Below are 142367 nucleotides of genomic sequence, written 5' to 3' on the forward strand. Positions count from 1 at the left end.
CCGGGTTGCTGCAGCTGTACAACCCGGGGCACACTTTTAGTTCAGGGAATGGCATAGTGTTTGTGCCTGCAAAAGGTTAGTAAAACCTATATATAGTAACACTAGTAGAATTATAGTACAATAAATAGTAGTAAATTTGCGAAGTTAAAGCACATTGATTCTATATTGTTATGATGAAATTCAATTGAGTATTTTTTTTTTGTCCCTTTAGCATGGGAATTATGCTGCCAACTCTTAATTCAATTTAGGCATCTTTTTTATGGGTATAAGATTAGCCATTAGGCAAACAGAGGGAAATGGGGAATTTTAGGTTGGTCTTGTCAACACGCTCTTAGTGATACATAATCAAAAGGTCTTTTAGTATTTAGTTTTATTGATTAATACAAGTTATACAACTAATATTTATAAGCATATTCTGCTCCAGTCATCCCTATTTTTTTATGACAAATATGTGAACATTCATACGTAATTATTTTTCTTTAATACTTTCTTTGACTAAAAGAGACAAAAAAACACAGCTCAAATTATTATAAACGTTTGTCACTTTCTTTTTGGTCTATAATCTATTGTTCAGTTTCCATAGTTTTATTATAACGTAAGAAAAATAATTATTTTAAGGGTAACGATTGAGACAATTTTGTATATATAAAATGTACATGAATTGAATCACTGGTTAAAACTATACGGTCCCACTGAAAATTGTTACATCAATTTTGTGTGGAATTTATGTGTAAAAGCAAAATGTAAGCGTCTTGCATCAATAATTTTAATGGGCCTAAATTTTCTTTCACTCTAAGCTGACACCAAGATGCCTGCTAACCAAGTTAAAAATAGTAACCTCTCAAAAAAAAAAAAAAAAAAAACTTCTTGATAACCAAGCTAAAATTACTATTTTGCATTCAATAATTTTAAAATCAAATAATCTAAATACACTAAATTACTATAATATAAATACACTAAGTTTTTATCACCCATATTTTCTTTACCTAGTGTTTTTTCCTTCTTCTTTCCTTGTAGCCTTAATATTATTATTATTTGGGTGTGCAGATGGACAAGGAAACTTTCCGCCACTCAATTCAAGGTATAATTTGAGTTGGGTTGTGTAATATTTGTAAGTTTCTTATTTTTAAAATTGTCTTACGATTGATTTTTTTCTCCTTCATTCTCATTTTTGCAGAACAGGTTGGTGTTCTCCTATAATTACTAACAATCAATATTGTGTATAATGGTACCTGACTCGTTCATCTCTGCAGAGTGTGACAATTAAAATATATATATATATATAAATTCATATGTTAAACATGAAAATATAATTGGTGTATTTTTGAGCTGACAAATAGTAAGATCATCGATGGAGCAGGGATTTCACGCAGAAACATCGCAGCCATATCGGTTGCTGCCATTGCTGGGACTATACTAATGGCATTTGGTCTATACTTTGGGGTGCTCTACAGAAGGAAGAAGTTGGTGGAGCCCTTAACTCTGCTTCCGGTTGCATCTGATCAAGACCAGTACATTCAGATTGCTCGTGGTAAAAACAAATAATAATAATAATAAGAAGAAGAAAAAAAAAAACAATGTTTTTTTACTTAGTTTAACATGTTAGCGTGATTGACTTCATGTAATGTAGGTTCTGTGACTGTAAATAGTAGTTCGAAGCAGACATCATCAGCATTATCGGTTGGTGAAGCTGGGATGAGCAGTGGGACAGGCACGTCTACGGGTATTACCGTAGACAAATCAGTGGAATTCTCATACGAAGAGCTTGCCAAGGCTACTGATGACTTTAGCTTGGATAACAAGATTGGCCAAGGTGGTTTTGGCTCTGTTTACTATGCCGAGCTTCGAGGCGAGGTTTGAATTCAATTTTCATGCTCTAAATTCTATTTCCCCTTTTGTTCAGAATTGGGTGGTTAGTTATTGAAATTGTAAATCACTGGTTTATCTGATCTTATTGATATACATATATATAGAAAGCAGCAATAAAGAAGATGGATATGCAAGCTTCCAATGAATTTCTTGCAGAACTGAGGGTTCTAACTCATGTTCATCACTTGAACCTGGTATTGATTACTATTCATATTGCTTTTCTTCTTTAAATTATGGCAGTCATCAATTACTATTCATAATTTTGATTACCAAATCTCATCAAGATTTTTGGTTGAAAAGTACAGTAAAACCTGAAGTTTCTTCCACTTGCTGCAGGTGCGGTTGATAGGTTTTTGTGTGGAGGGCTCCTTATTCCTGGTTTATGAGTACATCGAAAACGGCAATTTGAGTCAGCATTTGCGTGGCTCAGGTGAGTAATCATTCAAATTCAAATTCAAATGCTCATGATGATTATGAACGTGATATCTATAACATCTTGTATAATTTTATTATGAGTCTTGCTTGACTGATGTGCTGATATCAGGTAGGGACCCATTGCCATGGTCTACTCGGGTCCAAATAGCATTGGATTCAGCTAGAGGACTTGAATATATCCATGAACACACTGTTCCTCTCTACATCCACCGTGATATTAAGTCACCAAACATCTTAATAGACAAAAACTTCCGTGGAAAGGTCATGGAAGTTCTTCTACTTTTCACTTAATTAAATTAATTAACATTAGTAATAAATGAAAGAAGAAGAATGGCAGTAAAGTCCAGTTAATTACAATCCACTGGCATATTCATATGGTAGACAAGACAAATTTTATCTTAATAAAAACTTATTATTACTTGTACAGGTTGCAGATTTCGGTCTAACAAAATTGACTGAATATGGGAGTACTTCATTGCAGACACGTCTTGTGGGCACATTTGGATATATGCCTCCAGAGTATGCATGAATTAATATATGTTACATAAATATCTCATAAATTTTTCTAACTATAATATATCAATAAGATATATTTATTTATGTTGACTTTGGTTATAGTGAGGTATGACCCAAACAAGTGGATACTTTCTTTTAGTATTAATGACTCTTTTGGATTGACTTTCATAATTATCTAACAGACTTGGTGCACGAGATGACAGTTGTGTATGAAATATGTGCCTTTGTTTGTTGTTAACAGATATGCTCAGTATGGTGATGTCTCCCCAAAAGTAGATGTCTATGCGTTTGGAGTTGTCCTTTATGAGCTTATATCAGCCAAGGAAGCTGTGGTCAGGACCAATGATGAATCTTCCTCTACGAGTGAATCAAAGGGACTTGTTGCTTTGGTTGTTTTTCTAATTTCCTTTGCCTATACTTACCATTTATTTTACCATTAAGACAATACTACTTCTTCTTTTGCTAATGAACTTAGCCTAAATTATGTGCTCTATCCTTGTTCTGATTTGTGTAGTTTGAAGAAGTTCTTAGTCAGCCTGATCCCAAAGAAGATCTCATCAAATTAGTTGATCCAACACTCGGCCAAAGCTACCCATTTGACTCGGTTTTGAAGGTGATTTCTCACTTCATTAGCACAAATATTTAATGTAGCTCTCAACAGTCAACACTATAAGTGCCTCTTAGCATGATTCTATATCCTCTAAATACCAGAGCATATAAATAATAATGATTAAGCTCTTAAATCTTAATACTAATTAATTAGCTGTTTTACATATATAACAGATGGCACAGCTTGCCAAAGCTTGCACACATGATAGTCCTCAACTTAGGCCAAGCATGAGATCAATAGTGGTTGCACTAATGACACTTACTTCCACAACTGAGGATTGGGACGTTGGTTCCTTCTACGAAAATCAAGCTTTAACCAATCTAATGACAGGGAGGTAGTATAGTATATATGTACCAATGCCAGTTCTTGAGTCATTTCATGCTTTGTTAATTTTAAAATTAGTGGAATTTTTTTTGGCAAGTGATCTCATCTTACACAATATTGACTTTTTCTTGATTTTGGGAACACTCATGCATCGTTTGTAAATAAGTGATTATATGGGATTTTATATAACATTCTTTTTCTTGGGCAGAGGGGGCAAGAGTACAAAATTTTTTGTAACAAATATTATGTATAGAGTTCTTGCTTCAATTAGATTAGACTTTAATGGAAAATAGGGAGAATTAAGAAGTCGAAAAAAAAAAAATTATTGCAGCACTACTCGGCTCGGCCGGCCCATTTATCTAATTTTAATATAAACTTCTCACACACATTGGCAATTGTGTTTTATGAGATTCATGCGTGGTATGAAATCACATTAACGTGTCCGTTTTGAAAGGGATTGAAATATTCAAGTTAAGACATATTCAATGATATGCATATTAAGAAAGACAAATAGTAAAAATTACAGCTGGGTGTTGCTGTTATCTCCACATTGACATGTATACTAAAAGACTAATCTATTTTAATCATGGATATGTATATGTGAAGTTTATAACACGAGTGTCTTTGAATTGCTTTATATTTAAAAAAAGAAAAAGAAAAAGAAAAGATACCATATCTATCTCATTTGTGTTTGTTATTATTATGGTTGAGGTACTATATTTGGCCTTATTTATAAATGGGACCTATTACAAAGTACAAGCTTCCAAACCTAACTAATCAACTAATTGAGAGAAAGCATTTATAGGGGATAAAAAAAATAGTTATGATTTCCTTTTTGAAATTTAAAGGTCGTTATTGATATTATCATCCAATTTGTGGTCACAATTTTATTATGTTACCTCTTTTATCTAGATTTAAATTTTCTCCACCCAAGTTTTCATTCCCCTTTATATCCTCCAATTAAAACTGAATCAAGATTTTTCATACAATTTTAATGTCCCAATCCATGTCCAATGCATGACAAATTATTTAAAATTGGTATTCATAATATTAATTTTCTAATTTTATTTAAATATTTGTAATGATGTCTCATATATTTATTGAATGTATATAATTTATTAAACCAGGCACTTCATATAAATGGGATTTTTTTTATATAAATAAATTAATTAATTAATATTTTAAATATTATGGCTAGTTTAATTAGAAAGACTGATCAGACAGAAAAATAGATGGCTTATAATCAAATAATCCCACGCTATCGTATATAAACTAAGAAATGTTAAATATACGTTAGAGTAGGCGGCTAAAATACTTAATATTTATAAATATTGTATTTTTATACTTAATTTTTTTTTTGCGTTAAATATACTTAATATTTTTTAAATATTACACTTTTATACCCAATTTTTTTTTGCAGCAAATGTACTAAATGTTACATTTTTATACTTATTTTTTATTATTTTGATAAATAATAAAAAAATGAATGAAAAATATAAGATTTTAACTCTTTTTTAAATTTTAAATTATTTTCATTTTCTTATTCTTTCTCAAAATAAATATTTTAAAATAATTAAAAACTTATATATTTTCATCAATTTAAAATATAAATTTTAATTATTTTGATTAATTTTACTTATCTTATTTTTTATTATTTTGAAAGTAAAAATAATTTAAAATTTTAAAGATAACTAAAATCATATATTTTTCATTTACTGTCAAAAAATTTTTTAGTATAAAAGTGTAATATTTTAAAGATATTGAATATATTTACCGCTAAAAAAAATTAGATATAAAAATATAATATTTTAAAAATATTAGTAGTTTAGCCACCATGTACTCTATACATTATATTACTTTTTCTTTTGTACTCCATTAAATATCAATAATAAATGACATGTATATTGTAATATTTTAAATAAATAAATAATATCACGTATTGTGAATGAGGTGCAACAAAGAGTTTTCTTAGCACACCTTAATTAACAAGTGCAGGAATGCATTAATAATGATGCACTATTGGATTTTACTTTGCTAATAATCTTCATTTCAAGTCATTATGTTCCAAAGTGCGCTAGTTTCTTGACCTTTCTACTCTATCCTCTACTTTGAATTAATATTTATTGTTTTTTATAATAAGAAAACGACCTAATTATATCATAAACGTAACGTCTTAATTTAATAATTTCAGAAGAAAAATCTTACAGTTGGGTCTTTGGGTGACGATGCAGGTATGACCACAACTACAAGGTTAAATTTAGTCTAAACATAATCTGCATTGATTAAAATATATATGTATATAGGAATGGTAAATATTACAATATTAAAGGGGTTTCAAAGATATTATTGCTACATTTAATTATGTATGCATATACATATTTCATTATGGAGACTGGGGCCGCTTCTTTTCTTTCTTTCTTTTTTTTTTCGCTTTACAACGAAGAAACCTTTGTTTGTCCTAACGCACTAATTCATTTTTTTGTAACATCTAAAAAGATTAGAAAAGTAGTGGGAAGACTATTATGATCGTACGTTAAAATACGTATATAACTTTGACATTGAGAAAATGAGAAACCTCGCCGGAGGATCCAACTGAATTCTTCGCCGACGAAGCCCAGTTAACCTAGGCCACCGCCACCGCCACCGCCATTGACTGACTGACTCCTCGATGTCATTTTCAACATAGGGATTGCCTATTAAGCATTAATAATTGGATATGGGTTAGTTGGCTAGTACTTGGTCCCACGTTTAATTTATCATAAAAAATGAGGCACGGAATTGTAGGAAATTATTATTTTTATCCGTTGAATTATTGTATACACTAGTCCTTCCCTAGCATTAAAGGAAATTATTATATTCTATGCGTTGAATTATTGTATATACTAGTCCTTCCCTAACATTAGATGCCACCACTGTATATCTATATATCAGTCTTTGTCAACATTTTATGATATAGTTACATATATTACAATTTAGTTTATTGAACCACAATTTCATAATATAATTCTCAAGTTTACACTGCTCACCTGACAACTGCACATTTATTTTTTTGCCCTTCTCCACTCACAGTACATACCTTAACACATCTCTAATATAGTGTCACACAAATCCATACAACAATATACATATACAACATTAAATACAGGGTGCTTCTTTGGTGCAACTCTTACTTTTGGGTGTTTACCAATGCCTCCTCCTATTTTTGGTACTTTGATGGATTTTTGATATATTTTTTAATGATTATGTATATTGTAGTTATTTAGAGATTTTACAAATTTCTAAAATATTTCGAACAATTTACAATGTCAAAAATATATTTCTAATATACTACTTTCTATCCGCTTAAAAAAATAGTCACACGTACAATAAATTATTTGAATATTTTTTCGATACGATAAATTAATCTGAATTTTTTAAAATTTTGTAAATGCTCTAAACAATTATAATATATACGATTATAAAAAAATTACATTAAAAAATTATTCAGATACCATAAATAAAAAATGTATTAGTACATCCAAAAATAGAGTGTGTATTATAAAATTTCTCTTAAATACATATATATAAAGGAAAATTTGTTATTTATACATTATGGGGTGTTAAATAAAAAATATGTTATGTTATATACACATGACCATTTTATGTCATTATTCCCCTTGTTTCCAATGCCTATAACATAAGTTGTCCTTCACTATTCTCTATCTTTCTCTCCTCCTCTCCCCACTCTTCTCCTCCTTCTCCCCCATGGCTGAGCACCTCCGTCACCACCCATTCACCTCCATTTTTTTCTTAGTTTTTCTCTCTCTTTCTCTCTTTTCCCCTCCATTTCTCCTTTTCTTTCCCTCGCCCCATTTCTTTTATTTTTTAAGTTATCCATTGATACTAAAAAACAATACACATTATAGTTTTTGATGATTTCGAACTTAAATTTACAAAAAGTTCAATTAAGACACCAATATATGCATTTCAAATAGATGTGTGCATGATTTTTTGGTTTTTCTTACAAATTTTTCGCGATTTTTTTAGATCTGACACGCTAAAATTTGTAGAAAACTCGATGTGCCTCGATGTACCTTAATCACTACTACAAAAAATGTTTTTTAGGACTTGCGAGGCACGAGTCCTCTATTTGAGGGCCTTAAAAAATGAGGTGCGAGTCCTAAAAAATCTTATTTTTAATTTTTAAAATATTATTTGATAGCCAAAGCTCTTGCGAGAGCTTCGACGTTAACGGCGGCGCCACCACCCCACGGTGGTGGTTCGGGAAAATGATCAATCCTTTAGTGGGTTTTGATGCCCAAAGCACAAGGAATGCACTGGTGGTGTTCGTTTGGGTTGGGGTGGCTTGAGGCGGTCGGAAAACGCTCGAAGGAGTTTGGGAAAAATAACACCACCGCGACTTTGAACGACTCTAGGCGGTGGAGGGAAGCGCGTGAGGGGCTGGGCTCACGAGGGTCGAAGGTCACCGACCTTCTGTGTCCATTGCGCCGACGCCTGTATGCGGTGGGTGGCCGGAGAGCCGCTGTAAGTGGCTGGGTAGTGGGGTTTCGTGGGAGAAACCCACAAAAGTTTCCAAACTTGGAGGCTCCGTCGACTAGGCTTGGGGGCGCGTGAGGCCATGGGCTCGTAAGGCTGGGGGTTTCGGGGGCCGGGGAACGCTGTGGGCCAGCGTGTGTAGGTGGGTGTAACGCCCTGGTTACCCCAAAACAGTTACGGTGAACCGAAAATTTGACTCACTACCCGAGCCCTTTGGTTAAAAACGTGCTTCTAAGTGTTATCAGGTTAAGGTGGAAAACCAATCAAAAGGAAATTATATATTTTATTTAATACTAAAATTGTTCATGGGCCCATAAAAAACATTTACAAGTTAATTACAACTCAAAATGGTCATTACTGTTTCAAATTTACAAATTCGCCGACCTAAGCGGCAAAAATAGGGTAAACCCCTTAGTTCCTCTGAGAACTCCTTAGTCGTGGTGGTCAAGCGGCCGCATATGTACACATCACCATCTAAGCTCTCCACTCAAGGCTGGGTGAGTTTTTCTTTCCCTTTACCTGCACCACATAGCACCCATGAGCCAAAGCCCAGCAAGAAAACACAATAATGCATATAGATATTAACAACTGATTATTATTATAATCACACAGAGCTTATAGCTCTTAAACAGATGAGTGATTCAACACTTGAGGTTCTGGTAAACCATAATGAGTGACTGACAAGCAAGTCACTAATTTAAACAGATGAGTGATTGCTGGGTAAGTCACTAGCTAAAACAGATGAGTGACTGTTGGGTAAGTCACTAGTTTAAATAGATGAGTGACTGCTGGGTAAGTCACTAGCTTAAACAGATGAGAGACTGATGGGTAAGTCTCTAACTTAACAGATGAGTGACTGATGGGTAAGTCACACAAGCGCTTTTAGTTTTCATCGAACTTGAGGTCGGTCCGGCATTAACGCTCTTCTGAGTCATTTAATGCAGATGTCGATTAGGTCTAATCTTTATTGGCTTGCGTTGAACACGCTAAGGCCGTCCTGACTTATAAGTCAGCACTGTGTGACCAGTGCTCAGTACCACTGCCGAACTTGACTAATAAGTCTCAGCTTCACAGTTGATACTGACACTGTAACGCCCTACTACCTTAGAGTCGTTACTAAGTGTGTTTAAAATGTGCTATTAACTCGCTAAACGAGGTTTTTAGAGCAAAAGTGTGATTAAACAGAAAGTCAATGCTGTAATCTTTAAAAGCACTCTGTCTCATTAAAAGTTCCAAGAGTTTAACATTTGGGATCCCAAAATATGGTTTGTAAAATATTTATAATTCAAAATAGGTTTACAGATGACTAATTATCAAAAACATAGTTTAATACAGCCATTTCTCAAAATGCCCCCAATCAAAGCAGTCGGGCAGGCCAAACATGTACGCGCCGCCCCACGCTCTCCGTACTCATGGCTGGTTGACTTTTTCCTTGCCCTTACCTGCAACACAGAGCACCCATGAGCCGAAGCCCAGTAAGAAAACTCACACAGCACATAACATATGCATAACATACAACCCCTATAGCAGATAGCTCACAGATAAACAGACAGTCCATAAGATTTAAACACACATATACGGCCATGCCATCCCAGAAGCGTTACCATATCCTGGGTTCTCGGTCCACACCGTAAGGAAATCCCATGTATCCATTGGGGTCTCACCCTAACCATAAGCACTCCATGTGCTAAGTGATATTCCCGGCCCCACTGCCGTTCTCGGCTCTTTTGCCGTTCATTTTACTATATCCACACATATAGCATACTTAAACAACATTCAAGCATCTAACAATTCAATCAAAACTACACCCTAACAATAATGCAATCTAGGGCCGCGCCCTGCAATAACACTATGGGCCCAAGCCCTGCTCTACGGGGCTACAGTTTTCTTACCTGTATCCCGAGCTTCACAATGCACCAAAGCCACGAGCATGGTCCCCTAACCCGAGCCTCCCCGAAGACCTAGTCACAACACATATAAAACATCCTTTAATACTAACCAATCCAACACCACTTCCCGGGATCAATCCCGTACTCTCGGGACCTTTAATTTCTTAAAATAATGTAACGGAGACATCCCTCGAGCCCCCGGGAAAAAGCCCTAAAAATGCAAAATTACACTTTTAGAAATTGCCTAGGGCCGCGACACTCCCCATCAAGGGCCGCGGCGCCCAGAACCCTCTCCTGATCCTAATGCATGCCTGCGCCGCGGCACCAAAGAACAGGGCCGCGGCGCCCCTACGCAAACCCAGAATTCTGGGTTTTCCCCTGCATTTTTCCCGAGCCAAAACACCTCCAATTCAATCCAAACAAATACCTAAACCCCAAATAAACCATTTAACAACCTATAAACATAAAAAATAAGCTCAATTACACAATCACACCCAAAATCCACACTTGAGTTTCAGATTTCAGAAACTTAAACCATGGCTTCTAAGACTTAAACCAGAGCTTGAAAAATATAAACCATGCCTCTAAAATCTTAAACCACACCAGATACGAAATTCAAACACAATAAAAACTTTTACCTCAATCAAGAATTTAGCTTGAATTCTCCTCAATCCCAGCTTCAAGCCACTTCCCCCTTGATTATCCAACTGAATTTTCCAAACCAAACCAGCCATATTTCCTTTAAATTCCCACGCTTAATCTCTGAAAATCAAACTTAAATTTAAACAAAAACAGAGCATAACTCTTACCTCTGAGTAATCCTAGCTTAAACTTGATTTTGGTTGCCTCAAACCCCTTGATTCTCCTCCTAGGTTTCAAATTCAGCTTTCTTCTTTTTCTTCTAGCTTTCACTTCCAAATTCCAGCATAAACCATCTATGACCAAGTATAATACGTAATTCACCCTTTCCTTCAGCTGAAGTTTATCTAACCCTTGTCAAATGACCACTCTACCCCTCTATAAAAATTCTTTCCTAACTAAACCTCAAGGGCATTTTTGTCATTTCACCTTTCTTACAATTCTACCATTTTCCCATCTAAACTTGTTACTCTTAATAACTACCAATGGTTACTCAAGTTACTCAATTACCATTAACCATTAACCACTAATTCTCAAATTTACAAAATTCCCAAAATACCCCTAGGCTCCTCCCATGCCGGGTATTAAAATCCCGTTGTGACTTTTGAACTAATTAGCTCCCTAGAACCGTCTCGGCACGTGCATCACCATCATATCACCACTCACACGTGGTACAAATCATATAATACAATTATCATATTTATGCTCTCAGCGGGGTAAAATTACCAATTTACCCCTATCATACAAACGGGGTCCACATGCATATTTATACCACCTAAACATGCATTCTAATAACATACTCATTTAAATTCATATATTATCATGTTAATTCACTTATTGCCCTCTAGGCACGCTAATCAAGGTCCTAAACCTTATTAACAAATTGGGGTGTTACAGACACCTTTGCCAAATCAGACTAATTAGTCAGTACCATGCACAAGTGAGCAAGATTTGCTAAGTATTCAATAATCAATCCATGTCCACATTTAAACATTCAACATGCCTCATGAATAACCATGCATGTCACATATGGGGTGTAGTTTTCTTACCTCTGATTCGAGCGAGAATGAATAAAAGAACTACCCTTGAGAACGATCTGACTTTTAGTCCTTTAGCGGTCACCTAGTCATAACCAATTATAGGATACCATCAATAAAATGATTAACAAAGGTTCTCAAACCAAGATCTAGCCTCCAGGACATCAATCCCAACTAATCTGAGTAGTAGGAACAATCCCGAGGCCTAAAACCAAGTTCCCGATGTCAAAACACTCAAACGGGCTCAAACCTGCCCAAGGGCTGCGACCCTAACACCTTGAGCCGCGGCCCCCAGACACTCCAGGAGCAAGGGCCGCGGTGCCCTACAGCCAGGGCCGCGACGCCTAGCAAGGGAAAAACGCTCCACCAGCTTCTTCGAGCTAGGGCCGCGGCGCCCAAGAACAGGGCTGCGGCCTCCAACCCAGAACCATCCATAAACTCGTTTTCCATCATCCCAACTACCCCAAAAACATACCTAAACACTTCCAAATCAACAAATCAAAGTTCCCAAGCTTTCCAATGATCCAAAACCATCAAATCCCGAGGCTCAAACGAACCAAAAACTCAACGATTCACGAACTCCAATTCTAAGCTTAGAAACTCTAAAAACTCAAAACTTAGATTACCTTTGATTAGGTTGTTTCTTGTCAAATCCTTCGGTCAAGAAGCTTATAATCTTTCCTAGGATCGTTATGCCTCGATCCTTGCTTGATTCCGACTATTAGAACTCGAGATTTCTTCGAAAATGCCTCGAACGGTAAAACGAACTAACGGGAAGAGAACGAGAGGTTTTCTAACGTACGGTTCTATCTGACAAGCTACTTCAAGCTTAAGTAACCTCAAATAAAACCTAGTGCTCGGGGTCTCGGGGGTATTATAGTCAAAACTCCCAGAATTTCCTCCTGATCTGAATAACTCTCAATTTATCATCAAATAACTTTCTCATAACTCAATATCCCAATAAAAGACACCTGTTATGACAAAACCGCTAATTTGAAATATAAGGCCGTCTCATGCCGAATAGCTTGAATATATCTCCATATCCATAATAATGGAATCTCATTCACAAATCACAATATGCCCTCAACGGGCCAAATTACTAAAATATCATAATAATCAAATGTGGACCCACATGCATGCATATATCATCATATTATAATATAATTCACATAAACATGCACATAATCATTTAATGGCATAATTAAACGGTTATGGCCCTCCCGGCCTATTAATCCAGCCATTAAACCGCATTAGGGATTTCGGGGAATTACAGCAGGGGGTGGCCGGAGCACCGCTGTCCGTGGCTGGGTTGTGGAGTTCGTGAGAGAGAGAGAGATAGAGAGAGAAATGGGGGAAGAGAGCAAGGAGAGAGAGACAGAGAGAGAGAGAATTGGTTGTTGTGTTATTTTTCTTTGTGATTTAACACATAATAAAATTTTAGTAAAAAAAATTGGAGGGAATTTGTAATTTTTTAAAATTCAAACTTTTAGAACACACATAAGTTTTTAGGACTCGCAATGAGTGTCCTAAAAAGTCCAGAAGCTGTTTATTAAAAAAAACTCAAACTTTTAGGACATACATAGTTTTTAGAACTCGCATCTAGGTGAGTGTCCTAAAAAAGTGTCATAAAATGGTGTTTTTGTAGTAGTGAATGCTCAGCTTGATGAGCCCTTAAAATGATGATTTTCATGAAAAAAAGACTTGCCTCGATGAAATTCGACACACCTCGATGAAACTCGATGTCATTCATTAAAAATACATAATTTTTCACTCGAGTGTTCGTTTGAGGTACTTTTATTAGTTTTGGTATTTTTTAGAGATCTACACATTTTAGATGTGTAAATATACATTTTGGAAGTTTAAAGTTTGATAACACCCCAAAGTTTAAAACAATACTCTAATATATTCGAAGTTGGGCATGTTTTCAATTTTTAAATTTCCCAAATGTGTATGTACTTATCACAAATGTGTAGATCTAACAAATACTCAAATTAAAAAAAAAATCACCTCAAAATGACATCTGAATGAAAAGTCATGCATTTTCAATGATTGACATCAAAGTATATCGGAGTGAATCGAGTTTTTCATGAAAATTATGGTTAAGAATGAATGATGATTCTCAACATTTTTTCACATTAATGAGTTATAACTGGCATGGGTAAAAGTAAAGTGAGAAGATAGAAATGAAGGAGAGAGAAAAAGAATCAAGCAATAGGAGAGGTATTTTGGGAATAATGACAAATAATAATTTATTTTGTTGATGTGTAAAATATGATGTATTTTTTTTATTTAGCCCCGACCTAATACATAAAAATTCAAATTTCCCAATATAAATCTATATAAACCCCAACCTATTAAGCCCAAGACTCCAGCCACGTGATTTGGATATATACCTATACATTTGAATAGTTTGAAATTTTTGACATTTTTTTAACGGACTTTCCTCTTTATAATTTCGCATATTGAAAATTTATAGTACTCGTTTTGAGAGATATATTCGGCCATTTCAATGGTCAAGCTAGCTAATGCGCGTGCAGTAACCGTTAATTTAGACAAAATAACAGAAATAAATATCCGAAAATGGGAACAAATTCAATCCATGTTGGTCCGAGCTGTCCGGAATCGAAAAGACCAAGCGCACCACACGCAGCCAACGCTACATCCACGCGTCGCGTTATCATTACAATACCAGTCCAAAACCCAATCACATCAATCAAATTAAATATCCTTAACTTTATATTCCATTGGGCAGTGCAATCTACGTTCTGGAAAAGCACGTGAACAAAATTTTCACCACATACATTCCCAATACGGACAGAAACGAAAAAAGTAGCCGTTGGGGGTATTATACTTGCCAGTTGCCATCTTGCCGACACCGTGGGCAACTCGAGTTTACTTCGATATAAATCTCTTTATTTATTATAAATATTAAAAAAATTAATTAATAAAATCTGACTGCTTAAGTGCCAAATGGGAGCATCGAATTCTTAACCTGACCGGGCCCTTGATTAAACACCTCTTTCTCTCTCTCCTTTTCCAGAATCGTCTCTTCCGATTTATGAACTGATTTTTTAATTTTATTTTTATCATTTTGATTCATGGTTTAGTTAGTTTTATCTATTAAGAGAAGAAATCTCTGTTTGGGGGAGTGTTTGGTGTGACGTGCATCCTAATTTTCCTGGCAAGAAAGTTAGGAAGGAAAAGAAAAGAAAATAAAAGAAAGACTAGTTGGAGAAAAAAGAATAGTTCTTGCTTTATTTGGGTTTTCAAGTAATCCAAACACTTGCTCCTTCGGCTACCCGATCCATAGTTTCTGGTTTTTCTCCAACTCTCTTCTTCTTCTTCTTCTTCTTGGAGCCGGATTATGAGATTGGTTGGCTACAAGGGTTTAGCTTAACACAACTCGAGAGTAGTATTTAACTTTTTAATCGAGGTTTGTTCAATCTTTCTTACTATTTTTGGCTTTTAATTAGGATTAGAGTGATATTGAGCTGATTCTGATCGAGTTTGGTATGATTTTTTTTTTCTTATCGAAAGATATAAATGGCTACACTCGGAGATATAGGAGTAGCGGCGGGTTTCAATCTGCTGGGAGCATTCGTATTCCTTCTAGCGTTTGCCATATTGAGGCTTCAACCATTCAATGACAGAGTCTACTTTCCAAAATGGTATCTTAAGGGGTTGAGAAGTAGCCCATCGCACTCTGGTACTCTTGTTGGGAGGGTTGTCAATTTGGACTTCAGATCATATTTGAGATTTTTAAATTGGATGCCTGATGCATTGAAAATGCCGGAACCTGAGCTTATTGATCACGCAGGACTGGACTCCGCTGTTTACTTACGGATTTACTTGATAGGGTAATCCTTACTCTTCGTTTTGTCTTTAACCATCTATATCTACTTTTATAAACACTTTATGATCTTGTATTGTGCAAAAATCCTAGGATATTGCTAGGTAGGTCTTTCCAAGGAATCGAACCAATCCCGAATCTCATAGAACAAATCATAGGGTTGACCACTAAACCTAGTTACTCTCCTTTCTGTTTACAATAATATAATTGAACATTCTCTGGCAATAGTTGCAGCTGTCAAACATATTAAATTTGATTACGGTTGGAATGTTTGTTTTAGTTTTATTTTATAGGTTTTGTCATATATTTCTAGTTGCATCTGCCTTAGCTTTGAGGAGGAAGGGGAACATTTTGAGGTTTTAGCAAGTTTGTAGACATAAAAGATAAGTCTTTTTTATAAAAGGTTTCGGGGTTTAGCGATAAGAGTATGGTGATTCTTGATCTCATATATTGTAGGCTATCTTATCAAATTAATGGAACAATGATTGTGTTGTTGGTAATTTTCATCTGTTCTACCATAGATGATGGATTTGTTTCCACACTTTATATATTTGATATTTGTTTTCTCTAATTTCTGGTAGGACGTTATTACAGTTGAGTGTCCTGGAAAAATAGTACTGTTTCCTTGTTCTCATTTCTTTTTCTCTTGTTACTCATGCAGACTTAAGATCTTTATCCCTATAGCATTGCTTGCATGGGTAATCTTGGTACCAGTTAATTGGACAAATGATGCTTTGAAGGTACTCGATCTGACCAAAAATGCAACTTCCAGTGACATTGATAAGCTTTCGATTTCAAACGTTAAGGAAGGATCACCCAGGTTTGAAATCTGCTTCCTTGATAACTAAACCAATTGTATATTTTCTTTTGCAATACAACCAAATTGTTCTTTCTACTGGACATTATTTTAATCGAAAAGAGGTGTGGAGTTTATCTTGACACTAGTTAGAAGGTTGGTTGAAAATGCACCAGCCAATGCCCTTGTGTAATGGATTTAAAATAACTATAACACCGCTGTTTACCAAATTTCTATGTTCCCACTCTTCTTGATTTCTTAGACACTTGTGTTCTTATTCTTTGAATTTGAAAGCCTTAGAGTTTTTATTGTGTGTGTCTTGATTTTGCAGATTGTGGACTCATATAGTTATGGCTTATGCCTTCACCTTTTGGACGTGCTATGTGTTGCTAAAGGAGTATGCGATAGTTGCCTCCATGCGGTTGCAATTTCTTGCAACAGAAAAGCGTCGCCCAGATCAATTCACTGTGAGATCTACTATTTCTCTTAGTATATATATATATATGAGTTGTATGAGTTTAAATTGTCTGACATGTAATGAATTGGATTCTAGTGAAAGAATGAATTTTCGTATTTACTAGTGAGCAATTATCTGTTTTTAATTATATTAAAGCAAGAAGCATAACATACTCACAGGGCTCAACCAGTGATGAAACCTTTACTTAAATTGGGGGCGGGGGGAGGTAGCATATGCTTAAATTCTAGAAGTTCTTTAGGTTTCATCAAGGCAGACCAATATTACCCTTATTAATGTTCTGCCATAGGACTTGGCAACTTGTTATATAATATTTCTTTACCGAAGTATAATGGGTTTTGGTTCTTCACAGGTGCTTGCTAGAAATATTCCACCTGATGTTGATGAATCTGTTAGCGAGAATGTGGAGCATTTCTTTCTGGTCAATCATCCAGATCACTATCTGACTCATCAGGTCTCTCCTGCTTCTATGTTCTTATTAGATGTAGAATTATAAACTTGAATGGTGATATTGTTATCTGATCGAGACATTTTGTTAAACATAAAATATATGTATTCAAACTATCAATAAGTTCCAATAAAAACATTAGGGTTTGGTAGTTCCTTGGTAAGATTTTCCACTCATGAAATAATTTATCTTTTCCATAAGTTCTTTCAATGTAATTTTCTGAAAATATTTAGCATTGATAATAACATTGGGAGGAGGGTTGTTTTCACACTGATGTTTACTTTCAAGTCATGAAGCCATGCCATGCTGTATTATGGGTTGTGTCTACTAGTGTGTTATCTTGTTATGATGATCTGCGAAATTTTTTTTCCTAATCAAATTTTCATTAGTTTGTTCTATATTTGACTTCATATTTTGAAAAATATATGCAGGTGGTATATAATGCAAACAAACTTGCGAAATTGGTCAAGAAGAAGAAAAAAATGTTGAATTGGCTTGTCTACTACACCAATAAGTTTTCAAGAAATGATTCTATTAAGCCCACGATTAAGGTACTCAGTTTTGTAAAAAAAAAATTTAGACATATGCTTTTTGAGTTTTATGTTTTAACCCCAATTTGTTCGTATGTATTACTATCAGACTGGTTTTCTTGGGCTTTGGGGAAAAAGAGCGGACGCAATTGAATATTACACATCTGAAATTGATAAAGTGAAGAAAGAAGTAAGTATCCCTTTCACTTGTTCAAAACCATCTTTCTCATGGTCAAGATGTTTTCTGATAAAAAAAAATTCTTCTTCGTATGTATGTTTCATATTCAATTTGTTTGGTACTGTCAAAAACTGTAATGCTAGTGACACTTTATACACACAAAACATGCACACACTGACGAGGCATATATCAACAGAATTGGTAAATGTTGATAACTTAATATATGATTGGCATGAATTAATTTTTTTATAAATGATTACAAGTATATTCGACTGAAATGAATGTGTATTTATTCATCAGATAGCAGAGGAAAGGGAAAGAGTGACAGCTGATCCTAAATCCATAATGCCAGCAGCATTTGTTTCTTTCAAAAATCGATGGGGAGCAGCTGTTTGTGCCCAAACTCAGCAAACTAGAAATCCAACTGTTTGGTTAACTGAATGGGCTCCTGAGCCACGTGATGTGTACTGGCAAAACCTGGCAATCCCATATGTGTCGCTCAAAATTCGGAGGCTAATTATGGCTGTTTCCTTCTTTTTCCTCACCTTCTTTTTCATGATTCCCATTTTAGCCGTACAGGCTTTTGCAAGTATAGAGGGAATTGAGAAAAGAGCACCATTTCTAAAGCCCATCATTGAAATGTGAGTTTTTTTTTAATGTTGTTCTTGGACTTCTTAATTTTTATCGTGGCAACTAAACCCTCATATATGTGTGCAGCGAATTCATCAAGTCAGTTATCCAAGGACTTCTACCTGGGATTGTCTTGAAGTTATTTCTCATCTTCTTGCCAACAATATTGATGATCATGGCAAAATTTGAAGGCTTTGTATCTTTATCGTCTCTTGAAAGGAGTGCAGCATCTAAGTATTATATCTTCAATGTCGTGAATGTATTTCTTGGAAGCATATTTACTGGGGCAGCGTTTGACCAGCTAGATATGTTTCTCAAGCAATCTCCAAGCCAGTAAGTCATGCTCGAAGATTGACTAATTTCATATTCGAGTCATGCTGTGATTTCATTGTGGATGAAACTAACATGGTTTATTTTTACGGTTTTATTTTATTTGATACAAAAAAAAACCTATTCTCAAAAAGCCTCTGCCTTTTTCTTATATACTTGTGTATTTTTGCAGGATCCCTGAAACAATTGGACTTGCAATCCCACTAAAAGCAACTTTCTTCATTAGTTATATAATGGTGGATGGATGGACCGGTATAGCTGGAGAGATTCTAATGCTGAAGCCACTGATATTTTATCACTTGAAGAATTTCTTCTTGGTAAAGACTGAAAAGGACAGGGAAGAGGCAATGGATGCAGGAAGTCTTGGTTTCAACACTGGAGAACCTCGAATACAATTGTATTTCATACTAGGCCTTGTCTATGCTTCGGTGACGCCAGTTCTGATTCCATTCATAATTGTTTTCTTCGGCTTTGCTTATCTTGTGTTCCGTCACCAGGTAAACTGTTCGTTTTGATAATTTTTTTACACTTTATTTGTTAACATAACCACATATGATTGGTTTCTGAGGTTTTTGACTACACCTACTTCCTATATCAATTGTAAATCAGTGTTGTCTTGTTCTCTTCATGTCATATGGTATGGTATGTATGATTTTGTGCTGAGACTAGGACACCATTCTTGAAGGTTATATGGGCTAAATCGGCTTTATCAAAATTTACATGTTTATGATGGTTTGTTAAATTTGAATATGCAGATCATTAACGTTTACAAATTTGAATATGCAGATCATTAACGTTTACAACCAGGAGTATGAGAGTGGTGCAGCCTTCTGGCCAGATGTCCATTTTCGCATTATAATGGCACTGATTATTTCACAAGTGTCTCTAATGGGTTTGTTGACCACAAAAGGCTCTGCTGAGGCAACCCCAGTTATCATCGTACTTCCTATACTCACTATATGGTTCCACAGGTTTTGCAAAGGTCGTTATGAATCTGCATTTGTTAAATATCCATTACAGGTAGTTTGAAACTCCCCAAGTTCACTGAATCAATAATTAATGATATCTTCCCAGTAACTTAAACTATAATCTTTTCTTCTCTAATTTTATGTTGTTGTTTCCATGGTACAGGAAGCAATGATGAAAGACACACTTGAACGCGCAAGAGAACCACACCTGAACTTGAAAGGTTACCTCCAAAATGCATATGTTCATCCAGTTTTCAAAGCTAGCGAGGATGACGATGAGGAAGATGATGTGGTGTCTGAGAAATGGGAAACCGAGAGTACCATAGTACCAACGAAGCGACAGTCACGAAGGAATACACCATTGCCCAGCAAAATCAGTAGCAATTCCTCGCCTACTCTGCCCGGTGGTTTTGAAGATCAACCATAGCAAGTTTATGGGAAAGGACTCACTTAGCTGTACATTTGACCTTTAGCAATGGAGGAGCTATGGCACTGTAAAATATCAAGTTATATAAGATGTCCATGATATTGTATAATGTATAGAGGTATAGAAAGTCACGGTCGAAGAAGCAGGTTTCATGATTTTGTGGCAGCCAATTGGGCGAGGGAACTAGCCATATCGGTGTTGATTAATTAGAGACTCAAGTTGTAGTTTTCATTTTCATTCTTTCTTTTTTCTTAAAATTTTAGTTTCAGTTTTCAGTTTTTTTTTCCGTTCCGATTTATTTGTGTATCTATGTGAATCCAAACTGCACAGTTCTTTTCATTGCTCGACTCTTTAGTGCAAATTCTCTTGCTCTTACTGGAATAGTATGATACGTCAAATATGTGTTGTAAGGTTAAGCTGTCGTGCGTTTTAACAGAGAACTAGCAGAATATACTTTTTTCTTCTTTCAATAATTCTTAAGAAATTCCCACCCCGACTAAATCATTACTTTCAACAAAATATGGGTTGAAATTCTTATGAAATGCCTTGATAATTTGAAGAGATGTCTCAATAATTACTTTCTTTCTAGTTCAACCTCTGCTTATTTATAATAATTCTCATATATTAATTGAATATCAATATCATTTAATAACAAAGAATATAGAAATGTATAACTATAGAAATGAGTTCATAAGAATGCACAAAAGTTAGAAATAATAATTATATTATTATGATACATTTGTAAGGTTTTTTTTTTGGTTTTTGAAAATTAGTGTTTTTATACTTTATTTTGAGCTAATATAATTATTTTATAGATTCATATTGAGTATAAAAGTTTCTTATGTGATAAATTCGAATACCATTCTAATAGGTTGTATATTGTAAATCAGTTTAAAATTGTACATCTTTACTAAATATATATATATTTTTTTAAAAGCATAATTATGCTATTTAAAATTTTTTATTTTATCTTTTTCATAAATTCTTCCAAAAATATAGCAATTTGAATTTTAATGATTTGGAGAGTTGGTCTTCCTCCATGACTCATTTTTAAATCCTTCCAAAACTAGAGGGATTAATTATATATATTTGGAAATTTTACACAAATACCTTAAAAATACAAATTTATTCCAAAAATACCTTAAAACAATTTATTTACACATATATCGTGCCACATCAGCATAGTACACCGAATTTTGAAGAAGAAAAAATTGAGAAATCCCGCTTCTTGATATTTTTTGTTTTGTCTGAGTTGTAAAAAGTTGCATTTTGATTGCTTACGGTATCGATAAGATACCGATTGGTCACTTTTTTTATAATTTTTTTTATTTTTAGATCATATTATTTCACATACCTTTTGGACACATCCAAAACTTATTTATAGATATTTTAATATACTAATTAGTTATTTTTATGTTAGATTACATTATCTTATCTTTTAACATATATTTTAGTAACCTTCAAGCTTATTTCATAAACTAATGAGTTGTCATATAGTATAACAAGTTACCATATAACTTATTAATAAAAATTAATTTAATATACTACACAGTAACATTTAAATGAAAACTTTTAATAGATTATTTTAGTAAACCTTCAAGTCTAATTTAGAAACTAATTAGTTATAATATAGTATAAAAAATTACTCTTATAATTCTAAATTACCATAAATAACTTATTAGAAAATAATATTATTTAGTATAATGTATGATTACTTTTAAAAGCTACATTTTTCGTTGTTTTTAAAATCATTTAAGATACCAATTGGTTACCTTTTGATATATGACTAAATTTTTTCATATGATATAAATTTAACGCAACCAACGAACTTAGTGAGTTACCAAAAAGAGTTTTTTTATGTTCTATTTAAAAGTTACTAAACAATATTCTAAGAATATTTTTAAAAATTTACTTAAAATGTTTATAAAATAACTTTAAAGTTGTTTAGAATGTGATATGGTAACTTTTAAATGTAAAACAAGAATACACTTTTTGGTATATTAAATTTTGTTTAAGTTTAAAATTTATTTACTTTTGTGTTAACAAAATATAAAATGAAACTAAAAGTTTGTAAAAAAAAATAGAGAAATCAATAAACATGAAGAAAAAAACAGCCCAAGCCTAAAAAATCCGTAAACAGAAAATAGTATTTGTATAAATTAAATGAGGCATGGTATTTTTGTAAATAAAATGTAAAATATAATGATACATGTAAATTTTTCTATATTTTTTTATAAAGAATAGTTATTATATATTTATATTAAAGTAAAATGAGTACTATTTTAAATCTTTTATTATATTTATATAATTTTAAAGTTAGTGTGTACATTGTGTTGGGTTAACTTCATAATAATACTTGTTTATAATAGAATTAAAAATTCTTTTTTTATTTAAATTAAGCCTTAATCATTTATTTTAGGGGTCATACTATTTTGGATCATGTGTTTTGTCTCATTAACTATTTGGATATTGTGTTTTGATAAATTATTTTTTAGACCCTGTGTTTTGTAAAATTATTCAAATAGACTCATAAACCCGATTTTGATCATTTTTTTTTGAATTAAAATCACAAATAATTTACCAAACTAACAATTTAGAACAAAAACACAATTATTTTGTCTGACAACTATGTTATTATATTCAATTTTTTATTCATCAAAATTGAGTAAAAAATTGAATTTAGGGATCTATTTGAACTATTTTACAAAATATGTGATCCAAAAAATAATTTGTTAAAACGTAAGGCCCAAACAGTTAACGAGACAAAATATATGGTCCAAAGTTATATAACCTATTTATTTTATAGTAAAAAATTTCAAAATTATAAAATTTAAAATAAATGAGGTATAGTTATAATTAAATATTATTTTCTATTTATCGAATGAGAAAATGTATATTTAGTTTAGGGTGTAATTATATATTTATGGGTATAAATCTCATTATTATTATTATTATTGTCTAAAGGTATAAATTCCATTACAAAACTAAGAAGAAAAAACTTGAAGCTAGCTCAAGTTGCACTGGCAAGAGGGTGTGTGTGTTGGGTTGGGGTTCAAAACGGTTAAAAGAAAAAGAAAATCTAAGAAGAGAAATTCCGTTCAGAAAGAATATGAAGAAAATTAAATTATTAATTAAGAGTATAATTAAAATGTTAAACTTTAAAAATATATTTTTGTAATATTTTTAGACATGAAATAGAAATACCCTTCAATTGGAATTGGAAACCAAAAAATAAACTTAAAATCTATTTTTTCGACAAAGGTCCGGTAACATTTATTGCGTGGTAGCATAATAGTAGTTACCAGTTATTGACATACCAGTTTTCTCGATTTAAAATTTGTTTTTAGTCATTGAATATTTAGATCTTATAAGAGTAAATAATTATATTTTAATTTTGTGAATAAAACAATTCAATCACCCTCGTACAATTTTTTTTTTTTTATATGAGGTGCTTATCTAAAGAATTGTTTTAATCTTTTACTAATTTAAGAATTAGTTTAAGAATGTGAAAATCAAAATATTTATATTAAATTTTCGATTCTATTATATGTCATTTGATTTGAAGATTGTGATCCACACATAATCAAAATCTACCAACACAAAATTAAAGTTAAAAAAATTAATTTAAAAAAAAAAAATCTATATAGTTACTTTTTTGAAAGATTAATCATCCCTTATAATCATACTTATGTTTGTATTATGTAAAATATCTTTTCGATAGGAGATATCAGTTACCAAGTATAATTATAATTTAAAAATATATATTAATATTTTTTTAAATCGTTGATTTTAAATTAAAAATTGTACAACATAAAAGCATGTGTTAATTTTATTTTAATTTTAGATAAAGAATCTTTTTCAAAATAATAGTACTAGATACATACTTAAATTGCATATATTATATTTTTAAATAGAGACCACATCACTTTTAATTTTAATTATATAATTAAAATTAAATATAAATTATACCTCAAGTATAATTTGAATATGTCACAATAATTAATCTTTCCAAAAAGGCTTTGTTTTGTTATATTTTAAAATATCAACATTTTTTTATAAAAAATAAATCTTGATTTGATAAATATTATAATCCTATATTTATGCTATTTTTTTCACTTTATTTCTTCTTTTGAACTTTAAAAAAACAAAAACGGCACCTTACACGTGCGTAGTTATATCTTTTTTCCTTAAAAAGAATTTCTTTCTATTTTGATTTTTGATTTTTGATTTTTTTTTAAATCCTTTCTCTCCTACTATAAGTAAACTCACCTCCTCTATCACATGACTATCAAAAATCTCTCTCTCCCAAGTCCCAAAACAATATTTATAAATTTATAAATATTGAAAGTTGACCCAGAAAATAGAAACAAAGACGAAGACCCAAAGGAGCAGCACTGCACAACCGGAGCTTTCTTTCAGGTTGAATCTACAAACATGGAGAAGAAATTGGGAACCCAGAAATCACTCTTTTTTTTCATCTCTCTCTTTTTTTTTTAAATAAATGAATCTTGATATTTGATTTGGGTTTAGTACGCAATCTCTTTCGCATAGTTCACTGTTTCGTTTCAATTCAATTCTACTTGATACAATTGATCATAATAATCATTGTTCATCCCTACATGATAAATGCCATAATAATTAAAGACCACACCACCATTGACGATTCTCAATGTCTAATTATCCTTTTCAGTTTCGTTCTCCAATTTCCTTATTTACAATTTGCTTAGTCCTTATTCCTTAATGCAAATTATATTCCTATTCCTCAGCTATTCGAAGCTGAATTTTAAAAACTCACATCTAAACCTATTATATTCGGGGTATTATAATTGTTTGGATAATCTTCAATTCGGCATTATGGGTTCGATTATATGATTTGGGCTCTACTTGGTTCTTTGGCGTTTTGGGTTTTCCTAAATGCTTGTATGAAGAAGAATTGGATTTCACAGATTGACTTTAGGCATGATTGTGTTATTGTTAAATTCGCTTGTTGTAAGTACTGAATACAAATTTATATTCCGATGGTATGAATTTTTGTTGTAATTCTTCATAAAGGCATATATGAGGAAGAAGTTGTATTCATGTGTTTGCTTTGGAGCGTGCTATTGTTTGATTTTATTTCTTAAAAGTACTGAACCGTTTTGCTTGATTCTTTATTGGAATAGGTTGTGGTAATTGCGTACAGAATCTTGCTCCTGTGGGATGGAAGTCTTGGTTTCAGATGGAAAACGGCTTAGGCAGTTTTCTAATAAAGACGTGGAGGGAGTTTCAAGTGTTTCCATGGTTGCACGGGTGAGAACATGCCCAGACATTATTCAAGGTCAAAGTAAATCAAGAGGTGGCAGGAGGGGCAATGACTATTCACCGATGGCTACTGCAAGACCCTTATCCAATAAAGAACAGGTCAATCGAGATGTTAAATGTTCGAGTGCTAAAACAATTTTGAAAAAGAGGCGTAGAGCCTCAATGGAAAGAGATTTGGAGGATGATTTCATAATGGATGAAGATGAAGAAGGGGAGATGTTGTATTTGTTCAAGTTAAAAGACCGGAGTAGAAGAAAAATCAGAAACTCTGATTTCAAAGTGACTGAAGCAAGTTCAAAAGACGCTGCTGATGACAATAACGAATCGATTAATGCTACATTTTGCCCTCCTCCAGCTTCTCTTACCCCATCTTCTAATAACAGCACAAAGGTAACATCTAAATATGTGCGCCTGTTGTGGATTAGATTTTGTTTATTTAACATCTTTCTCTTAACAGAGGAGAGAAAAGGTTTCCTTATCGTTCTGGTGGTGTTATAAACAGATTGATGAAGTGGTTGTTTCGAGGTGTCATCAGTGTATGGAGAAGAAGAGTTCTGTTGTCTCTTGCGCCACATGTACACAAAAATCATATTGTTACCAATGTGCAGAACAATGGTATCTTTTTGACAACGATCCCACATTTTCTTTTAAAAAGTTTTCTTGAATGTTTTGTAACTAGTCATGGTACATTGTGTTTTCTGTTTTCTGCTTAGGTACCCTAACCTGAAAGTAAAGGACATTGAGTCGCTTTGCCCATTCTGCCGCAAAATCTGTAACTGCAATGCCTGCTTGCATTCTACTGGGATTTTTAAGGTTTGTTTTTGTAGATTTATGTTGTGAGTACCAGGTATCCTCAGAAGTACTCTTTATAATTGGTTATTCTATTCTCTTGTTTAACTCCAGACATTGGAGACAAAGATGGATAATTGTGAAAAGGTTTGGCACCTGAAGTATGTACTGTGCTTACTGCTCCCATATATGAAACAAATTTGTGAAGAACAAACTGAGGAGATAGAGATTGAAGCTAGAATTCAAGGTATTTTTCAAACTTTGGTTAGATTTTTACATCTCAGTTTTAAACATGGATAACAAATAACTGATTTTCTTCTTCAGGGACTTCATCTTCTGCAATTGTAGTAGCACAGACCCTATGCTATAATGATGAACGCGTGTATTGGTAAGCATCCCTTCTTTATTTGATGGAATTGTGACATGAGTGGTCTTAATGCTTCTTCTTTATGTCTGGAGCAGCGATCATTGTGCAACATCAATAATTGATCTTCATCGAAGCTGCCAGGAGTGCTCTTTTGAAATCTGTCTCAGTTGTTGTCGTGATATCCGCAAGGGGTGCATTTCAGACCGAACTGCAGTCAAATTTCAATATGAGTTTAAGGGTTATGAGTACATTCACGGAGGGGATCCTTTACCTGAATTATGTCATTTAGAAACAACATCAGAGAATGGTATGGAACCCTTGGATGGATGGAGTGCAGATCTTGACGGGAGTATCAGGTGTGCTCCAAAATACATGGGAGGGTGCTATAAATGTAGATTAGAGCTCAAACGTATCCTTCCGATTGGGTGGATCTCTAATTTAGTTGTGAAAGCAAGAGAACTTCTTGGGGTTGGTACAAATGAAATGATAACTTATAATTACGAGTACACCAACGAGAGGAACAAATCAATGAGAAAATCAGCTTCTAGAGAAGATTCAGATGACAACTACTTGTACTGTCCAGACTCAAATGATGTCCTAAAGGAAGGGCTTTTCCACTTCCAGAAGCACTGGGCTAATGGCAAACCGGTTATTGTTCGAAATGTTCTTGAACAAGCTAGTGGCTTGAGCTGGGAGCCAATGGTTATGTGGCGTGCGCTAAGTGAAAATCCAGGAGCAGAGGCTGGAACAAATTATTTGGACGTAAAGGCCATTGACTGCTTGACTGGTTGCGAGGTTTGGTTCTGTTGTCCTTTTGACATTGTTTTACATTTTTAGAAAAAAATTAAGTTCAAGTTGTTTATGCATTACTTGAACTTTTTGCTACAACTACAAAGGTCTCTATTGTTTGTTATTCTGTGGAGTTTTTTATTTATTATTATTTTAAAATTCTAATTAACCCTTTTATGTTTTTCTGTGTAAACTTTTCAGGTGGAAATTAATACTCGTCAGTTTTTTGAAGGCTATACTGAAGGAAGAACTTATTATAACTTATGGCCAGAAATGCTTAAATTAAAGGACTGGCCTCCGTCAGATAAATTTGAAAATCTTTTGCCACGCCATGGGGAAGAATTTATTAGTGCTCTGCCTTTTAAAGAGTACACAGATCCAAGGGCTGGTATCCTCAACCTTGCTGTGAAGTTGCCTACAGGTGTCTTAAAACCAGACTTGGGTCCAAAAACATACATTGCTTACGGCATTGAAGAAGAACTCGGAAGGGGTGACTCTGTAACTAAGCTTCATTGCGATATGTCAGATGCGGTATGTTGTAATTATCTTGCTGACAATTGGACTTGGGATTCTCTCTTGTTAACTCCTATACCTATAGTAATTGTCACCCACAGACAAATTTTACATCTGCTACTTTATAATTGGCATGCTTTGGAATCTTTTTGTTTTGTTATCTCTCTTCCCTTCTCTATCACTTGCATAGCATTCCATTGCCTGGCCAAAAATGCCCAAATAATATGACTTTTTATTTATTTATTTATCATTAATTGTATGGGATGCAATTGTAACTTGTTCTTTTGATATTAATTGACGTAGGTAAACATTTTGACACACACAGCAGAGGTGGATTTAACAACACAGCAGCGCCTGTCAATTTCAAGGTTGAAAAGATTACACATGCAGCAAGATGTTAAAGAGGGGATAAAATCTAGCATGAATCATATTGAAGAACAAACACAGGAAATGATACTAAACGAAGTTAAACATTCCTCTAAAACTGATGGTGGCGCATTGTGGGACATCTTCCGGCGAGAGGATGTCCCAAAGTTAGAGGCATTTTTAAGGAAGCACTCGAAGCATTTCAGGCATACCTATGGTTGTCCTGTTAAACGGGTAACTTATAAAACTTTTGTTTGCCTAATTCAAATGCAGGGAATGAAGATATACTCTGACACTTTTGCTTGTTGTCCTGATTAGGTCGATCATCCGATTCATGACCAATCCTTTTATCTATCGTCGGAGCACAAGAGGACACTGAAGGAGGAATATGGTAAGTACCCTTTGTTGATAATTATGTTTTTCCCCCTTTCCCAATACAAGTAGTTTGTTTAAGAAAAATATATTATTTTCACGATTATAGGCATTGAACCATGGACATTTGAGCAACAAGTTGGAGAGGCTGTATTTATTCCTGCTGGCTGTCCTCACCAAGTTAGGAATCTTAAGGTCCTTTTATCTTGTTCTCTTTATCCCCGTGTAGTTAGTATTTTTCAGGAGCTTGAGCTTGTCTTAGTATTTACTATTTACCATCCAAACCTTACTTGCCTTGCAGTCATGTACCAAGGTCGCTGCAGACTTTGTTTCTCCGGAAAATGTTGGTGAATGCCTGCGATTGACTGAGGAGTTTAGACAACTTCCCAAAAGTCATAGAGCCAGAGAAGACAAATTAGAGGTAAAATTCTTGTGATTTGGTTTCTTCCATCATTTGCTACCCAATTTTGCTTCATTTCGTATCCCACATCTTTTTTTCCCCATTGGAACAGATAAAGAAAATGGTGCTTTATGCTGTTGATCAAGCTGTCAAAGAATTGGAAGACTTGGATGCAGTTTATAATGTCAATAATTCTTAGGGCAGTTAATGATAGAAATTTCGTCTGAGACTAACCCTCCTAGGATAAAGGCATACATAGTTTGCCATGGATGCATTATGTAAAGCATGGAAAGTGTTAGAGTATTAGTATAATGAAATAAGCATTCGGCAAAAACAAAGTACTCCATTCTTTTGTTTGTTAAATTATAGATAAGAAATTAAATTTACTTCTTTGAAATGTTTAGAAGTAAAGCAAATGCCCTAAATGAGGGTACTAGGAAGATTACTGTCACCTACTTTTTACTATCCTTTTAAAAGTTAGATCCAAATGACTTTTTTTTTCTTCTAGTTTGGCAAATCAATTAGTTTATTATATTATCAAATTTATGACGTATTCACAATCAACTTTTTTTTTTTTTGAGCAAATTCACAATCGACTCTATTATTACATAAAGACACACATAGAGAAACATAGATATATTAGAGACAAAAATAGTATACAAGTAGATAAACCAACTACACAAAATAAATATATTATTAAAATAAACAAAACATTCCAATGGAATAGACATGGGTCTGTTTGACATTGTTTTCTTTGTGTTCACAAAAATGAGAATATAAAATAATTTTTGTAGTTTTTAAAAAATAAGAAGTTTGGTTAATATTTTTTAAAAACAATATTTTTAGTTTTATTTTTTTTAAATCTTAAATAAAAATTAACAAATATATTTACATTGAAAAAAATCTTTTAAAAGAAAAAATGATGAAAAATAATGAGTGAGAAATGAGAGAAAATTTGAAGAAATAGAAATTGAGAAAGAAAAATTGATCCAAGAAAAAATGAAAGAGAAGGTGATGAGAAAGAAAGTGAGTAGAGAGAAGGTGATGAGAAAGGAAGTGAGTAGAGAAAAAGTGATGAGAGAGAATGAGAATATATAAAATGATGAGAGAGAAAGTGAGGATATAGTAAATAATGAATGAGATAATAAGTGATGCAAGAAAAAATAAAAATATAGAAAGTAAGAGAAAGAAAGTGATGAGAGAGAAAATAAGGAGAAAGAAAATAAATGGATTAATGAGAAAGAAAATGATATGACAATAAATAATATTAGATAATAATAAGTAATGCGAGAAAAAAAATACAAAATTTTCTAATTTTTATAACTTTAATTTTAAAAATTATTTTCTAAAAAAAAGTCAAAAAATATTTTTTTAGTTAAGAAATCAAACACAAACTATTCTAATTTACCTACTAAAATATGGTTTGTCTCACTAAAGTCCCCAACATTACAATGCCTTTTATTGTGAAAAGTTCGGAGTAAATGAGCCTCTATCTAGATGTGGCATTTCATAAGTATTCTTTCAAGCCTGTAGCACTGGCCAAACGGGTATACCGACAAAATAATACTAACCAAATACACAAAAGCAAATATGCATACTAGAAAATAGATATTCAAAAAGTAAACATAGATCTGAAGCAAAATTAGATATAAATAAAATATACGACTAAACTAACCAAATGAAATTCTCAATCTTTGAAAAATTCAAAACTCACTTTTAAAAAAAAAAAAAGGAAAATTCAAATCTCATTTTTTAAATTTGTTCAAGGATATTATTTTTGTCAATCAATTATATTTATTTATGAAAATTTACTTATTTAGTACTCTAAGTTTTTAGAAAGTATCTTGTAGTATCTTGTATTTTAAAATTTCGTACATATTTGGTACAGTTTAATCATATTACAAAATTTTATCTATCAAATCTGAGTCTAGGGTATCAAATATGTATAATTTTAAAATACAGAGTACCATATGAGCATTATTGAAAACAGAGAGTACCAAAATGATACTTATAAGATACCAAATAAGTAAATTTCCATAAATAAATATAAGTATCTCTAGTATTTGTGTATGCACATATCATTACTCTCCTCCAATACACCATATCAAATGAAATAGTGTTAGGAGTAAATTAGGAATTATAAAAATTATTCTAACTTAAATATATAATCTTACACTATGTTTGGTAAAGGGGAGAGGTGAGTGGATGGAGAAGGGTTGGAGGGAAAGTAGTGGAAATAGGGATGTCAATTTATCCCGGTAAGGTCCCTGTAGTGACCCGCCCCTAATGGGGTGGGGGCGGAGAACATGACCCCGTGACCCCGTTATATTTTTAATATAAAGATTATTAAAAATATATAATATAATAATTTATATAAATATACATTTATTGTTTTTTAATTGTTTTATATTAAAAAGTATTAATTATTTTAATATATTTTATCAATTTAAAAAAAAAAATTAAACATTTTTATTAAACGGTTAACCGATGAGTCCCAACCCTGCGACTTGACAGGAACAAGGGAGCCATTTACATCCCTAGATTGAATCCTTTGTTTTGGTGGAGTAGAGAGGGAGGTAGATGGAGGGTCTCCAAAACTTAAAAATTCAATATTTATATTAAATAAATAAATAAATAATTTTAATAATTTTTTTTTTTTATTCCTTCAGATTTCACTCTTAATACCAAACAATCTTACCAAAAAAATCTTTAGCTTCTAAAAAAAAAAAAAATTCCATTTATTACCAAGTACCTCCAAATGATTTTAAATCCTAGAAAATCAAGAACACACATAAAAAAAGAAAAAGTACTCCAAGAAAATAGAAAAAGTGAAAAGACTTCCTCAAATTTTGTTTCCTAGATTAATGCTAAAGGTGCCCTAGAGTGCCCAACAATTTGATATAATATGAAAGATTGAATTTAGAATTATTATGATTTTAGTTAATTAGAGAAAACTAATTTGAGGTTTTGTTTTCTAAATAACATTTTTTTTAATTCATTGTAAAGCTTTGAACTGAATTGAATTTTTTTGAAGTTTATTATTTCTTTTTTTGGCAAATTGAGATTTTGAGATTCATTCCTCATTGTGAATGAAAGAAAGAAATGAAAAAGAGAGATCTTATTTATCTTACCTGGAATTTCAATTTCTTCAGATCCGACTGGAATTGGAATGATCTCAGTGGCCTATTCTCAACTTCCTGAGTGAAATGTGAGGCAGGACCAATCTCTCTCTCTCTCTTGATGTGTTTCTACTTCTTCTCAAGGGTTCTAGGTTTTGAGATTAGAAGACAATTTATAGTCAACATTAGGGTTTCTTTGTACATGTGAAATGACCAAATTGTCTCTCACCTTTACATTATCACTGCACTGTCACCTTCTAATTTAAGGGTAGAATCTGTCAATTCAATTTTGTTATAGAATTATTGTGATTCAAGTAAATATCTTGGGATCTTTTCAAAATAAATAAATATCTTGGGATGATTTAGTTATACCCAAATCCAAAATATTATAAAATGTTAAATATCTAAACTTAGGAGCACAACATAATTTTTTAATAAAAATTCAAAAGAATATTTCATCACTACTTCTTCCTGTTTTTTCATTTTATTTATTTAAAAACACAACCAGCCATTTAAAGTTTTAAAAATAAGTTCATAAAATTCTAATTAATATAGCTATACTTTTCGTTCTCAATCGATTCCATTAGTACACTACATCGATGATTTTTTTATTTAAAAAAAAATGCCTTATCAATTTCCTTTATCTTTAAGCTATCACTTGTGCAGAACCTGGAGAGAACGTGCTACCACACAGTATAAATATCATAATATTACAAATATTACTTCTTTTAAGACCATTTCTAATAGATTGGGTAAATTTACTCCAGTTTTTACGAAAATTTATATATATATTTTTTTTGAGCATTTGAAACATATTTAAACTATCTCTTGAGAAGTCTATCAAGTTAATCATAAGCAAGTTAAGAATAGAAATCATACTTTTGGGAGCCTATCAAGTTTCTTTGCTATCTTTTCATAATCACACCAAGATCTTTTACAGCGTTCTCTATACTTCAAGGTGTGGGCACTTAGATAATGAATGATAATTTATTTGTGATTATATACTCAACACATGAGATCAAGAGAATAATCCTCAAAATTGGTTCTTTATTTTTCAGGAGAGAAAAATATCTTTCTATTTTTCACATAGTGAATAGACTTAGTAGTTGTATGACATATGTTAGTTATCTGTATATTTCTGATTAGTCATACTTAAAAGAAAATATTTAAATTTATAAAATAAATCTATAACTAATTTACAATTTACTTTTTAATTAATTAATTATTTTATTATTGAAAATATCCAAAAATTAATTAAATAAAAATACATGAACTATGTGTGCACGTGTACCACCCCAATTTACAGGGATATTTGATTTTTCTATTTTTATTTAATTATTTATTCAAACTGCTTTGTTAGATAAGCATGATAACTAATTCAAATTTAAATTAAATATCTTTTTAACTAATTATCAAATATAATTAATTATTTTAATAAATATTAATATTTTAAATTCAAATACAATTTGAACTTATCAGATTATTATCTCCCACTCAAATAAATATATTTTAATTAATTTTACTAATTAATTAAATCCAATATTTTTTAAAATAAATATTTAATTCATTATAATTTCAAAAATTATAATTAATTAATTATGTAATTAAATTTCGATTTCGAAATTAATTTGATTATTTAATATAATTTCAAAAATTCTACAATAATTAAATATTAATTAATTTTGTTAACTACAGCTAATTTATAATTAATTAATTAATCACTACTATTATATAATTGCATATTTGGTAAGAAGAACAAATTTTTTCTTAAATATGTCTTTAAACTATTTTTCCCTTCATATCAACTCTTACCTTGAATAGTGTTGATAGAGCTGCTATGGGGACCTATGGACCTATAATTCCAAGCTCCAATAAATTTGAGATTATTAATTAAGCTATTTAATTAAATAATCTTGATTTATTAATCTCATGATTATTCCACTATAAACTTGAGACTGCACTCTTGTAATTATAGACATTTCATTTACTGAGTATTTTATACTTATAAAGCGTCCATTGATATAATCATTGCATACAAATTGACCCTCTAATAATGATTCATAATTAATCGGGAATAAAATTACCGTTTTAACATTTTAATTATCTCTTATTTCCTTAAGTATCATTGGCTCAATAACTAGTGAAGGTTAATTCATAACTAAATTATAAATTTGAGCTCAATAACATTTCAGTCCCAAAAGTCAACTCTTAAGAGAATCATTGTTCAATCTCTTGCGAGAAGGCATAGATTCCATATTTGTATACTATGTCCCCAGCCATCTACATTAATGAGTTCACAAAACAAAAGTTTCTAGTCTGGTCATTATGACAGACCCTAACGAGTGAATCAAAGAACTCCTATAACATAAACAGGAGTTCATAGTAACTTCAGGATTGAGATCTATTTGTATATGATCATCATTTGATATATTTAATTAATACTTCGAAACGGTATTTAACTAAGCATTAATAAACATATCTGGTCCAGTTCTATATATTCTCTAATATATAAAGTACATCCACTAAAGTGTCCTACACACTAGTGATCCAAATCTAGATCACATGTATTCATAATACTAGTGGACCATACTTGCAGCAATTAATCTAAAGATTTCATAACTTTATTTTACTGCGAATTATTCAAGTTCATTTATCTCAAACATAATCCTCACGTACCAATATGTGTTTGAGATCACATATATGAACTTATGAATTTTTTTGATATTTACATAATATTATCACATAATAATATAGTCCATAAAATATATGCATAACAAATTCAATTTATTTATTTATTTCATAAAACAATGTCTACTACATATGCTTTCAACGCACAATTCCCAACACAAAGAAGTCTTGTTCAAGAATATTCAACCTAAGGTTTGATCGTCGCATACACCACCACCAACTGATCTGATTGTCTTCTTCTTCTCCTTATTTTTTCGTTGTCTTCTTATTCACCTTCCTCTTCTTCTTCTTCTTTTCATTATTATTCTTCTGGTTTTAATGTTATTTGTTCTTGTTCTTCTTATTTTTTTTCACATTTGATTTTGCACTTCAAATTTACTTTTTTTTTCTTCAGGCTCTAACTGTAACCGGTTAACATCACGATTTGTTCAAATCTGATTTTTTGTTCCAGACATGTTTAAGTAACCGTGTACTATGACAAGTGATTTTTTTATTCATATCTGATTTTTTTTTAGGCTTAGCTGCAATCAATTGTGATAACTATCAATTTAGATTTTTTTTGTTTAGATCTGATTTTTTTTTCACACCTAAGTAATTAATGAGGTACCACGGTGACTAGTTCTTTTTTTTTCAAACCTAGTTGTAACCTGTTACGATTATGATCAGTTTAGATTTTTCGTTTAGATCTTATTTTTTTCCAGGTTTGGCTAAGTAACCGGTTACCATTGCAATTAGTTCCTTCTTTTTTCAGATATTTTTTTTATTTGCAAACCAAAGTGTAATTGTAACGCCCCAACTCCTGGGACCGTTACGGTGTGCCTTGTAAACAGTGCTAAACTCGCTAATCGAGTCATTTGGCCAAAACGTGATCTAAGTATGATTAGCGGTTTATGGTTTAAACACTTTGGTTATGATGTAACGTTTAATTAGAACGTTTAATATATACATTGGGATCCCAAAAATATAAATTTAAGAGTTTATTACAGAAAATATTTACTACAAGCCGTTCTAAGCGGCAAAACATGGTTCAACCCTAGTTCCACTTTAAATATTGGCCGTGGCAGTCGAGCAGCTGCATATGTACACGTCATCACCTAAGCTCTCCAACTCAAGGATGGTCCAGCTTCCTCTTGCCTTTACCTGCACCACATAGTACCCGTGAGCCGAAGTCCAGCAAGAAAACATAACACTTTTCATAAACATTATCAAATGATTATCATTATAATCACACTGAACATAAAGCTTTCAAACCAATGGGTGAACATCACATGATTCTAGCGGGAGAGTGGCTGTTAAGTAAGCCACTAGCCTCCAAGCTCTCTTTTCTAGCGGGAGAGTGGCTGTTAGGTAAGCCACTAGCCTCCAAGCTCTTTTTTCATGCATCGACCCTCAGGGTCGGTCAGGCATTAATGCTCCTTGAGTCATTCAATGCTAGTAGTCGATTAGATCTAATCTCTATTGGCTTGCGTGATTCACGCTAAGACCGTTCTGACAAATAAATCAGCGCTACCTGACCTGTGTACAGTATCACTGCCGAACCTGACTAATGAGTCACAACTTCACAGTTAACACTAACACTTTTGTCGATTCTGACTAATTAGTCAGTTCCATACACAAGTAAGCAATGCTATCAATATGTATCATATGCCAGTTATCCAAGAATAGGGCATTCAATATGCTTACTAAACAGTTTCTAGCATAATCATGATCATGCACAAACTCAGAGACTCAAGCTCTAGCCAATCTCATATTCATCATTCATGGCATGCCCTAATCACATGTTTCTCGTGCATTACATGCATCACACTTAATCATCTAGCATGCCTCAACAATAGTCATATGCAAATGGGCAAGATTGCCAAGCATTCATTATGCTATCAACATTTACATTTAAACATCCATCATGCATCAATAATAACCATGCATGTCATACTTAATAATCAACCAACATGCTTCAATGATAACCATGCATGTCACATATACACAGGGTGCAGTTTTCTTACCTTTGGTCCAAGCACAGGTTACCAACAAACGAGCAATAAGCACGATCCTGATTCCAAGCCTCTAGTGATAACCTAATCACAACCACAAATGGTGATCCAATGAGTTCAAGTTCCAAAACCAAACCCGGAACCAAGACTTAGCCTCCGAGACATCAAATGCCACCAATCCGGGTAGTAGGAATGATCCCGAGGCCTAAGGTTTGAGTTCCCATGACTAAAAACCCATTTTGGTCACTTTTCCTCTTTTGAGCCGCGGCCCCATCCATTAGAGCCGCAACCCCACCCAAATCAGGCCCAAAAAATACTTCTGACAGCAATTAGAGCCTCAGCTCTACCCCATAGAGCCGCAGCTCAAATAGCCCATCAACACCATTTCAGCAGCTTCTTCAAGCTTGAGCCGCAGCGCCCAAGAACTGAGCCGCAGCTCAACCTCGAACCCAACCAAAAATCCTCCATTTATTCATCTAAAATCCTTTCATAAACATATCAAAACATCTCCAAACTCAAAAATCAAAGTTCCCAAACATCCCCATGATCCAAAACCCATAAAACCCAAGTCTCAAATCACCCAAAAATACAACAAAACACAAAATCCAATTCAAGCTTAAAAACTTTAAAAACTTAGAACTTAAAAACTTGAATTACCTCCGATTGAGTTGTTTCCAACTAAATCCTCCGGCTAATAAGCTTCTAATCTTTCCTAGGATCGCTATGCCTCGATCCTCGCTTGAATCCGAGTCCTAGAACTCAAGTTATCTTCGAAAAAGCGATCGGGAGACAAAAAGGGAACTTTTAGGGAGAGAGAATGTATAGAACGTTCTTTTTATTCTTTTAAAAGGTTACTTCAAGCTTAAGTAGCCTCAACCAAATCCTAATGCTCGGGGTCCCGAAAACACCCCCGATGACAAAATAGTCAAAACCTCCAGAATTTTCCCCTGATCTTACTAACTCCCAATTTATCACCAAATATTAATTCTCATTACCCAATAACTCGGTAATGCTCTAAATACCCATTGACTTACTCCAAGTCAAGCTTAAATCCCATTGTGACTTTTCCACTAGCTTACCTCCTAGGATCGTCTTGTGCTGGGTAACCCTGGCATAACCAAATAATAATAAAGCACCACGCCCATTTCACATATATGCCAAAAATGCCCGAAATGGCCAGCATATGAAAATCACCCAATTAATCACAACTGGGTTCACATGCATATTTAATACACCTAAACATGCATATTATTATTAAATAACATAATAAATCAATTATGGCCCTCCCGGCCTCCTAATCAATGTCTTAATCCTTATTAGGAAATTTGGAGCATTACAGTAACAAGTTACCTTCACGATCAATTTAATTTATTTTTTCCACATCATTTCTTTTTTTTTTCAAATCTTACTAAGTAACCGGTTACAATTCAGTTGATATTTTGATAATGGTACATTACTAAAAAAATCAAAATTATTTTTGTAATTGTAACCAGTTATCACCACGCCACTTCAAAATAAAACTGATTTTGATAGTGGTAACTAGTTATCACACATCACTAAAAAAATTGACAGCGGCATACGATTACTACCACATAAAAAAATCAAAATTGTTTTGATAGTTATAACCAATAATTATGGAGAAAATGTTGAAGAAGATAAGAAATGGAAGAAAATAAGAAGAAAAAATGAGAATAAAAAGCATGGTAAAGAATGTCTCAATTTTTTTTCTTCAAAAAATAATGTAAAAAAAATGTTTTATAAAATATAAATGATAAAAAAATATTACAAATAGATTAAAATCATAAAAATAACCTCAAAACATATTAAAATTAGCTACTAAAACTGCATCAAAATAAAACATGTTATACAAATATATGGGAAAAAACTCCCATAAATATGTAAACAAAAAAATTATGTCATAACTTAAGAAAAAAATTGCCATATTTTTCAAAGTTTCAAAAAAAATCTCATATTTGGTTTAATTTCCTTTTTACAAAATATAAGGTTCAAAAAATAATTTATTAAAATTCAGAGTCCAAACAAGTAATTAGACAAAATACATGGTCCAAAAAAGTATAAACTATTTTTAGAGTTGTCCTCCAATACAGAAGGTGTTGTAAAATATAACAATATAGTAAAAAAAAATTAAGATGTGCTAAAATATAACAATGCACTACTTTTATAAGAGGATCTCCAATGATGTTGTAAGAGATGTGCTAAATCTGACACCAAATATAACATATGTCAATTTACCACACGATAAATGTTACATTTTTCCCACTAATTAATGTCTTTAATATTAATTGAAAGTTTTTTTTTAACTTTTTATTTATTTATTTAATAACTTTTTTATATACTTTCAACAAAAAATTAAATAATTGTGTTGAATTTAATCTACACCTTAGAGCATCTCTAATGGAAAACTAAATTAGCTATCCAGTGCTAAAATATAACATATTTAAAAAGAGTTACTTCAATGGTGCCCAATTTTGGCACAAAAAATATCATGATTCATATTTGGATCAGTATTAGTATTAATTAATTATTTTTTTATTTAATTTTATGTCATTTTTATTATTTTATTATTATTTTTAGTATAACATCAAATCAAATGTAAATTGAGACTTTTTACTTCATTTTTTATTTCTTTAGTAGAATAAGAATTTTTTCCTTCACATTTTAAATAAATATTAAATGTTCAATTTTGCATTAACTTCTACAGTTATATGCATTGGAATGATCTAATGGTTTATAAATACAATTTTTTTTGACAAAAATATTACATCATTTAAAAAAATTCGTCAATTATATTTAAATCAAATTCCCTTACTTTTTTTAAATAGCAATATTAATGTGGGTTATGTATCATTAATATCTAATTAATATAAGATTATTTCCTAAAAAATGAGATCCTCATTAAACCTCTTGTGGGTAGAAAACATAGGTGTGATTGGTTCGTGATTAGAAAACTGTATTTTTGAAAAGTGGATTCTGAAATGAAAATCTGAATTTAGTGACTAAAAATATGTTTTTGAAAATGTGATTGGTTCAATGTCAGTAAACTGTTTTTGAGTTTTAAAAAATTAAATCTGTGATTGATATTAAATTTGAAAATATAACAGAAACTAAAATATGTGGGATTTTGGAAAATAATTTTACAAAACTGAGAAAACAAGTTTTTCACGTTTTCTAAATTATAACACAATATTAAAATTTTGATTAGGATACAGTTTTCAAAAACACCATACCAATCATATATTTTAGTGAGTCCACTAATTTTGAGTTTTTGAAAACATAAAATCAAATCTAAATCTTTTACCAATCACACCCTAAATTTTTTATTGTAAATTTTTTTTTTTGTTAACTTTAACGAAATATTACAAATATTTAATGAAATATATCTTTAAAAGTTATTAAAAATAGATATTTATTAATTACATAAATATAAATTCAAATATTATAAAATATCATTATCATAATAATATTTAATACAAAATTAGATATTTAATAATTAATGTATAATACATCATTTTAATTTTTATTAAAAATTTATTATTTATATTTATAAAGAAATTTTTTTATTAGTTAATGTAACTTAACTAAATATATATTCATATTAAATAACAATTAATATTATAAATACATTATATATAAGTGTCTTGTGTGTATAAATAATATAACTGTCTAACTACATAATAAATTAGAATAACATTTATCTCATATCAAGAATAAACAAACTCTTTCTCCAATTATAAATGCATGATTTGAATAATATGTGTAGTTTATGATCTAAAATGTTATCATATATTTTCAAATTCAAAATACCATAAACAATCTTTAGGTTTACTTTTTTTAATATGCTTATGTCATTCTTATATATATAATATTGTTTATTTATTTAAAATTTATATTACAATCACAAAAACTTAATAAATATATTTCATAATTTCTTTTTAAAATTAAGTAAATGTGCATTGCAAATTACTTGCACCTAGTAATAAGAAATAAAAGTCAATCTTAGAGAATATTGAAAATTGTGATTCACATTTTTTTATTATTAAAAAATTATTATTTTTTTTTTTTAAACTTGGATTTTTTTTAAACAAAATAAATTTACTATTTAGGCAGGCATGTAAATTGGGGGGGGGGGGGGGTCTGCCCCGCCCTGCTAACATTCCGCTCTGCCCTGATAAGTTCCTTGGAGCGGGTCGGGTCAACCCGTCCCAGCTGAATCGGGACGGTTCTGCCCTATTTAACTTATTTTTTTAAGAAAATTTGAATTATAATTAAATTAGATTAAAAGTAAAATATGAAATTCTAAATAGTATACATAATATACATCATATGGCTACATTTTAATAAAAAAAGTTTCGAAATATATATTATCTCATTTGTAAAATCACAGTATATGTGTATATTTGTACTCTATTTTTCTTGACTAAAGAAAAAAGAATAATACTAATATAAAAGGGTACCAGAAATACATATAAAACACATCACTATTGTAGAACCAACAGTAAGACATCCTATAAATAATAATATTAAGAAAAATATATAATAGTTGCATATATCTCAAAATAATCTTTTTTTAATATAGGGTTTAAGTATAGAAAAAAAAAAGTGCTGCCACGCCCAAATTCTGCCTCGTTTTTACAGGGATAAAGACGTCCCCTTGGGTCGGGGCTCCGCCCTGCCTCATTACCTTATTTTGCCCTGCCCACCATTAGAGATATTATACTATTTTTTATTAAAGTTGTGATTCTTTTCTTCTTCTTTTTTTCGTTTTTTAAATTATAAGAAGTTCATTTAGGTATACGTGGTGAAAGAAAAAAAAGTGTGCTTGTAGAGTAAATCACAAATATTTTTTTTATGACAATAATTTAATTTCAAACATTAGTGAAGTCTTGTGACTATAACACTATGTTTGGTAGATAGGAAATAAAATAGAATGGAAGGAAAAAAATATAACTTTTTTTAAAGATAGTAAAGTTTGTTTCGTTATAGTTGTTTGGTAGAGAAGAAGGAAAGAAAATTAAATTATTTTACAATTAATTTTGTACTCTTTTATTGTTATTTTTAAATTAAATGTTATTAATGAATTATTCATTATTGCAATAAATAAATAAATGAGTAAAATAATGTCACACTTTTTACACACAATGATGTGTATTTAATTTTAACTACATAATTAAACGTGTTTAGGCTCCACCTAAAAATATCTATGGCTAAAAGTAAACAAAATTGTGTGCAAATTTTGGGTGGCAGATCCTGATTGAGTAAATGTAGAGCTTAAAATTAAAATATTTAAAAATTGATTTTTTTTATGTATAAAAAAAATAAAAAATTCTTAATAATAAAAATTAATATATTAAAAAAAACTTAAAAATAAAAATAAAGCCTAAATACTAAAAGAAAAAAAAGTTGGATAGTTAGTATTGTCCGTATTTTCTACCAGGGACACGTGACACCATTAAATGAACTTTGTTAACCCTTAGGATAGGTCTAGACCTAACTTGGGTTTGATAAATAATGATTACCCAGAATATGGCGAGAATCCGGACTTGAAGCTAAGGCCTGGACCAACACTATGACCCCGAATGACCTCTATAAACCTTGATAAAGGCTACGATGTATAGCCCAACTCAATTAACAGATCCCACCATTTGAGTCCCGGATGGTATCTTTGGCTCCATCTGTGCATCCCAGTTTGTTACACTAGGATATATCCTAGATTCACCACTACAAAAGAATGCCTACCTTCAGAAATGAATCCAAATTCTCTGTCTGGGAAGCGCAAGACAAACACGTCATCCTACTGACACCATTCCCGAGAAGTTCGGCAGTTGGTCTCCTCAACCAACCTGCAAAACTGGTGGGCACAAAAGGTACAATATTCTTAAGGAGAGACACTACCACAACTCTCACACATCTTGTCCCTTGAATCCCCATGATGGCTGACATGCGCCAGTCACTATCTATGTACAAAGGACAGCTGGATTGTCCAACTAAACTTGGGCCGACCCAATGAACTTTAGATTAAACATATTGGAATAACATTTTATACTTGTATCAAGCTCCATTAGATAGCTGCCTGGATTAATTTGATCCAAAATACATGTCCAAATATAAATAGGGCCCTCAGTTCAATGTAAAGGGGATCCTAATTGTTTATGCATGCAAAAATGTTGCTGATTTTGTTACTCAAATCCTCCATTGTTAAAACTCAAAGTTAATACAATTGACTCGTGAATGAAGACTCATTAACGCCCCAATCACGTAAAAATCCTAATCTTAATAGTTTATTTCTTTTCTTGCTACCTCTAAATCTTAATATATTTATAGTTTCCAATAAACTCAAATAAACAGTTAACTTTGCTGTGTGGATGTTGGGTTTTGAGTTAATGTTCTCATATTTGGATAATTAATTTTCAATACCATTAAATAAAATAACTAGGAACGTGGCATTTAACGTCAAACGACACATTCTTATGAACGAAATAACCCTCAAAACGACAAGATAACAAATTTAAGCGCCAAGAAGGGCGTTATCTCATCCGGTAGGCTTAGAAGCTCAGCTGTTCTCAAATTCAAGCGCTCTCACTGCTCGCTGCTCTCTGCTCCATCACTCTTCTTCGTCTTCGTCTTTGTCTTATATTATGCGCAATGATTCCTCAACATCTGCAGACACAGACGCTTGGCTATATACAATGGCTTCCACCACCTCCGATTCGATTTGGTTCAGCTCTTCTACCTCCTCAAGGATTTCAATCTTCGAAAATCTCCATAACCAGCTTTAGAACAAACTCTTCAGTTCTTAGATTACGTAATAAAAACTTTAAGCCTAGAAGTAGTAAAGGCGTGATTAGTAGCTCAGTGTCGGAGCAAGACCAGAACCAGAAGCAACAATTGGGGGTAAGGAGGTCCTACCCTTTTCACGAAATAGAGCCTAAATGGCAGCGGTTTTGGGAGGACAACTCCACTTTTCAAATCCCAGATGAAATTGATACGTCCAAGCCCAAATATTATGTTCTTGACATGTTCCCTTATCCCAGGTCTGTCCATTTCTTCTCATTATACTTATTTGTTAAATGGAAGACCAGTAATACCGTGGCTAACTTTTTAAGAAGTTTAAATAATTAACGCTTAAGAATGCACAATGTTTGGCCGGTAAATCAGGCTTCTGAATAATAGATATTCTATTTTTCTATTCTACGTTTGGTTATGTTTATGCTTGTATAGATGGTTCGTTACGATTATATGTTATACGACACACTAGGTGATTGGGAATTAGTGGGCTATTCTTTATGTGTTCATTTCTCACTTGGGTTGCAGTGGAGCTGGCTTACATGTTGGTCATCCACTTGGATACACTGCCACAGACATTCTTGCAAGATTCAAACGCATGCAGGGGTACAATGTGTTGCATCCTATGGGATGGGACGCTTTTGGGTTGCCTGCGGAGCAATATGCGATCGAGGTTCATATTCTAGTCCCATGATGTATGTTTACCGTGATTTTTAGTTATTGGAGTACACATGTGCAGTATCAACTGGTTGCCATTTGTGTTTTGTAGACAGGAACCCACCCAAAGATCACAACCCAGAAGAACATTAATCGTTTCCGTACCCAGGTAATAGATACAAAATATTTTACCAGGCCATGCTATGCTTCATGTGTTGAATCATTGAGTGTTAGCGTTTTGCTGACTTCACTATGCCCCGTCCAATTCTCATAATGTTTATTAATCTTTAAACATTTTACTTTCAAACTTCAGTGCTATTTTATTTAGTGGCTGAAGATCCCAGAAAATAATAACTGATTACAAATCCTTTCTATCTCTGCACGTATGATTTAGACACCAGGGTTAAGTTTCCAAATAAGTTCTGCCTACGAGTTAGATCTAAATGAACTTTGTTGCTTTCATTAAATAGTTAGTTAATATTGGTATGAGTATATGTATATTATAGTGTTGATTTACACAGGTTATGACTATCCTAATTTTCTTGGAGCATTAAAATTGGTCCCATTTGACACAGAAGCTTCTTCAAATTTGGCTTTTGTATTGTTTGGATAAGAAACTGAAAGTATTTGTATTCAGCTCATGGAAAACCATATAGGAGTGGCAAGCTAGGATGGACTTTTATCATTTTATTTTTTGAGCGATTGCTTATTCACTGAGAAATATTTTATATTCCTGTTGCTCTATTCGTTTTTTATTTGACATTTGACATTTTCTTTGTAGCTTAAATCACTAGGTTTCTCATATGACTGGAATCGTGAAATTTCTACAACTGAACCTGATTATTATAAATGGACCCAATGGATCTTTCTTCAGCTGTTAAAGAGGGGACTGGCATATCAGGTCTAAGTACTTTCTGACCTGCAGATGTATTCTGCCAAATGCCAATTTGTTATATACAAAAATTAATATAGTCTACTTATGTTTTCAGGCTGAAGTGCCAGTGAATTGGTGCCCTGCTCTTGGCACTGTGTTAGCAAACGAGGAGGTGGTGGATGGTGTGAGTGAACGTGGGGGTCATCCTGTTATAAGAAAGGTATATGTAGTCTTCTGCATGCCATTTATATATGCAATCAAAGTCATAAAACTTCGATAGCTTAATTCCCAATTTTGGATGGTTTTATAATTTTACAGTGTCATTGTTTATTACCAAGCAGCCAATGCGGCAATGGATGCTCAGGATTACTGAATATGCTGACCGTCTTCTTGAAGATTTAGATGACCTTGACTGGCCTGAAAGTGTAAAGGACATGCAAAGAAACTGGATAGGGAAGTCAGAAGGGGCTGAGATGGAATTTTCTGTTCTTGACAGTGATGGGCAGGAAAAAGACATGAAGGTTAAAATCTACACTACAAGGCCTGACACAATATTTGGAGCAACGTAATGAATCACACCCTTCCTACGTTGTCTAAGTTGATAAACTTCATGCATTTGATGTACTTGCACACGCAATCTTTTGGAAGGTATGCCATGGATTAGGATAATTCTAATTAATTTTTGCTTGCAGCTACTTAGTCGTGGCACCAGAGCATCCTTTGTTGCAATCATTTATGACAGCAGACCAGAGCAAAAATGTAGGTTCATGTATTTGTTTGACAATCATTTCTCAAGTATTTCTTTCTGTCAGTAATTAGAGGGCCTTGCTGGGAACAGGTGGAGGAGTACACAGATATTGCCTCAAGAAAGAGTGACCTTGAGAGAACTGAACTTCAGAAGGAAAAAACTGGGGTATTTAGTGGTTGCTATGCAAGAAATCCAGTTAATGGAGAAGCGATCCCCATATGGGTGGCAGATTATGTATTAGGAAGGTGTGTTCTTCTGGGTTCTTTATAAATATTTTACCAATTCACACAAAAATATACACTTCTTGTGTTGCAGAATTTACAGCTTTAAGCTGTTTAGAATTAGAATTGCATGGTTGGGCTACTTCATTTTGGTGCAACATCTTTGTTAGTAAAAAACAGTTCTGAAATGTTGAACATTTGGAGGGCTTATTACATGTGATTATTAAAGATAATTTACTGACGCAGTTATGGAACGGGAGCAATTATGGCAGTACCTGCACATGATACTCGTGACTATGAGTTTGCTTCAAAATATGATATCCCTATTCGTTGGGTTGTGACACCAGATGATGAAAAAATTGGTGATTCTGGAAAAGCTTTTCCAGGTGAAGGGGTGGTTATAAATTCTATAAGTTCAAAATTTGGACTTGACATCAATGGGTTGTCCAGCAAAGAAGCTGCTTCCAAAGTAATTGAGTGGGCTGAGAAAAATGGAAAAGGAAAGAAACAGGTGGTTTGTCAATAAACTGAAGTTTATGTTCATTGGTTGGCTCAAACAACTCTAGCTCCTATAGATAATATATGCTTTACTTGCCTCAAACATGTCGTTCTTTAGGTGAACTATAAGCTGAGGGATTGGCTCTTTGCTCGGCAACGCTATTGGGGGGAACCAATTCCTGTTATTTTCTTGGATGTAACTGGTGAGAGTGTTCCCCTTTCTGAAACTGAGTTACCCCTTATACTACCTGAGTTGGATGATTTTACTCCGACTGGAACTGGGGAACCTCCACTCTCAAAAGCAAAGTCTTGGGTATGCGTAATTCATATGCCCATTTTTTTTAAAGTTTCTTTTTGACGACCTACTGGAGAGACTTGCATTTTGTAACTTTACAAGTTGCATGCAAAAGTTTTGAATTAGTTGTTCAATAACAAGGCATGTTAGTTTATTATCATTGTTTTAGAAATGATTTTGCATTTATTTTTTCTGAGTGCCTTCAGAATTCAAATCCCTTGACTTCTATCACTTATGTTCAGGTTAAAACCACAGATCCTTTATCTGGAAAACCTGCTCAACGTGAAACAAGCACAATGCCACAGTGGGCTGGTTCTTGCTGGTAGCGTTTTCTTTTCCAATCTATAGTAGCTAGCCTTTTGTTTTTGTTCTCAACTGTAACACATTTAGCCTCAATCACAATTTAGTTGCTTGAAAAAATTACTGCTGTTTTGTTTCTGTCTGTAAAAGTTATAGCCTGACTCTACTGGAAATTATTGCCTGGATCTGCCTAAACTTTCAGAAATCTAAACAATACAAGATGTAGATAGTTTGTTGTATTACACCTTAACTATGAAGAACTTTCCCTACATTTGATATTTCCTTACTCATTGCCTAAGTGAAATTGGTTTTACCACATTCATATTTACCTTCCGTATTTTTCTTTGTTGAATTCAAATCTTATGCGTTTCTAAGAAGGGTTCAGGTACTGTTTATTGCATCTAATTGCTTCTCTAAGTTCATAATCCATCTCACGCACCAATTAAATTGTCAAATTAGACTTTATCTTTCTAGATGACCATTTCAAGAATCTATTACTTGCATTTGTCTTTTTGTTGAATTTCACTCCTTTTTGTGCTTGAGAGACCACTAGAATTGAAGGGATGGCTCTAAGCTTTTAAACTGCAATCACTATAATATGTTTCTTCAAAGAGTTAATCCTTTTCACTTACTCATAGATTGGTTGTGGCTTGAAATACTTGGAGCCAATTAAGATGTGAAAAATTGTTCTTTTATATTCATTTCTAGGTACTATTTGAGATTTATGGACCCGAATAATTCGAAAGAATTGGTTGCAAAGTCAAAGGAAACGTAAGTGTTTATTTTTCTTCTTCTAACATAATAGTTCTTTTAAAGATAACAATTTATAGGAATTTTTTTCTTTCCCTCCTGACATTTTTGATCTCTTTTACTTTGGCAGGTACTGGAGTCCAGTTGATGTGTATGTTGGTGGTGCTGAACATGCTGTTCTCCATTTGCTTTATTCTAGATTCTGGCACAAGGTTCGACTACATTATTCTTGTTCATGATCTGAGATACGAAGATTGCTAGGGTCTTATTATTTTCAGTTACAATTAAAAGAGAAACACAGCTGGCTGTAAAATGTCGTTATCTCTCATTAGCTTCATTTTTGTTTTGGTCCTTCAGTAGAAACTTTTTGTGTATATCTTGTATTTAAGCATATCGTCTCCAATTTGAGCAAGGAAATTTACAGCGCAGGGGGTACGGACGTGGTCCTTGTAAAGTCCATGATACAAGAGCCCTTGAAATTTCATTATTGGCTTTATGAAGTCAAAATATGCTTGAAATGTCAAAAAAGTTGGAGGATTGTGATGATATAAATTATAATATTTCCCTGAAAAAATTATTGTGGAACATATTAATAATCCATTTTCCACTCTTTGGCGGTGCCATATATACATCTTGATTAAACTTCCATGTCTCAGGTTCTCTATGACATTGGTGTTGTATCGACCAAGGAACCCTTTAAGTGTGTGATAAACCAGGGAATTATTCTTGGAGAAGTAAGTTCTAGTTGCTTCTGCATATTGAATAATACTTCATCATTATGTCTCTAATCCTTCCAAATTGCAGGTTCAGTATATGGCTTGCAAGGATGCTAATGGAAATATCATCTCTGCAGAGTTTGCTGAAACAGTTGGGGAATACAATCAAGAAAGAATCCCAGAGGAAAAAGTAATTCTTGAATGACTAAAATAGTTTCTTCCTCTTTTGATAAAAGTTGATATTTCTAAAATATACATTTTCAAATTTTAAACGATATATTTTTTTAATTTTTTTTTAGAAATGATATTTTTGGGACTTGTAGGTCGTGAAATCTGGAGACTCTTTTGTCTTGAAAGACAATCCTGATATTCGTTTGATTGCACGCTCCCACAAAATGAGTAAAAGTAGGGGAAATGTTGTCAATCCCGATGACGTAGTTTCCGAGTATGGTGCAGATTCACTTCGTTTATATGAAATGTTCATGGGTCCACTTAGGTACATTTGTTTGAATTTTGTTTGCTTTCTTGTTTGTGAAGCAGTTTTAATTGGTCATTCAGCATAACAAACAAATCATGCTCTTTTCTTACACGATGTTTACTACATTTTACTAGAGACTCGAAAACATGGAATACTAGTGGCATTGAAGGTGTCCACCGATTTTTGGGAAGAACTTGGAGGTTGATTGTTGGTTCACCTTTACCCAATGGTACATTCCTTGATGGAACTGTGGTGACTGATGAGGAACCTGCATTGGAACAACTTCGCTCCCTCCATAAATGCATTGCTAAGGTGATATGTGATACATAGCTTATAAAAAAGCATGTCTGCATCCCCAAATTATTTTGTATAACTTGATCGACCAATGGGTTATTCCTAATTATCAGGTGACAGAGGAAATTGAAGGAACTCGTTTCAATACTGGAATTTCAGCAATGATGGAGTTTCTTAATGCGGCATATAAGGTTCATTATACTTGAGAGATGACGAGTGTTGTTACTTTTGAAGCATGCTATATGCTTGTTTCATTATAAGCATAAAATAAATATTTTGTTTTTGGTCATTTAAATTCTGTTAATGCTCGTCAACCCTTCTCTTGCGCATCTAGCTCTAATTTTTCCAAGTTATATTCAGTAGGGTGCTTTCGCTGTTTAATTATCTCATTGGGTTTTACATTAATATTTACAGTGGGATAAACATCCAAGAGTTATTATTGCAGCATTTGTGTTGTTGCTTTCACCATATGCGCCTCACATGGCTGAGGAGCTTTGGTTTCGCCTTGGTCATACGGAATCACTGGCATATGAGCCTTTCCCTAAGGTTTGGACATTGTCTTCTGCTGTTCTTTTGACTACTTGCTAGTTGCTATTATGTGTAGCAAATCATTTTCACTTTTCATTGTGAAAGATTTTTTATTTATGATACAGCCTTGTTGTTCCATATTCTATACCATCAAAGTACATATGTATGGATCCGACAGTAAACCCAAAGGCAACTTGGGAACATTGCAAATTGTTGTCTTCACCTAAAAATATCCATTTCGCATTTTCTTACTAGCTATTACTTTGATAATGATTCAAGACAGTTTGTGAATTATAAAAGATTTTTGTTGTTGATGCTGTAAAGTAGGTAGACATAGAACTGCAGCTAGTTAAAAACACACTGTCTCAGACATTAACCATCTTTATTTCAGGCGGATCCTGCTTACTTGAAGGAATCCACCATTGTTCTACCAGTTCAGATTAATGGCAAGACACGGGGTACCATCCAGGTTGAAGAAAAATGTTCCGAAGAGGATGCTTTCCAGTTGGCATCACAGGATGAAAAGCTGTCCAAGTTTTTGGATGGAAAATCAATCAAGAAGAGAATTTTCGTCCCTGGCAAGATCTTGAATCTTATCTTGGATCGCGAAAATGTGAAGGTTGGAGTCCGCCAGTAGTCTCCAGGACCATTATGACTGAGAGTAGCTCTCCTGTAACTGTAAGTAAGGCACTGTAAATTATTAGAGGTCATTATCCATCCTAGTGTGCTGCTTCTCAAAAGAGGTAGGCAAGTGGTCCTATATAACAAAAGGGCATCTGGTTTCATTCAATGGGTTTTAAAATGACATTGTCCCAACAATGTTGTAGGATGCCAATTTTTCTGTGTTTGAAGTGGGCAGGGTACCAATATTTCAAATTGCTTATTTGATATTCTTTTCAAGATACACATACACATACATGCATATATATGTAACAGGTCAATGAATTAGCTTTCAAAGCTTTATGATTTAACGTGTACATTTACATCCTTGAACTGAGCTGATTCATACGCAATTTGCGGGGTATTGTTTGGAGGGACTTCGTAGGTCAAAAGTTTCACACACGAAATTATTGCGAGGTTGGCCGTTTGGCATTTGAGTTTTTACATTTCACCTTTTTTTTTTGAAAAAAAAAAAAATACAATTTTGAGAGAAAATTCTTTAAGATTTAAAAGGATCTTCGTTCATCCTGATTAAATTGACTCATTTATTCGATAGCTGTGTCTTTTGATCTCATAAAAGGGCAAAAGTAAGTACCATTTTATGCTAAAGTTTTGTCTCACTATTTTTTCATAAAGACATTTTATGGGGTGTCATGGCAATAATGACAACTACCGTAATAACAATTGCTTGAAGAATTAATATAAAACAAAATCAGCATGAAAGAGATTTTTTTAACTAATGATACGCAAAGGGAAAGTTTTCACACTTAATGGGCGGTGGTGGAGTTCAATAAACTCTTAAACGAAACACGTAGGACCAATAGTATTAGTAATACGAGCAAGAAGAAAAATCTAGCGCCGCCCAGCTGGCCACTTTCTGAGTTCAGAAACGACACGTCGTTTTACTTGTTTGAGTTTAAAAGGCAAGGCTTTCAATTTTGAAGCACTGCCACGCACGGGAATGAAGGAAGGAAGGAAAGACAGCAGAGCTTTCCCGTTACATATTCCTTCCCCCTCCCACCTTCCCAACAGGCCGATTTCACATTTATAGTTTTTTTAAAAAACAAAAAAACAAATAACCAAATTATTCAATGTACACTTTCTTCTCCTCCGTTTTTTTGTTTTTTATTTCCAAAATTGGATTTTAAATCCTATTTTTCGAATCAAATGTTGGCAGGAAGAACGATGACCAAAAAAGCCCCGCCAGTGGCCACGCGCCACGTGATATGGCTCAGCTGGAAGCTTCTGATTTTCCTCTCCGTCGCGCTCTGCGTCTTGGCTCTCCTCCGCCTCCATTCCCAACCCGACCCTTTCTCTTCTTCTCAATCTTCTATTTCTCTTGCGAGATCTCGTATTTCTCGAGATAACGTCTTCACCGGCCCCCCAAAGATCGCCTTCCTTTTTCTCGCGCGCCGTAATCTCCCGCTTGATTTTCTCTGGGGCAGTTTCTTTGAGGTTTTTGCTCTTCCTCTGACTGATGACTTTCGCGCTCTTTCTCGAGAAAGTAAACTGGATCATCTGTTGTTTGTTTTTTCAGAACGCTGATACGGCTAACTTTTCAATTTATATTCATTCGGCGCCGGGATATGTGTTTGATGAGTCAACAACGAAGTCGCATTTTTTTCTTGGTCGACAACTGCCGAATAGCATTCGGGTGACTATTTGCATTCGCTTCTGTTTGGTTTCTGAGAAAACGAAAGAAAATGATATGAACTTCTCTCTCTTGAACTGTATATAATATTGTTGAGATCGGTCGTCAATACAGGAATGCCTTAGTTATTAAGTTATTTTTTAATTTTGGGTTCAATATTTATATAGGTGGGTTGGGGAGAGTCGAGTATGATCCAAGCAGAAAGATTGCTATTTGCAGAAGCTCTTGAAGATCCGGCAAATCAGAGATTCGTTCTTCTCTCTGACAGGTTTGTTCCAATCCAAAGCAAAAAAATATTTCATGCATGTGGCTAGCATTATTTAAATCATTTTTATTCAATTCTAGTGCATTATTTGCTACTTTTAATTGAAAAAAAAACTTGTTTATGACGGTAATGAATGTGATTGTTTCTAAGGTTGTTTTCTTGTATGTTTGCAGCTGTGTTCCCCTGTACAACTTTAGCTATATATACAAGTATTTGATGTCCTCTCCTAGGAGTTTCGTGGACAGGTAGGTGGGTCTGTCTATGATTGTTGATGTGCCCACTACCGTTTCTCTTTAAGATAGTTGAATAGCTATGAGTATTGTCACTATTTCATTTATTTTAGCTTTTTCTTCTGCTTTTTTTTTTGGAGTAAATTGCTAGCTTTTTATGCACTTTGTTGTCATTCATTGTAGCTTTCTTGATGCTAAAGAGGGCCGATACAATCCGAAGATGTCACCAAAAATACCAATGAAGAGATGGCGAAAAGGATCTCAGGTGATCAATCCGCTTACACAGCTCAGTTAAAAACAATTATCTTAGTTTCTGGATTCATTTTGAACGTTTTTTAACTGGTGAGTAGCTTTGTGCTCTACTCTTACTGGATTTCTGTGGATAATTTCAGTGGATCACCGTGATAAGAAGACACGCAGAAGTAATTATAGATGATGAAGTTATTTTTCGAGTCTTTCAAAAATATTGTAAGGTATGATTCGGGCATTTTGTGTTTTGAGTTTTAGCGAATAGCTGTCATTCGGGTTATATTAACTTATTTAGTTTATTTGTATTTCATACTCATTTAATCCTCCTGTTTGTCTAAGATAACAATATAACTAAGAAAGTGCTTTCACTTTGCAGCGACGCCCACCTCTAGATTCCAGGAAGGGAAAGCTGAATCTTGTAAGTGCTAGTCTTACCCAATTGAAGTACAGAAATTAAGAACTTGGCTTTCCAAATACTTGCTTCCACTCATGTTTACCTTATGTAGGTTGATCTTTAAAGTTAGTAAGTGAACAGTATTGGTATTGTGCTTATGTTTTTTAAAATTAGGTTATATAGATGTAATCTTAAAGACACCCAAATATATATATATATTCCTGACGTTTGTTCTGAAAATCCCTTGCTTGATTTGTATATGTGAAGAGGATTACTTCTGTATGATAGTTTATTTTGAGTCAATGCGTATTTTCAGTAAGGAGTGATTGTTGTTGAACCTATGCTTAATTCTGAATGCAGAAACTTCAGAAGCAGCACAACTGTATTCCAGATGAACATTATGTGCCAACATTGCTTGCGGTAAGCCATAAATTCGCATTTTGGCATATCAAACTATCTTATAATACGCTCAAACATACTCATGTTGTATCGGGGTTGAGTGGATTGTTTAGATCCATATCTTGCAGTAGTTCAGGAGTTTATTTCAAGTCCTTATATATTTTTTTTGTTCTGTATATTTTTATTAGATGAGTCAGCTTGAAGATGAACTTGAACGAAGAACGTTGACCTATACTGTTTGGAATCAGTCTGCAAATAAAATGGAGAATAAAGATTGGCATCCTGTTACTTTTAATTATGCAAATGCTAGCCCTAAAAAGATCAAAGAAATAAAGGTATTATATTGTTGGCTTTGTATTTCTATGTGGTTACATATTTACAATGGTTTCATAAAGAGCTTCTTTTCCGATTTGTCTATTTTTCCTCCAAAAAATGTTTATTTGCTGCGTAAAGTACCTTGTTTGTCTCTATTTCCCTGCCTTGGAAAATGTTCAATTTAATGTTATTAGTGATACTACCTTCAGAAAATTATTCTTTGTATTTAATTTGCAATCAAAGTATTTTTGATACTACCTTCAGAAAAGTATTAGTGATACTACCTTCAGAAAATATACTCTACTCTTTATAGAAATGTTACATCATTTCTCTGCAGTATTTTTGTTCTTGTTCCTTATTTGACCAAATGATCTTTACTAATCCTGCAGAAGATCAACCATATATACTATGAGACTGAGTTCAGAACAGAATGGTGCCGTACTAATTTTACACCTGTTCCCTGTTTTCTGTTCGCAAGGAAATTTTCTCAGGGTGCTGCTATGCGCCTTTTGAGCGACGGAGTGCTTGGTCGCTATGATGCGTCTGCATTGGTAGAACCTCCTCCTTGATCATTTGATCATGTTCTTTACTGTCAACTAACGTAGTTGAAAAAAAAATCATAATTTTAGGCACTAATGGAAATCATCTTAGAGATTGCCAGATTTCTTATACCTCTACATCAGATCTTGAAACTCAAGCTATTTGTTGCTGCGGCTAGTCAAATAATGTTTACATCCAGATGAATTGGAAGATGGGATCGTGGGAGGGAATAGGAGAGATGGTAGGTAGTGAAATAGCATAATTTAGATCTTGTGAGATAGGTTTTATTCATCATAATGTGACACGTTATTATTACGCTGATACATTCTATACATATTGAAAGAGTACAGAAGAATTTTGCCCCACTTTCACTCTGCTACTCCTACTTTAATCATATCTTAACTCGAGTGAAGGACAGTTTTAATCATATCTTAATTCGAGTAAAGGACTGCGCTGCTGGCCATCATATATGGTAATTTTGGGTGGAGTAATTTAGTGCTGTTGAATGTCTTTTATTACTGACCATTGCTACCTTTTCAAGGCTGGAAAATACCTTCCATTATTCACATTAAAGAATTCATCCGTGTTGTTGTATGCATAGAGTGATGTATTGTATTTATAATTCCAGTAATATTTTCCCACTTTCTTAGTTTCTACGATAGCATTGCCTCCTCACTTCACCTTCCTTGGCAGTAAGAACTTTTGTAGAAGAAAGCTTAACGAAGGCAGAACTGAAAACCTTGAAGAAGTAGTCTTGATCAGTAGCGAATCTTCTAACAATGGGGTTGGTCCGGGGATCTCTTGAAATGCTTGAGTCGATGCCAAACAAGGCCTTACCCATTAAGAGATCTTTAAAATATTGGTTATCGAATGCAAATGGGGTGGAGTCAATGGGCACAAAAGTCAGATTTGTAAGAGGAACTCTTGTTGGGCATTTCCATTTTAGGAGTGCTTCAAATCCCAAATTCATCTGGTCATTCGGATTTCCATCATACAATGTACTTGCGATGTTTATGCAATGTCCTACGCCAAGTGTATGTGCACCTGTAAACAATAATTTTCCACATATTATACTACTAATTTAAAATTTTTCAACGCTAAATTTACCATTACTCTACTTACAAACAAATATAAATAAGGTAGTTAGCAGCTAAAGTCTCTCTTTTTTTACAAGTGTAGCATTTAAGTCTTATTTTTTATTGCTAACAAAAGTCATTAACATTACATAATTGGGCACATTTTTCCTAAGCTGTTATCCGTCCATCAAAATAGGTACTAAACATGAATGTTATGGACTATTACCACTAAAAATAAGATTGAGGAACATAAATGCTTCAATTTTGAATCTACGGGAACTTTAGCCAAAAATTTCTATATAATTAATTATTTTTTTTTCAAGAAAATCAAACTCTATAATTAACATATAACAAAATATTTCTGAGATATTTTAAAGGGCTATTAACTATCCTAGACAAATTATGTTCTATCAATGTATAATCCCATATTAATTTTTTTAATACAAAACTAAGACAAAATATTTTTTTTTACTATATATCAACTTATCTATTTTTTCTTAATATCATTTAAATATTATATCTTTAAACATTTTTATTAATTAAAATAATAAAAATTCATAAATTTAGAGAGAGAAAGAAAGAAAATTGAATAATTTAAAAAAAAAGTTTAAAATAGCTCTAAAAATCTATAAATGTAGATAAATAAATTATTAGATTTTTTATATTAATAATTTCATTCTCTATATTTATAGATTTTTTTAGAACTACTTTAAATATTTTTTAAAAGAAGATATTCAATATTCTTTCTTTCTCCAATTATGTATTTATTATTTTCTATTATTTTAATTAATTAAAATGTTTAAAGATATAATATTTAAATAATGTAAAGAAAAAAAATAGAGAAACTGATATATATATAAAGTATTGTAAAAATCTTATTTTGTTATAAGTTTGTAATTAAAAAAATTAATATGAGATTATACATTTGTAGAACCTCAATTTGTTCAAGGTAGTCAATAATTGGCTACTAAAGTCTCAGTTACTTAAAAATTGAAGCATTTAAGTCCTAATTTTTTTTTTGTGGTAATAATTTCTAACATTCATGTGTAATCCTTATTTTAACAAAATGATAACAGTTAGAGGAAAATATGCACAAATTATGAAACGTTAACAACTTTTGCTAAAAAAAAAAAAATTTAAATACTACACTTGTAAAATGAGAGTCCCTTCAACCGCTAATTACCCTAATATATATATGCATGAAAAACAAAAATAAAATACAAACACACAAATGAGTTATTAGAATAAGATGACCTGCCCAAGTAATTTTAAATTTTTTAATAACAAATGTTCTTTTTCTCCAAAAAAAAAAAATCTTCGTTTTAATATATATTTTTTATAAGTAAATGTATTGCTTCTGGGCCTGCCCAACTTTTTATTTCTCTCACATACATCTACAATTTATTTTGGCGATAAAATTTTATATAGTAAAATAACCTTAAGACAAAATAATATCTACGGTAGAAAACACATGGTTTAGAATAAACACATCTTCTATATAAAAAAGTGTGGAGATAACTGAATTTTTTTTTGGGTTTAACCATTTGTTTTTGTTAACGTTAAAGAAATATTCTAAATATACTTTTAAAACTAATTAAAAATAAATATTTATTCATTATATTAATATAAATATAAATATTGTAATATATCATTATTATAATAATATATAATACAAAATTAGATATTTAATAATATATTAATATAAATTTAAATGTTATAAAATAATATTATTATAACTTAATACAAAATTAGATATTTAATACTTATATTAATATAAATTTATAATATTATAAAATATCATTATAATAATAGGAGTATTCTATGGTAGGAGTTTCAAAAAGAACCTCATTGGTTTTAGGCGCGATTTTATTTATGATCGTGTCTATTGTAGTTATTTAAAACATCCGGTAAATTTTCAAAAAATTCTAAATAATTTATAGTGCCGAAAACTAAGTTCAAACATGTTATTTTTCACGGGCATAAAAAATTAATCATGCGTGCAACTACCTATTTTTAAACTAGTTTTCGACACTATAAATTATTTGGAATTTTTTTAAAATTTACAGGATACTTTAAATAATTACAATAAGCACGGTCATAAAAAAAAATACACCAAAAACTGTTCACGGGTTAAAAAAACAAAAGAACTCCATCATTATGGCTTTTTGAAGCCCCTACCATAGAAATTTCCATCATAATATATATAATACATAATCTTAGTTTTTATCAAAAAAATTATCATTTATCTTTCAAAAGTTGAAAATTAATGTTAAATTTTTTTTTATCGCTACACGTTAGTTGTATCTTGAGTGAAAAATAAAATAAAATAAATAAACACTACTATAAAACACATTTTTTATGACTCAACTTTTTCTTTTTTTTTTCAGTAGTGGAACTAGGTAAACAACATCTAGAGAAGCGGAGAGTGAGATAAAAATCTAAAAAGAGAATATGAATGAAAAACTGGAAAAGGAAGAGAGAGAATAATGTAAAAAAAATAGATAAATAAAACAGGATAAGAATAATCTATGAAGAAAGAAGTGTAAAATAAAAACAATGATTTTTTGTTAATTGAGTAAAGATAAAAGGCAAGAATAACAGTTCTTTAAATTTGTACATATTATGTTGGATTTGAAAATGCACCATAATAACTATATATGGTTGACTAAAACAAATAGACTGACAACGTGTTATAAGCAGATAGTACTGCTCTCTATTTTTTTCAATATGAAAAGAAATCGTACTTCTACCCTTCATTTTCATTAAATCTCGTTTCCTATTTACATTTAGTAGGTTTCCCCATAGGCCCACCACATTAATTTGCTTTTATATGTGGTACGTGTTTTATGCACGTGTTTTTGATATCACTAAAACAACCCTTGAGTTTTTGACAGTAGTAGTAGCTTAGTAGGGGCTTAAAACAATCAATAGACACAATAAGATTAGAATGTGTTTAATAGAGAGGACATGATAAAAAGCTTATACAGGTTGTAACTGTATAGCTCATCAAAGATTTTAATTTTAATCAATTTGAGCTTCAATGAAGAGTGACTCAATTTTGTGTAGTTAGCATTAATCCTTTATATATATATTTATATTTTTTTCAAGGCTCTGCCTAATATTTGAATGGAAAAATGAAAGGAAAGAAAGAGTAGTGAGAAAGTCAGTCAAGTCATTATTGTTTTGCTCCTTACCTAAAATGGAAACCGATTCCTCGAGGGACATTCCATGGGATGTGAAAATGTGAAGTAATTTGTTGACAGATATTCCTGGTCCTGGAATATTTGCATCAGCCTGTTGGGAACTACTACACACGACTGAGTCTTTTCTTCCAAGAGGGATCTTGATTTCAGGTCCTCCTGTGAAAAATACAGACTCTTTGGCAGCCAAAGCTATTATATCCGCACAAGATACCTGACCAGGACACTTGCTTTCCAACACACTCTTTATATGGTTGATCATATCAAGCTTTCTAACACCAAAGTTTCTAAACGATTCCATTTCAGAGTTACAACTTAAGTCATGGGAATTTAGCAGAATAGAAGCATCACATCCCTACAAGATTAACATAACTCAAAATGATGTATGAGCGTGTGTGTGTGACCAAACCAAACCAAAGAAGCATGTACAAACCAAAGAAAACAAATATATATATATATATATATTTATTTACCTGAAGTTGACAATCGTGGAAGAGGAGTCTTATAAATGCTGGAGGTGAGCTAATATCAGACAAGAAAATCTTTATCATCTCTGTTCTCACTGTGCTTTCTACAAATGGGCAGGAAAACTTATAGTAGTCAGAAGCAAGTCGAGCTTCATGTGCTCTAAACAAAATCCCCATACTTGTCACTACTAACAAGAGAAATGAAGTTCCCATTCTTTCTTACTCTCCTCTATTTTTCAAGAGGGAGTCCTAATTATATATATGCATTAAATTTTAGAAGGTGGATTTATCTTCTCCTAATTTCCTTCTTCTTTTTTTTTTTTACTTTTTTGTCTTGGCATCACATCTTCTCTTATTAATTTGTATTAATTTGATACCTCACATCACATGTATTAATTTGTCTTGGCTTGTGAAAAGAGTTATTATAGATACTAGACTATCTCCAATGTATCATTTAAATATAATATCAAATTTAATAATAATAAAAAAAAACAAATGATATTTAATCTCATATTATACTCCAATATATAATAGCATTTTAAGATGTAAATGGATATTAAAAAGAATAAATTTTCATTAATGATTATTCAATTAAATAGATAAAAAAAAATTAATTTAAAATTCTCTTATTAATGATAATTGATAAATTAAATATTTTAAAATTAATTGACAATATTATAACTAAAAAAGTAAAATATTTTAACAATGATAATATTATAATTAAAAAATGTGTATTTATTGTTTTATTAAATGTGTATTTTTGGCACTCATTCAATAAAAATTCTAAAAATATAGCGTCGAATCACAAACTTTACATTATTAAAAGGAAAATAGGGCCATATATTTATTGATTGGAAAATGAAAGCACAAATGCTATTAAATACGATAGGTACAACAATACCTAAATTAAAGCAAAAAGTCACAACTTTCTAGACTACACATTCCCCCCGAAATCTTTAAAAACTTTATTATCTCTTCCCAACCACGAAGACAGAAATATAAAATTGCCAGTTTCTTCTTTCGACCCTATCTATCTATCTATCTATCTATTTATCTACTGTGAGAAATCAGCATCAAACTGTAGCAAAGATGGATTGGTCTGTTCCAATTTATCAACATATCAACAGAAAGAAATAAACGTAGATGAGGAATCATTTATGTATCGTTGTATTGGATGTAATATATCACACTATCAAAAAAATTTACAGTCCTCACTTGTCAGACGCATTAAGTGGTGACACTTACTCCTTGCCCCGCTCTATAAATGCAAAGCTTTCTAATGAGTTGGTTTAGTATGGAGATATAATCTCTTTTGACCACGAAACATCACATGCTGAACATGTTAATGTAATTTTCTGACAGAGTTCTGTGAGTTTTCACAAGAAGTCTACTGCAATTATCAATACATGACACGTAATGAGATTCCATCTGTATAGATATAGTATAGAAAGTGATATGGGCTCAATAGAGAAGTAACTAGTCTCATAAAAGAATCGATTCTTGTAGAATGGACACGACTCATAGAAATCTTTAAATTGTTTATCAAATTCCTCACGACACTTTTAACGGATTAAGGAGCATAATCAACTTCCAATTACTCGAAATTTTAAAATGTGAAGCACAACAAACTCACTATTTTCCAAAGGCAATCATGAGCCATACAAAAACTTCCCAAGCAATTCTTATATAAAAACACTTATCACAACATATTTTGTTTTAAAGAAAGTAAGCATTGGAACTTCAACTCTACATAACCATTATTATTTACTACACAAGTTTTTACCTTTTCCTCATCCTTATTCTCCACCATCGATTTAGATTAGCTCAAGATCAAACTTCTTATTTTTCTCCCTCATTGACATCTCATAAATTAAATCCAAAAATTAAGGATTTCAAACAATTTTGCTTATTCTTACTAAGCATTATCTATTACATTTAAAAAAGAAAGAAAAGAAAGAGTAGAGCCAGGAAATGAAGTATAGGTTAAACAAGTGAATGTATAGGTTTAACGGAAAAAAATGGTTAGAAAGGAAGTGATTACCATTGATAAGAAAGATAAGGACCTGAGATGAGCAGTCAGCAACAGCTAGGACGACTGGCTTCAAGAGGAAGATGAGCTACACTCTTTGCAATTCCACAACTAGAACTTATCTTCCATAGCATATGAATTATAGAAACATCCCATGGCATATTGGGAATTGTATTGAGATGACAGTGCTTTACAACAATTTTAGGCCTCTCTCACCCATACGACACTTTCTAAAACACTTTCTTTTTGGCTGGTTAATGTCGCAGTTTTCTCATTTCCATCCTTAATGCTTTCAATGTTGATACTATATCTTCAAGTCGAGGATGTGAATTGTGACTTGTGTAAAATGTCTCTATAGTCCCATGTAACTCAATAAAGCTCCAGCCAGGTAGTTTTTTCAAGCCAAGAGACCTCATTTGGGCCCATGTCTCACCAACACCTTCCCATCTGTTCATTGATGCAAAGCTGTGTGCCAATTGCACATAGTTACCAGAATCCATAGGTCTCAACGTGAGAAGATGTCTTGCAATAACTTCACCAAGTTCCACATTACCATTCTTCCGACAAGCATCAAGGAGTATACCTAAAACTTCTACAGCAGGTTCTGCAAACTCTTGCCCGTAGAATTTATATGCCTCCTTTACTCTTCCAGCTCGACTGAGAAGATCAACAATGCAAGCACGGTGTTCAAGGTTTGGTGCGATACCAAAATCCTCAGTCATGGACTGGTATATGCTCAAACCTTGGTCAACAAGCCCATTATGACTGCAGGCTGATAGGACTGACAGAAAAATCACATTATTTGGTTGAATCCCAGTCCGTAAAAATTCTGAATACATCTTCAAAGCAGTTTTCCCTTCTCCATGGCAACCATATCCGGAGATAATTGTGCCCCATGAGACCATGTCCTGCTCTGACATTTCATTGAAACACTTCTTAGCATTCTTCAAGTCACCACACTTTGAATACATATCAACAAGAGCTGTGTCCACCAGGATACACGGTCTAATACAGCTTCTAATAACAAAATTGTGGATCCACTTCCCCTGATGGAGTGCCCCAATAGATGCACAAGCTTGGAGGAGAGAGACAACTGTTAGTGAGTCTGGTTTTTGAAGTGTTGTTCGCATCTCAGAGAGGAGAAACAGGCCCTCACACAAATGGCCATTTTGAGCATATCCAGCTACTATTGCATTCCAAGAAACCAAATCTCTTTTGCTCATTCTTTCAAAAACTACACGGCTTTGTTGCAGATGCCCACACTTTGCATACATGGTTACAAGAGAATTCTGGGCAGGGATATCTAGAGTCATTCCTTGCCTTAACACATAGCAATGAATTGATGTTCCCATATCAAGAGAACCCAGCTTTGCACAAGCTGCAACAGCGCTAGCCACAGTAGCAGTAGATGGCTCTATCCTTGATTTTAACATCTGGGAGAAAACAGTTAATGCCCCATCCGCACAATCATTCTGTACAAGTCCTGAGATCATTGCAGTCCATAAAACCACATCCTTGTTTTGTATCCGCTTAAATATCTGAAAGGCGGTATCAATACTCCTGCACTTCATGTACATAACTAAAATTAACGTTTCAACATGGCTATCCAATTCAAATCCATTTCTTAAAATTTTCCCATGAACCAATTTTCCCAATCTAAGATTACTCTGTGTTGCGGCTACAAATACTACAGGACCAAACGTCTGCTTATCGGGCTCTATACCTTGGGCTCTCATTTTATTCAAAAGGTGAAATACTTCTCTGACATTCCCATTTTGGGAATAGCTCGACAACAAAGAATTCCATGAAACTATGTCTCTTCTAGTCATATGTTCAAACACTTTCCTACCTTCTTCAATGCCTCCACATTTGCCGTAAACACTTAATATGGAATTCATCAAAGTAACATCACACTCAAAACCATATGAAATTGAACAGCCATGGAAACACTTGACATAGGTAAGCTCCGAAGCTATGGGGAGCATGCTTAACAATGTAATAGGATTGGGTTGAATTTGGTGTCGCCTCATTTCACTGAACAATAATAATGCTTGATCAAAGTCGCATGCACGTGAATAGCAGCCAATGATAGAAGTCCAAGGAACAACATTCCTCACAGGCATAGTGTCAAACACTTTGCGGGCGTGGCGTACGCAACCAAACTTAGCATAGAAGTTAATCAAAGACGATGCAATGTAAGAATCTGATGAAAACCCATTAACAATAACACATTGATGAAACGAAAGGCCAAGTGGAAATCTGTCGAGATACGTGCAAGCTTTAAGCAAACTAGGGAATGTGTGAGTGTCTGGAGGGGTGTTATTTTGGAGCATAGATGAGAACGTTAAAAGAACATGATGGTGAGATCCTTGGGACGCGAGGCGGTTGATGATAGCATTGAAATGTATGGTGTTGGTGGTTTTGGCATGTTGAGGCACAGTTACTGATAGTGGTTTCAGGGCGCCATTAAAGAATGAAAGATTTAGCTTGTTCATAACTAAACTCACTGACTTAGAAAGAGAGAATCATAATAAATACATAGCGATTACAATTCACTTACCCATTAAGAGATGTTTAATGGATTGGTTATCAAAAAACTCATTCTTGTTGAGTTGGGCGTACTACAGCTGCTTCAAACCCCAAATTCTCTTAAGAAGCCTATTCAAATTCATTTGCCTGATCAAAAATTTAAACCTGAGGAGCTTTTTCGACAATTTCTTGGACGTAATTCTCGCCGAAGACCAGTGTCGTAAACCTGACGGAGGAGGGAGACGGGCTTGGTCTTGCGCACTGCCACGACTCGGACCGACTGGGCCGCACGGCCGGACCGTTCTGCGGCCTGCTGGACGCGCTGCAGCACAAACTGAAGATTTGCGGCTGCGACGGCATCCATGGAGGCGGAAGTGGCCATCTCTTACCCTAACCCTCTTTCTTCTTTCTCTTGCTCCAGATTGTTCGGTTCGGTATCAGTAACAGCAATAGGAACGTAATACGGTGCGTTTTGTCACAGGTGTCAAGTGTTTCGCTGATCAAAAGCGACCATAAACGTCGACGTATTACTTTTTAAAAAACAAAAAATACTAATGCGCTTTATTAGAGATTCTTTTTAAAGATTTTTTTTTAAAACAAAAAAAAACTAATGCGCATTATTAGAGATTCTTTTTAAAGATTTTTTTTTAATTTTATAATATCTTTATTTATTTTAAATTTTGATTCGTAAATAAAAATAATGACCTATTTAATCAGCTAAGATATTAAATTTTAATAAATAAAAAACTTATAATAATAAAATTAAAAATCTAAAAAAAATCATAATTACAAATTTAAATAAACTGTAACCTCCAATCAAAATTTAAAACTTAAATAAATACACCTCTTCTCATATTCATGCTCTCTTAAATATCACAATCACACACAAGTCTGATCTCCACCATCACCATCACCACCAATCAACATGGAAATTCCTATGGATATGTTTTTGTACGATATACTACCTAGAACATCATTAAAAACAGTGGCAAGTTCTAGATTACTCTCAAAGAGAATAAATGAAGCTACCTACGAAAGATATTTCATGGAACTTTTTCATAGAAAAGCTAATATAGTTTCGGGTCTTCATGTACTGAATCTTAAGAGTAGTAAATATCACACTAATTACTTCTCCGTAGACCCTTCTTCCACCAAACTATCACTGCGAAGTTTTCTTCCTTCCAATATTAAAATCGAAGCAGCCACCAAACAAGGTCTTCTCCTCTGCACTGATTTTTCCAGTTATCCCAATTCAAAATACATTATTTGCAAGCCAACAACCCAACAATGGCGAGCTATTCCAAACCCCAAAACTCGTTATCTTACTCATAAATGTATGATGTTTACTATAGGATCCAACCCCCTTCGATACAAGATTGTTAGATTCTCCTCCCGTAACTTTGGTGGTGATTTCATCAAGAATAAATCTGGATGTTACGTCGCTATTCGATGTGAAGTTTTTGATTCTAAACTTTGGACTTGGAAGTGTTTGGATCAAACAATCAATTTACCTTTTCGAGAGGCTATTAGTTATGGATCAATGGTTTGTATATCAAGATTTCTATACGCTCTTACCAACAAGAATAGATTATTTATCTTTGATACAGAGAATGAAAGCTGGGAATTTTATAATTTAGATCTTGATGATGAAGCATACAGTAATACTACTGTAAATGCCATTTATCGACTTCTGGAGTACGAAGGAAAACTGGGACTTCTTTGTAGGTTGAAAAATGATGAGTTTGACTACTACTCTATGCAACTTTGGGTAATTATAAAGAAGAGTGGAACGTCGTGGAGTTGGAGCTTGCGAAAAAAAGAATGCCTTCCAATTATTTCCAACAATGAACGTTATTCGTCTTTAATCAATTTTTTTAACAATGATTTGGCAGTGATTATGGGATTTTATAATATTATATTTTATGATTTTATGACTTCAGCTTCAAAGATTGAAGTAGAGATATATACACCAATGATCGATCAGATTTTTCTAGTCGAATCTGATTGGCTCCCAGTTAGTCTTTAGATTTGGTGTTTACTTTATATTTAAGTCGTTAATTGTTTTTATTTTTCTAGTAGAATGTTTTTTTAAGGGAATTATTTACTCTCTTTAACATTTCTTCTACAATGGTTATAATATTTTTTTATTTTTTCATTTTTTCATTTACTCTAACAAAATATTCTTATATTTAACTTAGACTTAAATAAAATAAATAAAGCAAGCCTACAAAACACATCACACTTCAAATGGGCACAGAAAAGGCTACAAATAGTCCTACTAGAAGCGCTTACCCAACCAAGGACAAACATCCGCCATCCAGCATCAACTCATATTTAACTAAAATACAAATAACATATTTTTTCTAACCATCTATAAATTTTTTTGTGATATAATTACAATTAAAAAGAAAAAGTCAGATGGTCAACAGTTAAAAAAGATTCCATCCAACCATCCATTACCTTAATGTAATATGTATTAGGAAATTATTGTTTAATATTGTTTAAAGGTGCACATGCATGATGAACTTGGTAGGACATTGCATAAACATTGTAGACAGAATGAATGAAGAGAGAATTTGGGGTTTGAAGTAGCTGTAGTACGCCCAACTCAACAAGAATGAGTTTTTTGATAACCAATCCATTAAACATCTCTTAATGGGTAAGTGAATTGTAATCGCTATGTATTTATTTTTTATTTATTATGATTCTCTCTTTCTAAGTCAGTGAGTTTAGTTATGAACAAGCTAAATCTTTCATTCTTTAAATAACCTAATTTGGTGACAATATCCTCTAACACAAGCCTGCTGAATTTACTCTTCGAAACTTTGTCAAAGTAGTCTATTTGCTATTTCTCATATCTTTTATTACCAATGGGCATCAACCAATGCCCCCATAATGCAATTTGACTGTAAATAACCCTACATTTTCACCCGTGTAAATTAGCAGTACAATGTGCACCAAAGCAACAGTTCATAAGGGAAGCAAACTAAATCAAAAGTAGTAATAGTAGAGAAAATAGTCAACAAAGAATCATATGCATTAATTTAGTCCACAAAAAATGCCAAAACCCCAAAATTGTCATAGAGAGATTCTCACAAAAATCCATAGGTATGGACCCTACATTCTATTCTTAAATATGCTTTAAAGCATCTCCACCAAACCCTTTACCCCAACAAAATTGATATAAAAAATATAAATTTTTTTTTAACTCATTTAGAACCCCCAAGACACAGACATCAATTTTGAAATGAGTTCTAGCAAACTTATCGTATGCCGATGGTGGGTCGTTAGGTCCTACGTTTTGCCATAGTGATTGTCGTCGGCTTCTGCAAATCGCTTCATCTTCCTTCTTCGTGCGAATGCTTGTGCCCTACCCCTTTGTTTTCTTCACGTTTGCAGGAGCTCCATAACCAAATTTGACATCTATTTCATTTTTAAGAACAATGTTTTGTTAAATTAGTTTTCCGGTGGTTAAGTTTTTATTTATATTTAGTTATATCCGTTTTATTTTAAAAATAATATTGATGTGGCATTCATTAAGTGACCTGGACTGTTTAAAATTGCATGGACCAATTATATATTGCCACGTGTATTTCTGCATTAGACTTGACGACCAGGTACCTACGAATGCCAAGAATTGTTGAGAAAATGTATTTTTACAAAAAAAAAAAAAGTTCGATATTTAAGTGTTATAAACTAATAACTTAATTATTTTCGCAGCAAATATCCATTTTATATGTATCATTACTTTTTTTTTTATAAAAATATATCATTAAGTTTTAAACTATTATATTTTTGTCCTTTTTAAAAAAAAAACTAATATATGTCGCTTTTCCTCTACCTTATTTTATTACTATTTTTTAATTACAAAGAATTCTTATTATTTTATATTTTTTAATTACCAAATGATTCATTGGGAATTATATACTACTGTCTATAACTCAAAATAACAACAAAAATAAAATAAAGACTTACACTAATTTTATATTTTAAAACTATAATTCTTAACGAAAGTAAAAGGTATAATTTTACTACATATGATTCAAAACAATTTTACTAATTGATCGTGTTTGTGATAAAGTCTTCCAAAATGGAGAAAAAAGAGCTGTTAAAAAAATTAAAGTGCGAAAATTGAATATGGAAATAAAGATCATGTAGAAGTATACATTTCGCTATTCAATTCAACAGCCTGTTGAATAATTTTAGATTTAACCCATCTGTAAATTTCCAGTGACACAGAAGTAAGAGCCAAAATTACTAGTATTGCTACATAACTCCATTTCCATTTGGTAGATTGATTTTGATTAATGATCCCTATAAATATATCTGCTATTATTAGACCTATTAACACATAACCCATAAGCCGATGATAAATCTCCCAGCTTTTCCGGCAACAATGATCATACTCCTCTTCTCTCTTCGGCTGCCAAAAAATGGCAACCATCTGATGAAAACAATCAAATATATCACATGATATAAATATATTGACAAATTAATAAATATATATATATAAATCAGTTGAAAATTTAGTTAATAAAATGATTACTTACCTGTACAGTTGTGAGGGTAAAAATAATGATACCAAGAATTTGATGTGATTTAAGCTCGTGATTATGCCCTACCAATATTCCAATAAGCCATCCCAATGACCCGAAAACATATCCGGCGCTTTGACACATTATGTGATATGAATACCATTCATTCCATTGAATGGGAAATTTACTAAAATACCTTGCTATTATTACCCCAACAGGCAGTAGAGTTCCCCATCCTATGATTATTAGGATCTCATAAGCCTGATTTTTAGATGTACATATACATGGTTAAAAATTCTCTCCAAATAATAGTAATATATATGAACATTAATTAGTGGGAAGGAACTGAAAATATATATATATATATATATATACGTTTTTTGAAGCTAGCCTTCATGGTCAATTGATCTTACGTTTCTTAGATGAGGATGACGCAGGTTGCTTTGACCTCTCCATGATCTGAGATTTGTTGTCACTTCTGTATCTTCATTTCTTTGATGATCAGAAGAATAAGCAAACAATTTTGTATCCATAATCATATTCATGGAGCTTGTAGCAATGATACAATGTAGGTGGATAATTAACCAAATGAAGATTATGAGGCAATATTTAAAACTAGTTGTCATGTTCTTTGTGGTGAAAGAACGAAGAAAAAGAAAAAGAAAAAGAAAATAGTAATAGGGTATCGAAAGCTTAACTTTGACGATAACGAAATCTCAATTGGGAGAATGAGCTTCTATATCATGAAAGGAAATTAAAGAGAGAATAATTATATAATAATAAAATATGCATTAGGGTCATTATATTCCAATGTAGAATTGTTGGAACAATAATGTATACAATCATTGATGTTATGATGATGGCTTTGGAAATGTTTTAAGTACTATATTTTGAGAATATGTGCTTTCCTTAGCAAATTGGAGAATCCTTTATGTCTTGTTTTAAGAGATGTTGAATCATTAGATTTTATTCCCAGCTTTCCTTTTTCTTATTTTGTCACATCTTTATTGCATGCACATGCTTTTTCTTTGTTTCAAACTATTCTAAATGAACCCTTATGAGGGTGAAATACATTAATTTATGGTCATGGTCATTGGATGGGGGAATTTAAGACCCTAATTTATGGTCATGGTCATTGGATGGGGGAATTTAAGACCCTAAATAGGAGTGATTTGAGATTAGAAGAGAAAAGCCCATCACCCTACCTAGCCTAATCGATCACTTGAGAAACTTGTTAGGGGCTTGTCTCTGTTTTTGCTATATGGTTCAGAAAACAGAGCAATACTATCTCGAATTAAATTCAATTTTAATCGAATCACCTACCTAATTTCAATATCTCAATATATATCTAACTAATAAATATATAGGTGGTACTTTATTTAAAATGATATAATTTTTATTTTAGACTAATTCTCACAAACTTTTATTGTTCAAATTGAATGTGAGAATTGGCGTAGAACATAAAATTCTATTTTTATTCTCACTTAATAAAAAACACTACTTTGACATTCAAATAAATAAGATAAATAATGTAGAATAGTGATTTTTTTTAACTAAGTATATCATATACACACCATATGTGAAAAAAATACAATAATCATAAAAAATATTATATTAAAAAAATCAACATAAATAATATAGAAATGTAAAAATTATATTGAACTAGAAAATACATATAATATATAATCTTATGTTGCATTTGAAAAGCAACCCTATAATTGGAATTTAGTGTAATTTAGAGCAATTACTCAAATTTGTATGTTTGTTTGACCATGTAATTACAAAGTAACTATATAATTAGAGATATTAATTGAGAGATCCTAATTACACTTTTCAATTCTGATAGCCACTATGAGAATTGAGTGTGATTATACTATATAATTACTTAAATAGGATCAATTTTAAATAATATTTATTACATAATATTATTTTAATACGTAACTACTAACTATTTTGTCAAACATGACTTTAGAATTCATAAATATTTACTACTTGACATCAACACATTTTATATTTTAAATAATAGTATAATTAGTAGGATATGTAATTACTACCTTATTAATTACACCAACTAGTAATTACATAATTATACGTCCTTAATTAATACAAAAGTGAATTATTAGCTATAACTTACAAAAACATAAATATTTTGCTACTAAAGTCCACTTATTAGGCCAATTTAATATCAATACAATAACAAAATAAAATTTAAAGAAAAAAGAAAAGAAATTTTTTAGCATCACGAGTGAAGTATAATAAATAATATAAATTGCATACATGCATGTATGATGCATGAGTCATGCACGAGATACACCACCCACTATTATACTAAATAAAGTATGTATTTTTCATGAGCAAATCTTAAGTAATCACAATTTCGGTACAAACACAATAATGCATGATAATTTTTTTTGTTGCTAAAATCTTTTGTACAGTACATTATTTAGGCTATAAACCGAATGCAGACCCAAGGAGAGTACTTTTCTTTGTGTAAAAGCAAACAGTATCTTCAGAACAGTTATTAAGTGATATCTAAGCAGTCTTACGAATTTAGACCACACAGAAAAAGACAGAGCCCTAAACTTGCACATTCATTTTCCCATTGTCAACTCTCCCTCTGTGATCAGCACTTAATTATTTTTCCCTATAAATAAAAACTCCATATGTGCATATGCTCACACATCTAAACACAAACACTCTCCCTTTTATATTTCTCTACATACATACATATTACTAGATATGAAGCTTGTCCTACTAGTATTGTTTTTCTTGACAATACTACTGCTAGCCAATAATATAAATAATGTTGGAGCAACTACTACATCTTCGGATGATGATGATGATGATGATCAAAGCATAAGCTCACACGACACAAAAGAAGATCATCACGATCACTATGAATTATTATCTGAGGAAACTAATTGGGTACGAGGTGGTGGGATGATGATGAAGAGCCGATTTCTTGCGCAGAAGAAGATGACATGTGACAAGTTTCCAAGAGTTTGTCGTTTGAAGAGCAGCACTGGGCCAGATTGCTGTAAGAACAAGTGTGTGAATGTGAAGACAGATCGGTTGAATTGTGGAATGTGTGGGTACAAATGCAAGTACCCTGAGATTTGTTGCAAAGGGAAATGTGTCAACTCCTCCTTTGACAAGAAGCATTGTGGTGCTTGCAATAACAAGTGCAAGAAGGGTCACTTTTGCGTTTATGGGATGTGCGATTACGCATAATCATTAATTAAACAATCTACTATATATATATATATATACTACATATATATGATTTATTATTGATTGCCATATATAACACATCAACGCATATTATTTTTATTGATCATCATTGGCTAATTAATAATATACGTCACAGTTACACATTATATTCTTGCCTTTGTTGTATTGTTGGAGAATTAATAATTAGTTATAGTTTCTTTATATAGATATATATATGGGAATATAATTCTTTCTTTATAAACTTTCTTTTGGAAGTACCATATATGAACTTATTTCTTTTGTGATACAGCTATATATCGCGTGCAAAATAGCCAGATATATCTAGTGCTATTGTTTTACAGACGTATATATACATTTATTTAAAAATGAATTCGTTTCCAAACAATTATGAGGTATTTTTTTTCTCTTACATATTTTTTTTTTGATTTATTTGAAGGAGATCAAGGAGCCTCACGAAAGAAATTAAACCTATAAAACTTATATATGGGTTCTATTACTATTTCCTAATCTTTTGTTAACACTATGCAAAAATGATTTTGTTAGGTCCAAATCGATATATATCTTATAAATAACTCAATTATATGTATTTTATGTTTGTAATTTTGTTTTTGCAGCGCAAGTTCCAAGTATTTTGAAATAATAATTGTTTCTTTTTGTGTTAATTTTCCCAGCTGATAAATTCCAAGAAAAATACTTATGGACACATTATCCTTTTTATATATATATATATATATATTTTTAATGAGATAATTCTCCCAGTCCCATTTAATATATTATTTAAATTATAATTTGGGAAATCTTGTGTTTACTAATTCTTATAAGGTCGGCAGCATATTTAGGAAATTAAGAAAAATGGCTATAGTGATGAAAGAAGATATTCTGTGAGCTACGTAGTACGCAATTTATTCATATAATAAATAAGGAAGTCAAATACGGAGTACAAGGATAAAGTGCTTCTGTAACGGATTTAAATATCCAAATTGAGAAAGAAAAATTAAAACAGGACATCTCTCCATCCTTAGTGTTCCTAAATCTTCGATAACTTAACTTATTATACAAAGGGCCTATTGATATTGAAACTACTCTTTACTGCGCAAGTTGCAAAGTCAATAAATATATATATATATATATATATCTTCATATTATCTGACCAAATATATTTCGTAAGTTCTATCTACAAAAATGAAAGTACATCTGAGCGGGGCTGAGCGATGCCTAATATATTTTCGTCTCATATTCTGTGGATTTGGATTATATCAATCAAGTCGTGGTTAGTTAATTTACTACCATACACACACTACTGTACATGTTTGAGGATCAAGTAACGTGAGTCATGTATATATATATAAATATATAATAAAATGAATTATAATTATGTAGTATATATAAATAATTTTTACATATATAATAAGTGTGTTGATAAAAAAAATTCTTGCTTTTAAATGTTTTTTATTTTTTTAATGTTAATTTTAACAGAATTTTTTATATTTAACAGTAGTTTGTAAACACTTAAATTTAAATAAAATAAAATAAATAATTAAAAAATTAAAATATGATATCTTTTAGATATTTTACAATGATAATTATTTGAAAATAATAAAATCATACGTTTTATAACTTAAATTAAATTACTTATTATAATAATATCATATTAAACATATAATATAATTTATTGTGAATTAACAACAAATTTTTTTTAAAAAAAAACTAGCAATAAACTTAAATTTAAAATCTACGTATAATATTTAATACTACATTAAACATATAACATATAATCTCTTGTTGTCACTCCTAAATTCAAAAACTAGAATAAATATAAACTGAAACAAAAATAAAGAAATTATTTAATTAAAATATGATATTTATTTGAAATTTATATGACATTAGTATATATTTAATAAAAATAATTAATTAATTAATTAATTTTTGTTTAAGCTTATGTTTATTTTAGTTTTTGAATTGGAACAAAGATTATATATTATAAGTTTAATATAATATTAAGTTTAATTAAATTTTATTTAAATTATAAAATGCATGGTTTTATTATTTTTAAATAATTATTATTGTAAAATATCTAAAAATATTATATTTTAATTTGTTTAATTATTTATTTATTTAATTTTAAATCATGTTTACAATCTACTGTTAAATATAAAAATATTTAAAGTTAAAAAAATATTTTAAACCAATCATTTTTATTATCTCCACATTTTTTATATAGAAGATGTATATTCCTATATATTTACTTAATTAGGTGCTACACATGATTACCCACAAAAAAAAAAGTTAATTACAACATTGACGAATTGATCAGGTACGTAATAGAAATTGAACAGAAGTAGTTCTTATTTCTCCAAAAACACGTACTATATTTGATATTGATATCAGTCTTTTAAATTTGACTCTTGTTTAATTAATTAATTTTAATAGAAGATTTAATACTGAATTTGTGTATGTTTAAATTTTACAAAAAAACAAAAACTGTGGGGCTGGATGACGGAACAAAGAGGCGTACATATATATGAGAATATAATAATTCAAGAAAATGAGCCTAACCTGCCTACTTATATTTACCTACGCGTACGTATCTACATGTGCTGTAATGGAAATTTTCAATATTTGTATTTTAGCCTAATTTGGAGTACAATATTTCTATGGAGACCTAACTTCATTTTTTGGGGTCCATTGAATTGGACCAATCCACTAAATAGTAACAAAAATCAGTGTCGCTTTGAAGCCTCAAGCTATAATTCTCTGACCTCTCTCTCTCTATATATATACTTGTTACACCACAAGTTCTTCACCACATCGAAAACCATTATTCTCTCTTTCACCATCTTATTATTATTATCTCTCTATATATACTCGATTCTCTTCTATCTACCTATACTAAACTCGGCCCTCAGCAGAAACATATTTATATAACATATACACTCTCAAATCCAACATGAAAACCCTAAGGACCATATTTCTTGTACTAGCCATGCTTATGGCTTTAACCATTAGTGCTGATCTCACAGCAACAGCAGACCAAGTAGAACCAACATCATCAGGTGGTGACGAAATAAGCCCTACGTATGAGACGTGGACTAACTCTCTGAGAGGGACAAGTCGTTTCCTTGCTTCCCGGCGGCCAGTGACATGCGATAAGTATCCCAAGGTGTGCCTCGCCAAAGGCAGCTCCGGCCCGGATTGCTGCAAGAAGAAATGCGTTGACTTGACAGCGGACAGAGTCAACTGCGGACGGTGTGGGAAGAAATGCAAGTTCTCGGAGTTATGCTGCAAAGGGAAGTGTGTGAAACCAAGGTCGGACAGGAAGAACTGTGGGAGTTGTAATAACAGGTGCAACAAAGGGAGTTCATGCGTGTATGGAATGTGTAGCTACGCATAGCCAGAAAAGAAGATCATAACTATATATCTATATAAAATATTAGTCAATTATATTTTGTGTTATATATATAGAAGATTTGTATTGTAGTAATAAAGGCGAGCGCTGTCATATGTTACTTAGAATTAAATTGACTGGCTAGCTAGCTCGCTCATGTTTATTGTTTGGTTAAACTTTTTATTGTTGTATTAATTCTTTCCGTTGGTTTGTGTAGTTAATAACAAATGTTGAATATGTATTGTTCTTAATATAAATACGTTATGGTTTTGTTGTAGTAGCACGTGCTTTGTTTCTTAATTATTGTATAAATATATAGTGTATTAAAAACTAATTAGATGCTCATAAAACATGCATATATCTCTATATATAATAAGTATGTAGATAACGAAAGTTTTTGGTTTTAAAGGTTTTTTTATTTTTTAAAAGTTAATTTTAACTGAATATTTTTATATTTAACAGAATATTCTTATATTTAATTGTAGTTTGTAAACACTAAAAATTAAATTAAATAAAATAAATAATTAAAAAAATTAAAGTATATATTTTTTTAGATATTTTACAATAATAATTATTTAAAAATAATATATAATCAAACCAATTAAAATATGATATTTTTTAGATATTTTACAAAGATAATTATTTTAAAATGAGAGAAATTTTGAGGAAGAACAGTTGAGAAGAGAGAAATTGATGCAAGAAAAAAAAATGAGAGAAAAAGTGATGAGAGAGAAAATGACGAGATAGAAAAATGAGGAGAGAGAAAATGAGGAAATAAGAAGTGATGAGAGAGAAAATAATGTTATAATAAGTAATGAGAGAGAAAATAAGGAGATTAAAAGTGATGAGAGAGAAATTGATGTTAGAGAAAGTGAGCATATAAAAAGTGAGGAAATATAATAATGAGAGAGAAAGTGATGTGAGATAATAATAAATAAAAAAATTATGTAAGAAAAAAATATGAGAACAACTAAAAATAACTTTATGTTATCAAAATTTTCTGTTTTTTGTAACTTTGTTTTTAAAAATTGTTTTCTGAAAACAATACCAAATACCCCTACTTGTTTTCAGAAAACAGTTTTTAAGTTTTAAAAACAAAAAACAATTTTTTTATTTAAGAAGTCAAACACCCTTTTAATTACAACTGCTTTTAGAGCGCTCAATTGCTAAAAAAAATTAAGTGGATAAAAACCCAAGTTATAAACTTATTGTAATCTCAATCTAGCTATGTTATCAAATTCATTTTTAATCTCAATCTATATGATATAAAAAATAACCATAAAATATAATATGATAACTTTTATAACTACGACTGCCTAAAAGTCATGGACCAAAATAAATCCTAAAATTTAATAATTCAAAAATCTTTCCAAAATCATAATAATGTAGAAAAAAAAATACAAAAAGATAAACAAAAGATTTTGTAATTTTACAAAGTCATTTAGTGACATTTTTTTTCATTTACCAAAAATACATAATAATATGAACAAATAGATAAGAAACTTGTTCTTAGCTTGTTTGTGTATATGTGTATGTAAATATATATACATATGTATATATATGAATTTTATTGGGTAAGAAATTTTTTTATATTCGATCGACATTTAGAGAAATTATAACTAAATTTGTTTTTTTGTGATAGTGTACATTACAGTTATAATAGACATCTCACTAATTTTTAAGAAATTCTGAATAATTACATTGTTGAAATCAGAATTCAAACTGTATGTTTTCTACGTGTTTATAAACAATCAGATATGCGTGCAATTAATTATTTGAACTCTAATTTCGGCACTGTAAATTATTAAGAATTTCTCAATAATTGACAAAATACTTATTATAACTATAATGTACGTCATTATACAAAATAAAATAAGTTATAATTTTTTTCAAGCGTTAAAAATAAAAAACACTCTTATAGGAGGAGTAAAAGTGATGCTACATAAAAAATATATAATTTATTTATATTTATAGTGTTCTTCTAATCTTTAATAGTGGAAAAAATACGTGTATAATTTTTTTCTTCGATAAGTGTATGGAAAAGAGAAAATCTGCTCTCAAAATATTTTACTTATTAATGGAGAATTCATGTCCTATGAAAAATTATGAGGTGCGTGAAGAAATTAATTTAAAGTTTTAAAATATATAAGAGTTTGTTAAAGAGTTGGTGAGGGAGGGAACAAAACAAAATAGACGTGGCAATTACAGAGCCACATTCGTAGACATTTTCGTTGCTTCTCTATATTATATATTGATTGTAGGTTAGGTACACCTTTCCTTTTTTTCATTAATATAGTTTAGCCAATTAATTATGTTCAATATCCAACCATCGGCAAACAACTTAGTATAGTTTTTATTATATTTGTAATTGTTCATTGGATCGGTTAGGAAATCTATAAATATATTATTATCATTATTATTATAACTACTTGTTATAACATATATGTCCCATATATATTACATCTCAAATTAATGAAATATTTTTTACAATAATTGTAATCATATACCAATGTTATTAAAAAAATATTTAGATTAAGTGAGACTACTAGATAAGACTCATCATAAAAAAATATTAAACAATGGCTCATATGAATGCACTACAAATCAAATGGTACTCCGTATGTAAATTCCTCTATCTCTAAAAGATATTGTCATATTACATATCCAATATTTATGAGCAGTGTCGTCATCTATCCTCACCATCTATATCCAATGCACAATGAGTATATTTATAAAATATGTGTATTATATGACAAGTCAAATTAAATTCCCTTTTAGTTCAAAAGAAAAGAATAGACCTTTTTCAATTTCCTACAAACATTTCTCTATTGATAACCGGCATGCATGTTTCATTAATTATAGAGTGTGGTTATTTAGCATTTTAAGGTGCCTAATACCAGATGAAGTAGTACTATTTAGTTAGCAGTATCCAATAATATTTATTAAATTCAAATATGTGAGATCCGATATTAGATTGGACCAATAACAATACGTCACATTCTTGTGGTGTTAGGTGCCCTTAGCAATTATCGTAATTATTTTATATAAACCCAAGAGTCAATTATATTTTAATACTAGTTATCATGTTTGTTTATAAATTAATTTGTTGATTATATACTTATTCAGTTCTTAAAATTGGAGGCCTTAGATTGGAATGTCAACCAGCCAGCAATTCGTGCACTCACGTTTTGTGGAGCCCAAAAATCTCATCAAACAATTACACATTATAAAATTCAAATCATCAAATTAATCGTGTTCCCCACTTTTGTAATCGCATTCACCTATATATTTACAAATTTTATTTCTTAACAAATTAGACCTCACTTCATCATTGTACATCCTTACATAGCATTAACACATGGCGAATCGTCTACCATCATCATCTATTCTCATCCTAATTTCATGCATTGTTTTATCTCACATTACATTATCAACTCAAGCCTATGATTACTACAACACCCCAAAACCCATCTCAAAAAATGTCCCCAAAATTAGTACTACTAAGATCCCCATGAACTTAATCGACTCATGCTGGCGCGCCAAGTCGAATTGGGCAACTAACCGCCGAGACTTGGTCAACTGCGCCGTCGGTTTCGGCCGAAACGCCATAGGAGGAAAATATGGGAAAACATACACCGTCACCAGCTCATCCGACGATGCCACGAATCCCAAACCAGGGACACTTCGATACGGAGTAATTCAAGAGGAGCCGCTGTGGATCGTTTTCGCTAAGGACATGGTTATCACTTTAAAGAACGAGCTCATTATGAATAACTACAAGACCATTGATGGGAGAGGAGCAAAAGTGGAGATAGCGTACGGAACATGCATTACGATACAAGGAGTTAGCCATGTTATTATACATGGGATTAGTATCCATGACTGTAAGCCTGGAAAATATGGCCTGGTTAGGAGCACTCCCACCCACGTTGGCTACCGTCTAGGAGCCGATGGAGACGCCATTAGTGTGTTTCAAGCTACAAATATTTGGATTGACCATTGCTTTCTGTCACGTAGTAGTGATGGCCTCATTGATGTCATCTACGGTTCAAATGCTATCACTATCTCCAACAACTACTTTACTCAGCATGATAAAGTGAGTTTCCTATTACAAAAAGAGTACTTGTCAATGTGTATATAAATAAAGATAACTATTTGTTATATATATATATATGTTAACTTTACTATATATAGTTATTTAAATCTAGTTAGAATATATATAGGATAGAAACCAGCCTAGATAGCATGTACATATTTGTTGTTTTTTTAGTAGTAATATATATACATAAGCAAAACACTTTTTTACAGGAATTATTAACTATTAATTAATCTCCTTTGGATCTTACTTTAACAAAGTTTTGACCATTGACAACAGGTGATGCTGCTTGGACATAACGACGCATTTACAGCAGATAAAGCCATGAAAGTCACAATAGTGTTTAACCGTTTTGGGCCTGGACTTACTGAACGAATGCCAAGGTATTAATATATATATATATATATTTTGTATGGTTAGTTTTATTTATAAAATTTATTAATTATTTTTATTAAATTTATATTAATTAATGTTATATAAATTTTAAAATGAATATTTTATTTTAATTAAATAATTTATTTATTTTTGTTTAAGTTTACGTTTGTTCTAGTTTTTGAAATTAAGAGTTACAACAAAATATTATATATTTAATATAATATTAAATATTATATATGGATTTTAAATTTAAGTTTTAAAAATTGCTAATTCATAGTAGATTATATTATATATATAATAAGATATTATTCTAATAAGTGAGTTTAAGTTTAATTAAATTTTATTTAAGATATAAAACGTATGATTTTATTATTTTTAAATAATTATTATTGTAAAATATCTTAAAAATATTATATTTTAATTTATTTAATTATTTATTATTTAAAAATAATTATCATAGTAAAATGTCTGAAAAATATCATATTTTAAGTTGTTTAATTATTTATTATTTTTAAATAATTATCATTGCAAAATATTTTTAAAATATCATATTTTAATTTTTTTAATTATTTATTTTATTTTATTTAAATTTAAGTGTTTACAAACTATAATTAAATATAAAAATATTATGTTAAGTATAAGAATATTAGGCAGGGCCGGCCCTGGGCATAGGCGGGCTAGGCCCGTGCCTAGGGCCCACCCCTACCCAGAGCCCATTTTATTTAAAATTAGTTTAATTTTATATTACTAAATATTAGTTTAATTTTATTTAAAATTATATAAAAAAATTACATGGGTCCATTTTTTTCAAATTTATTAAACCGTCTTAGGTCCATTTTTTTTCAGGGTCGACCCTGATATTAGGTTAAAGTTAACATTAAAAAAATAAAAACCGTTAAAAACAAAAATTTCCTTTATGTGTATACTTATTATATAGAAGCTATATATTGGTTGTATATGTACTATAATCAAACCTTAGTTATTATATGTTCTAAATAAATTCAAGTAATATTGTAGGGTGAGATTTGGGTATGCCCACGTGGCAAACAATAGATACGATGAATGGAAAATGTACGCAGTAGGTGGTAGTGCTAATCCCACCATCTTCAGCGAAGGGAATTACTATGTGGCTTCTACTACAAGCCTTTACGCCAATCAGGTGACAAAGAGAGAGCCCCAAAGCGGTTGGAAAAATTGGAAATGGAGGTCCTCAAAGGATGTATTCAAGAATGGTGCTTATTTTGTCCAATCTGGTTGGGGAAGCTGTAATCCTTATTACACTCCAACTCAGTCATTTAAAGTTGCTCAAGGGGCCATGGTCCCTGCTTTGACTGCCTTTGCAGGCCCTCTGCGTTGTGTTGTTGGTAAACCATGCTAATTTCAAAACACTTTATTACAATATATATCAATTGGTCACATATATATATATATTAATTTACTAATCAGTAATGGATATAGTAGTAAATATATATGCCGCCATATATATAATTTAAGATTTGCAAAAATTATATTTATAATTTAGCGGCTGGCTTCTTTGAAGCATTTATATATACATGTATTTAGCTGTAACTAAACCCCGTGATGAGTGGTGAGTCTGGAGAGGATTTTGTAGTTCATGTGTATAGAATCATGGAGACATCAGTTGGAATGAACATTTTTCCTACTAATTATCAAAACCCTGTACAATGTATAGTCTTAACAAAAAATAAGACTGCAATACTTGAATTCAACTTTTTATTTTCTGTTAATAATAGTGATTCTCTCTTTTTTCTCTTTTGTAGTTGGGTTTGGTCGCAATTTTGTTGTTTAATATTTATTGTTATTATTAGTACTTTAATTCTGGATTTGGCGTCAATATGTAATGATAGTATCGCATATTAGTTAATATTATGTATATATGGCCGACCAAATAAAAGTAAGAACATTGTGAAATGAAGAGACAAAATCAAATCCATCTTGGGAGAGACAAGTTGATGAACTAAAAACACAAAAATTAATGAAAAATTAGAAAGAAAAATTAATTAATTAATCAAGACGAGCAAGAGCAAGTGTACTGTTCACTGATCAGTTTTGTGTGTCTTTAGAAAAGCCTGTTCTCATTGCTTTGTACCCCACATGTCACTGGTGCTTTTGCTCTCACTTTCTTCAAATACCAAACACCAGCTCCAATTCCTAAGACTCCAGCCACAGATGCTGCAGTTGCTGTCCCTGCAACACCCATAATTAATAATAATAATAATAGAAACCGTTATGTTAAAGGAGTAATCTTTAAAAATGGTATTTTTTTTACTTCATTTTAGTCGATAATATTTTGCAAAACGATAGACTTCTGAATTTTTTAACCAGCTGACTTAAATGACAAATATTATGTTTTAAAAAATTATTAAAATTAAACTAAAATATAAAATGACTACAAAAAATAAATTATTTTGCAAATTGCCTATCTTAAATAATTATACTAATGCTATAATCGAAACTGCATATATAATAATTAACAAGTACGTATTATCAATATATAATTTGTACCTGCAATGACTCCTACTTTCCTATGCGGAGTAAGGCTGTGATCTGCAACAATATTAATGTGGTACAAAAATTTTGATCATCAAATAAAGCTCTTTATAAATGGCTAGGTAGCTATATAAAAGATAAAGAAGAAAAAACATATAGATGATTGAATCATTGAAACAGATTAACCAATGAAGTACTAAATCTAAAATTACCATTGCAATAAGTAGTGACATTTGCTTTTTCACAAAGGCACAAGAAATCCTGGGAATGAATATCAAAGCCACAAGTCCCTCCTCCCTTATTCATATCTTGGCACCGAAGACAATTAGTAGTCACGGGAGTTTCAAAGTCAACCCTAAGCCCATATTCAGGGACCTGATCATAAGGCTGAGTTGCACCAGTGTTCCTCCAATACACGCTGGTGTAACTCGTACAATACTTCAACATCAACCTCAAAGATTCGGTTGCTTTCGGATAATAAGAACAGCAAGAAGTAGAAGACATACCGCTCATGCCACCGCCTCTGAGCGCCGTCGAGCCACAATCGGGCAGGTGACGGCAAAGGTAGGCTGAACTGTCGCACGATGAATCACATCGCTCAGGATAGCGTTCGCAGAAAACGGGCTTGGGCTCAATGATCACGTCGTTTTCGCTGCAGTTGAAGAAAAGGTACTCGTTTTGAGAGGAGAGTGACAAGTGAGTACTCGTGTCGAGGCTGACGGGTCTAGTTGGACGGAAGTTGTCGCCGTCTTGGCAGTTCCACATGAAAGGGTCCGTGAGGAGAATGTGGGGATCGGTACTGTAGCTTATGGTTCGAACCGGGTATCGACCAGATGGAGTTCGGAGCTCAAGATTGCCTGATTCGGAACAGACCAAGAGGTGTCGGTAGTAAGGGCTGCCGCAGCCATCGTCTATGCCAAAAGGGTAGTTTATTGGGACTTTGCCGCATGAGGTTCTGCAGACGCTTGCTTGAGCCGGTCTGATCAGGTTGAGAGGACTACTGGTACTATAAAGAATGATTGTTAATACAAGGCTAATCAAAGAACGTGGAGATAATTGGGGTGCTACTGAGCTTGATCCCATTTGTGAGAGATTCATGAAGTTGATCATGGTGGAGGCAGTTTAGATGGTTTTGATTATAGAAAGTAAATATTAACACATAAGGGAGCTGTTTGAAGCAAAGTAGTTGGATGAGTAAAGTAGAGAGCCAAATAGAGAGAGAATCTCTTGGTCTTCACTTTAATAATCTTTGACGAGGCACCTTTATCTTTTGTTTTTCCCTTTATTGTTGGTGTGTTGGTGCTTCTGGATGAAGGTCTCCTACATGAGAAAGGCAAAACCTTTCTCAACCGGCTGGTGATGATGATCAATGATGGGTTATAACATGTATATATGTCCCATGATAGTTGTACTGTAATTAATTTTGCCGGTCATGACTCTCAGCCAAAGTGGGGTTAAAGGGACATGACCCCTAATTTATTTCTTCTAAATATATGTACTTTAAAAAAAACAAAAACAAATATGTATACATAAAATTATATCATCTCTTTTAAACAAAAAAATTCACTCGTTCTTGTTTTAGTATTTACATGCATAAAATATGTTATTTAAATCTTGATTTCGGCATTCTAAAGTCTCATGTAACTACTCATATAGAATTACAATTTATTCATATGTCAAAAATACTAAAAATACTTATAAATAATGATTAAAAATATAATCACTACCTTAAAATTTTCATATATTTATTAACTAGAAAACATGACTGTTCTTCCAACAGTCTTTTGTAAGGATTAAAAACTATATATTTTTTAATTTCTTGGGGAAGATTGTGTGGTAGGAAGTCATTTTCATTATATTCGTACAACATGCTCATTATATATAAACATATGGGTGCGTTTTGACCCCATTTTTTTAATGATGGTGTTCATTGTATAGAGAATAATTAAACTGCCAAAAACAAAGTTCAAACAGCTTGTTGGGCGTGTACTTTTATTTACATATTTTTTTATACACTTTGCATGGTTTATTATAAAAAAATATATAAATTATGTACAAAAGAAATTTATGTTTTGTATAAGAGTTATTTTGGCCGATTATCCTTTATTTTTAAAAATTAACTTTTAGATCTCATGTTTCATTAAAAGGTTAAAAATTGGAATATATATTTCAATTATTTGAACACTCTATTTTGACCGATTATCCGTTTTGATATTTTATTTTAAAAAATTAACTTTTGGACTATATATGTATTCAGAAGGTTAAAAATTCTGTATAAAAAGTAAATTATTGTATATAGTATATGTTCTGTGTAAGAGTTCATACCATTTTGAAACTTTTATTTTAGCCGCATGAGTCTTTTTATTTTCGATTACCCGCATGAGTCTTTTTATTTTCGAAAATTAACTTTTGGATCTCGTGTTTTTTGTCAAAATGTTAAAAATAGGAGTATATATAGATAGATTATCGAAATCACATATATTCGATTACCCGTTATATATTTTAAATTTTAACTGTTGGACCTTGTGTTTTGTCAAAACGTTAAAAATAAGTATATAAAGATAGGTTATTGAGATTTTTTCTTAAATACACATTTTTATTGTATTGTTTTTTTACTTTTTTATGGTTCTTATTTTTTTTTTCAAGAATACACACTCAAGTTTTCAAAATTATGATTTTTAAAGTTTCATAAAAAGCAACTTGAAAACAACTCACTGGACCAACTAAACATTAACAAAAAAAAAAAACCTAAAAACAACGTGAAAACAACTTCAAAACAACACAAAAAAAAATACAAATGACAAAAACGTAAAAATGTAAGAATTTCCTTAAAACCGTAAAATTGAAAAAAAAAATGTTTAGCCGTAAAAACGTAATTTTTTATAAAAAATTAGTATTTTATGTAATTTTTCCTAGATTATTTGGACCCTTTATTTTTAAAATACTAAAATAAATTATTAATTTTTTTTTCGAACAAAGAGTTAGTATTGAATTTTCAGAAATAATATATGACTAAAATAGAGTGGATCATAATATATTTTCTTTTATAATTGTATTGTAGTTTAATTTTTAAGTCACTTAAAAATATATATATATTTATATATGACTTTTATTATATACAGATAAATATTTAGAAACTAAAATAAAATAAAAAAGAGTTAATAATAATAAATAAATTAACTTTTGTACCTCTTATTTTGTCAATACATTAAAATAAGCATATATAAATAGATTATTTGAAGCACATGTATTCCACCCGTTTAGACCCTTTATTTAAAAAAAAAATTAACTTTTGAAACTTGTGTTTTGTCAAAACATTAAAAATAAATATATTTAGATAGATTATTTGAACCACATGTATTTTGGTTGATTACTTATTTGGACCCTATATTTTTAAAACGGTAAAATAAATTATTAAAAAAATCAAACAAAGAGTTAGTAGTGAATTTTCCAAAAATAATATTTGACTAAAATAAGTAGTGGATCATAATATATTTTCTTTTATATAATTGTGTTGTAGTTTAATTTTTAAGTAATTTAAATATGTACTTATATATGCCTATTAATATCTATATATAGATAGATATTTAGAAACTAAAATAAAATAGAGTTAATAGTAATTAATTTTTTTCGAAAATAATATTTGACTTAAATAAAGCGAATGAGAATATATTTTCTTTTATATAATTGTGTTGTAGTCATTTAATTTTTAAGTTATTTAAATGTGTATTTATACATCTCTATTATTATTATATATAAACAGATATTTAGAAATTAAAATAAAATAGAATTAACAGTAATTAATTTATTATTATATATAGATAGGTATTTAGAAACTAAAATAAAATAAAATAGAGTTAATAGTAATTAATTTATTATTATATATAAATAGATATTTAGAAATTTAAATAAAATAAAATAGATTTAAGTATTATTATTTTATGTTTTTTTAAAAGAAAAAAGTAAAATAAAAATATATTTTGTTTTAGGAAAAGTTGAATAAAAAATGAGAAAAAAATAAATAGAGTGATTTAAGATAATTTTGTGGTGCTATATCATTTTTTTTGGTACTCTTTCTATAGGTAGATCTATGCGTGATGAGATATAGATACCAATTTATATATGTTCTATACATTTTGAATGTAAAAGTGAAAACAATGTCAAACGTTAATATGTTCACAAAGCAATTAGTTTTCATGTGTTCTTTTCGCTTTATATTTGGCATGAAATCAATTAAAAGGACTTTATAAATACTTCAAGGAAATAACGATGAGTAGGAGACAGTGACGGAGCCAGAAATTTTACTCAGTGAAGGCAAGGGTTAGGTGAAGTTGACGATAATTTTTAAGATATAAAATTTGATTAATTTTAAGCAATTATTTTTTATTTTTTATTCGGAATAAATAAATATTTTAACTAATAGCTAAGATATGAGAATGTTAGCTCCCATTAGAGAATGGGAGACACAAGTTGGAACCTATTCTTTCTATTATTTTTTTGATAATTTTACTTTAATAAAAATTCAACAAATCGCTACACTAATTCAATAAGCTATATATGACACGAATAAGTTGGAATTATTTTTGTATGCTTCATTGCTACTACTTCTACTACTACTTCTACTTCTGAAGTCTACTACTACTTCTAATGATGATTTAATATTAATAATAATACTTTTGTAGGAAAGAAAAATTGCAGAATTAGTGCTCTCCGTTGGCCTTTCAAAAACTTTAGTATTTGGGTCTAGTTCACATGATACTCTTGTATACATGTATTCATTTTAGTAGAGAAATCAGACTTGTTATATGTTCAACACACCTCATATGTCTCATTTTAGTAGAAGATCTATTATATTTACTTTGTTTTTTTTTTTTAAAAAATCAGTGTAGGCTTGAGCCTACTCTAAGCCAAGAGTGGCTCTGTCACTGGTAGGAGGTATCCAATTTTTACTTTAAATTAATAACAAGTGATATTAAATTCAGAAAACGACCAAGTATGATGTCAATAGTTGGAATCTGAGGGAAAAAAAACGACATGAAGACAAAAAATATGGCGAAAACGACATTAGTCATGTAAAATGGCATAAATCTAGAAATACGACATAAATTACGAAAACTGACAATTGATTACAAGAAACAACAATGAAAACGATATATTTTGCAAAAAAAAAAAAAAAACTATATAAATTCATGATACGACAATAATATTTGAAAAACGACAATAATTCAAAAAAGCGACCTTGAATTTGAAACAACAAAAATTTAATAAAACGATACGGTACTTGAGAAACGACATTAGACTTTTTAAAACGACATAAATGGAAGAAAACAACATTAAACTTGAAAAGGACACAAATTGCGAAAACGACAATAACTAGAAAACGACATATTATGAGAAAAACGATATCAGTTGCAATCAACAACAATGTACTTGAATGAAGACAAAAATGACAATGAGTTTAAAAAAACGACTATAACATTAAAAAAAATACCTCCATTGAGTAAAACAACGTTATACTTGAAGGTGCTGATTGATGGTAATTAAGGTGGTTTCAAAATGGAATGACATTTCTGTGTGGTAGTTATTAATTCGTTTTCATGCACTGTCTTTTCAAAGTTTTGTTCATCTAAATATCCAATTTAGACAAGGAAATATTAAGCATTCATTGATGATGACTCAAGGTGTTGCATCATCATGCCTATCTTTCTCCTCAGAACTAGTATGTCGAGAATCATTGCTGATTGGATGAAAGGTATAAGAATTTCTATATATATATATTCTTATTAACTTGGTGAGTAATGTTGTTTCAAGGACATGATCAGATCATTTTTGGTGAATGAAATCACTCTTTTAGTTAATATGATTTTCGGGCATTGATCTTTCTCCATAGTTTCTTCAATAATTAGTTATATGTATATATATTGGAAGTTTTATTCATAATCCTAAATGAGTGCGACTAATTGTTTATTTGTAGTGTTATACATATCAAGCTATCATATGCCAACAATTTTGTTCCATTAACTTTTTTTTGCAGTAATTTTGTTGCTTTATCTTGAATGTATACGATATTCTAAATCAATCATTAGAAGAGCCAAAAATGTTTACAAGATTGTCTTTATCTAAAAGTGCTTTTGGAAAGTCTCTAGAAATAAATATAATTCAAAGTAATTATTTAATTAAATATGTTTGTTTGACTATGTAATTAAACAATAATTATATAATTGAAGTTAATTGAGGGTCTTAATTATATTTTCTAATTCTCATAGTTCTATAAAAATTTGGTGTAATTATACTATATAAGTACTAATTACTATTAATTTTAAATAATATTTATTACATAATATTATTGTTCATGTGTAATTATTAATTGTTATGTCAAACATGACAATAAAAATTCATAAATAATTATGACTTCAAATTCAAACATAAATTGTATTTTAAAATATAGTGTAATACTCTAATAATTATAAAGTTGTTTCTAAAGGCCCTCTAATTATTCAAATCAATTATTGACCATTTCACTTACTTGATGTACTCATTACGCTTGGTAGATTTCTTAACTGCTTTTTTGATTAATGTGATTTATATAATAATAAAAAGGTTACAGTTTTGTTTGTTTTTTTTATCCTGTATTATGTCTATATGTACAAGAAAAGAAAATTTTCTGTCGTGGGATTTCAGTCAAGTTTCTTCGCATTGATTTTTTATTAATTGAATACTTTTACTATTTTTTCCAATTAAATATATATATATATTCACTTATTCATTATGCATGACTATCATATCACAATCCTCTCACTTGTCATTGATTTGTATCTTTTTTCTTGTTTTTGGGTTCTAAAAGAGTAATCCTCAGTCATGAACTGGTATATGCTCAAACCTTGGTCAACAAGCCCATTATGACTACAAGCTGATAGAACTGACAGAAAAATCACATTATTTGGTTGAATCCCAGTCCGTAAAAATTCTAAATACATCTTCAAAGCAGTTTTCCCTTCTCCATGGCAACCATATCCGGAGATAATTGTGCCCCATGAGACCCTGTCCTGCTCTGACATTTCATTGAAGCACTTCTTAGCATTCTTCAAGTCACCACACTTTGAATACATATCAACAAGAGCTGTGTCCACCAGAATGCACGGTCTAATACAGCTTCTAATAACAAAATTGTGGATCCACTTCCCCTGATGGAGTGCCCCAATAGATGCACAAGCTTGGAGGAGAGAGACAACTGTTAGTGAGTCTGGTTTTTGAAGTGTTGTTCTCATCTCAGAGAGGAGAAACAGCCCCTCACACAAATGGCCATTTTGAGCATATCCAGCTACTATTGCATTCCAAGAAACCAAATCTCTTTTGCTCATTCTTTCAAAAACTACACTGACTTTGTTGCAGATGCCCACACTTTGCATACATGGTTACAAGAGAATTCTGGGCAGGGATATCTAGAGTTATTCCTTGCCTTAACACATAGCAATGAATTGATGTTCCCATATCAAGAGAACCTAGTTTTGCACAAGCTGCAACAGCGCTAGCCACAGTAGCAGTAGATGGCTCTATCCTTGATTTTAACATCTGGGAGAAAACAATTAATGCCCCATCGGCACACTCATTCTGTACAAGTCCTGAGATCATTGCAGTCCATAAAACCACTTCCTTGTTTTGTATCCACTTAAATATCTGAAAGGCGGTATCAATACTCCTGCACTTCATGTACATAACTAAAATTAACGTTTCAACATGGCTATCCAATTCAAATCCATTTCTTAAAATTTTCCCATGAACCAATTTTCCCAATCTAAGATTACTCTGTGTTGCGGCTACAAATACTACAGGACCAAATGTCTGCTTATCGGGCTCTATACCTTGGGCTCTCATTTTATTCAAAAGGTGAAATACTTCTCTGACATTCCCATTTTGGGAATAGGTCGACAACAAAGAATTCCATGAAACTATGTCTCTTCTAGTCATATGTTCAAACACTTTCCTACCTTCTTCAATGCCTTCACATTTGCTGTAAACACTTAATATGGAATTCATCAAAGTAACATCACACTCAAAACCATATGAAATTGAATAGCCATGGAAACACTTGACATGGGTAAGCTCCGAAGCTATGGGGAGCATGCTTAGCAATGTAATATGATTGGGTTGAATTTGGTGTCGCCTCATTTCACTGAACAATAATAATGCTTGATCAAAGTTGCATGCATGTGAATAGCAGCCAATGATAGAAGTCCAAGGAACAACATTCCTCTCAGGCATAGTGTCAAACACTTTGCGGGCGTGGCGTACGCAACCAAACTTAGCATAGAAGTTAATCAAAGACGATGCAATGTAAGAATATGATGAAAATCCATTAACAATAACACATTGATGAAACGAAAGGCCAAGTGGAAATCTGTCGAGATACGTGCAAGCTTTAAGCAAACTAGGGAATGTGTGAGTGTCTGTAGGGGTGATATTGTAATGCATAGATGAGAACGTTAAAAGAACATGATGGTGAGATCCTTGGGATGCGAGGCGGTTGATGATAGCATTGAAATGTATGGTGTTGGTGGATTTTGCATGTTGAGGCACAGTTACTGATGGTGGTTTCAGGGCGCCATTAAAGAATGAAAGATTTAGCTTGTTCATAACTAAACTCACTGACTTAAAAAGAGAGAATCATAATAAATAAAAAATAAATACATAGCGATTACAATTCACTTACCCATTAAGAGATGTTTAATGGATTGGTTATCAAAAAACTCATTCTTGTTGAGTTGGGCGTACTACAGCTACTTCAAACCCCAAATTCTCTCTTCATTCATTCTGTCTACAATGTTTATGCAATGTCCTACCAAGTTCATCATGCATGTGCACCTTTAAACAATATTAAACAATAATTTCCTAATACATATTACATTAAGGTAATGGATGGTTGGATGGAATCTTTTTTAACTGTTGACCATCTGACTTTTTCTTTTTAATTGTAATTATATCACAAACAAATTTATAGATGGTTAGAAAAAATATGTTATTTGTATTTTAGTTAAATATGAGTTGATGATGGCGGATGTTTGTCCTTGGTTGGGTAAAGCGCTTTTAGTAGGACTATTTGTAGCCTTTTTTGTGCCCATTTGAAGTGTGATGTGTTTCGTAGGCTTCTCTTATTTATTTATTTTATTTAAGTATAAGTTAATATTAAGTTAAATATAAGAAAATTTTGTTAGAGTAAATGAAAAAATAAAAAAATATTAAAGCCATCGTAGAAGAAATGTTAAAGAGAGTAAATAATTCCCTTAAAAAAAACAGAAAAATAAAAACAATTAACACTTAAATATAAAGTAAACACTTAAATATAAAGTAAACACCAAATCTAAAGACTAACTGGGAGCCAATCAGATCTAACTAGAAAAGTCTGATCGATCATTGGTGTATATATCTCTTCTTCAATCTTTGAAGCTGAAGTCATAAAATCATAAAATATAATATTATAAAATCCCATAATCACGGCCAAATCATTGTTAAAAAAATTGATTAAAGACGAATAACGTTCATTGTTGGAAATAATTGGAAGGCATTCTTTTTTTCGCAAGCTCCAACTCCACGACGTTCCACTCTTCTTTATAATTACCCAAAGTTGCATAGAGTAGTAGTCAAACTCATCATTTTTCAACCTACAAAGAAGTCCCAGTTTTCCTTCGTACTCCAGAAGTTGATAACTGGCATTTACAGTAGTATTACTGTATGCTTCATCATCAAGATCTAAATTATAAAATTCCCAACTTTCATTCTCTGTATCAAAGATAAATAATCTATTATTGTTGGTAAGAGCGTATAGAAACCTTGATACACAAACCATTGATCCATAACTAATAGCCTCTCGAAAAGGTAAATTGATTGTTTGATCCAAACACTTCCAAGTCCAAAGTTTAGAATCAAAAACTTCACATCGAATAGCGACGTAACATCCAGATTTATTCTTGATGAAATCACCACCAAAGTTACGGGAGGAGAATCTAACAATCTTGTATCGAAGGGGGTTGGATCCTATAGTAAACATCATACATTTATGAGTAAGATAGCGAGTTTTGGGGTTTGGAATAGCTCGCCATTGTTGGGTTGTTGGCTTGCAAATAATGTATTTTGAATTGGGATAACTGGAAAAATCAGTGCAGAGGAGAAGACCTTGTTTGGTGGCTGCTTCGATTCTAATATTGGAAGGAAGAAAACTTCGCAGTGATAGTTTGGTGGAAGAAGGGTCTACGGAGAAGTAATTAGTGTGATATTTACTACTCTTAAGATTCAGTACATGAAGACCCGAAGCTATATTAGCTTTTCTATGAAAAAGTTCCATGAAATATCTTTCGTAGGTAGCTTCATTTATTCTCTTTGAGAGTAATCTAGAACTTGCCACTGTTTTTAATGAGGTTCTAGGTAGTATATCGTATAAAAATATATCCATAGGAATTTTTGGAATTTCCATGTTGATTGGTGGTGATGGTGATGGTGGAGATCAGACTTGTGTGTGAGTGTGTTTAAGAGAGCATGAATATGAGAAGAGGTGTGTTTATTTAAGTTTTAAATTTTGATCGGAGGTTATAGTTTATTTAAATTTGTAATTATGATTTTTTTAAGATTTTTAATTTTATTATTATAAATTTTTTATTTATTAAAATTTAATATCTTAGCTGATTAAATAGGTCATTATTTTTATTTACGAATCAAAATTTAAAATAAATAAAGATATTATAAAATTAAAAAAAAAATCTTTAAAAAGAATCTCGAATAATGCGCATTAGTTTTTTTTTTTTGTTTTAAAAAAAATCTTTAAAAAGAATCTCTAATAATGCGCATTAGTTTTTTTTGTTTTTTAAAAAGTAATACGTCGACGTTTATGTCGCTTTTGATCAGCGAAGCACTTGACACCTGTGACTCAGAATTTCATTCACGAACAATCTGGAGCAAGAGAAAGAAGAAAGAGGGTTAGGGTAAGAGATGGCCACTTCCGCCTCCATGGATGCCGTCGCAGCCGCAAATCTTCAGTTTGTGCTGCAGCGCGTCCAGCAGGCCGCAGAACGGTCCGGCCGTGCGCCCCAGTCCGTCCGAGTCGTGGCCGTGAGCAAGACCAAGCCCGTCTCTCTCCTCCGTCAGGTTTACGACACTGGTCACCGTTGCTTCGGCGAGAATTACGTCCAAGAAATTGTCGAAAAAGCTCCTCAGGTTTAAATTTTTGATCAGGCAAATGAATTTGAATAGGCTTCTTAAGATACACATATAAATCATACATATATATCTGTGAGTATATTTCAGTTTCGTTTTCCAATTTATCAAAATCAGTTAATTTTTTTTTGGCTAAATTGCAGCTTCCGGACGATATTGAGTGGCACTTTATTGGAAATTTGCAGAGCAATAAAGTCAAATTGCTTCTAAGTAAGAATATGCAAAAATATTTATTTATTTATTTTACAAGATCTTATTGACGAAAAATAAATGTTTAATACTGATCTTTAGCTAATACAATTTTATGCAGATGGTGTACCAAACCTTGCAATGGTGGAGAGTGTGGATGACGAGAAGGCAAGGACTTTGTAATAAGTAATAATGGTTATAGAATAGAGGTTTCAATGTTTACTTTCTTTTAAATGTTTTTATTTAAGAATGGCTAGGGTGGTTTTCTTGAGGCTCTTGATTGCCTTTGGAAAATAATGGTTTTGTTGGGTTTCACATTTTAAAATTGTGAATGATCATTTTTATCTTGAATGAAACATTTTATAATTTCTACCAGCTTGAAAATGATGATTGCTTAGGAAAACTTCACTTATAGATGTCATATTCTCATTAACCGAATAATTTTCCATTTCTTTTGGGTTGTAGAACAAGTCGTTGTTTAGTTCATGACTTGGCGTGATTTATCTAAATGCAAGATCATTTTATGTATCTTCAAATGGCGTTGGGCTAGTATGGCATGCTTAGCTGAGCACATTTGACTTTAATGTTTTCTGGGATTTACTTGTGGCACTAATATGGATGCAGATTGCAAATCAACTTGATCGTTTTGTTGCAAGTCTTGGGAGAAAACCTTTGAAGGTTTTGGTCCAAGTTAATACCAGCGGAGAAGTGTGTGAGTTCACTTGATCAATGTGTTCTGCAATTTAGCTGTGCCATGTGTAATTATTTCTGGAGCTTTGGAAGTATTTCTTGCAGCAAGATAAAATAATTAGTAATGAAGAAGTTAGATGTCAAGTAGATTCCCATATCTCTTGTTTGGATTCACACATGGCTATGCTTCTCTGTTTATAATGAGTTGGTGTAGATTTTCATGAGAGATTACTTGTGTCTCAACCTTTTCATGTATCTTTTTTTCTCCTTGACCCTGTTTAGGGTTGAATGATATGGCATAGCTCCAAAAATGATACCAATTGATAATTTCAGTCACTCTTTCCCAGATATGATTAAAAATGCATCTGAGGAGCAGGGTTTGTTCTGTTATTGGCATTGTGAATTGTAGATTTATAGTCTATTCCAAGGGATTTAATTTGTTGACTACATAGATTTTCTCTCTAATCAAGTAATAGTTTCAAATGATGTCTGACTTCTTCTAAATTACTGCAGCAAAATCTGGTGTAGAGCCCTCTGAATGTGTGGAGCTTGCAAAGCATGTAAGTTTGAGATGTCCAAATCTTGAGTTTTCTGGCCTAATGACGATTGGTATGCTGGACTACACGTCAACCCCAGAAAATTTCAAGGTAAGATTTTCACAGATGTCTTGTAATTCATGACTATACTCCCATAAATTACAGTTGTGATTTTTGAACTTTACTTAACTCAAAGAATTTCTTGTTAGGCATTAGCAAACTGCAGAACTGAGGTTTGTAAGGCACTCGGAATCACTGAAGAGCAATGTGAACTATCAATGGGCATGTCTGGAGACTTTGAGTTAGCTGTAAGGATTAAACCATCGCTGCCTATATCATTTGGATATTCTCGGTCATCAGGATTTTTTTTTTTTGCACTCATTTTCTAGTCCTTGCTTTGAGAAGATCCCCACCATTTCATTCACTTGAAAACAAAAATAAAATGAATTATTTCATGAAATAAATGTCAATACAATAGATGATTAGGAATTAGTTTTCTACTAATCAAAGCAAGTTCTGTATATATTTTATATTAGTTCCAATGAATTGGAAGGGTATCATGTCAACTGTTCCAATCTTTTTCTTCAATTATTTGAATAATTGAATGGTTTTGCAGATTGAAATGGGAAGCACTAATATGAGAATCGGATCTACAATATTTGGAGCAAGGGAATATCCGAAGAAACATTCCTAGATACTGTTCTATGAACTTGTAGTTTTATTAAAATATTTATTTTTGATGACTCTCCAATGGAGTGTTGATGGTTTCAGTTGTATGTGAAGTGAAAGCTTGATTGAATTTATTTTATCAACTTAAATCAATATAGGTTTATGCTTTTTTTAGTCTTGTTTGGATTCTGGGTTTCAAAATTTGTATTTTCTAAAATAGTTCAAATATTTTTAAACTTGATTTTGATCAAAATTTTATTTTAACTAAAATTATAAATAATTTATCAAATTAACAGCTTGAATAAAAATATAGTCATTCTAGTTAAAAAAATTTGTGATTATATTTAATTTTTTGTTCATCAAAATCAGGTTTAGGAGTTTATTTGAATTATTTTACAAATTTGTTAAAATATAGGATCTAAAAAGATAATGATATAAAATATGTTAGACAAAATATGTGGTTAAAAATATATAAAACCATCTTCTATAATATAATGTATATATAATATATAATAATATGCATTGGTCAAATCTCTTGCCATTATTTTTTGGTGACTTCCGGACTGATCTTCCCCCCAAGTTACGCAATATTCTGATCCTTTTCTTTTCTTTCTCCTTAGCTATTTTTTAGATAATCGTCTAGAGATCCTGAGTATAATAACTTGCTGACCAAGAAAAATATTTTTATTTAAATTGAATTTAGGAGTGTAAGTATGGTTTTTTGGGATTTTTTTTTTTTTTTTTTTTTTTTATAAATATGGGTTTTTATTAACTGATTTTAATAAGTATAGCCTTTTCATATTATTAATAATTTTTTTCTAAGTTTCAAAAAGTCATATTTTTTTACTAATTAATTTTTAGATATTTCAAAAATACAACTTAATTAACCATAAATTATGGTAAGTTGAAAAAATTCCATATGTTTGAAGAAAAAAAGAACAACATAAATAAAATGGAAAATACCATATTTTTTAGGAGATGGAAATCCCACTTGTTTTTATAGTCATTTTTTGTTTTTCTTTTTGATATTTTTTGCCAATTTTTTAGGAGATGGAAAATACCAGATGAGTGACTAATGAGCAAGTCATTAACACGAGTTTCGCACCCTCAAATAAGTGACTGATGAGGGAGTCACTACGTAAACCAAATGAGTGACCAGGGAGTCACTAGTGTGGGTTCCGTACCCTTAGCCATATGACGATGCGGTCACCTAGACCTTCTAGCCCTGGCTCTGAGTAACTAGTCATAGACTAGACAAGCGCTTTTAGTTTTTCATCGAACTTGGGGTCAGTCCGGCATTAATGCTCATGATCAGTCATTCAATGCAGATATCGATTAGATCTAATCTTTCATCGGCTCTACGTTCATGACGCTTATGTCGCTCCTGACTCTTAGGTCAGTAACATACGACCAGTGCTCAAAAATACTGTCGAACTTAACTAGTAAGTCACAGCTTCACAGCTAGTTCTAACACCATTGCTGATTCTGACTAGTAAGTCAGTGCCACACACAAGTAAGCAATGCTACCATGCACACATCATATGTCAAATATCCAAATATAGGGCATTCAGCATGCTTACTTAACAATTTCTAGCATAATTAGGATCATGCACAAACACAGAGACTCAAACTCTGATCAACCTCATGTTCAACATTCATGTCATGCCCTAACCACATGTTTCTCGTGCATCGCATGCATCACATAAGGGGTGCAGTTTTCTTACCTCTGGTTCGTGCGAGAAATAACAAATGAACGACCCTTGAGAACGATCAATCCGTTAATCCCTTAGCGGTCACCTAGTCATAACCAAATACAATCTCCAATTAATGAAATTAACAATAAAAAGGGTCTTGACCTATACCTCACTCCCTGGACCCCGAATTGTACCCAAACGGTGAGTACATTCAATCCCGAGCCTTAGGAATTGAAACCCCGAGCCAAGAACCCTTAAAAATGCCCAAAACAGGATTGTGAAGAAACAGGGTAGTGCTGTAGCGCTACCCCCGCCCTAGCGCCCCAGGGCCCTAAGCAGACACCAAACCCCTTAGCTAGCGCTGTAGCCCCATTGTGGGCACTGTAGCCCCATTGTGGGCGCTGTAGCGCTACAACCAGGCAGAAATGCCTTGGTTCTTCTCCCCTTCGATTCCACCATTTCTAACTTGAACCAAAAGCTTCCAAACTTCATTTTAAGTCCCAAATGAACCCAAAAACCATCTACACATGTCCTAGGCATCACAACCTAAGAAACCCTTGCCAAAAACTCCCATTGAAACTCAAATTTCAAACGAAAAACCCAAATGAAACTCAATGAGAGAACATAGCAAGAAATAAGGTTTTAATGGCTAAAAACTCACCTTAATCTCAGCTTAGCATCCTCGTCACTGGTAGAGCATAACCCAAAACCCTCAAGGCTTGGTTCCTCAAAAAGAGCTCCAAAATTCATAGAGAAATGTAGAGGAAATGATGTAAGGGAGAGAAGGTGAAGGAGACTCTGTTTTCTTAAGCTTTCTACAACTTTATGGTTGATATAAATCCTTTAGGGTCAAAAGACCTAAATTCCCTCAAGCCTAAATAAAAGCCTTAACAGCCACCAAGGGAAAAATCGTCATTTCCCACCTATCTCGTTAATCATAATTAACGCCCTCCAATTCTCGATACTCTCAACATTCTCAAATACTAATAGATCATATCCCATTACCATTTAATTCCCAGTAATGTTCTATTCCTCAAATCACCCCGAGACTCACCCCGAGCCCCGAAATTAATCCCGTTATGACCAGACTGAAAACTTGCATTCCTTTATCGTCTCATGCCGAATGGCTTGAACAAATCCACATATAATGTGGTATTATTTATAATTCACCTGCATGCATGAAAATACACAATTACGTCATCAACAGGCCAAATTACCAAAATACCCTTATAATTAAAAATGGACCCATATGCATACATTTACCATCATATTATAATATAACTCACATAAACATGCATATAATCATTTAATGGCATAATAAATCAATTATGGCCCTCCCGACCTCCTAATCAAGGTCCTAAACCTTATTAGGAAATTTGGGGCATTACAAGTATTGCCCAACTTCGATGGATTTGGAGACCTAGTTTCTCATGTGAATAAATTTGAGATACAGATGGACATCCAGAAGGTGTCGGATGAAGCTCACTACAGAATCTTTTTGGCCTCCTTATCTGATACTGCTCAGGAATGGTTTTTCAAATTCCCTCATGCTAGCATAGTGTCATGGGAAATGTTCGTGAAAGAATTCTACAGGTAGTTTTACGCTCGTCAAGTACATCCGACCGAAGCCAACCAACTGGTTAAGATACGCTAGAAGGAGGGAGAATCCTTGAAGGAATATGTCCAGCATTTTATGCGAGCCGCAGCTGGAGCTAAGACAGTTGGTGATGAGGGGAAAATGATGGCACTTATAGCTGGAGTACGGTGCCACTCACCCCTCTAGAACAGTTTAAGGAAGAATGGGGTGAAGAGTACCCAAGAATTTCTAGACCGAGCAGACCGGTACATCAAACTCGAAGAGGCGATTGCTAACAAAGGGAAGGCGCCTGCAGACGACAAGGGGCCGAAGGAAGATCCCGCCAAAGCTGCCAATGGGTCGGATAAACCCAATGGCAATGACAAAAACAATGGGGAAAATGGTGGAAAAAGGGTGAACCACGAGTCGTCAACATCTGAGAATAAACGCCCTAAAAGTAACAGGTTCGAGCCAAGGTTCACCAACTACACGGCCTTAGTCGAAAGCAAAGCAGAAGTGTACCAGGCAACCAACACCACTGTCCCTTACAAGCGACCAGCGCTGATAAGGAAAGATATCTCCAAGAGATATACAACCAAGTTTTGTCGTTTTCACAACGACTATGGTCATGACACCAACGAGGTGCAACCAGCTTAAAGATGAAATTAAGTTCCTTATCAGACAAGGAAACCTGAGAAGGTATATATGATCCACTGGAGGTTCTCAACGAGAGGCTCAAGGAGGCAATGAGCAAACACCTGTACGCAAACGCTCGCCCCTTTTACAGCCAGCTTTAGTGGCGGGTACATTGCTAACCTTTTGTGGTGGCCCACACCTATCAGGAGATAGTGGGAAGGCAAGGGAGCGATACGCCTGAACCTTACACCACGACCAGGATATTGAAATGTTGAACGTAGAGTAGTGAACTCCCAAAAAAGCTCGAATAGAAGAAGAAATGATAACTTTCTCTGAGTTGACGCTCAACATGTCCGGTTTCCCCATTCGGATCCTTTGGTCGTGGACGTCCAAATCGCCAATATGATGGTTAAGAGGGTGTTAATGGACACAGGGAGCTCGGTAAACATTATGTACAAGTCTTTGCTGGAGAGGATGAAGTTGTCAGTGAAGGATTTAGAGTCATGGAACCAAACCATTTATGGTTTTTCTGGCGAAGGGCTCGCACCAACGGGGTTGATCAGGCTTCTGGTCACAGCTGGAACAACACCTGTGAACAGGAAATTACTCACTACTTTTATAGTAGTTGATTGTCCTTCTGCATATAATATTGTGATTGGAAGGCCTATTCTAGTCGACCTGCGAGCTATAACCTTGGCTTGGCACCTAGCCATGAAGTTTCCAACCGACGCAGGGGTAGGATGTGTGTTGGGAAACCAGTGAGTAGCGAGGGAATGCTATAATTTCTCCAATACTAAGGTGAAAAGGGGTGGATCGAGGGAAGGAGCCGAGAAAGGATTACTATTGGCCAATGAAGTACACGCCCAATCAGGTGAGCAGGTCACCAAATAGGGTGTTGCCCAAAGTGAGGATAGGGATTTAGATCCTCACTTTGGGGATTTTGAGGAAGATGTAGGACTAGTCGAGGACCTTGAGGAGGTCTAACTTGATGAGGTAGATCCAACCAGGGATGTGAAAGTCTATAAAAACTTAGAGACAACAACAAAACAAAAACTGGGGGAATTTTTGAAGAAGAACCCGGAGGTGTTTTCTTGGTCGCATAAAGATATGGTAGGGATTGACCCAGCAATTATCAACCATGGCTTGAGTGTAGATAAAATTTTTCCACCAGTACAACAGAAAATGAGGCTGCTCGACAAAGATAGATCAAAAGCATTAAAAGAAGAAGTTGAGAAGCTAAAGGAGAACGGATTCATCAGGGTAGCATTTTATCCATCATGGGTCTCTAATTCTGTACTGGTTCCCAAGACGAATGACAAGTCAAGAGCATGTGTGGATTTCACAGACCTCAATAAAACCTGCCCGAAGGATTGTTTCCCACTCCCAAGGATTGACCAGCTGGTCGATGCCACTTCAGGGCACGAGATCCTATCATTCATGGATGCATACTCTGGATACAATCAGATTAGTATGCACCCACCTGATGAGGATCACACTAGCTTTCAGACCAATACAGGGCTTTACTGTTACAAAGTAATGCCTTTCGGTTTGAAAAACGCTAGTTTAACTTACCAGCGACTAGTCAATCACTTGTTTAAAGAGATGATTGATCTAAATTTTCTGTACGCAAGTATACGTAGTCGTGTCAAGTAGTAAATTCCGGAAGAACAGATATCGTCCCACAGAGACTATCTCCCCAGTACCACTAATTGATTTTCAAATTCTATTTGGTTAATTAAAATTTAAGTGAACAACTAAAAATAAAAGAAATACTATAGACTACGAACCAAAATTAAAGAACTGGAAACAAAACAATGAATCACTACTTAAAAATCAATAATAAAAATCCTAGGAATTAATTTCATCAACTGTTCATTCTATTAATTTTAATAATTAATTCTAAATCTCTTCTTTCTATTCTAATAGCAGGTTAATATAATCGACTCCTATTCTTTTTCAAGATATAAGATCTCAATCTATATGCAGGTTTTCTACATTTCTATGATAAACTTGAACATATAAAAGGCATTAAACATGGAAACCTAATTACTACACAAGTCATACAGGGTACTTTCGTCCAATATGCACCCTATGTCTATACAATGATAGCATATTCAATTCTCATCTTTCGAATTTTGAATCAAAACTATTAAATCAAGCAAATAGTGATAACTATTTACTAGCATTAAACACATATCATATAGATTACAATAGAAAAGAAGTATCACTAGAAAATCATAATAAAATTAAATAGAATCTCAGTGACTACATTAATTCCTAGATAAAAGAAATTAGTTCATAAATACCATGATGAAAATAAACTGCAAATAATTGTTCATAAAATTAACCTAAAGAATTCATATGAAAAACAGAGAAAATAATTATAGTAGACTCTTTTTATCTAGGGTTTTTAGTACTGAGACCCCTCTAATAATCGTAGAATAATGCTCTTTAAATAGTCTTCCAAGGTTCCCAAGTGAAAAGACCAGATTGCCCTTTAGAAAGTGGTTTAAAATCTGAAAAACGCATAACCAGCGCTAAAGTTAGAGCCAAAACACATAAAAAAAATTGGTTACTAGCGCTGTAGCGCTCTTGTTGTAGCGCGATAGCGCTGTGGTGCTGCATTTGTAGCACTGTGGCGCTACTTCCTGAATAGATCTTGCGTCAAAGTCCTTCCTAACGCTACGACGCTCCCTTGATAGCGTTATAGTGCTATTAACAACATCCAAACTTGCACATATCAATCCCGAAAAACCCGATTTTCTTCTAATTTCACTCCTTTTACCAATTTAGCATGGAAAACCTGGAACATGAACAAACGAGCATAATTTTGAAATAAAATAATCCTAAACTAACGAAATACACCCTAAAAACTAGACCATAATTGAGCCTAAAACTCGTTTATCACTAATCGGTGTCTACATGGAGGTATATGTTGATGACATGTTGGTTAAGTCAAAGAAGGCAGAAGAACACATCAGGGACCTGCAAGAGTGCTTCAACGTCTTAAATAAATATCAGATGAAGCTGAATCTCCTTAAGTATTCCTTCAGAGTTGGATCAGGGAATGGGCAAACTGTCTAAGAGTGAGAAGTTAGTACCGTTCTCATTCGAGGACTCAAGTATGGGCTCGGGGTGTTCAGGAAGTTTTTGCTTGCCTTTCCCATGTTTAGCAGGGACAGCAGCTGCTTGCGGAGTGATGGAAGGTTCTCTAATGGTCACTCTTGTAGCCCGCCTCCTTGGGGGCTGTGACACATCCTGCTGCTTCTCGGGGATCTCTCCCTAAGTAGCACTCCCTGCTGTTGACTCCCTCACATCTTGTTGAGGTGAAAGAAGGCCGACCAACCTTAGGTTGTTCTCCGTGACCAGCTTTTTGACACTCTTCTCAATGTTTGTCATGCTGGCCATGGTTGCTGCCCTTATCTCCGTTTCTGGAGTAGGGTCTGGTCGATACCATGGACCTAAACAACACCGAACTTCTAAAGAATGTATAGAGAAGCTTAAAGAAATAAAACGACCAGTGAGTAAAAAATTTACCTCCTTGAGTGAACGCCAGGTTATTAGAAACCATGTCTGTTGTAAGAAAGTACTCCTGGAAGTACTTCCCCACATTGGACTTATGGGTGATGTCGCTCAGGAAGGTGCGAGCAGACTCCTGGTGGTAAAAATGGAAGAACCCCATGTTGTTGTGGTTGGGGTTAGACTTGAGATCAAACAAGTAGTTGACCTCATGTGGCGTAGGTACATGCCACTTCTTGTGGTTGTAAAGGATATAGAATGCAGAAAGTACTCTATATCCGTTGGGGGTGATTTGAAAAGGAGCGACCTCAAAATAATTGGGCACCCCTTGAAAGAATTGATCCAGAGGCAAGGTTGCCCATGCCTCAATGTGATACCTCGACCAGGCTGTGCAGCAGTTGGTCAGGGGGTGGACATCGCATATCGAGTACGATCGGAGGAGAGGCACCCCTTTCATACAAAGGATTGCTGTGGAAGAAACCCTCAGCAAGTTCAAGATGCCGACTCTGCCAAATTTTGACGGGTATGGAGACCCAGTATCTCACGTTAATAAGTTTGAGATACAGATGGACATTCAGAAAGTCTCTTAAGATGCTCGCTGCAGGATCTTCCCAGCGACACTTTCTGATGCCGCCCAGGAGTGGTTCTTTAAGTTCCCTCCTGCAAGTATAGTATCCTGGGAGATGTTCGTGAAGGAGTTTTACAGATAGTTCTACGCAGGTCGTGTGCACCCCACCAAGGCGAACCAACTGGTCGAGATACGTCAGAAAGAAGGGGAGCCTTTGAAGGATTACGTTCAGTGCTTCATGCGAGCCGCAACAGAAGCCAAGACTGTGGGCGATGAAGGCAAGATGATGGCCCTAATCGCTAGGGTTAGGCGCCATTCTCCCCTCTGGAGTAGCCTCAGGAAGCATGGGGTTATAAGTACCAAGGAGTTTTTAGATCAGGCTGATTGGTACATCAAGCTCGAAGACGTGATTGCCAACGAAGGAAAATCGCCAACAAAAGAGATGGGGCCCAAGGAAGAACCCGCCAATACCGCCAACGGGTCTAATCCCAATGGTAAGAATGGTGGAAAGAGGGCGAGCAACGAACCCTCGACCTCCGAGTGTAAGCGCCCCAAAGGTAATCGGTACGAACCAAAATTCACCAATTACACCGCCCTTGTGAAAGCCGAGCCGAGGTTTACCAGGCGACCAGCTCGAGCGTGCCCTACAAGCGACCCACACCAATAAGAAAAGATATCTCCAAGAGAGATTCAACATCGTTATCATAACGACTATGGGCACGACACAAATGAGTGTAACCAGCTGAAGGACGAAATTGAGTTCCTGATAAGACACGGACATTTAAAAAGATATGTACGAGCCACGGGAGGTTCTCAACAAGAGGCTCAAGGTGGCAACGAGTCGGCGCCTGCATGCCAACGCTCGCCACCTTTACAACCAGCTCCTGTGGCAGGTACCCTACTCACCATCTGTGGAGGCCCACATATTGCAGGAGATAGTGGAAAAGCGAGGGAACGATATGCTCGAACCCTACGCCATGACCAGGACATCGAGATGATGAGTATTGAGGATCACACACCAAAAAAGGCTCGAACAGAGGAGGAACTGATCACCTTCTCTAACGACGATGCCCAACATGTGCGATTCCCACACTCCGATCCGCTGGTCGTGGATGTACAAATCGCGAATATGATGGTGAAAAGGGTGTTGGTCGATACAGGAAGTTCGGTCAACATCCTATATAAGTCCTCGCTGGAAAGGATGAAATTTCCCGTAAAGGACCTAGAGCCATGCAACCAAACCATTTATGGTTTTTCCGGAGAAGGACTCGCCCCAGTAGGGTCAATTAGACTCCCAGTCACAGTAGGCGTTGCGCCTGCTAACAGGACACTAGTCACTACTTTTATAGTAGTTGATTGTCCTTCAGCGTACAATGCTGTGATAGGGAGACCAATTTTAGTTGACCTTCGAGCCGTCACTTCTATATGGCACCTCGCCATGAATTTCCCAACGGACGCAGGGATAGGATGCGTGTTGGGAAACCAAAGGGAAGCGAAGGAGTGCTGCAACGCCTCGATCACCAAGGCAAAGAAGGGTGTATCGAGAGATGCCACCGGGAAAGAGTTGCAAATGACAACTGATGTTCAAGCCCGCTCAGGTGATAATCTCACCAAATAGGGCGTTGCCCAAGGTAAGGATAGATACTTAGATCCTCGCTTTGGGGATTTTGAAGAAGAAGTGGGCCCCATCGAGGACCTTGAAGATGTCCAACTCGATGAGGAAAATCCGACCAGAGTTGTGAAAGTTGGTAAAAACTTAGAGACAACAATAAAACACGCACTGGTGGAGTTCTTAAGGAGGAACCAGGATGTCTTTGCCTGGTCGCCTAAAGACATGGTCGGGATAGATCCTGTAATCATCAGCCATGTCCTGAACATTGACAAAAGCTTTCCACCTGTGCAACAAAAAAGATGGCTGCTAGACAAAAACAGATCAAAGGCTTTGAAAGAGCAAGTCGAGAAGCTGAAGGAGAATGGGTTCATCAGGGTGGCGTTTTATCCATTGTGGGTCTCCAATCCCGTACTCGTGCCCAAGCCAAACGACAAGTGGCGTACATGCGTGGATTTTACAGACCTAAATAAAGCCTGCCCCAAAGACTATTTCCCACTCCAAAGGATTGACCATCTGGTCGATGCCACTGCAGGACACGAGATCCTCTCATTCATGGATGCATACTCTGGGTATAATCAAATCAGTATGCATCCCCCTGATGAGGATCACACTAGCTTTCGAACCGATACATGGCTCTACTGTTACAAAGTGATGCCCTTTGGTTTGAAAAACGCTGGTGCGATCAGCTGGTCGATGCCACTGCAGGACACGAGATCCTCTCATTCATGGATGCATACTCTGGGTATAATCAAATTAGTATGCATCCCCTTGATGAGGATCACACTAGCTTTCAAACCGATACAGGGCTCTACTGTTACAAAGTGATGCCCTTTGGTTTGAAAAATGCTGGTGCGACTTACCAGAGACTCGTCAACCGCATGTTTAAGGAGCTGATCGGTGCAAACATGGAGGTTTACGTCGACGACATGCTGGTTAAGTCAAAGAAAGCAGAATGGCATGTAAGGGATTTGCAGGAATGAATCAACGTCCTGAATAAATATAGGATGAAGCTAAATCCCCTTAAATGCTCTTTCGGAGTAGGATCAGGGAAGTTCTTGAGATTTATAGTTAACTCAAGAGGAATTGAAGCTCATCCCAAGAAAATAAAAGCCCTGTTCGAGATGAAGTCGCCAATAAAGATTAAGGATGTCCAAAGCCTGACCGGAAGGATTGCTGCTCTAAGTAGATTTATTTCAAAATCAACAGACAAGTGCGTCCCATTTTTCAATCTACTCTGAGGCAATAAGAAATTTGAATGGACAGATGAGTGCGAACATGCCTTTCAAGCACTAAAAAGACACATGGCGCAACCACCCATCCTGTCAAAGCCAGTCGATAAAGAGACTTTGTTCATCTACCTGGCAATCACGGATTACGCTGCTAGTGCTGTTCTTGTAAGAGAAGAAGAGGGTGTGCAGAAGGCTGTCTATTATGTAAGAAAAAGGCTAGTCGGAGCAGAATTGAGGTATCCCCCCATCGAAAGGTTAGCCTACTGCTTAGTTTTGGCCTCAAGGAAGCTGCGGCCTTACTTCCATGCTCATCCGATTACGGTATTGACCGACCAGCCTCTTCGGTAAGTTCTGCAAAAGCCAGAGGCTGCCGGAAGATTAACAAAGTGGCAGTCAAACTCGGGCAGTTCAACATATCTTACTTGCCGCTAGCAGCGATAAAAGGAAAAGCCTTAGCAGACTTCATCGCCGAATTCACAGAGCCCGCAGGTGGCGAGCAGATTGAGAAGCCCAATGAACCTGAATGTCAAATCCAAGGACCCTTGTGGAAATTGTTCACTGACGGTTTATCTAACAAATCCCACGCAGGAGCAGGAGTGATATTGATAACGCCGGAAGGGCATCGATTTCACTGTGCGATTAGATTTGATATCACTGCTTCTAACAATGAGGCTGAATATGAAGCATTGCTCGCTGGACTACGATTGGCCAAGGATATGAACATAAAAGCGCTTAACGTCTATAGTGATTCTCAGCTGGTGGTGAATCAAGTCTTGGGAAAGTATCAAGCGCGAGGATTGAAAATGTTCGCCTACCTGAACAAAGTAAAGCATCTATTAGCCCAGTTCGACAGATATAGTCTCCACCAAGTACCTCGCGATCAGAATTCCATTGCGGACGCTGTGGCGAAGTTGGCAAGTGCAAAAGATGCTGATACTCTAAACATACTGTCAGTCGAGCGACTATTAGAACCAAGCATCTAAGCAGCAGAAACCACTCTGCTCATCCAAATGGCGGATACATGGATGGCACCATATGTAGAGTATCCGTCAAGCAGCGTGCTACCAGCAGACAGAAACAAAGCTAGGTCCCTTCAGCGGCAAGCTACTAGGTATATCTTGGTCGATGGAAACCTGTATCGAAGGGGATACTCACTGCCACTTCTCAGATGTATTACAAAGGAGAAAGCCAAAGAGTTAATGAAAGAGGTACATGAAGGATTTTGCGGGGACCACTCTGGGGGGCAAAGCCTGTCATAAAAGATCCTAAGGCAGGGATATTTCTGGCCAACCATGAATGAAGACTCAATGGAGTTCATGCGAAAATGTGACAAATGTCAGAGGTTCTGTAAAATCCCACGAGCAGCTCCCAATGAATTAAAGCAGATGCAGAGTCCATGGCCCTTCGTAGTTTGGGGAATAGATTTAATCGGATCTTTGCCTATAGGAAAGGGCGGGGTAAAGTATGCAGTGGTTGCCATCGACTACTTTACCAAATGGACCGAAGCTGAGCCGCTCACGACCATAACGACCAAGAAAGTGCTTGATTTCGTAGTAAAAAACATCATATGTCGCTATGGATTACCAAAGAAGATAGTCTCAGATAACGACACCCAGTTTGACAGTGATCTATTCACGGACTTCTGCAAACGTCACGATATTATCAAAAGCTTTTCTTCAGTCGCTCATCCCCAGGTGAATGGACAAGTCGAAGTAGTTAACAAAACACTGAAGGATACCCTAAAGAAAAGACTCGAAGAAGCAAAGGGAGCATGGCCAGAACAGTTGCCTGAAGTCCTTTGGTCGTACAGAACTTCCCACCGAACAGCAACAGGTCATACCCCATTTTCCTTAGCATACGGGTATGAAGCCGTGTTGCCTGTTGAGTTGGATCCACCCTCGCACCGCAGATTAGCATACAACCAGGACTCTAACAGCCAGCTACTGATGAAATCCTTGGACTCGATTGATGAAAGGCGTGAACAAGCCCAGCTCCGAGTAGCTGCGTACCAGCAGAAGGTCGCCCGGTATTTCAACTCTAAAGTGCGAGAAAGGAAATTCAATGTTGGAGATCTTGTACTCCGAAGAGTTTTCCTTAACACCCGCGACCAAGTTGCTGGAGTACTCGGGCCAAATTGGGAAGGGCCTTACCAAATTGATGAAGTCCTTCATCCAGGCACTTATAAACTTGCACGCTTAAACGGAGATCTCATTCTTCGCTATTGGAATGGAGAACACCTGCACAAGTATTATCAATGAACAATTCTTCTTAAAGAATTGGCTTGTATAAAATTTACTTTTTATAAGTTTTGGAAACATGTAAGATCTTATTGATCGCTCATAAAGACATGTTTAGTCCATTTATTACGAGAAATAAAAGGGACTATGCTCAGCCAGTCATTTCTCGCCAATTATTCTATTTATTACAAGTATTTTCTCATTATGTGTGTTGTTTTACTGTATTATATTTCTAATCATATTGCTACGAGCAGTAATGTTCGAACAGGTTCTGGTCAAGGCAAGTGACCAAGGACCTAAAGCTCCCCGATCACTTGGGGGGGGGAGGGGCATACAAGGTACAAGTAAGCAAATCTTATCATTAAAAGGTATGTAAACACATGAGCGAAATAAGTGAAAGCATGCTAGGGCACTTAGAGTATTTTTCAAAATTTTGATATTTTGTTAAATCAAACCAAAGTGCTATGCTAAGTTTGGTCATGCGAACAGATAGATGTTATAATAATATGCAAATATATTATAATATCAAAACGAATCCTTTTACACCGCGAGCAGTAACTGCTTGGATGTAATTGTTCAAGTAAAAGTAAAATCTGCCCATGCAGCAAACCAAAAAAATATATTATTTTTACATCATGACCCATGGGTCGTGTAGTTAAAAAAACATAAAGAGAAAAGACTAAGGAGCTTGAGGAGCTGGAGGATCCTGGGGAAGATTCTGGTCGACAGCACCCGCAGCCTCATTGTCTGCATCGTCCATCCCAGTGGCCAGTGAGATTTCGGGGGAAGCAGGGACCCTCGATCTTTCTTCCTCAGCCAACTGAGTCGCACAACGAGCAAGCTCGACATCCCTCGCATTCTCGGGAAGGTAGTCAAAGTTGGCACCCTGATTGTGCTTCCAGAAATCATAGAAGCATCTCAGAGTGGCATTCTTGTACCTTTCCAAGTTGTCGGCGTTGGTCATCTCCAACTCCTCAACCCGGCCCTTCAGAGTTGTGGTATCCTTCCTGCTCGCGATCAAGTCCAGCTCGAGCTATTTGGCCGCTTTGTAGTTAAAGCGGTTGGACTCCTTGTAATTTTCCCTCTGCTCGCGTGCTTTCTCCAGAGACTTCATCTTCTCCTCCAACTCCTTAGCCAGTTGGGCATTTTCCTCAACCAGCGTCGCTAGCTGATCAGCATGTTTAACCTCAGCAGCTTTGAGTTCATCCTCGTGTCGTTGCTCCGAAGTTCTGGCCTGCTCGGTGACGGCACCCAGGCAGATGCGGCCGACAGTAAGGGTTAGCATGGCCTACAGTCAGAACAAAAGTTAGACAATCGGTAAACTAAAGAATACTTGTTTCCACAAAAAGAGATGACTTACACTGGTGAGCTCGTTCAAGGCATGATTTAGGATCGGGTCAACTCCCATCGTCTCCATAGCAGCCATTGCCTCTCGGCAGCATTTGTGCTTCGCAATCTTGGTGATCCTCTCCTTGATCAGTTTGAAGGCGCGACCAACCATCTCATTCCCAGTTGAAGTAGGATCAACCTACTGAGGTTGGTCAGTCGGGGTCGCGGGAGAAGGAGTCGATCCGGCCACAGGAGAAAGAGTCTGTTGCTCATGGGGAGAAGGTGGAGTCATGGTGGCAGATGGCCTTTCCTCCAAAGGGCCTGTGTTCCGGGCCTTCTTTGCTTGAGGCGCTTTGTTGCTCTCCCCGGGGTGTCTCTTACTGGTTTTCTTCTTGCTTGGAGGAGCCGCGGTAGCCTCTGGAGCGCTGTAGAGGTCGAACACATTGGTGGAGTCCATGTCTGAAAAGCAAGAACAAAGTCGAACAGTGAGATAGCATGAATGACTAAATACATTACATTAGAAAAAGAAGCAAAAAAGGATTGCAAAGTCAAATACCCGAGCTATTATTACTGGTCGCTACACTATAGACTCTACTAGTCTTATACTCATTCTTTGACATGAAGAAGTCTGGCCCTAAATTTGGAGCATATGTAAAATTGCCGTCCATGTCAAAAAGATGACAGGGAATTTGCAAAGTATCTAAAAGCGAAATAACTGTACCATTGTCATCCGATGAATCGTTAGAGAGGTCGACAGCCTCGGTGGCCTTCTTCTTCCCTTTCCCCAAAGGGGTCGAGGGTCTCTCTGTTGGAGGAGTGCCAGCAGGTTCCCTGATCGTGACCCCAGTCGGTCTCCTCCGGGGAGGTACTCCCTACTAAGGGCCCCCTCGTGTCCGGTTGAGGGGCCCAGAGGCCAACTAACCTAAGGTTAGCCTCTGTAACCAGATTCTTGACACTCTTTTCAGCATCAGTCATGCTGGCTAGGAGCGCCGATCTCAACTCCATGTCTGGAGTTGGGTTTTGTCGCAGCCACGGGCCTGGAAGACATTAACAGTTTAAGACATTGTGGAGGAGAACACTAAGTGAAGAAGTCAGCCAGTGATACGAAAGCCAGGTTGTCCGCAACCATGTCAGCAATAAGGAAGTACTCTTGGTAGTACCTTCCCACGTTTGAGATGTGGGTTGTGTCGGTCAGGAAGGTGCGCCCGGTTTCCTGATGACAGAAGTGGAAAAACCCCGTGCCTTCTTGGTTGGGGTTTGATTTGAGGTCGAACAGGTAGTTGACCTCATGAGGCGTTGTCACGGGCCATTTCTTTTGGTTGTACAGGATATAGAGTGCAGCGAGCATCCTATATCTGTTTGGGGTTATTTGAAAGGGGGCAACTCCAAAATATTTGGCCACCCCCTAAAAAAATGAGTGAAGAGGCAAGGTAGCCCCTGCCTCGATATGAATCCTTGACCAGGCACTGAAGGCGCCTCTGGGCAGATTCTCCCTTTGGTCTGGTTTGGGTCTGACTAAGGTCACCCCTGGGAGACCGTATTTCCTTAAGTAATTGACGATCATTCTGATCGTCACCCTACTTTCATAAACTACATACCACTCAACAACCGGCTGAATGGTGTGTCGAGGGCGGGCATGTCTTCGGATGTTAGGGTTTGGAGCATTTTCATCTCGACCACTGGTCGAGGGAGCATCAGCCGAAGCAGCAGGCTGATGAGAAGGGTCGGAGGTTTTCCTTTTCTGGGCCTTGGTTTTGGTGTGAGCCATAATTCAGGTCAAAACTGGGGAAGTGTTTGGATTGGTACGAGAAAATGGAATTTCGGGTATCAAAGACGAGGGTTGTTCTTCGTCCTCGAGCAGTTGAGCTAGCAGATCATCTTCGATTGGTGTTTTACCTCCCCACGGGTCTTGCATGTAAACTGCAAACAGACAAAGGAGGAGATAAGATGCACAGCCTGGGAGCTTATGTTGATAGTTGGAATAACGTTGCTCGCGTCTACGACCAGCATCATTCTAACCGAAACACTAAGTTTTATGCGAACAGTTTAAAAAACGGATCAAAAAGTGAAAGTAAAAAGTTTTTCTAGAAAAAGCTTTTTCAACTTCGAAGGGGCGGGAAAAACCTATTTTTTTAGCTAGCCTAAAAATCGAATTTTTGCTTCAATTTTACGCCCTAAACCCATGATCCTGACTATCAAACTGATTCCTAACTCCTACAGAGCAAAACTACACTACCTTATCAAGCATCAAACGGTATATACAAAATCCTCACAAATTTCTACCCAAGAACACCAAAAATTTCAGAACACAGAAACAGTATGCATGGTATCTCAAAGGGTTTAAACGTCGAAGAAATTTACCTGGATAAAGATTGGAGATTTTGAAAAGGAATGGCTTTGGGCTTGCAAGCGAAGGACGCTTAGCAAAGCGACTGAAGACCTTTGAAGTTCTGGGCTCTGAAATGGAGTTCTTGAGAGTTCTTGGCAAAGAGATAGCGTGTAAAAGGTTAAAAGGTTAATGATAGGATTATTTATAGAAGATGAGATGTGTTGAAAAGGGGTAATCATGAGTTACCTTTGTCAAGGCATGGAGGAGTGTAACAGCCGTCGGAAAGGTTACTGTTGCAAAAATTATAGCAATTAAAATACGCAAGTATACATAGCCGCACAAGTAATATACTGGTAAATGAGTATCGTCTCCACAGGGATTTTAAACTAAATAAATGTAAAATCAACTAAAAACAATTCAAGAAGACAATAACCAATTCAAAGGAATAATGGGTACATGAATTCTGGAATGAAAAGTATATATGCAGAATTAATTAAACTAAAATAATGGAACCAAGAGAAATCAAGTCTGTGAGAAATTTATATGTGAACAAGTGATCTGGGTGGTTAATCCCCCTATAATTTCTTTCCAGTTGTTATAGCATAAGTTCAGCAATGGCTCAGCAATTACATCAAAGTTAACAGATTTCCAAAAACACCCAGTAAGTTTTTTCCAAAACCCACTATATATTGTCTACAACCCCCTCAACACATTCCTGCATTAAACCAGATTGCAAACAGTCTATTAAGCATCAAATCTTGTGTTATACAAGGCAGCAAAATATTCCTATTTCACCACTAAAATTTACCTACAAATAGGCAAGTTTCTTGCATCAATAAAATGGGTTCAGCTAGCTTAAGTTTTTCCAAACTTAGATCTAGCTCAGTAATTGTTAATTGTGGCCAGTAAATAACAATCAATAGCATTAATCACATTTAATTGAACAAAGATACAACTACTTCAACCATGCATCAAAAGATACATTCATAATATAAGGTTCATAACCACCCAAATCCTTAGAGTATTAGTTCTTGCCTAAAATGAAAAGTACAAAACCAGTAGCAAATATAGTATCCATAGAGTTGTTCACAGTTGAAAATGGAGAGAAAAAACTAATACAAAATTAAAAGGAAGAAGGAAAGAGTAGAATGAATTGATGAGCTCAAGTCCTCCTAAGTGTCTGCCGTGGTCCTCTTCCCTTTTTGGTATTTTCTCTCTGTTTTTCTTCAGCTCCTCCTGTACTATTTTTCTCTCTTCCAAAATGGTGATAATAATCTCCTCAGAATAAAATTCCTCCCCTTTTTTGCGGCTGCCCCCTCTTTTTAGGGTACTTTGCCTTACCCTAATAGGAAAGTCAATTCCCACCTTGTCCTCAAAGTGCCACATCACCCAGCTGACTTAAGTTATTACAATTCTAGCCACATAGACGCTGATTTCACTCATTAAGCCCAGCTGTCTTCTAGCCACGTCACCTGCCTGATTCCTTGAATTGCTGTGGTGATGCTACAGCATTGAAGCAGCAACACGCCATTTTCAGAATTCGTTTTCTCCTTGCTTCCAGCAGTTCCCTTTCACATATTTTGTAAGCTTCCTTTCCTGATTAACACAACACAGTAATTTACATAAAAAAACACTGAAAAATATTACAATACAAACCTAACTCTTACCCAGACTCACTACCTAGAATAACACACTAAAACTGACAAAATTACATGAAATAAGGACTCATTACTCTTTTTAGTTTTGAAAAGCAAGTTCAAAGATTATAAAAATAACTCTAAATCCTAGAGTTATCAGTTACTTGGAAACTGAAAAGGCATGATTGGACGTGATTTGGTCACAGTTTTCAAAAACACATGAGAGGCTCTGACAGATTTCGTGGGGCATACAAAAAGTTAGTTTTCTAAGTTTACTTATTGCTGGTCGCAATAAATAAACTTGGGGAGCAAATGTTTATCCAAAAAACAGTTGTTGATGACGTGGCAAGGATTTTCGACATGTGGCCGACACATGGCAGAGATATTGCTCGCCTATCCACCAGCATTATTTCCACATGAAAAGATCAAGTTTTATATACGACCAGCCTAGTCGTATACTCCGCTCATTTATGCAAAGATCTGTATAGTTGTAATTATATCCGAGAATATCTCTTCATTGTGACTTGAAGATCCGTTTATTAAGGAAAGATATTATCATTTGATTCATGTAATCCTTCTTGAGCCTATAAATACATAAGAAATAGCTCAAGGAGGGGATCTTTTTTCTCTTTTTCAGAATTGTATTACTATTATCCATCGTTTGTATTGTTTTCTTCTTCTAAGGTCTGTGAAACTCAGGAATCCTAGTTCTTTGATCACACCTTTGGAGCTCAATACTAATAATAGTATCAAGTGGACTTAGGTTATTACCAATCACTGGGGCTGAACCACTATAATTATCTGTGTCCTTTATTTTCCATTAGATAATTTTCTCAAGCACTATATTATTTTTCTGTCATTTTCTAGACTCCGTGTCGTTGACCAAAACTACGGTCAACAAAAGGAATAATGAATTTATAGTATACAAAACTTTGGGTATCCTCCCATTTGCTTCTAAAACCATCTAAGGTATTAATCATTTAATACTAACTATTATAATCAAGAATTAATAAATATTAATACTAAAAACTGAAAGTTATCAATTTAATCTTTGGAGTTATGTTATGAAAATAGCTACATTAGTGTATTAATTTCAAGGAGGGAGGTTCTTAATTATTTACTTTAGCAACTTTTATAGCCACTTCAAGTTTTAATTTTGTAGTAATTAATAAATTAAAGTATTTTTAATTTAAAATTAAGTATTATGGGGTCTATTTCAATTGCATCGATAAATTGTCTAAATTCCTCCAAAAAATAATAATTAATTCCCAAAATAACGTTAATTTCTTTGTCTCTTTTGTTTGGTGGGATCTATTACCCACAAACAAATTTTCTGTAACTAATTAATTACTTTTATTAATCTTATTTTTTTTACTAAATAATTTTTAAATTATTAAATTATATGCATATATAAACATTACAAGTAATATTAGTTTAAAGAATTTTAAATTTGTAGTTATTGAATTTTACAAATATAAAAAAAATAATCAAACTTAATTTTTGTTATTTTAAATCAAAATCATCTCAAACATTATAAATTAAAGCAATACACAAAGATTTTGATAACAAAAAATTTCTAAATTAAAAGAAAACAAAATCAACTTACTCATTCGGATAGTTTTTGCCAATAGGTCTTGTGTCGCCACAAAAGATGATTAGAAAAGTTTTACATGTGTCGTCTCTTTTCTTTTCTTTTTTAAAAATAATATATAATTCATCTTGTTGTAATGCCCCAAATTTCCTAATAATGTTTAGGACCTTGATTACGAGGCCGGGGGGGCATGATTGATTTAATATGCATGTTTAGGTGTATTAAATATGCATGTGAACTCATTTCTGATTAATTGGGTTCATATTTTGGCCATTTCGGGCATATTTGGCATATATGTGATATGTGTGTGGTGCTTTATTATTATTTGGTTATGCTAGGGTTACTCAGTGCGAGAAGATCCTAGGACGTAAGCAAGTGGGAAAGTCACAACGAGATTTATTCTTGACTCGGAGTGAGTCAAGGGGTATTTAGAGCATTATCGGGTTATTGGGTAATAGGAATAAGAATTTGATGATAAATTGGGAGTTAGTAAGATCAGGAGGAAATTCGGGAGGTTTTGACTATTTTGCCCCCGGGAGTGTTTTCGGGACCCCGAGCGTTAGGATTTGTTTGAGGGTACTTAAGCTTGAAGTAACCTTTTAAGAAATAAAATGAACGTTGTGTACGTTCTCTCTCCCTTAAAGTTCCATCTTCGTCTCCTGATCGCATTTTCGAAGGTAACTTGAGTTCTAGGACTCGGATTCAAGCGAGGATCGAGGCATTGTGATCCTAGGGAAGATTAGAAGCTTATTAGACGGAGGATTTAGTTGGAAACAACTCAATTGGAGGTAATTCAAGTTTTAAGTTTTAAGTTTTTTAAGTTTTTAAGCTTGAATTGGACTTTGTGTGTTTGATGAGTTTTTGTTAGATTTGAGGCTTGGGTTTTGTTGGTTTTGGATCATGGGGATGTTTTGTAACTTTAATTTTTGAGTTTGGAGATGTTTGGATATGTTTTTGGGAGGTTTTAAAAGGTTAAAGTCGGAGATAAATGGCTGGTCCAAGGTCGGGCCGCAACCCTGTTCCTGGGCGCCGCGGCCCAAGCTTGATGAAAAAGGTGGAAGGGCTTTGGAAGCTCTGGGGGCCACGGCACTAGGTGTAGGGCGCCGCGGTGCTTGCCCCTGATGCCCCTATTTTGGCTGGGGGCCGCGGCTCAGTGAGTTGGGGCCGCGACGCTTGAGGGTATTTATGGCCAAAATGATGTTTTAAGCTTGGGATCTCAAACCTTAGGCCTCGGGATCATTCCTACTACCTGGATTGGTGGGGTTTGATGTCTTGGAGGCTAGGTCTTGGTTCCGGGATTGGTTTTAGAACTTGAACTCATTGGATCACCATTTATGGTTGTGACTAGGTTATCACTAGAGGCTTGGAGTAAGGATCGTGCTTGTGGCTCGTTTTTTGGTAACCTGTGCTTGGACCAAAGGTAAGAAAACTACACCCCATATGTGACATGCATGGTTATTCTTGATGCATGTTGGATGTTTAAATGGGAATATTGATAGCATATTGAATGCTTAGCAATCTTGCTCACTTGTATATGGTTATTAATGAGGCATGTTGGATGTTTAAATATGATGCATGTGATGCACAACAAACATGTGATTAAGGCATGCCATAAATATTGAATATGAGACTGTTCAGAGCTTGAGTCTTTGTGTTTATGCATGATTCCAATTATGCTAGAAATTGTTAAGTAAGCATGTTGAATGCCCTGTATTTGGATATTTGACATATGATATATGTTTGGTAGCATTGCTTACTTGTGTATGATACTGACTAGTCAGGGTCGGCACTGGTCGCGTATTACTGACCTGAGACTCAGAAATGGCATAAGCGTCATGAACGCAGGGCCGATAAAAGATTAGATCTAATCGATATCAATGTTGAATGACTCTAGGAGTATTAATGCTGGAACAACCCGAAGGTCGATGAAAATTCTAAGCGCTTGACTAGTCTAGGACTAGTTACTCAGAGTCTGGGCCAAAGGCCTAGGTGACTGTTTGTCACGTGTCTAGGGAGTGGAATCCCATGGTTGTGACTCTATGGTCATGCGATAGGTTATATTGGTGACTAGTTCATCGAACACCTATCTTGTTTAAGCTAGTGAAATGATCACTTATTTATAAAGGGAACGAAACCCACCTTAGTGACTTTTACAACTGTCATTCTTCTATTTAGGGCTATAAGCCCAGCATGGTTACCGGAACCACCATTGTTAAATCACTTATCTGATTAGGATTGACTTGATAGTCATCCACTCAGGAGGGCGGGATTCCTTATCTTGGATACCCATCATTACGTGAGCTTATTTACCTACTTGAATAGGGCTATATTTGCTAGGCGTGTGCCTTATGATTTGATGACATGTTATTGCTATTCATGAGCATATTAAGTTTTCTTGTTGGGCTTCGACTCACGGGTGTTATGTGTTATATTATTTTATAATATAATGTAATATTATATTATATTATAATATAATGTTTTAGATTAAATAAATGTGACAAAGTGTGTCAAATATTGTAACATATAATAGAGAGTTACAATATTTAGATATATAAGATATATCCAAATAATGTAACATATTTGGTGTTACAAATTTGTAACTTCCAAATATTACCCTTTATTGTGTAAAATTGTTGTTACACAATATTGAGATGAATTTCATAAAGTCATATGTGATATGGCTGTTAGAGATATGATTTAAACCCCAATAATGTGTTTTGGCAGTTACAAAATCATTTGGAAGGGTTTGGAATTGTTTGGAAAAACAGCACATTTTTTAGTGCTGAAAATGGTCGGTGGCCGTGGCCACAGGCCAAAATCTGACCATTTTTTCAGTTTTTTCAATCTTTGTTGAACGGCTCAAAAAACCCAAATAACTCCCAAATCTCATTTTTAATTCCATATTAATCCAATTAAACATTGGTAACAACCATGAGGGTTGGTGGAATTTGAAATTCAAAGGGTGTCTCTAAACTCAATAAATAGGAGCCTATAGCTCACTTGTAAGACACAACATTTTCTATCCAATAGAGCACTTGGCTAGAAACACCTTAAGGCTTGATAATTCCAGAAAGCTTTTCCAATATCTGAGAGAGATCCCTTAGTGCTTGAGTTAGGGGGAAATAAGCTTTTGGACAAAGGTTTTAAATCTTGTTCAAGTTGGTGATCCCCAACGCTCTTCACTTAGGTTGTGTAAGTGAGAGTTTTCTTGTATTAATGTTCTCATTCTATTGTATTGTTTTCTTCTTATTCTCTTGTTCTTTTTACTTGTATTTCTTGTTCAAGAGTTGTAATCTTTTCTTTTCTTTTGTTTCAAACACTTTACTTTACTTGTAACCTTTTGCTTAGAGTTGTATTTTACTATTCTCTTCTTCTTCATCATCTTCTTCATTTTCTTTGTTTATTTGTAATTTTCAGTTATAGAGTTGTAACTCATTTTAATCAATCATTATTATTTGTAATATATTGCATAGAGTTGTAATTTCTTACTATTTCCATTGAGGCAAATTTATATTTTCCTAACATTCAAAAGCTTATTCCTTTTTGTTTCAATGGAAGGGGAGACCATCAAGATCATGAACCAAGACTTAGTGAGGTTGGATAGGTTTGATGGATCCAATTTTACTAGGTGGCAAGACAAGGTGAGGTTTCTTTTAACCACTCTCAAAATCGCCTACATCCTTGAGTCATCCTTGGCACCTCTAGCCGAGCCATCTGACAAAGACACTCCCGAGGAGGTGGAGAAGAGAAGGAAGAGGGAGGAGGACAATCTCCTTTGTAGGGGTCATATCCTCAACGCCCTATCCGATAGGTTCTATGACCTCTACACCGAGACCAAATCGGCCAAGGAGATATGGGATGCACTTGAGAAAAAGTTTAAGGCGGAAGAGGAAGGTGTCGAAAAGTTTTTGATATCTCAATACTTCGATTTCAAATTTTTTTGTGATAAACCTATTCTTCCTCAAATTCATGAATTGCAAATTATTGTTAATAAATTGAAAGTGTTAAAGATTGAGCTTCCCGATGCCTTTCAAGTTGGTGCTATAGTGGCTAAATTACCACCAACTTGAAAGAGCTATAGGAAAAGAATCCTTCAAATGAGGATTATTCTTTGGAGGAGATCCAAAAGCATATTCGAATTGAAGAGTAATCAATATGTAGAGATAAACTTGCGGAGGGGTCTAATGGAGAGACTTCCAAAGCAAATACGGTGTCACAACCAAAACATCCCAAAAACAAAGGGAAAAAGGGTAATGAGAAACCTTTGGGTCCAAAAACCAACCCAAACAAGTTTAAGGGGAAGAAAGGTCCTTGCTTTGTGTGTGGGAAAAAGGGTCACTATGCTAGAGAGTGTAAACATAGAAAAGACCAACAAGGACCTAAGGTGAACACAACTCAAGAGGAAAATAGAGTTGCTACCCTTAGTGAGGTGAATGCGGTCCAAGGCAAGGTGGAAGGGTGGTGGTATGATACGTGTGCCACCGTCCATGTCACCTATGAAAAATCATTGTTCAAGACCTTTGAAGAGTCAAAGGGAAACCATGAGATACAAATGGGCAATGAGGGCAAATCCAAGGTACTTGGCAAAGGTACTATTGAAGTCTACTTCACCTTTGGCAAGAAAGTTACATTAGTGAATGTACTTTATGTTCCCGAAATGAGTAGAAACTTGGTAAGTGGTGATTTGCTTGGCAAGCCCAGCATTAAAGTCATTTTTGAGTCCGGTAAACTTATACTTACCAAATCAAATGTATTCTTGGGAAAAGGGTACTCTTGTGAGGGAATGGTTAAATTGTGCACCAATGATGTAACTTTCAATGTTATGAATGAAAATGTTAATTCCGCCTATATTGTTGAGTATGATTCTTTATTTTTGTGGCATCTTAGACTATTGCATATAGGTTTTTCAACCATGAAAAGAGTAGTAAAATGTGGTATGATTGCATGCAATATTAAAAACTATGGTAAATGTGAAACATGTGTTAAGGCAAAAATGATTAAGAAACCATTTCCTAGTGTAGAAAGATCATCTTGTTTACTAGATTTAATCCATAGTGATCTTTGTGAATTAAATGGTGTTTTAACTAGAGGTGGTCAAATGTATTTTCTTACTTTTATAGATGATTTTAGTAGATATACCTATGTGTTCCTTTTAAAGCATAAAGATGAAACTTTTTATGCTTTTAAATTGTATAAATTAGAAGTTGAAAATCAACTAAATAAAAAGAATAAGGTGCTAAGAAGTGATAGAGGAGGAGAGTACTTCTATAATGAATTCAATACATTTTGTGAAGAAAATGATATAATTCATGAGTGTACTGCACCTTATACACCACAACACAATGGTGTTGCCGAAAGGAAAAATAGGACTTATCTAGAGATGATAAATTCTATGTTGGCGTTTTCTAAGTTGAACTTCAATCCCGAGGTGGCCTTTTCCGTAGGTGAAATGTGGGGACAACTCCCACGCTTCGCAGGGTGGAGTCACTATGGGGCTCGGTGCCCATATCCGTGTATCGAAACCGTTACCTGGGCTTTCCTGCAATGGCTCTAATCAGATGAGTGACTGCTGGGTAAGTCACTAGCTTAAAAAGATGAGTGATTGATGGGTAGTCACTAGCCTAAACAGATGAGTGACTGCTGGGTAAGTCACAAGCTTAAACAGATGAGTGACTACTGGATAAGTCACTAGCTTAAAGAGATGAGTGATTGATGGGTAGTCACTAGCCTAAACAGATGAGTGACTAATGGGTAAGTCACATAAGCGCTTTTAGTTTTCATCGAACTTGAGGTTGGTCCGGCATTAACGCTCTTCTGAGTCATTTAATGCAGATGTCGATTAGATCTAATCTTTGTTGGCTTGTGTTGAACATGCTAAGGATGTTCCTGACTTATGAGTCAGCACTGTGTGACCAGTGCCCAGTACCATTGCCGAACTTGACTAATGAGTCACAACTTCCAAGTTGATACTGACACATTTGCCAATTCTGACTAATTAGTTAGTGCCATGCACAAGTAAGCAATGCTACCAAGCATATGTCATATGTCGAATATTCAAACGTAGGGTATTCAGCATGCTTACTTAACAGTTGCTAGCAAAATTATAATCATGTACAAACACAGAGACTCATGCTCCAATCAGTCTCATAGTCAATATTCATGGCATGCCCTAATCACATGTTTCTCGTGCATCATATGCATCACACTTAATCATCCATCATACCTCAATAATAACCATATCCACATGAGCAAGATTGCTAAGCATTCAATATGCTATCAATATTCACATTTAAACATCCAACATGCATCAAGAATAACCATGCATGTCACATATGGGGTGCAGTTTTCTTACCTTTGGTCCAAGCACAGGTTACCAATAAACGAGCTACGAGCACGATCCTAATTCCAAGCCTCTAGTTATAACCTAATCACAACCATAAACGGTGATCCAATGAGTTCAAGTTCTAAAACCAATCACGGAACCAAGACCTAGCCTTCGAGACATCAAATCCCACTAAACGAGGTATTAGGAATGATCCCAAGGCCTAAGGTTTGAGTTCCAATGACTAAAAACCCACTTTGGTCACTTTTCCTCTTTTGAGCCACAGCCCCACTCAAGTCAGGCCCAAAAACTTTTCTCTGACAGCAATTAGAGCTACAACTCTACCCAATAGAGTCGCAGCTCAAATAGCCCATCAGCCCCAAACCACCAGCTTCTTCAAGCTTGAGCCGCAGCGCCCAAGAACAAAGTCACAGCTCAACCTCAAACCCAGCCAAAAAAACCACCATTTCTTCATCTAAAAACATTTAAAAAACATATCCAAACATCTCCAAACTCAAAAATCAAAGTTCCCAAACATCCCCATGATCCAAAACCAACAAAACCCAAGTCTCAAATCACCCAAAAACACATCAAAACACAAAATCCAATTCAAGCTTAAAAACTTTAAAAATTTAGAACTTAAAACTTGAATTACCTCCGATTGAGTTGTTTCCCAACTAAATCCTTCTGCTAATAAGCTTCTAATCTTCCATAGGATCGCTATGTGATAACTCTACAAAATAGAGTTATTTTACCATGTTTTACATGCTAATTGTTGCTTAGTTCATGAGTTTTTAATTAACTTATTAAGTTTTTATGTAATTTTTAATTTATTAGTCTTATTGTAGTTTTCTAGATTTTTATATGTTTTTATAGATATGTTATTATAATATGTTGTAGTTTAATTATTTAAAATTAGTATTGTTAGTTTGAATGCTAAAAATATGATTTTATTGAAATTAAATGTTATGTAAATTAAATTTTAATTAATGTTTTCATGGGAGTTATATGATATATTTTATTAATGAAAATATTTAATTTTAATTTAGTTTATAATTTATTGTGTAGGAAAATCATTGCCCTTGAAAAGCAAGAAAATCAAAGGAAAGATGGTAATTTTGAAAGAAAGTAACAAGAAAAATGGTGTTTCTCCAAAAGCCCAACCACGTGAGGCCCACTCTAGGCCCAACCCGTGGCCCCCCCTCCAACACCCAACCACCACATTGCTGCCATTTCCCTTATTGAGCCCAACAAAAATGCATTTTGTCCCTTTGTCCCCTATGACAAAAATGCCAACTTTTTACCCTTTTTCCTACACATTTTCACCACAACATCATCATTACACCCTATAATTTACCTCTACATACCATATTTATTTTATTTAATTAATCTAATCAATTTAATTAATTTAGATTGATTATTTTAATAAACTCACTTTGGCTATAAATATGGACTTTCAAGACCATTTTTGGGGTGCTTAATTTTTTGGTTACCATCTTTTTCTCTCATTTTCTCTCTACCATTCTCTCTTCCATTTGGGTTTTTCAAGAGCATTTTGCAAGTATGTATGTCATTTATTTTGTAATTTCTATTCTAGTTATGTGCTTCTAATCTTTTTCATAAGATTATTAAGATCATGATGAAGCAACTTGTAACTAGGTAATATTTATGTTGTATGTTGATTTCCCTTGTAATGCAACAAAGTCTATGGATTTTTCTTCTTCATATATTTCTTTCATCTTAAATATCTTGTATTTTAGATTGTTAGAACATTTTTACACTTTGTTCTTCATTAGTGCATAAACATAATATTCTTTGTGTAATATGTGTCATTAAATTGTACACATCCATGCTTAGAACAAAAATATTATGTTTTGCCTTATAAATAATGTTCATTGATTTATTTGTTATTTCATTAGATTGATTTACACTAAATGCTTTGAAATTATAATTTTGAAAAGTGAAGAAAAATCCTATCTTTTTATAAGAAAATTGTGCTTAAAATTATAAATATTTTTGGAAAATGATAGTTTAAATTATTTTAACTATCACTAAAACTTGGGAATCAATATACTAATAAATATTATTAAACTTACATTTTGTGGATTCTAGTATCTTAATAATCTTTTCTTTTAATACTTATTTTCAACTCATTATTGGTTTATTTTCATTATCTTAAAAAGCTTTATTTTTCAATATTTCATTTTATGTTCATACTATTAAAACTCATCAATCTTTGGAAGTAGGTTAGAATTTATTACTTTTGATTTAAAATAGTTTCATTTTCGATTTTAGACAACTCCTTTGGGTTCGACATCCTTGCTTACGATCACTATTCTATATGGACGATTCGTGCGCTTGCGATATATAAATTTTTAAACATACCCGTTTAGGGTCCATCAAGTTTTTGGCGCCGTTGCCGGGGAGTTGCAAGAGAAAAGAAACGAATTTATCTCAAGGTTAGTGAATTCTTCTACTAGTTATTTTAATTTTTTTTTACACTTAAAAAAAAAAAACAAAAAAATATATATCTATAAAATCTAAAAAAAAAAAAGATAAAAAGAAATTTGGGACGGTTCAACCACCCATAAAAAAAAATTATATACTTATATTTATATTTATTGTTTTTTTTTTTTTTAGTTGACGGCACTTGTGCCTCTTATCTATCCTTTTAATTTTTATAGTCGATGGCACTTGTGCCTCCTAATTTTGTTATAATTTTGTTGTAATTTTATTTCTTTTATATCTTTGTTAATTGATGGCACTTGTGCCTCTTGACATTTGTTGTAATTTTCTTTATTTATATTGTTGTAATTTTTATTTTATTTAATTTCCGCAAATTACTAGTTGATGGCAATTTTGCCTCCTAGCTAGTTGATGGCAATTTTTGCCTCCTAGTCCTCTATCTTATGTTTAAGTTGATGGCACTTGTGCCTCCTAGTTTTTAGCTTAATTTTGTTATGGTTGATGGCATGCTATGCCTCCCTACTCTTGCTTAAATTTTAGTCTTATTTAATTTTTGCCTTATTTTTCTTTGTCTTCTTTAATATTTTAGCGTAATATTGTGAAAAATACTTGAAAAAAAAAAAAAAAAAACCTAAATCTTGTCCTTTCACCATAAGCAATTCTTGCTTAAAGGAAATTTGACCAAAATTCCCATCCGCCTCTACTAATTAACCTCGGGGAGTTGTTAGTAGTGCGCGAGTAAGTGGAATCAAATAGGCCTGGGGACAAGTAAACCATAAGAATTATATTGTTGTGAAATCTCTAAAAATTCTAAGTATGCTCTGTGGTTGCGGTTTTAACTGATCTTCCACATCAGAAAATTGTTTGTTTGAGATTATCCTTGTTGCCTTGTTTGTGAAAAATTGTATGCATCATTGGGAACGTAACTCTAAAAAACGATTAGTAAAAAGACGTTTATCTTTGTTTGAAATTGAAAGTGTTAGTAAAAATTTGAGCATCATGGAACCTATTGCTAATATTGTTGATGAAAATGTTGTGCCTGAAAAAACTTTGCTTGAATATTTTGCACCTATTTCATCTAATGCTCCTTCATGCATTGTTTTACCTACTACTTCTGCTACTCATTTTGAGCTTAAACCCGCAATCATTCAATTATTGCCATCTTTTTATGGGTTAGATAGAGAGGATCCTTACATGCATGTCAAAGATTTCTTAGAAATTTGCTCAACATTTAAATTTCAAAATTTTTCTGATGAGTCGGTCAAACTAAGATTGTTCCCTTTTTCATTAAAAGACAAATCAAAAGCCTGGTTAAATTCCCTTCCCACGGGGTCTATAACTACATGGGATCAACTTTATAATAAATTCTTACTGAAATTTTTTCCTATGTCTAAAACTGATAGTCTAAGGAGAGAAATCTCCGAGTTTTTTCAAAAAGATAATGAAGAGTTTTATGAATGTTGGGAAAGATTTAAAGATTTATTATTAAAATGTCCTCATCATGGTTTTGAAAAATGGAGACTTGTAAAATATTTTTATGATGGTTTGACTCCCTCTAATCGTCAAATGATTCAATCTATGCATACTGGAAAATTTTTAAAATTTCAAGGACAAGAGGCGTGGGACGCCCTTGAAGATTTATCTGTCAATTCACAACAATGGAATTATTTTGATCCTAGGTCTAGGTCAACTAATTCACCAAAAAGAGGAGGAAGGTATGAAGTAAAAGAAGAATTAGACTTAAGAACATCCTTAGATAAATTAGCGAGAAAAGTAGAAGCTTTAGCCATAAGCCAAACTATAAACTCTCCAATTCAACCTAGAAAAGATGTTTGTTCTATATGTTCTAGTCCTTGCCATAATGCCCAATCATGCCCTTCCTACCAAGAAGCCTTTTCTGAGGAGGCCAATGCACTTCATACTTATGGGAAACCAAATGATAGCCCATTTTCGTCCACCTACAATCCAAATTGGAGAAACCATCCGAACTTTTCATGGAGACAAAACCAACCCCAAATGAATCAAGGGCACCAATACAACACACAAAACCAAGCTCATGCCCCACAAAATCAACCATATCCGCAACAAAGAAAACCTTCCTTAGAAGATACTTTACAACAATTTATGCAATCCACCCAACAAATCCTACAAAATCAATCTCAATCTATTACCAAACTCGAGACACAAGTAGGACAACTCGCCACTGCTTTAGCTGATAGAGAAAAAGGAACATTCCCTAGTCAACCTATCCCTAATCCAAAAGGTCAATATGAGATAGGAAAGTCTAGTCATAATGGAGAAGTCAAATCAATTTCAACTCTTAGGTCTGGAAAGAAAATTGTCAAACCCGATTACATACCCGAGGTTGAAAATGAAAAAGAAAAAGAAAAGAGTCAGCCTCCTAGTTCTAATCTCAATGACTCATCAAACAAAGAAACTCCAATCCATCCTTTCATTCCAAAAGCCCCATTCCCACAAAGATTACTTCCAATTAAAAAAGGCAGCCAATATAATGACATCTTAGAAGTTTTTAAACAAGTTAGTATCAATATCCCTTTCTTAGATGCCATTAAACAAATTCCTGCCTACTCTAAATTTTTAAAGGATCTTTGTACTGTTAAAAGAAACACTAATGTTCCTAAAAAGGCGTTTTTAACTGAACAAGCTAGTTCCATTATTCAATATAAGAGTCTTGTTAAATATAAAGATCCTGGGTGTCCCACAATTTCATGCATTATTGGTGATCATTTTATTAACAAAGCTTTACTTGATTTGGGTGCTAGTGTAAATTTATTGCCTTATTCTGTTTATAAGCAACTTGGTCTTGGTGAGCTAAAACCTACCTCTATAACTCTTCAATTAGCCGATCGTTCTGTAAAAATTCCTAGAGGCATTATAGAGGATGTTTTGATAAAAGTTGATAAATTTTATTTTCCTGTTGACTTCATTGTTCTTGATACTCAACCTGTGGAAAATATGCATGCTCAAATTCCTATCATTTTAGGTAGACCATTCTTAGCTACATCTAATGCAATCATAAATTGTCGTAATGGTGTTTTGAAATTATCTTTTGGAAATATGACTGTTGAATTGAATGTTTTTAATGTGGTTAAATCTGTTGAGTGTGAAGAAGTGCATGAAGTTAACATGATAGATAGTATTTGTGAAAATGATGGAAATGACTTATTTGATTTTTGTGAAAAATACTTTGGTATGAACTTGCATGTTGATGACTCTAATGATGATGTGAATTCTTTGGTAGAGCCTATACCCTTAAATGAAACCAAAGTTGAACCTTTTTCACCCTTAGGTCATGTTCAATCAATTTCTGAGTCTCCAAAGTTAGACCTTAAACCTTTGCCAGAAAATTTAAAATATGCTTTTCTAGGAGAGTCTGAAACCTTACCTGTTATCATAGCATCCGCTTTAGATAAAGAACAAGAAGGTAAATTGTTAGATGTCCTTAGAAAACATAAAGAAGCCATAGGTTGGACCATTGGAGACATTAAAGGAATTAGCCCATCCATATGTATGCATAGAATCCATCTAGAAGAGAATGCTAAAACCTCTAGGGAATGCCAAAGAAGATTAAATCCAAATATGAAAGAAGTAGTTAGAGAAGAGGTCATAAAATTGTTAGACGTAGGTATCATTTACCCTATTTCTGATAGTCAATGGGTTAGTCCAGTTCAAGTTGTGCCTAAGAAGTCTGGGATCACAGTTGTTGAAAATGAGAAAAATGAATTAATCCCTACTAGAGTACAAACAGGGTGGAGAGTGTGCATAGATTATAGAAAGTTGAATAATGTTACTAGAAAAGACCATTTTCCATTGCCTTTTATTGATCAAATGCTTGAACGATTAGCTGGCCATGCATATTATTGTTTTCTTGATGGGTATTCGGGGTATAACCAAATCCCCATCGCCCCAGAAGATCAAGAAAAGACTACTTTTACATGCCCTTTTGGAACTTTTGCATATCGTCGCATGCCCTTTGGATTATGTAATGCACCTGCGACTTTTCAAAGATGTATGATTTCGATTTTTTCTGACATGGTTGAAAGATTTCTTGAAGTATTTATGGATGATTTTTCTATGTTTGGTTCCTCTTTTGATGAATGTTTGCACCATCTTTCACTTGTTTTAATTCGTTGCAAAGAGAAAAACCTTGTGCTTAACTGGGAAAAATGTCATTTTATGGTTAAAAAAGGAATTGTTTTAGGTCATGTAATCTCATCTGATGGAATAGAAGTTGATAAAGCTAAAGTTGACCTTATTTCAAAACTTCCCCCACCTAAAACTGTGAAAGAAATTAGAACATTCTTAGGCCATGCCGGTTTTTATAGAAGATTTATAAAAGACTTTAGCAAAATTTCTCGGCCTTTATGCCATTTACTTGGAAAAGAAAATGCTTTTGTCTTTGATAGTAATTGCCATGTTGCCTTTGAAAAATTAAAAAATTTGTTGACTACTGCACCCATTATTCGACCTCCTGATTGGAAAATACCTTTTGAAATAATGTGTGATGCTTCTGATTATGCTATAGGTGCTGTCTTAGGACAAAGACTTGAAAAAATACCTCATGTAATTTACTATGCTAGCAAAACTTTAAATGATGCTCAATTAAATTACTCCACAACCGAAAAAGAATTGCTTGCTGTTGTTTTTGCATTGGAGAAATTTAGATCTTATTTGTTAGGATCTAAAATTATTGTCTATTCTGATCATGCTGCATTAAAATATCTCTTATCGAAAAAAGATGCTAAGTCTCGTTTGATCCGTTGGATCCTGCTTTTACAAGAATTCGACTTAGAAATACGTGATAAAAAAGGATCTGAAAATGTTGTTGCTGATCATTTATCTAGACTAGTTGTTGAAACTATACATGATTCCACTCCTATCACTGAAACTTTTCCTGATGAACAATTAATGCATATTTCTTCATTACCTTGGTATGCTGATATTGTTAATTATTTGGTCACTAAAGAAATACCATCTCATTGGTCTAAGCATGATAAATCTAAATTTTATTCTGAGGTGAAAAACTTTATTTGGGATGATCCTTACTTGTTTAAATACTGCCCTGATCAAATAATTAGAAGATGCATTCCAAACTGTGATCAGTCTAAAATCATATCTTTTTGTCATGATCATGCATGTGGAGGACATTTTAGTGGTAAGAAAACAGCTGCTAAAGTTTTACAATGTGGTTTTTATTGGCCTACTATCTTTCATGATACATATGTTTATTGTAAAGCTTGTGAACGTTGCCAAAAGTTAGGAAGTTTAACTAAAAGAAACATGATGCCTTTAAATCCTATTCTTATTATTGACATATTTGATGTTTGGGGCATTGATTTTATGGGACCATTTCCTAACTCTTTTGGTAATCTTTATATTCTTGTTGGAGTCGATTATGTATCTAAATGGGTTGAAGCTATTGCATGCCACACTAATGACCACAAAGTTGTGCTTCGTTTTTTGAAAGAAAATATATTTTCCCGTTTTGGTTCACCACGTGCTATAATTAGTGATAACGGTACTCACTTTTGTAATAAGCCATTTGAACATTTGATGAAACAATATGGCATTACACATAAAGTCTCAACACCATATCACCCACAAACTAGTGGTCAAGTTGAAGTGTCTAATAGGGAAGTTAAGCACATTTTAGAAAAAACTGTGAATCCAACTAGGAAAGATTGGTCCTTAAGACTCATTGATGCATTATGGGCGTATCGTACCGCGTACAAAACGCCCATTGGCATGTCACCCTACAGACTTGTGTATGGGAAGGCGTGCCATTTACCTGTTGAGTTAGAACATAGAGCCTTCTGGGCAATTAAGCAGTTAAATTTTTCTTTAGACAAAGCAGGTGAGAAACGAAAGCTTCAACTCAATGAACTAGACGAAATTAGGAATGATGCATATGACTATTCAAAAAAGTATAAGGATCGCATGAAATTTTACCATGATAAAAATATTTTGAGAAAAGATTTTTATCCAGGTCAGAAAGTCCTTTTATACAACTCTCGTTTGCATTTATTCCCGGGAAAGTTACGCTCTAGGTGGTCTGGTCCTTACATTGTTCGTATTGTTTTTTCACATGGAGCTATTGAAATTGAAAATCCTAAAAATGGTGATATATTTAAAGTTAATGGACAAAAATTAAAACCATTTTTGGAATTAAAAACTGATGAAGTGGATGAGATACTCCTTGAGGACCCTGTTTACCATGCTCTTTGATTCCTGTGTGATCTTGATAACTTGTGTTTTATTTGTATTGTTGTTTTATGTGCGATTTAATTTTTGTTAGTTGTATCCTGTTCTATCTTGTTCTATCTTCGCAATGCACAATATCGAGGTACGACCATTCTAAACTTTACACTCTTGTCAATTTTAATTTATATTTATATTTTGACACATTGAGGACAATGCTTAAATTAAGTTTGGGGGTATCGAGTTTTATTGTGTTTGTTTTGTGTTTTATTTATGTTTGCTTTGCATTGTTTTTAATGTTTTGTGTTTTATTTTATGTATGCTTGTTTGAAAAGAAAAAAAATGTTTGTTTGAATTTTTTTTTATTTATTTATATGTTGTGGTTTTGTTAATTTTTTTTTTTATTTGTTCATTTTCATAAAAATTCAAAAAAAACAAAATTAAAAAAATTATTTACAAAAAAAAAAAAAAAATTTGGTGATATTTTTCATTTTCAATGATAAAAATTCTGATTGAGTTTGAAATTAATTCTCTTAAAAATATGAATAATTTTTAAGCTTTGTTTTTAATTATAGGGTCAATTTTGCTTGTAACAAAAATTATATTTTTCATAAAAACTCTTATTTCCTATAAGTTTAAGTGAAAAATAATTTTAATAAAAACATATTTTCTAAAAGCAAAATTGACAATTTAATTAATTATATAAGCTTAACTTTTATTCATAATAATTTCTGAGAGTTATTTTCATTGTGCAATTTTTGAGAAAATCATTTTTATATCACCAATAAAAAATATATATATATGTGTATTTTAATTTTTCTTTTGCTTGAGGACTAGCAAAACTTTAAGTTTGGGGGTGTGATAACTCTACAAAATAGAGTTATTTTACCATGTTTTACATGCTAATTGTTGCTTAGTTCATGAGTTTTTAATTAACTTATTAAGTTTTTATGTAATTTTTAATTTATTAGTCTTATTGTAGTTTTCTAGATTTTTATATGTTTTTATAGATATGTTATTATAATATGTTGTAGTTTAATTATTTAAAATTAGTATTGTTAGTTTGAATGCTAAAAATATGATTTTATTGAAATTAAATGTTATGTAAATTAAATTTTAATTAATGTTTTCATGGGAGTTATATGATATATTTTATTAATGAAAATATTTAATTTTAATTTAGTTTATAATTTATTGTGTAGGAAAATCATTGCCCTTGAAAAGCAAGAAAATCAAAGGAAAGATGGTAATTTTGAAAGAAAGTAACAAGAAAAATGGTGTTTCTCCAAAAGCCCAACCACGTGAGGCCCACTCTAGGTCCAACCCGTGGCCCCCCCTCCAACACCCAACCACCACATTGCTGCCATTTCCCTTATTGAGCCCAACAAAAATGCATTTTGTCCTTTTGTCCCCTATGACAAAAATGCCAACTTTTTACCCTTTTTCCTACACATTTTCACCACAACATCATCATTACACCCTATAATTTACCTCTACATACCATATTTATTTTATTTAATTAATCTAATCAATTTAATTAATTTAAATTGATTATTTTAATAAACTCACTTTGGCTATAAATATGGACTTTCAAGACCATTTTTGGGGTGCTTAATTTTTTGGTTACCATCTTTTTCTCTCATTTTCTCTCTACCATTCTCTCTTCCATTTGGGTTTTTCAAGAGCATTTTGCAAGTATGTATGTCATTTATTTTGTAATTTCTATTCTAGTTATGTGCTTCTAATCTTTTTCATAAGATTATTAAGATCATGATGAAGCAACTTGTAACTAGGTAATATTTATGTTGTATGTTGATTTCCCTTGTAATGCAACAAAGTCTATGGATTTTTCTTCTTCATATATTTCTTTCATCTTAAATATCTTGTATTTTAGATTGTTATAACATTTTTACACTTTGTTCTTCATTAGTGCATAAACATAATATTCTTTGTGTAATATGTGTCATTAAATTGTACACATCCATGCTTAGAACAAAAATATTATGTTTTGCCTTATAAATAATGTTCATTGATTTATTTGTTATTTCATTAGATTGATTTACACTAAATGCTTTGAAATTATAATTTTGAAAAGTGAAGAAAAATCCTATCTTTTTATAAGAAAATTGTGCTTAAAATTATAAATATTTTTGGAAAATGATAGTTTAAATTATTTTAACTATCACTAAAACTTGGGAATCAATATACTAATAAATATTATTAAACTTACATTTTGTGGATTCTAGTATCTTAATAATCTTTTCTTTTAATACTTATTTTCAACTCATTATTGGTTTATTTTCATTATCTTAAAAAGCTTTATTTTTCAATATTTCATTTTATGTTCATACTATTAAAACTCATCAATCTTTGGAACTAGGTTAGAATTTATTACTTTTGATTTAAAATAGTTTCATTTTCGATTTTAGACAACTCCTTTGGGTTCGACATCCTTGCTTACGATCACTATTCTATATGGACGATTCGTGCGCTTGCGATATATAAATTTTTAAACATACCCGTTTAGGGTCCATCACTATGCCTCGATCCTCGCTTGAATCCGAGTCCTAGAACTCAAGTTTCCTTCGAAAATGCGATCGGGAGACGAAAGTGGAACTTAGAAGGAGAGAGAACGTACATAACGTTCTTTTTATTTCTTAAAAGGTTACTTCAAGCTTAAGTAGCCTCAACCAAATCCTAACGCTCGGGGTCCCGAAAACACTCCCGGGGACAAAATAGTCAAAACCTCTAGAATTTCCCCTTGATCTTACTAACTCCCAATTTATCACCAAATATTTATTCCCATTACCCAATAACCCGGTAATGCTCTAAATACCCCTTGACTCACACCAAGTCAAGAACAAATCCCGTTGTGACTTTCCCACTAGCTTACCTCCTAGGATCCTCTTGTGCTGAGTAACCCTAGCATAACCAAACAATAATAAAGTACCACACACACATATCACATATATGCCAAATATGCCCGAAATGGCCAAAATATGAAAATCACCCAATTACTCAGAAATGAGTTCACATGCACATTTAATACACCTAAGCATGCATATTATCATTTAATAACATAATAAAGCAATTATGGCCCTCCCGACCTCCTAACCAAGGTCTAGACCTTATTAGGAAATTTGGGGCAACTATCCCTTCCTTACAGAAATTTCTTCCTCGAAATTTATCTGAACTGCCAGAATATCAATTCCGCACAACTGATTCCAGTTTCCCAGATCGTTCCCTTGACCTCACTGTTTCTGTAACATTACCTTAACTCAAGATACAATCTTGTTCCTCAGAGCCTTATTCTTTCTGTGTCATATCTAGACTGGCTATTCCTTACAGGACAACTTAGCCTCAAATCCCCAGATTTTCATAACTCAACTCTTGAGTTTCTTTCAACCCATATCCACTGCATGGAAATACATAACACACTGTATACTTCTGACAATGTCAAAGATAAGGCCGATCCAAAATCAACCTAACTAGTCCTATCCAGGATTCAAACTCTAGGGCTCAACTTGCCCTTAACTAATCACCCCTATCCTTGGTGATACCTTAAGGAAGATACAATCTTCTACCTGGAACTCTATGTTCCTGCTTTTCAATTTAGTAGAGTTTTTCCATTTACTCTGAGAAATGAGCATCCAAGCTATAACTTCTAATAATCTCAATGGTCCCCTTAACCACCTCATTCCAATGAACGGGAGATAAACATTTTCAAATATACATCATCTCATAAAGTACTTTTCCGATAATGAATAACTCTCTTTCTCTCTCTGATTTACCATCAGTTTGAGAATAATAAATTGTACTGAATCCCATTTATATACTTATCGCCTCTCTTAACCCTTCCAAAACCTGGAAGTAACAATAGAGTCTTCATCTGATAAGATAGACCTTGAATTCCATGAAGGCACACTATCTCTTTCACATAGAGATCTGACTACTAATCAGGTGCATTATTCACCCTTGCTGATAAAGATAAATTCACTTAAAACACTGGTCCATAATAACCCAAACCAATTCACGCTGTCCCACTAACCTGGGCAATCCCACCGCGAAACCCATCGCGATGCTTTCTTGTTTCCATTATAAAATACTCAAAGGCTGCAATGGCCCTACTGACTTCTGATGCTCTATCTTGACCTGCTAATAGGTTAAGAAATTTACCATACATTCCATTATGTCCCTCTCCATCCCAGGCCATCAATATAAAGCGTTCATAACCTGGTACACTGACATGGTGCCTGAATGAAGAGAATAAGAGAGTAACATGAGATTCGTCCAGAATCTCTCAATTAATCTCAGTGTCCATCGGATTCCAAATCCGATCCTTATACCGCAATAAATTCAGATCTGACACTGTACAACTCTTAGCTAATCCAGCTAAGACTTTCCACTCAATCTTTCCTATCTGTGGTTCACTTATTCATCTTTCCTTTTTATCCTTTCTGAAATGATAATTTTAAACAAAGAACTGGCCACATGGCCCACCAGAAACTCTACTCCAGTTCTGGTCAGATCCTTTAACCAACATGTTGCATAGGTAATTACTTTTCTCTGTCACTGAGATGTCATAACAACCCATAAACTGATTTTGATCTGCAAGAAGACTCAGAACTATTTCACAAGGCACCTGAAATATCTTTACCACCCAAGGAAACTCCTGCCCTTAAGGCATTCCTTGACCTTGGCAAATTTCTGCCGAGAATACACCACAAAACCATCGTCCAAGACGATCACAAATCCCATTCAAATAATCCTTTGAATGCTCTATCCATCTGACTCAACAAGACAACTCAACATTAATTACCCTCTCAAATAACTCAGCACTCCTAGTGCTCTTATCTGTCATAAATATCCTTGGCGCATGATCTTTTTGAAACTCTAGGAACGTAGGCTATTTCGAACTGGCTTAGCTCCATGGCTTACTTTAGGAGTCTCCCTGACGACTCGGGCTTCTGCAACACTTGCTGCAAGGGGTGGTTGGTTAGAACTTTTATGGTGTGGGCCAGGATGTAAGGCCGGAGTTTCCGGGATGCCATCAGTAGACAAAATGTCAATTTTTCAATCACCGGATACCATGACTTAGCCCCCAACAACCTTTTACTCACGTAGTAGACCGGGAGCTGGGCTTTTTCCTCCTGCCGCACTAGTGCAGCGCTGATCGCGTGCTCGGTCACTTCCAGGTAGAGATATAGGGGCTCTCCATCCACCGGTTTCGCCAAGATCGACACTCGGGCCAAGTGCTCTTTCAGCTTTTGAAAAGCCTCTTCGCACTCGGCTGACCATTCGAAGCGTTGGCTTCCCCAAAGAACATTGAAGAACGGGATGCACTTGTCTGTGGCCTTAGAGACAAAACGACTTAGGGCGGCTATCCGCCCGGTCAGACTTTGCACGTCTTTATGCTTCCGGGGAGAGGGCATATCAATTAGTGCCTTGATCTTGTCCGTATTGGCCTCTATTCCCCGGAAGCTCACTATGAACCCCAAGAACTTCCCGGAGGCCACGCCGAAAGTGCATTTATTGGGATTCAGCTTCATCCCATACTTCCGAATGACCGCGAAAGCCTCGGCCAGGTCGTCCGAATGTTTCCTGGATGTCTTGGACTTGACCAGCATATCGTCAATGCAGACTTCTATGTTTCACCCCAGCTGGGCCCGGAACATTCGGTTGATGAGACTCTGATAGATGGCCCCGACGTTTTTGATTCCGAAGGGCATGACAATGTAGCAGTATATTCCCTTATGGGTTAGGAAACTGGTGTGCTCCTGGTCTGCTACATGCATGGAAATTTGATTGTAGCCGGAGTAAGCGTCCATGAAGCTTAAGATCTCATACCCGGATGTCGCATCTACCATCTGGTCGATCCAGGGAAGCGGGAAGCAATCCTTCGGGCAAGCCTTGTTGAGATCCGTGAAATCGAAGCATGTCCTCCATGTCCCATTCGACTTCGGCACCAGAACGGGGTTGGCTAGCCACATGGGTTACACAGCCTCGTGGATGAATTTGATCGATGACATTTTCTCTACCTCCAGCTTGAGGGCCTCAGCCCTCTTCGTTCCCAAGGGCCTTCGTTTTTGTCGGACTGGGGTCGCGTTCGGGTCGATGTTCAATGCATGGCAGATGATGTTATGGTCGATCCCCATCATATCTGAATGGAACCAGGCCAGAATATCCTGGTTCTCCTTTACTTGGGTGACTATGGCAGCTCGGACCTCTGCCGGTAGATTTTTCCCGACTTGGATTATCCTGGTCGGATCGGTGTCACTAATGCACACCTCCTCAATCTCGTCCATGGGCTCTAGGATGCGGTCATCTCCTATCCTTGGGTCCAGCTCATCTTCCTCCCGGACCACTCTTCCAGCGGGGGGAGGAAGAATCGGGCCGATGACTTCCTCGAAGGGTTCCTCCCGGACCATGTAGATTGGTCGGGCAGACACGTGGTAGCACTTCTGGGCGCTTTTCTGATCCCCCTGGACTGCCCCCACCCCTCCGTTGTCGCAAGGGAACTTCATGCAAAGATGACAGATGAAGGTGATCGCCCCGAACTTGACTAGTGCGGGCCGGCCGAAAATGACATTGTAAGCACTCGGGCAATCCACCACCACGAATGTGCAGAACTTGAACGAGTGTTGCAACTCGCTCCACAATGTTACGGGCAACTGGATCTTTCCCATGGGGAGTAACGCGTCTCCTTTGAAGCCGTAGATCTGGGTTTGGCACGATGCCAGATCCACTTCGGTCAAGCCAATTGCAGCAAAGGCGGGCTTGAACAAGATGTTGACAGAGCTTCTGTTGTCCACCAGCACCCGGAACAGCAGCTTGTTGGCGATCTGGGCGTTTATGACCAGCGGGTCATGGTATGGGAAATGGATGTTACGGGCGTCATCCTCCGTGAAGGTGATAGGGAGGTTCATCAGTTTCAGGCGCTGAGCCAGGGCCTGGACCAGAGCGCACACCTCCTGATTGTGGTCGAGCTCGCTTAGGTAGCGTTTCTGATCATTCCTGGACAGTCATCCCAGGTGAGGCCCGCTCAAAATGGTGGCCACATGTTTGTCCACGCGAGGGGGTGCCGCCCCATATGGATAAGGCATTCCAGGGCCGGGTGTTTGCGTGACGGGGGCCGCCTAAGGGGTCTGCGTCGCCGGGCCCTGTGCATATCCTCCCTGAGGCGGATATGCTCTGGGCGCACCCGGGACCGCGGGTTGTCCGGGACCTGCTGACAGGCGCGGGAATCCCACGGGCATCCTGACCCACTGGTGGAGATTCCCCAGCTTGATCAGATTCTCGATCTCATCCTTGAGCTGTCGGCACTCTTCAGTCGTGTGGCCCACGTCCTTGTGGTAGGCGCACCGTTTGTTGGTATCTCTCAGATTCTTCCATCCTTTGAACATGGGGGTAGGCTTCCGGTAGCCCTTTCTGTGGCCAGGAAGATGTTCTCCCTGGTGTCCACCAAATGGGTGTATTCCGAATACTGGGGCTCGTAGCCCCTCTTGCCTTTCTTAGCTGGCTCAGACCGATTTTGGCCCTTGCTGAACCTCTTCCCCCGGGAGGGGTTTGCACTTGCCTCAGACCCCCCCACCTGGGATTGCTGGGCCCCAACGGGGGCAGCGCTGTGACCCACTGGTGCGGCTCCATATCCGGAAAAGGGGGCGGACTGTACCGGGGCATATCTTGAAGAAGCAGGACCATACACTGTAGGCGTGGTGTAGGCAACCCCGGGCGTAGTTGCCGAACTGGGGATATCGGGGGAGTGACGTAGGGCTGTGCCGGGAACTGCACCCCACAAACCGGGAATGCCGGGGCATTGGGCTGAGGCGCCGGCGGTTATCCGAATGCCTGGATCTGAGCCTCCACCTAGTTGATGAACCCCTGGGCCCTCCTTATGAATTCTTCTTAGGTAGCAGCCTTGCTACGCTGCATGTCATCTTAGAGGGGGGGCCCGGCCCGAATCCTAGATTGCAATGCCACCAGGCGTTGCCCATCGTCCACCTTGTTCATGGAGGCCTCCTCGGTGAAACGTTGGATGTAAGCCCTCAGTGTCTCCGCGAGGAGCTGTTTAAGATTGGCGAGGGAACTGATCTCCATGTCCATCCTCATGGCAGCCACAACCTGTTTGTGAAAGGCCGATTGTAGCCCCGACCAGGATTGGATGGATCCTAGCTTAAGTCTCTTCCACCATTCCTTGGCGGGACCTCTGAGAGTGATCGAAAAACAGAGACACTTGCCGTCATCACTAACGTGGGCCACGGTCATAAGTCGGTTGTACCGGGAGCAATGATCCTTGGGGTCGGTGTTCCCGGTATAGGCAGTGAGACTCGGTATCTTGAACCCTTTGGGGAGCACAGCGTCCAGGATGTGCCTCACACAGGGCTCTTTGTCCTCCTCATCAAAGTCGGTGTTCGCTCCTTCCTGCTTGCGGACTAAGTGGTCCGTGACTTTTTTCAAAGCGGCCAATTGCTCCATGAGCTGTCTAGCCACGCCATCCTCTAGGGGAACTCTCTCATTCCTCGTGTCGTTGATGTTGTTCCTAAGGACGCCAGCTCGGGGGTGGATATTTTCCTTACGGGCCCGATCCTTCCAAGCGTTCAGCCCATCGTGCAGTTCCACCCGGGACGTGTCGTCCCCAGAACTAAGGGCGTGATGCTCCCTGCTATGCGGGCATTCCTGGTGATTTTTGTTCACCGAAGCACTGGGGTGCAAAGACCTTTCCCGTCCGGCTAACCCTAGGGCATTCCGGGGCCTAACATCCCACGGCCGCGTCACTTGCAGATTGGTTGGGTGGCCCTGTCCTGGGATGGGGCGCACCTTCTCTTTCCTAAGGAGCGACCGGGGATGGGTCCTGGCTCTCGGGACGAGGGGATTTTTCCCTTTGGTTTTTCCCTCTGCCTTATTTTTCTCCCGGTTCGGGTTTCCTGGGTCTGGATCAGGAAACTGCTCTGGGGGATGGGTCGGCCCACATCTTTGGGGGCTTCGGTTCTGGCCTGCGGAGCGGGCTGTTTCGCTCCCGGAGGCGGGCTAGATGGGAGATTGGTCGCCAGACCCTGCGTGGCTATGAATGCCTGTAGGGCTTGGAGGGACTCTTGCAACCGCCGAGATGCCTCCGCCTGCTCAGCAATCCTGGCTTCTTGGTCCAGGACTTGCTGCCTTAGTCTAGTCTCCTCCAGATCCTCCTGGTTGGGGTCCACTCCTGGGATCTCGGGATCCTCAGCTTCGTCATGGTATTCCCCCTCATTCCCCTCCTCTTCTTCGTAATATTCCTCCTCGTACTCTGTTCCACCTTCGTAGTCTTGTGACTCATCAGGGTGGGACGTCTGATGAGGAATGTCCTCAGGTGGACTTTGAGGAAGAGGTTGGGTGGGTAGTGGCTCTCCATTGCCCTGTTCTGGGTTAGTAGGGTCGAAAGTGGTGTGTCTTGTATTCACCATTTTTGTAGAGGTTTGATGTCAATACTAGCTTTCTCAGGCTCTCAATGAAAGCACAAAAATGTTTGCCGAGATTTTCAGAAACTATAATAATAAAAGATAAGAGAGATTAAGAGAAAGGATTTAGAGGTTATAAGCAAGATTTTTACGTGGTTGGGGCGTTAATGAGCCTTAGTCCATGAGACAGTTGTATTAGAACTTAGAGAGTCTACAACAATGGTGTTTTCTCTTCCTTTTAGTAGAGAAACAGGATGCATGCCAAAAAAAAAGGTCCCTTCTCCAGTGTTCTGTTACATGTATTTATAGGTTCACAGGAGCACTGGGCGTGGGTCGGGCTGACCCGGGCCCAATAAAGGTATAAATATTGATGGCTTCTATATCGGAAGCCCAATACAGAATTAATAAAACATCAAAGAAAAATCCTAACTTGAGCCCATTGGGCCAGCCCAAACCGTAACTATCATTCGACAAATTGAAGCTTTTGGTCTGGGCATTTTGAATTACGAGATAGATTCAGGGGACAAGATCGGTCAGAGCAGTGGCGGCATAGGTCTGAACTAGCAGCGTACAATCCCGAGGTGGCCTTTTCCGTAGGTGAAACGTGGGGACAACTCCCACGCTTCGCAGGGCGAATTCAGGGTCATGGATGCTTTACCCTGCCAACCTTGGGGACTCGACCTGGGTCCGTTTACCTCAGTCCCTCTCCGTTTAACATAAGCCTGGATCATCCACCAAGAGCCCGGATCGCTTACCAGGTTCGAGACCATTCGTACCGATCCTGACTGTTATCCTCAGCCAGTAGAACCGTCTCCTGAATGACCGTCCCAGACAATACTTCCCGGTCGCCTTCCGGGCCTTGCCCAGAATATGGCTATCGATATCCGTCTTTCTCCTTGCCAAACGGGCCTGGACTGGGCCCAACTTCAATTGGGCAGTTAGTGGGCTTGGAATGCGGTCCCGGGCCCACGGCGGGAAGAGGGGATAACACTTAGTTACACAATTATGGCCAAATGACTCGGTTAGCGAGTTTAGCACTGTTTAAAATGTGCAACGTAACGGTCCCTGGAATTTAGGGCGTTACACTTATTGTCAAATACATTGGCAAAAGTAATTAATGATAAATATTCTACCAAACATCTAACTAACCTTATTGTCAAATATATTGACAAAATTGATTATTGCTAAACATTGTACAATCTATAAAAGTTTTGTTTTCTTTTAAATAATCTCTAATCTTAGTTTAAAATATATTAGCAAGACTAATTAATGCTAAACATTTTACCATCTATAGGTTTTTTTTTTAAAAAAAAAACACCACTTAAAAATATTAGAACACATGATTCATATAACTCATTCTTTCATATAATAAATGGTCGGCTAAAATAATCAATATTTTTAAGCATAATTGGGAATGTTCTACTGCCACCAATACAACACATTTGTACAATTGACACATCTCAGTTGGTTGACCCCATCTTCCATGCAAATAATGACGAAATAATAAACCTATATTACAATACATTTCAACTAAACTTACAAAAGTATAGTAGGAATAATTTATCAATTAAGCATATTCTAAATATTGTCACGTAAAAGAAAATCAAAATAAAAGAACAACAAAAATTAAACAACTAATGACTCTTAATCAAGAAATCATCTAATTATTATATCATCATACTTAATTAGACTAAATTTAGTAGTATTAATATTTGTGTGCTCTTACATTGTACCTAATCAATAATAATTCATTAATCCAAGCATGAAAACAAATTTCAAACATTTCCTAACATAATTCACAAAAAAAAAAAAATAGTTCAGGTTTTTTTACTTTCCGCTATAATCGTATTACGTACCAGTTACCACTTACTTAAAATTACTTAGCCAATGCAAAGTGTTACTTACCCAATATCATAAATAAGTTCGAAATCAATACCAAGTTTACCATATTATCCTCAACTATACATTTTTTGGACATCAAATTACCCAATTATCATTACTTTTCACAGCCACATCAATAGTAATATTTTCTACCGGTTTATATAACTGGTTTAAGAGGTTTAAACTATAAAAAATAAAAATACCAAAATTGCTGACAGTATAACACTTGACAACGCCCCACATGTTGGACTAAGTGCTTTGAGAGACTATAGAATTGACCGTTTACCTTTTTTTATATAAAACTCTGTAAATAAATAAAA

General features: G+C 34.3%; 15 protein-coding genes, 1 long non-coding RNA gene, 1 other non-coding gene and 1 pseudogene across 22 annotated transcripts in view; 10 read left to right on the forward strand and 8 right to left on the reverse strand.

The window, feature by feature from the left end:
• Window positions 1-3961, forward strand: part of LOC133793522 (lysM domain receptor-like kinase 3) — a 4696-nt gene extending 735 nt beyond the window's left edge. The window contains exons 1-11 of the mRNA XM_062230851.1: window positions 1-75; window positions 1048-1081; window positions 1341-1511; window positions 1653-1854; window positions 1974-2063; window positions 2206-2299; window positions 2414-2565; window positions 2732-2823; window positions 3062-3209; window positions 3335-3433; window positions 3604-3961. The exon at window positions 1-75 is cut by the window's left edge and continues 735 nt beyond it. Of these exons, the coding sequence (XP_062086835.1) occupies window positions 1-75; window positions 1048-1081; window positions 1341-1511; window positions 1653-1854; window positions 1974-2063; window positions 2206-2299; window positions 2414-2565; window positions 2732-2823; window positions 3062-3209; window positions 3335-3433; window positions 3604-3768 (1322 nt within the window). The 3' untranslated portion in view covers window positions 3769-3961. The remainder of the gene's footprint in view (window positions 76-1047; window positions 1082-1340; window positions 1512-1652; window positions 1855-1973; window positions 2064-2205; window positions 2300-2413; window positions 2566-2731; window positions 2824-3061; window positions 3210-3334; window positions 3434-3603) is intronic.
• Window positions 3962-14815: 10854 nt separating this feature from the next.
• Window positions 14816-20862, forward strand: LOC133794872 (calcium permeable stress-gated cation channel 1-like). The gene is made up of 12 exons (XM_062232304.1): window positions 14816-15288; window positions 15393-15712; window positions 16367-16525; window positions 16833-16968; window positions 17329-17430; window positions 17856-17975; window positions 18064-18144; window positions 18433-18773; window positions 18850-19095; window positions 19265-19589; window positions 19879-20112; window positions 20224-20862. The coding sequence occupies exons 2-12, from the start codon at window positions 15399-15401 to the stop codon at window positions 20485-20487; spliced, it is 2322 nt and encodes a 773-aa protein (XP_062088288.1). The 5' UTR covers window positions 14816-15288; window positions 15393-15398; the 3' UTR covers window positions 20488-20862.
• A 3889-nt stretch (window positions 20863-24751) lies between these two features.
• Window positions 24752-29891, forward strand: LOC133794873 (lysine-specific demethylase JMJ26). 2 transcript variants are annotated; one of them, XM_062232305.1, is made up of 13 exons: window positions 24752-24906; window positions 25650-26178; window positions 26291-26403; window positions 26502-26601; window positions 26692-26824; window positions 26902-26965; window positions 27040-27739; window positions 27935-28264; window positions 28550-28846; window positions 28931-29003; window positions 29094-29179; window positions 29286-29405; window positions 29497-29891. In XM_062232305.1, the coding sequence occupies exons 2-13, from the start codon at window positions 25687-25689 to the stop codon at window positions 29581-29583; spliced, it is 2595 nt and encodes an 864-aa protein (XP_062088289.1). In that variant the 5' UTR covers window positions 24752-24906; window positions 25650-25686; the 3' UTR covers window positions 29584-29891. The 2 variants fall into 2 exon arrangements, with proteins under 2 accessions (XP_062088289.1, XP_062088290.1); XM_062232306.1 differs by lacking the exon at window positions 24752-24906 and adding an exon at window positions 24954-25476.
• LOC133794874 (uncharacterized) lies at window positions 27534-32645 on the reverse strand. The gene is made up of 2 exons (XR_009875331.1): window positions 32516-32645; window positions 27534-28447 (listed from the first exon to the last, which is right to left on the reverse strand). It is a non-coding gene; the product is annotated as an uncharacterized LOC133794874 (long non-coding RNA).
• An 11095-nt stretch (window positions 32646-43740) lies between these two features.
• On the forward strand, window positions 43741-51316 carry LOC133794875 (leucine--tRNA ligase, chloroplastic/mitochondrial). The gene is made up of 20 exons (XM_062232307.1): window positions 43741-44234; window positions 44515-44659; window positions 44756-44812; window positions 45425-45544; window positions 45633-45737; window positions 45859-46082; window positions 46210-46276; window positions 46356-46510; window positions 46733-46997; window positions 47103-47297; window positions 47522-47601; window positions 48288-48350; window positions 48460-48541; window positions 48986-49063; window positions 49134-49235; window positions 49369-49541; window positions 49658-49835; window positions 49931-50008; window positions 50232-50363; window positions 50737-51316. The coding sequence occupies exons 1-20, from the start codon at window positions 43846-43848 to the stop codon at window positions 50980-50982; spliced, it is 2934 nt and encodes a 977-aa protein (XP_062088291.1). The 5' UTR covers window positions 43741-43845; the 3' UTR covers window positions 50983-51316.
• Window positions 51317-51944: 628 nt separating this feature from the next.
• LOC133794878 (glycosyltransferase BC10-like) lies at window positions 51945-55413 on the forward strand. Of its 2 annotated transcripts, XM_062232313.1 has the most exons (12): window positions 51945-52098; window positions 52183-52460; window positions 52543-52659; window positions 52824-52924; window positions 53095-53166; window positions 53335-53416; window positions 53544-53624; window positions 53777-53818; window positions 54155-54214; window positions 54382-54528; window positions 54898-55059; window positions 55138-55413. In XM_062232313.1, exons 2-12 carry the CDS (start codon window positions 52191-52193, stop codon window positions 55249-55251), a joined length of 1248 nt encoding a protein of 415 aa, XP_062088297.1. In that variant the 5' UTR covers window positions 51945-52098; window positions 52183-52190; the 3' UTR covers window positions 55252-55413. The 2 variants fall into 2 exon arrangements, with proteins under 2 accessions (XP_062088297.1, XP_062088296.1); XM_062232312.1 differs by having other exon boundaries at window positions 51953-52460.
• LOC133794879 (peroxidase 29-like) lies at window positions 55294-60266 on the reverse strand. Its single transcript, XM_062232315.1, has 3 exons — window positions 59798-60266; window positions 59319-59679; window positions 55294-56092 (listed from the first exon to the last, which is right to left on the reverse strand). The coding sequence occupies exons 1-3, from the start codon at window positions 60002-60004 to the stop codon at window positions 55695-55697; spliced, it is 966 nt and encodes a 321-aa protein (XP_062088299.1). The 5' UTR covers window positions 60005-60266; the 3' UTR covers window positions 55294-55694.
• LOC133794876 (pentatricopeptide repeat-containing protein At4g04370) lies at window positions 59797-64826 on the reverse strand. Of its 4 annotated transcripts, none has more exons than XM_062232310.1 (3): window positions 61833-64826; window positions 61037-61181; window positions 59797-59895 (listed from the first exon to the last, which is right to left on the reverse strand). In XM_062232310.1, exon 1 carries the CDS (start codon window positions 64313-64315, stop codon window positions 62075-62077), a length of 2241 nt encoding a protein of 746 aa, XP_062088294.1. In that variant the 5' UTR covers window positions 64316-64826; the 3' UTR covers window positions 59797-59895; window positions 61037-61181; window positions 61833-62074. The 4 variants fall into 4 exon arrangements, with proteins under 4 accessions (XP_062088294.1, XP_062088293.1, XP_062088295.1 ...); XM_062232309.1 differs by having other exon boundaries at window positions 59800-59895; window positions 61007-61181; XM_062232311.1 differs by lacking the exon at window positions 59797-59895 and having other exon boundaries at window positions 60680-61181; window positions 61855-64826.
• A 448-nt stretch (window positions 64827-65274) lies between these two features.
• Window positions 65275-66375, forward strand: LOC133795091 (uncharacterized). The gene has a single exon (XM_062232543.1). It carries the CDS (start codon window positions 65275-65277, stop codon window positions 66373-66375), a length of 1101 nt encoding a protein of 366 aa, XP_062088527.1.
• A 2048-nt stretch (window positions 66376-68423) lies between these two features.
• On the reverse strand, window positions 68424-69677 carry LOC133794880 (cytochrome b561 and DOMON domain-containing protein At5g47530-like). The gene is made up of 3 exons (XM_062232316.1): window positions 69298-69677; window positions 68900-69145; window positions 68424-68793 (listed from the first exon to the last, which is right to left on the reverse strand). Exons 1-3 carry the CDS (start codon window positions 69508-69510, stop codon window positions 68500-68502), a joined length of 753 nt encoding a protein of 250 aa, XP_062088300.1. The 5' UTR covers window positions 69511-69677; the 3' UTR covers window positions 68424-68499.
• A 1933-nt stretch (window positions 69678-71610) lies between these two features.
• Window positions 71611-72184, forward strand: LOC133794881 (stigma-specific STIG1-like protein 1). The gene has a single exon (XM_062232317.1). It carries the CDS (start codon window positions 71624-71626, stop codon window positions 72113-72115), a length of 492 nt encoding a protein of 163 aa, XP_062088301.1. The 5' UTR covers window positions 71611-71623; the 3' UTR covers window positions 72116-72184.
• A 2754-nt stretch (window positions 72185-74938) lies between these two features.
• LOC133794882 (stigma-specific STIG1-like protein 1) lies at window positions 74939-75777 on the forward strand. Its single transcript, XM_062232318.1, has one exon. It carries the CDS (start codon window positions 75063-75065, stop codon window positions 75504-75506), a length of 444 nt encoding a protein of 147 aa, XP_062088302.1. The 5' UTR covers window positions 74939-75062; the 3' UTR covers window positions 75507-75777.
• A 3081-nt stretch (window positions 75778-78858) lies between these two features.
• LOC133795092 (putative pectate lyase 2) lies at window positions 78859-81349 on the forward strand. Its single transcript, XM_062232544.1, has 3 exons — window positions 78859-79596; window positions 79876-79979; window positions 80989-81349. Exons 1-3 carry the CDS (start codon window positions 78859-78861, stop codon window positions 81347-81349), a joined length of 1203 nt encoding a protein of 400 aa, XP_062088528.1.
• Window positions 81350-81881: 532 nt separating this feature from the next.
• LOC133794883 (LEAF RUST 10 DISEASE-RESISTANCE LOCUS RECEPTOR-LIKE PROTEIN KINASE-like 2.7) lies at window positions 81882-83780 on the reverse strand. The gene is made up of 3 exons (XM_062232319.1): window positions 82695-83780; window positions 82498-82539; window positions 81882-82179 (listed from the first exon to the last, which is right to left on the reverse strand). The coding sequence occupies exons 1-3, from the start codon at window positions 83590-83592 to the stop codon at window positions 82052-82054; spliced, it is 1068 nt and encodes a 355-aa protein (XP_062088303.1). The 5' UTR covers window positions 83593-83780; the 3' UTR covers window positions 81882-82051.
• A 5481-nt stretch (window positions 83781-89261) lies between these two features.
• Window positions 89262-91300, reverse strand: LOC133795093 (pentatricopeptide repeat-containing protein At4g04370-like; annotated as a pseudogene).
• A 540-nt stretch (window positions 91301-91840) lies between these two features.
• On the reverse strand, window positions 91841-92950 carry LOC133795094 (uncharacterized). The gene has a single exon (XM_062232545.1). It carries the CDS (start codon window positions 92948-92950, stop codon window positions 91841-91843), a length of 1110 nt encoding a protein of 369 aa, XP_062088529.1.
• A 427-nt stretch (window positions 92951-93377) lies between these two features.
• Window positions 93378-95945, forward strand: LOC133794884 (uncharacterized). Its single transcript, XM_062232320.1, has 7 exons — window positions 93378-93687; window positions 93831-93897; window positions 93998-94044; window positions 94501-94588; window positions 95080-95213; window positions 95312-95410; window positions 95719-95945. Exons 1-7 carry the CDS (start codon window positions 93463-93465, stop codon window positions 95794-95796), a joined length of 738 nt encoding a protein of 245 aa, XP_062088304.1. The 5' UTR covers window positions 93378-93462; the 3' UTR covers window positions 95797-95945.
• Window positions 95946-125917: 29972 nt separating this feature from the next.
• LOC133798823 (small nucleolar RNA R71) lies at window positions 125918-126024 on the reverse strand. Its single transcript, XR_009876041.1, has one exon. It is a non-coding gene; the product is annotated as a small nucleolar RNA R71 (small nucleolar RNA).
• Between the last annotated feature and the right edge of the window lie 16343 nt (window positions 126025-142367).

The sequence above is a fragment of the Humulus lupulus genome, chromosome 8, assembly GCF_963169125.1.
Source record: "Humulus lupulus chromosome 8, drHumLupu1.1, whole genome shotgun sequence".
NCBI classification, from domain to species: domain Eukaryota; kingdom Viridiplantae; phylum Streptophyta; class Magnoliopsida; order Rosales; family Cannabaceae; genus Humulus; species Humulus lupulus.

What these genes read in the sequence shown, in the direction of transcription:
- LOC133794872 (XM_062232304.1), top strand. Translation starts at nt 15,399, where the DNA reads ATGGCTACACTCGGAGATATAGGAGTAGCGGCGGGTTTCAATCTGCTG. An exon ending in CTAAAGCCCATCATTGAAAT is followed by an intron (nt 18,774 to 18,849) that starts GTGAGTTTTTTT and finishes ATATGTGTGCAG; the next exon opens with CGAATTCATCAAGTCAGTTA. An exon ending in CTCAAGCAATCTCCAAGCCA is followed by an intron (nt 19,096 to 19,264) that starts GTAAGTCATGCT and finishes GTATTTTTGCAG; the next exon opens with GATCCCTGAAACAATTGGAC.
- LOC133794873 (XM_062232305.1), top strand. Translation starts at nt 25,687, where the DNA reads ATGGAAGTCTTGGTTTCAGATGGAAAACGGCTTAGGCAGTTTTCTAAT. An exon ending in ATTGCGATATGTCAGATGCG is followed by an intron (nt 28,265 to 28,549) that starts GTATGTTGTAAT and finishes TAATTGACGTAG; the next exon opens with GTAAACATTTTGACACACAC. An exon ending in ACCAAGTTAGGAATCTTAAG is followed by an intron (nt 29,180 to 29,285) that starts GTCCTTTTATCT and finishes CTTGCCTTGCAG; the next exon opens with TCATGTACCAAGGTCGCTGC.
- LOC133794875 (XM_062232307.1), top strand. Translation starts at nt 43,846, where the DNA reads ATGATTCCTCAACATCTGCAGACACAGACGCTTGGCTATATACAATGG. An exon ending in CAGCAGACCAGAGCAAAAAT is followed by an intron (nt 46,277 to 46,355) that starts GTAGGTTCATGT and finishes TGCTGGGAACAG; the next exon opens with GTGGAGGAGTACACAGATAT. An exon ending in ATGTTCATGGGTCCACTTAG is followed by an intron (nt 49,542 to 49,657) that starts GTACATTTGTTT and finishes ACATTTTACTAG; the next exon opens with AGACTCGAAAACATGGAATA.
- LOC133794878 (XM_062232312.1), top strand. Translation starts at nt 52,173, where the DNA reads ATGTTGGCAGGAAGAACGATGACCAAAAAAGCCCCGCCAGTGGCCACG. An exon ending in AACTGCCGAATAGCATTCGG is followed by an intron (nt 52,660 to 52,823) that starts GTGACTATTTGC and finishes ATATTTATATAG; the next exon opens with GTGGGTTGGGGAGAGTCGAG. An exon ending in ATGTGCCAACATTGCTTGCG is followed by an intron (nt 54,215 to 54,381) that starts GTAAGCCATAAA and finishes TATTTTTATTAG; the next exon opens with ATGAGTCAGCTTGAAGATGA.
- LOC133794879 (XM_062232315.1), bottom strand. Translation starts at nt 60,004, where the DNA reads ATGGGAACTTCATTTCTCTTGTTAGTAGTGACAAGTATGGGGATTTTG. An exon ending in TCCACGATTGTCAACTTCAG is followed by an intron (nt 59,680 to 59,797) that starts GTAAATAAATAT and finishes TTAATCTTGTAG; the next exon opens with GGATGTGATGCTTCTATTCT. An exon ending in GGAATCGGTTTCCATTTTAG is followed by an intron (nt 56,093 to 59,318) that starts GTAAGGAGCAAA and finishes TATTGTTTACAG; the next exon opens with GTGCACATACACTTGGCGTA.
- LOC133794876 (XM_062232310.1), bottom strand. Translation starts at nt 64,315, where the DNA reads ATGAACAAGCTAAATCTTTCATTCTTTAATGGCGCCCTGAAACCACTA.
- LOC133795091 (XM_062232543.1), top strand. Translation starts at nt 65,275, where the DNA reads ATGGAAATTCCTATGGATATGTTTTTGTACGATATACTACCTAGAACA.
- LOC133794880 (XM_062232316.1), bottom strand. Translation starts at nt 69,510, where the DNA reads ATGACAACTAGTTTTAAATATTGCCTCATAATCTTCATTTGGTTAATT. An exon ending in GTCATCCTCATCTAAGAAAC is followed by an intron (nt 69,146 to 69,297) that starts GTAAGATCAATT and finishes TCTAAAAATCAG; the next exon opens with GCTTATGAGATCCTAATAAT. An exon ending in TTACCCTCACAACTGTACAG is followed by an intron (nt 68,794 to 68,899) that starts GTAAGTAATCAT and finishes TGTTTTCATCAG; the next exon opens with ATGGTTGCCATTTTTTGGCA.
- LOC133794881 (XM_062232317.1), top strand. Translation starts at nt 71,624, where the DNA reads ATGAAGCTTGTCCTACTAGTATTGTTTTTCTTGACAATACTACTGCTA.
- LOC133794882 (XM_062232318.1), top strand. Translation starts at nt 75,063, where the DNA reads ATGAAAACCCTAAGGACCATATTTCTTGTACTAGCCATGCTTATGGCT.
- LOC133795092 (XM_062232544.1), top strand. Translation starts at nt 78,859, where the DNA reads ATGGCGAATCGTCTACCATCATCATCTATTCTCATCCTAATTTCATGC. An exon ending in ACTTTACTCAGCATGATAAA is followed by an intron (nt 79,597 to 79,875) that starts GTGAGTTTCCTA and finishes CATTGACAACAG; the next exon opens with GTGATGCTGCTTGGACATAA. An exon ending in CTTACTGAACGAATGCCAAG is followed by an intron (nt 79,980 to 80,988) that starts GTATTAATATAT and finishes GTAATATTGTAG; the next exon opens with GGTGAGATTTGGGTATGCCC.
- LOC133794883 (XM_062232319.1), bottom strand. Translation starts at nt 83,592, where the DNA reads ATGATCAACTTCATGAATCTCTCACAAATGGGATCAAGCTCAGTAGCA. An exon ending in TGTCACTACTTATTGCAATG is followed by an intron (nt 82,540 to 82,694) that starts GTAATTTTAGAT and finishes ATATTGTTGCAG; the next exon opens with ATCACAGCCTTACTCCGCAT. An exon ending in GAAAGTAGGAGTCATTGCAG is followed by an intron (nt 82,180 to 82,497) that starts GTACAAATTATA and finishes TGGGTGTTGCAG; the next exon opens with GGACAGCAACTGCAGCATCT.
- LOC133795094 (XM_062232545.1), bottom strand. Translation starts at nt 92,950, where the DNA reads ATGGAAATTCCAAAAATTCCTATGGATATATTTTTATACGATATACTA.
- LOC133794884 (XM_062232320.1), top strand. Translation starts at nt 93,463, where the DNA reads ATGGCCACTTCCGCCTCCATGGATGCCGTCGCAGCCGCAAATCTTCAG. An exon ending in AGAGTGTGGATGACGAGAAG is followed by an intron (nt 94,045 to 94,500) that starts GCAAGGACTTTG and finishes ATATGGATGCAG; the next exon opens with ATTGCAAATCAACTTGATCG. An exon ending in TAATACCAGCGGAGAAGTGT is followed by an intron (nt 94,589 to 95,079) that starts GTGAGTTCACTT and finishes AAATTACTGCAG; the next exon opens with CAAAATCTGGTGTAGAGCCC.